Source organism: Quercus robur, chromosome 7, assembly GCF_932294415.1.
Source record: "Quercus robur chromosome 7, dhQueRobu3.1, whole genome shotgun sequence".
Classification (NCBI taxonomy): Eukaryota; Viridiplantae; Streptophyta; class Magnoliopsida; order Fagales; family Fagaceae; genus Quercus; species Quercus robur.
Genome location: NC_065540.1, coordinates 4712347 through 4834221, shown reverse-complemented (window position 1 = coordinate 4834221; position 121875 = coordinate 4712347). Strand labels below are relative to the sequence as shown.

General features: G+C 35.4%; 3 protein-coding genes, 1 long non-coding RNA gene and 4 pseudogenes across 19 annotated transcripts; 1 reads left to right on the top strand and 7 right to left on the bottom strand.

Annotated features, from left to right (window-relative positions):
• Positions 1-1542: 1542 nt before the first annotated feature.
• Positions 1543-2671, bottom strand: LOC126690791 (uncharacterized). The gene is made up of 3 exons (XR_007644740.1): positions 2475-2671; positions 1818-1978; positions 1543-1618 (listed from the first exon to the last, which is right to left on the bottom strand). It is a non-coding gene; the product is annotated as an uncharacterized LOC126690791 (long non-coding RNA).
• Positions 2672-25486: 22815 nt separating this feature from the next.
• On the top strand, positions 25487-58337 carry LOC126691856 (uncharacterized). 14 transcript variants are annotated; one of them, XM_050387102.1, is made up of 23 exons: positions 25488-25719; positions 25899-25982; positions 27271-27696; positions 27863-28353; positions 28601-28658; positions 28767-28884; positions 31343-31427; positions 37121-37200; positions 38200-38393; positions 38531-38661; positions 38752-39048; positions 41918-42067; positions 44121-44375; positions 44653-44793; positions 44867-45178; positions 45331-45495; positions 46337-47285; positions 47489-47679; positions 49059-49163; positions 53549-54925; positions 56215-56598; positions 56716-56929; positions 57776-58337. In XM_050387102.1, the coding sequence occupies exons 6-23, from the start codon at positions 28772-28774 to the stop codon at positions 58042-58044; spliced, it is 5412 nt and encodes a 1803-aa protein (XP_050243059.1). In that variant the 5' UTR covers positions 25488-25719; positions 25899-25982; positions 27271-27696; positions 27863-28353; positions 28601-28658; positions 28767-28771; the 3' UTR covers positions 58045-58337. The 14 variants fall into 14 exon arrangements, with proteins under 14 accessions (XP_050243057.1, XP_050243056.1, XP_050243059.1 ...); XM_050387103.1 differs by lacking the exon at positions 28601-28658; XM_050387100.1 differs by lacking the exons at positions 27863-28353; positions 28601-28658 and having other exon boundaries at positions 25487-25719; positions 28779-28884.
• Positions 58338-58636: 299 nt separating this feature from the next.
• Positions 58637-62410, bottom strand: LOC126691857 (isocitrate dehydrogenase [NAD] catalytic subunit 5, mitochondrial). Its single transcript, XM_050387110.1, has 7 exons — positions 62166-62410; positions 61181-61501; positions 60933-61094; positions 60771-60845; positions 60481-60590; positions 60334-60406; positions 58637-59341 (listed from the first exon to the last, which is right to left on the bottom strand). The coding sequence occupies exons 1-7, from the start codon at positions 62319-62321 to the stop codon at positions 59150-59152; spliced, it is 1089 nt and encodes a 362-aa protein (XP_050243067.1). The 5' UTR covers positions 62322-62410; the 3' UTR covers positions 58637-59149.
• Positions 62411-81271: 18861 nt separating this feature from the next.
• LOC126691855 (phenylalanine ammonia-lyase) lies at positions 81272-117694 on the bottom strand. Of its 3 annotated transcripts, none has more exons than XM_050387094.1 (3): positions 117322-117694; positions 85858-86021; positions 81272-83282 (listed from the first exon to the last, which is right to left on the bottom strand). In XM_050387094.1, the coding sequence occupies exons 1-3, from the start codon at positions 117538-117540 to the stop codon at positions 81533-81535; spliced, it is 2133 nt and encodes a 710-aa protein (XP_050243051.1). In that variant the 5' UTR covers positions 117541-117694; the 3' UTR covers positions 81272-81532. The 3 variants fall into 3 exon arrangements, with proteins under 3 accessions (XP_050243051.1, XP_050243050.1, XP_050243049.1); XM_050387093.1 differs by lacking the exons at positions 81272-83282; positions 85858-86021 and adding exons at positions 98169-100140; positions 101740-101903 and having other exon boundaries at positions 117322-117685; XM_050387092.1 differs by lacking the exons at positions 81272-83282; positions 85858-86021 and adding an exon at positions 113941-115951 and having other exon boundaries at positions 117158-117678.
• Positions 84646-84732, bottom strand: LOC126693841 (small nucleolar RNA Z102/R77; annotated as a pseudogene).
• Positions 91983-95756, bottom strand: LOC126690750 (sugar transporter ERD6-like 5; annotated as a pseudogene).
• LOC126693840 (small nucleolar RNA Z102/R77) lies at positions 100541-100627 on the bottom strand (annotated as a pseudogene).
• Positions 107778-113538, bottom strand: LOC126693775 (sugar transporter ERD6-like 5; annotated as a pseudogene).
• Positions 117695-121875: the final 4181 nt, after the last annotated feature.

Here is a 121875-nt window from a genome sequence, read left to right as displayed (position 1 = left end):
TTTTCAGTGCAATCCAAACGTGCACTTAGTGACATTATTTTATAAGACTATCATACGTGACAGATTATGATTAGTTAATTGTAATTAGCTTCTGGCTCTTTTATTTTTTTGAAAAAAAGTTAATAATTTGCATCCATTATAATTTGAGATTACTACATTTTTCAATTATAGAAAAATTTAGGGGTGTGATGAAACGCATAATACTCATCACACCCCTAGATTTTTTTATGATTGAAAAATATAGTAATTTAAAATTATAATGGATACAAATTATTAACTTTTTTTTCCCAAAAAAATAGAAAAGTCTCTGAGCACGCGCTCACGCGCATGCTCAGAGGCTAGTTAATATATTGATTAAGATTAAAAAAAATGTTTAAACTTTAAAATAATAAAATATTGATTATGTTGTGATCTAATGGAATGAGATTGGATATATTCACTTACTCTATAAAATTAGATTGCTTGGCTTTCTAGAAATAACATATGGTAGATTTATGAGATATTGAAGAAGAAGAAGGATTGTTGGGAAGAAGCAAGTGGAATCTGAAAAATACTTCAAAACGACATTGGGAGATAATTCAATCAAAATCACTTCAATGTATAACATAATAATTCCAAACATTCCAAAAGAAAACACCGGCATTCAATCTTTACAAAAAGTACATCACATTCACATCATTCACTAAAGAGAATGAGAGACATAAGGACTTCATGAAATAAGAATGAATGTCAAAGAAAAATCTATATACTGAAAGTACCCTAAACAAAAGGCGAGATTTTGGATTCCATCTTATTTTTGTTGTTGAGTTTGAGCAGTTTGTCTTAAAAAGCTTTCCTCCTTGTATCCTTGCTCATTCAGCCACATGCAAAACACCCATTTGAAATCCTTCTTCTAAGAGAGATTTATAGTTACATATCTTTTAAGTAAATCAAACCCAAAAATAACTCTGTTATAAGCATGTTTCTGCTATAAATGTTGAGATACCAATGTAACACACACATATAAGAAGAATTTGAATAATGATCGAAATTCACTTAGTGTGAGTAGCAACTCTTACTCCATCTTGACTAATACATTCCTTCAATTATTGTTATTTTTGGTCTTCCTCTATAAAGCAAAAACAAAATTAATAGTTCTGTTACCTACGCCATAGACCTTGAAAACCCCTGAAATGAAATTGATAGTAAATTTGTTATCTTAACTTTGGTACTATTAATGCCCCTTAAACTATTCGGTGTCGAATCGAAAGTTTGTAAAGTTGTAGCCACCAACCTGTCAAGCTTCAGGTAAGATAACATCTTAACCCTTTTCTGCATGCAAGTGGGTGGGTTTCAACTCAATTGATAAAATTACCAACACGTGCATAAAACCACGTAAAATGATAAAAGGGTTTTACTAATGTGTGCCGGGCACACATTAATTTCTATTTTCAGGAAAAAAAAATTTCGAGAATTGAAAAAGTAATGACAGTTTTTTCAATTATCGAAAAAATGTTTCTAAAAATAGAAAACGTAATGTGTGCCCTAAGGGCACACATTAACCGTACCTATGATAAAATACTTGTGATTTTGCATAGCCTCTCTCTCTCTCTCTCATCCTCCTTGCTTTCTGTATTAACTATATAGAAGCAAAAAAAATTATGCAAATAGTCATCCTTCAACCATTTTTACATCTGTCATGATACAAATCCAATTTTTTGTACCTTGGCAATGAGGAGCCTAATAAGCACAGAACAAAGGCGATTGATAACGACTCCATAAATATTGGGAAAGAAGAATTCAAATAAATGAATAATAAAGATATATAACATCCATACCTAGGTTCCCAACCTAGCACCTCTGCCATTCCAACAACCGAAAAAAGAAATGGAGGTCCAAACTTTGCTGCTTGAATTGCAAGTTCTCAATGACCAATGTGAAGGGCATCAAACTTTCCCAATGCTACTATTCCTCCGAGATGATAATTTTAGATTCAATACTAAAAAACCATACGAAATGAAAGTATGATAGGTTTTCTGCTTAGAAATAATAAATAGATGGTAAATATAGCTAGGATGAAAGAAACCTACCACTGGGGACAAACGAAAAAAAAAAGAGAGAAGCAAATCAGATTCTACACCAAAATATGATATATGAAGCAATGCGTATATTCCCACATTAGAATTAGAATTTAGATCCTTTTTTATTGCAACCACCAAATCATCTCAAGGAACTTTCGGGTAAAGTTACAAAATCATAATTATTTCTTTCCTAAACTTCTAATGAGAAAGTAGAGTATAAAAGTAAATAAAAATTGTCAGCAAGTTAATACAGTAAGTTATTAGTAGCACTGTTGAAGGTAGATTTAGAGGATTTTTACTTTTAGTGCCTCTCAATTCACCATTTAAAAAATAAACAATCAGAAAGCAAAGGAATTTGTACAATTAAGAGCGAAAAGCATAAATATTAATAGTTGTCCTTGAATGTGTGCGTACCTTAGTTCATTAGTGATTGAACAGAGAAGAGGTCGAGACGTTGAACGCTGATGTGGTTGATAGAAAACGGCCCCATGTGGCCAAAGGTTAACGGCAGTTTCCGATGGCAAACGGCATCGTGGGCATTGCCGTGAAATTAGAGATAAAGATTTTTTTTTTTTTTTTAAATGACAAAATAAATTTGTAGTATAGATTGAATTTTGAAAACCAACAGAGAAATGGTTTTATTTTGTAGGCAATATTGTACGTGGAACTTAAATAGTAGAGTAGTATAGATAATTTGCTAAATTTAAGGATATGGATGGGAAGTTATAGTAATAGATTTTGGGAGCTAATGAGTGCCTTTAGGGTACTGATTAAGAATCTAATTAAAGAAAATTTTTATGGAAAAAGGAAAAAAAAACAATTAATATTTTGATAGTTTTTTTCATTTCCCATAAAAGTGATATCAAAACTTTTTTTAACTGGATTTTTAAGACACTCGTTAGCATAACCCATAAATTTTTAATAAGAGTGTTTTTTGCTTTCCAAAAAAAATAATAATAATAGGAGTGTTTTTTTTTTTCCTTTAAATTTAAAATAAATAAAAAGATATTTAAAAACAAAAACAAACAAACATACGTGAGATCATGGAGTAAGGAAAGCAAATTTTATTTAAAAAAAATTTTGAATACGTTTAACCAACCAAGAGAGTGGTCCTATTTATCGAGAAATTATACAGTCCTCTGGTGGACCATGTCACTTGTCCACCATTCTACTAAAAAACTTACACTTGTTTAAAATTATTAAGTCAGTAATCAGTTTTTGTTTAAAAAAGTTTCTAACTCAGCAATTTTAAATAGGTGTGAGTCTTTTAGTGGAATGATGGACCACGTCATTTGTTCACCATGTGAACATTATAATTTCTCATGTTTATCACAAAAAAAAAGTAGTCATATTTTGTTGGCAATGTTTTAGTGGGAGTTAAAAGACTTAATTTTACCAAATTATCCTTTAGTTTTGTCTCTACTTAAACATAGGGGTGTAAGAGTATTTTTGAACTAAAAAAATAAGGAATCTAAACAGGAAAGCTCCTTAAATAGTAGTATAGATAAATAAATAAATAAAATTATCAATGTTTTTTTAGTGGGATAAAAAAAAATGTTTGGCAGGATAGTTTAACCAAGTGTTTTAATCGCAATTCTCAATTTAGAATGTTTTATACATTGGGAAGTGTTATCAATTTTTAGTTTTCAAATTACCATTTTGAGTAGCATTGTTATAATTATTTTGAAAACAGTGTAACTCATATGACGTTGACAACACATTTTTACACCACATTTTTTCACCTCATTTTTTGAAAACTAGGGTCCATTTGGCAGTATTTTTTTAGTAATGTTTGTTAAACATTGTATAAATATACGTGGATAAAAAAATATTATGAAAATATATATTATATTATTTAAATAATAAAAACTATTTTTCTAACTACCGTACCAAATTTAAAGTATCTTACCAAACCAGAGTTTGTGGTCTAGGACATCAATATTTCTCACCAACCCACTGGGGCCCTTTCGACCACTAGTGTTGTGCCACTACTGCATTCTTTTTCTATACCCTCTGTGTCGGCGACTGCACTGGCGACTTTTTTTTTTTTCTCTCTTTTCTCACCAACAAAGTTGGTGGTACAGAAAACCAAAAAGACCATTTCGGAATTTTCAAAGTACACAGTTCTTTTTCAAATAAGCCCGTTTTCTGAAAAGCTCAAAGAAGCATGTCAAGGTGGGTTGGCAGGTGATAGAGCATCAACAGTAGAGTTAAATTTTTAGTTTTTTTAGATATACAAAAAGTTACTTTATTTATTTTACCTTCTCACGTCCTACAGTAGTAGTTGAGCTATTTTAACTTTTAACACAATAAAATAATATTTCATTCGACCACCAACACACAACTACAACCACCATCAAACCCATAAAAATCACTGCACAACCCCAACCCCGTCGTGCCCATCAAAACCAAGCAGTAGAGCTATTTTAACTTTTAATACAATAAAATAATATAAACACTACAATAAAATAATATTTCATTCGACCACCAATACACAACTACAACCACCATTAAACCCATAAAAATGACTGCACAACCCCAACCCCGTCGTGCCCATCAAAATCAATGAAGAAGGAAAAAAAAAAAGCAAAAAATCACAGCCCGAAACAAAAACCGAAACCCATGCCTGAAACAAAAACCCTGCTCGAAACACAAATCTGAAACACAAGCAAGCCTAAAACACAAAGCCAAAACACAAGCACAACCCGAAACACAAAGTTGAAACACAAGCGCAACCCGAAACACAAAATCGAAACGTCGAAAATAGAGAAGAGAGATCGAAATGGGTCAGGTCGGCGATCGAACGTGGGTCGGCGGCGACTGGACTCGTGCAGATCAGTGATGGGTCTCTAAGGAAGAAAGAAGGATATGTGGGTATGTGGAGGAAGAAAGAAGAGATGGAGAGGCAATGAGGAGAGAGAGATGGAGAAAGGAGAATGAAGGAAAGAATAAAATAAAATAAAAAAGTGTGAACACATAATAAAAAATTATTTTTCATTTTAGTTTTGAGTTATAGTACACATTGTAGCAAAAAGCTAAAAAATTTTAAGTATATCTCCATTACTGCAACCTCTTTTTTGTGTTTTGGTGTACCTAAAATAACAATATAACTATTTAGCTACACTGCTGCAAATGTTCTGAGGTTCTAGCTAGGGAACAAACTAGGATATATTAGCCTAGATTTTTAATTAATCTATGACACTTTTATAATAAATTTTAGGTATAAATTGTTATTGGTTTTAATTTAAATTTATTATTTAAATTATTTTCTTACTTATTAGTTGTGGGGCCCAACAATATATGGACTAGGCCCATTTGTTCATGGGAAGCTTTAAGGCCCAATCCGAAGAAGATGTTAGTCCAAGCTCATTAGTGTAAAGCACACATGGGCCCAAAGAGACAGCCGAGGACGGTGCATCCCTCGGTTTGGTCCAAAGCTCCATCAGGAAAAGGGGCAAAAGCGGCATAGGGACAATCTTAAAAGGAAAATCTGAAATATCTAGGAAAGGCTGATCTTACTGTCTTTCCCCAGACTGATCTTTGCACCTAACAGAGCCGTGTTCTTTGGCTTTATCAGCCACTCCCCACGACTTAGGCCTGGGACAGATGGGACAAGTATCAGTCTTGGAAAGGTCGACCCTACACGTAGACGAAGGAAATTGAACGCATGCTAGTATAAAAGAAAAAATATGTAACCTAAAGAGAGAGGGGAGTCCCAGGGGGAGAGGGAGGGATTCCGAAGGTGAATACACCTGAGCCATGTATGAACAGCCTAACAAAACCACCGCCGGGTAAACATGACTTAGCCTTTCGATCCCACTCTCTACAAATGATATTGTATGGGCCCATTCACGTCCTGACCCAACTATAATTTCGGTTCGTCATGGAACGTGACCCTACAATTGGCGCCGTCTGTGGGGAGGCTTGCGCGTTAGCTCGAGCGGCGGCGAAGTTGAGTTTCTGTCGAACAAGGGACTACGAGGGTGCCTTTATCACCGGCGACACATTGTTGCTATTCCAACATAAGCTCTCACTAGGGGCTACGTTCCATGGTGTCAATGACATGGGCAAGTCTAGGGGCTTCAAACATCAGGCCAGCTTCCCCCACCTCATTCGAGGAGCTAAACCTTCGGAAGATAAGCAAATAAAGAAGAATACAAGTTTTGGACAGAACCAAGGCCTTGTACGGTCCTCGGACCCAAGCCTCTGGGGAAACCAACTACTTAAAAATAGAATATAAGTTTTGGACAGAACCAAGGCCTTGTACGGTCCTCAGACCCAAGCCTCTGGGGAAACCAACTACTTAAAAAGAGAATACAAGTTTTGGACAAAACCAAGGCCTTGTACGGTCCTCGGACCCAAGCCTCTGGGGAAACCAACTACTTAAAAAGAGAATACAAGTTTTGGACAGAACCAAGGCCTTGTACGGTCCTCGGACCCAAGCCTCTGGGGAAACCAACTACTTAAAAAGAGAATACAAGTTTTGGACAGAACCAAGGCCTTGTACGGTCCTCGGACCCAAGCCTCTGGGGAAACCAACTACTTAAAAAGAGAATACAAGTTTTGGACAGAACCAAGGCTTTGTACGGTCCTCGGACCCAAGCCTCTGGGGAAACCAACTACTTAAAAAGAGAATACAAGTTTTGGACAGAACCAAGGCCTTATACGGTCCTCGGACCCAAGCCTCTGGGGAAACCAACTACTTAAAAAGAGAATACAAGTTTTGGACAGAACCAATGCCTTGTACGGTCCTCGGACCCAAGCCTCTGGGGAAACCAACTACTTATAAAGAGAATATAAGTTTTGGACAGAACCAAGGCCTTGTACGGTCCTCGGACCCAAGCCTCTGGGGAAACCAACTACTTATAAAGAAAAACTGTGTTACATGGATTTTCTAGTTTGCCCTCGGATCCTCAACGCCAAAGGGACCAGTATGGAGTGGAGTAACGTGTTTCCCAAAAGCATAACCGAAGTCATGCAATGCTCGGTCGCTCCCTCAGATGAATTATTTAGAATTTGTCGTCCTCAGACAATATTCCTGCGCTTGTTACAGAACGTACAACCGTCATCTCGGTTAGTTTCCTAAGTTTAACTTACTATGAGTTATTATTATGCCTGATAGTGTCGGTAGATTAGAATTAGTTGGATTGTGTTTCAAGAGTCCTTGATTTAAATATCGCCGAGGAGGAACACACACATAGAGCATACCCACTCACAAAGTAGTGTTATCAAAGGAACAACATTCAAAACAAGTAAAGAAATCTCCATTGTTTACTAAAGCAAAGAAATAGTACAGTGTACAATGAAAAGCTAGAATCAGTTTGTGTCAAAGCTCACTACATAACCAAAAAGAAAGGAAGATACAAGAGAATAAAGTAAAGCCGAGAAAGTAGATCAGAGGAGAGGTTGGCTACAGCTCCAAGATCTTGTTCTTCCTCAATGCTTTCACTTGCCCACAACTCAAACAGCAAAAGAGACCCAACTTGAGCCTGACACCGCTGAAGGAAAGGTGCAGGGAGTTGGAAGTTAAGGGGCTTTCTCTAAATATTCGCCCGCCACAAGGCAGAGGCGATGATGGCGGAGAATCTTTCTTCTGACACACCAAAGTTCTGGTATGAACAGAACCTGCTTAGGATTTTGACTAAAAGAGGGAGAGACATCCTTTCCCCTCTATTGAAATGGAGTACTCTCTTAAACTTATGCTTCCTGTGCCCATACCTCACCATTTTTAGTCTCATAAGTGCACGGCGCTTCCGTGGCGGAGAGATTTCCTTCTTCCCAACCCTCGCCTCAGACATATTGTGCTAAGGGAAGACAGCACTGAGTATAGGAGCTGTGATTTGGGGAGAAAACTAAAGAATTGATGCGAGGATGAAGTAACTTTCTCTCCTATTTATTTAAAGAGATAAAGAGGTGACATTTAATTCACGCAGCGTCCCAAGGAACGCTACAGACAAGATGGCGTAGGCTCAATCTCCAACGCCACCTGCAACCAGGGAATTAAAGGAGTCTCTAGAAGGTGCACCTCGAATATTGGGACATCAAAAGTACTACGTAATCAAAACTACATAAATACCCTTTAAGTTGTGGGTCAAGTGAGTTCGTGGCTCAGGCCTGTTCTGCACGGGGACCCAGGGGCAATGGCCCACACCGAGGAATAACTGTTGCCGAGGGCAACTTCCTGCTCGGCACCTCGTGAAATACCTGAGGAAAAGGAGAAACCGAACTCAAAGAGTCTTGGACAGAACCTAGGCCTCGTATGGTCCTCGGACCCAAGCCTATGGGGAAACCAAGTACTGAGAAAGCCTAAGTTTCGGGCAGAACTTAGGGTTTGCATGGTCCTCGGACTCAAGCCTATGGGGAAACCAAGTACTGAGAAAACCTAAGTTTCGGGCAGAACTTAGGGTTTGCATGGTCCTCGGACTCAAGCCCATGGGGAAACCAAGTAATGAGAAAAAAGTATAAGTTTAAGACAGAACCCAGGCATTACGAAGTCCTCGGACCCAGGCCTTTTGGGAAACCGATTATTCGAATGGGGAAGGTCCTCGGCTCAAATACCGTAAAAGGTTAAAGCCAGTGTGATTAAAAGATGGAGAAACGGCCCAACTTTCATTAACCTAAGGAAACTGTTCATTTGGCGAGTGAAATGTCCTCGGATAGTTATTTCCTACACTGTATCAAGCACTTAGTCCCCATCTTGGCTAATTTTAAGGTGAGTTTTCGTTCCTCACTGGTCGGCTTTGCTGTGTTAAATAATTTTATTAAAGTCGTGATGACACCTTTTTATTAGCAAACATTTTAGCCTTAGTTATTATTGATTCAAATACTATATCACGGTGCCGAGCAGCGTTGATAAACTTGTAAAAGCATAAAACATAACATACGAAATAAATGAATATCAACTTTTATTAATATGGAAAATTGTTACAACGTACAAAGAAGGGCTTAAACAAGCCTATACAAAAAATGAACTGCCAAAGCAACACTAGCCTCTGCAATACAGATAAGTAAATAGTCAGCTGCCTTTTAAACTCGCCTTCAAAGCTTTTCCAATCTCTGCCTCAGTACTGCTCGTATCAGGAGAAGAACCTTTTTAGAAAAAGATAAAGGAGAAGGAAGAAGAATTGGAACACATGGAAGCACTTCAGCAAGCTCTTGTCACCGAAGAGTGCAGAGGAAGAAGAAGATGGAGGACATGAGCAGAAGATGAAGGAGATGAATGAGGAAGATGGAGGACATGAGCAAGAGAAGGAGGAGAAGAAGAGGGAAGAAATTAAAAGAAGGAGAAAGGAGCAAAAGAGAGAGAAGGAAAAGTCCCAGGAGGGAGCTGGTGGTGAAAAGAAGAAGAAAGAAAAGTAAAGGGCGGCACCAGTGAACAAAGAGAGGAAGAAGCAGGGGCATTTAGTCCCTGCCCCCGTCTTGACTCCTAGCACACCGATACCACCTTAGATACGCTCATGAAAGAGCGGGTGGTGATGATGTTGTGTGTCCTCGGCTCGGTCACGTCAAAGGTGCGACGTGACGAGTTCCTACTTCGGATTTTGGCTGAAAGATAGGCGAGACAAATCTTGAGTCTCCGCCATCCTTGCCCCGATCGAGCCATCTCGAGCTTAGCCAGAACAAGGTATTTTTGGGGGGGGAGAAGGTTTCTTCATCACCTATGACTGTGGGGAACGTATTACGAGTCGAGGTATAATCAGAGGGTAAATATAAATTCTGGGAGGAATCTGAGGACTTCAGTTTTCTGGGGGATTAAGGGATTCACTTATGAAAGAAACAACTCATGTCCACCCTCTTTATATAAGGGACGAAAAGGATGGCATTAAATGTATTCAGAGCTTCAAGGAAATCTGCCAGCGAGAATACGCCTGTTCCGCTCCCCCACGTCATCAGTAGCCATTGAATTTGAGAAGTCTCGTGAAGGGAAAACATTAAAAACCTACTTCGGGTAACCAAACGGACAGAACGTATCGAGGCTAAATCAAGGAGGATATCTCGTAGGTCGGAGCGTTTCCTAGGTATTTGGAGAATTGCCAACGCCAGGGAAGGGTCGAATTAAATGAGCAGTAATGAAGGCTCGGAGTTACCAAAACCCCCCTTTCCAACCAAGAGGTCGGACAGCAGGGTTTTGAGGGGCTATTGTGGGGCCCAACAATATATGGGCTAGGCCCATTTGTTCATGGGAAGCTTTAAGGCCCAATCCGAAGAAGATGTTAGTCCAAGCTCATTAGTGTAAAGCACACATGGGCCCAAAGAGACAGCCGAGGACGGTGCAGCCCTCGGTTTGGTCCAAAGCTCCATCAGGAAAAGGGGCAAAAGCGGCATAGGGACAATCTTAAAAGGAAAATCTGAAATATCTAGGAAAGGCTGACCTTACTGTCTTTCCCCAGACTGATCTTTGCACCTAACAGAGCCGTGTTCTTTGGCTTTATCAGCCACTCCCCACGACTTAGGCCTGGGACAGATGGGACAAGTATCAGTCTTGGAAAGGTCGACCCTACACGTGGACGAAGGAAATTGAACGCATGCTAGTATAAAAGAAAAAATATGTAACCTAAAGAGAGAGGGGAGTCCCAGGGGGAGAAGGAGGGATTCCGAAGGTGAATACACCTGAGCCATGTATGAACAGCCTAACAAAACCACCGCCGGGTAAACATGACTTAGCCTTTCGATCCCAGTCTCTACAAATGATATTGTATGGGCCCATTCACGTCCTGACCCAACTATAATTTCGGTTCGTCATGGAACGTGACCCTACATTAGTAATAACTAAAAACAACTTACTATTTATGATTTATTATAAAAGTGTTATGAAAACATTATAGATATAATAATTTTCATTTCTAACTAATTTAAGAAAATAAATAAAAAATGAATTGCAAATTTTTTTAGTAAACAGTAATACTTGTTAGAATGCACACAAAAATAGTAATATTAGTGTTTTAAACTGAATTTATAATATATTATATAATCAGAATACAGCTACAAAATGACTTAACCTTTGTAGTTGTAGACTGGAGTTATAAAAATTAATTGAACCTGGTTGTTTTAAAAGAAAATAAAAGAGGATAAGGCACTACTTTTTTACTTTTTTTTTTTTTTTGTTTTAATTAAATAGTAGATACTAGAAGAGGGGGAGGGGGAGGGGGAGGAGAAACTATACCATGTTTCGGTAATACCAATTTAGCATATGTTTTGGTATTTCTTACCCAATAAATGAGTGACATCTATTTCAAAAAATCACATCAGACTACTCCAATAAATGATTAATTTACCTTCCCAATAGTATAGAATATTATGATTAATTTATTGGAGTAATCTGATGTGGTTTTTTGAAACAGGTGTCACTCATTCATTGGGTAGGAAATACCAAAACAGATGCTGAATTGGTATTACCAAAACATAGTATACTTTCTCGAGGTGGAGGGGGAGGGGTGTAGTATTCATGGTGATTAGTTGTCAACTTTTTTTTTTTTCAAGGAGTTTGTAAACTTCATTGAAAGTTAATGTATTGTCTATCTTTAACTTTTATTAAAAATAACCGTGGTGTTTTTTTGTTGAACTCTCAAGAGAGAAAATTATGAGTTTTTTGCCTACTGGGTACATTTTTCCACACTTTCCTTGATAGGAGGAAATAAATTGAACAATATTGTGTGTATGTGTGTGTTGCTGCTAAAGTTATTATGTAAAATAAAATAGAATGGAATTAGGGTTATTAGTGTCATAGTAATGAATGTGTAGGGTTTAAATTCTTATAATTAAGAGTATATGAAATAATTTGTTACAATTATTTCCTAAAAAACAAATTTGCCACAATTAAAAAAACTATGTTTTTTTATGGTTTGAATGTGTCTGATTTGTTGCAAATATAAAACTTAATAATTTCCCCCCTTTATTAAGAGCCCCATTGTGGAGGTTTGAACCCTAAACATATCCCATAGAGATGCCATGTGATGTCACTCGACCACTAGGGTCATTGGCATAAATCTTAATAGTCAACTATCTGTATTAAATTATGACGACATTATAAATATGTACCTTAAATTATAAAAGTTTTGGCAATGTGCATGTAAACTATAAAGCACAACTGTTTTGAATATTAGGTGGATCTTGTAAATTAATCTCAAATTGGGATGCAAATTGCAAAATTTTTGAAATTTTGGGTGTGCATAGTAAATACCCCCATGCTTAAGGTGCATAATTGGAATTAACTCTATTTATAATATATTTTATTTACTCTTTTCCCTCTTACAATTAATTAGTAAATAGGTATTTTTTTTACTTATCAACAATGCTCTAACCATATATTTGGTTAGAAAGATATAAAAGTGGAAAGACTGAGACAGTTGGGAGAATATAAAATAGTTAATTTATACTATTTTGTTTTCGGTACAAATGATGGAAAAGTGTAATAAAATAATATGAATATATATATATATATATTTTTGTTTCATTAGAAAAGAAAATGAGAAAATTGAAAATATAATTTGTTTGGATTTACTATATTGCCCGTGTTAAAAATAAAAGTTTGATCAAATACTCAAATGCAATGTTCTAAAATACTGTTTCGGTATTTATTATATATATATATATATTTTTTTTTTTTTTTCACCAAAAATATATTGAAACAAAATATTTTTATACCGGTATTTTAGACTATTGTTTTGAGTTTATTTATATATTTATGTATATATAAAATCAGTAATCACATTACAAATTAATTTAAAATAAAAAAATAAAAGAAGAAAAAATAAGGGAATGGCTTGGGTGCCCAGTTGCCACCGAAGCACGTTAAAATACGGAGACATATTCAAGAATGGACAGTCATTTACATCGGAACATGTTTCGTAGAGCTGGCAGCTACACACAAGCTCCCAAAAAATGAAAGAGAGGATTCAGTGTAGTTTGTTTGACCGAGATAAAGGGGAGGAGGGAGTGATGTGATGGAGAGAGAATGTGAGATAAACAAAAAAAAAAAAACAAAAAAGAGAGGAGAGACCGAGAGAGTAACGAAAAGACAAAAAAGACTTAGAGATGATGTGAATTGTCATGCATTGGAGAAAGTGATTGAGAGAAAGAGATAATTTTCTTTTTTAATAAAAAAGTAGAGAACTCTAAAAAATGCAAATACAGGCGAATATTAGTTGAAAGCTTGGATTAGAAAAGATTTGAATGACATGAAATTTTTCCATAGTTTGAAATGGAATCAATTAACTATGGTCAAATGCAACTCTTGGGTTATATTATTTTATTATATAGATATATTATTTTAATATATTATATGGTAAAATAAAAGTTAGGATATTGAATTTATTGTTAAATAGTACGATAAAATAATAGATAAAATAGCTGTAGGGACACGATTTTTAATGGCTCAAGGATGACGTTGGGCTCGTATGTAAAAGGCCCAAACAATATGATTTGAAGAGAGTGGGATAGAAAGGCTGGACCTTGGTCGTTGGGCAACGGTTTAGTCAGGATTTTCATGGAAGCCCATACAAAGGTGGATTTGGCCTATATTGCTAAGTCTTACACGGATGTGGTTTGAAAGGTCTGACTCCTCGGAATTAATCCGAGGAGCATTATCTTCTCACCATTCTTCCTCCTTTTTCTCCTTCTTTTTCCGGGGCCTCCTCCCCTTTATTTTTAGCTCTCTTTTCCCTTTTATACTAGTATTCACTTCCCCTTCTTCATCTACGTGTCAGTTCTCCTTATTTGGGGTAATTACTCGTCCTATCAATCCATACGTCAGAGTGGTTGGGAAAAGCTGGATAGCATGGTATGGAGTATGGGCTTGTCAGGCGCTGGGCTCCACATTATGGCGTTGGCAGCTTTCTCGTTTGTACTGCTCTTGTACTGAGTTTGTCCTTTTCTTCAAGCGTTTTGTGAGGTGTTGAGCGTGAGATCGTCCTCGGCCACATTCTTAGGCCGTTAAGGGGCTTTCGTCATACGTCCTCGGCAGTAGGTTCCTCGGCTTGGGCTTTGGGCCCTTAATGTGAAGTGGACTGGGATTTCAAATTTCAGGGCCCACAATAGCTCCTCAAAATTCTGCTTCCTGACTTTTTAGTTGGGGAGGAGGGTTTTGGTGATGTTGGGACCGTCTCGCGGTTTGCTCAAGTTTCGCACCTTATTGCTGTTTGTGTTCTTCCATTTGCATGGGAGACGTGCCGAATTTAAGAGGCATTACTTTATTCTTCACCTGCACAGTGTCCTTTGATGTTTCAGTATTCGAGGCGTGCCTTCACGATGACCTTTAAATCTTGTGGTGGCGGATGGTGTTGGAAATTGTGCCAGAGCTGCCTTGTCTGCAGCGTTTCTTGGGAATCTGCTCAAATTAAATGACACCACCTTACTCTTTATATAAGCAAGTAGGTGGTTATTCTCCTGGCGTATAAACCCTTCTGCTCTCTTCAAAATCATAACCTTTTATCCATAACCAGTTCCCACATCCAGTGTCGTCCTCCCTTAGTGCAATATGTTTGAGGCTTGGATGGAGGTGGAGGAACTTCACCCGCCACAGAGGCACCGGACCCTTCCAAGACTTAAGATGGTGTGGTCTAGGCAGGGGAGGCACAGATTTAAGGTGACCTCCCGCTTGGATAAGGTGGGAACGGTACCCCCACCTCTTTCAGTCAAAATCCGAAGCAGGTTCTGGTCACATCAGATTTTTGGTGTGTCAGAAGAAAGAATTTCTGCCATCAGCACCGTCTGCTTTATCGCAGGCATGATTTTGTGGAGGCTCCTCAACTTCCGGCTCCCGGCACTTTTTCTTCAACTATGTTGGCCGCAAGTTGAGTTCCCAGCACCTTTTCTTCAGCGGCGCCAACCCGGAGTCGGGCTCTCTGCACCTTTTCTTCAACGGTGCAAGTCCCAAGTTGGGCTCTTTTACTGCCTGAGTTGAAGGCATGTAAAAGTATTGAGGAATGGCTTCCTTCGATAAAATTTTGGAGCGGCGGCATGTCTCTTCTCTGCATATCTTCTTCGGCTTTTCCTTCATCCCCTTGTATCTTTTCTTTTTGCTAGTGTAGTTAGTTTTAGTATGAGCTTATTTAAGCTCTTTCATTGTACACTGTACTGTTCTTTCGTCTTAATAAGAAATGAATTTGTTTACTCTCAAATACTTTTCTTTTCTGCAACAACTACTTGGTGCGTGAATATTAAATGTACAGTTTCCTTTAATGATACTTAGAGCATGAAAAAACCTTAAAATAAATTCCTACTAGTTTGAACTTACTGACATTATCAAGTATGGCAATGGTAATTCTCAATAGATTCAACTCCTGGAACTAACCGAGATAATGGCTGAGCGCTTCGTAATGCATGCAAGGCGACCGTCCGAGAACGATAAACTCTGAATAATTCATCTGAGAGGGTAGCCGAGCAGTGAGGGACTTCGACTGTGTTTTTGGCAACATATTGCCCTATATTGCATCAATCCCCTTGGTATTGAGGATCCGAGGGTAGACTGGGGAATCCATGCAGTTTAGGGGTTAGCTCAACTATCAATGGGGAATTCTCCTCGGATAGATTCTAAGGTCCATGTAACGTCCAGGTCGTGCCCAAACCCCATGTTGTCTCTTCTAGGTAGTTGGTTTCCCCATAGGCTTGAGTCCGAGGACCATGCAAGGCCTTGGTTCTGTCCAAAACTTTGTAGTTTTTCTTTTTAAGTAGTTGGTTTCCCCATAGGCTTGAGTCCGAGGACCATGCAAGGCTTTGGTTCTGTCCAAAACTTTGTAGTTTTTCTTTTTAGTAGTTGGTTTCTCCATAGACTTGAGTCCGAGGACCATGCAAGGCCTTGGTTCTGTCCAAAAGTTTGTAGTTTTTCTTTTTAGTAGTTGGTTTCCCCATAGACTTGTGTCCGAGAACCATGCAAGGCCTTAGTTCTGTCAAAAACTTTGTAGTTTTTCTTTTTAAGTAGTTGGTTTTCCCATAGACTTGAGTCCGAGGACCATGCAAGGCCTTGGTTCTGTCCAAAACTTTATAGTTTTTCTTTTTAGTAGTTGGTTTCCCCATAGGCTTGAGTCCGAGGACCATGCAATGCCTTAGTTCTGTCCAAAACTTTGTAGCTTTTCTTTTTAGTAGTTGGTTTTCCCATAGGCTTGAGTCCGAGTACCATGCAAGGCCTTGGTTCTGTTCAAAACTTTGTAGTTTTTCTTTTAAGTAGTTGGTTTCCCCATAGGCTTCCAAAACTCTGTAGTTTTTCTTTTTAATAGTTGGTTTCCCCATAGACTTGAGTCCGAGGACCATGCAAGGCCTTGGTTCTGTCCAAAATTTTGTAGTTTTTCTTTTAAGTAGTTGGTTTCCCCATAGACTTGAGTCCGAGGACCATGCAAGACCTTAGTTCTGTCCAAAACTTTGTAGTTTTTCTTTTTAGTAGTTGGTTTCCCCATAGGCTTGAGTCCGAGGACCATGCAAGTCCTTGGTTCTGTCCAAAACTTTGTAGTTTTTCTTTTAAGTAGTTGGTTTCCCCATAGGCTTGAGTCCGAGGACCATGCAAGGCCTTGGTTCTGTCCAAAACTTGTAGTTTTTCTTTTTAGTAGTTGGTTTCCCCAGAGGCTTGAGTCCGAGGATCATGCAAGGCCTTGGTTTTGTCCAAAATTTTGTAGTTTTTCTTTTTAGTAGTTGGTTTCCCCATAGGCTTGAGTTCGAGGACCATGCAAGGCCTTGGTTCTGTCCAAAATTTTGTAGTTTTTCTTTTAAGTAGTTGGTTTCCCCATAGGCTTGAGTCCGAGGACCATGCAAGACCTTGGTTCTGTCCAAAACTTGTAGTTTTTCTTTTTAGTAGTTGGTTTCCCCATAGGCTTGAGTCCGAGGACCATGCAAGGCCTTGGTTCTGTCCAAAACTTTGTAGTTTTTCTTTTTAGTAGTTGGTTTCCCCATAGGCTTGAGTCCGAGGACCATGCAAGGCCTTGGATCTGTCCAAAACTTTGTAGTTTTTCTTTTAAGTAGTTGGTTTCCCCATAGGCTTGAGTCCGAGGACCATGCAAGGCCTTGGTTCTGTCCAAAACTTTGTAGTTTTTCTTTTAAGTAGTTGGTTTCCCCATAGGCTTGAGTCCGAGGATCATGCAAGGCCTTGGTTCTGTCCAAAACTTGTAGTTTTTCTTTTTAGTAGTTGGTTTCCCCATAGGCTTGAGTCCGAGGACCATGCAAGGCCTTGGTTCTGTCCAAAACTTTGTAGTTTTTCTTTTTAGTAGTTGGTTTCCCTATAGGCTTGAGTCCGAGGACCATGCGAGTCCAAGGACCATGCAAGGCCTTGGTTCTGTCCAAAACTTTGTAGTTTTTCTTTTAAGTAGTTGGTTTCCCCATAGGCTTGAGTCCGAGGACCATGCAAAGTCTTGGTTCTATCCAAAACTTTGTAGTTTTTCTTTTTAGTAGTTGGTTTCCCCATAGGCTTAAGTCCTCGGACCATGCAAGGCCTTGGTTCTGTCCAAAACTTGTAGTTTTTCTTTTTAGTAGTTGGTTTCCCCATAGGCTTGAGTCCGAAGACCATGCAAGGCCTTGGTTCTGTCCAAAACTTTGTAGTTTTTCTTTTAAGTAGTTGGTTCCCCCATAGGCTTGAGTCCGAGGACCATGCAAGGCCTTGGTTCTGTCCAAAACTTTGTAGTTTTTCTTTTTAGTAGTTGGTTTCCCCATAGGCTTGAGTCCGAGGACCATGCAAGGCCTTGGTTCTGTCCAAAACTTTGTAATTTTTTTTTTTAGTAGTTGGTTTCCCCATAGGCTTGAGTCCAAGGACCATGCAAGGCCTTGGTTCTGTCCAAAACTTTGTAGTTTTTCTTTTAAGTAGTTGGTTTCCCCATAGACTTGAGTTCGAGGACCATGCAAGGCCTTGGTTCTGTCCAAAACTTTGTAGTTTTTCTTTTTAGTAGTTGGTTTCCCCATAGGCTTGAGTCCGAGGACCATGCAAGACCTTGGTTCTGTCCAAAACTTGTAGTTTTTCTTTTTAGTAGTTGGTTTCCCCATAGGCTTGAGTCTGAGGACCATGCAAGGCCTTGGTTCTGTCCAAAACTTTGTAATTTTTCTTTTTAGTAGTTGGTTTCCCCATAGGCTTGAGTCCGAGGACCATGCAAGGCCTTAATTCTGTCCAAAACTTTGTAGTTTTTCTTTTAAGTAGTTGGTTTCCCCATAGGCTTGAGTCCGAGTACCATGCAAGGCCTTGGTTCTGTCCAAAACTTTGTAGTTTTTCTTTTTAGTAGTTGGTTTCCCCATAGGCTTGAGTCCGAGGACTATGCAAGGCCTTGATTCTGTCCAAAACTTTATAGTTTTTCTTTTAAGTAGTTGGTTTCCCCATAGGCTTGAGTCCGAGGACCATGCAAGGCCTTAGTTCTGTCCAAAACTTGTAGTTTTTTCGAAAGTTAGCCCCTCGACCAAGGTGGGGAGAGTTAGCTTGAGGTTGGAAGCCCCTAGAGCTGGCCGTGCCATTGGCACTACGAGACGTAGCCCTAGCGGGAGTTGATGCCGGAGCAACAATTGCATGTTGCTGGAAATGGAGGAAACTTCGCGGACCTCTGCTTGATATAGACCTGACTCCACCGCCAGCCGCGCCAACGCGCAAGCCTCCCCACAGATGGCACCAATTGTAGGGACACGATTTTTAACGGCTCAAGGATGACGTTGGGCTCGTATGTAAAGGGTCCGAACAATATGATTTCAAGAGAGTGGGATAGAAAGGTTGGACCTTGGTCGTTGGGCAACGGTTTAGTCAGGATTTTCACGGAAGCCCATACGAAGGTGGATTTGGCCTATATTGCTAAGCCTTACATGGATGTGGTTTGAAAGGTCTGACTCCTCGGAATTAATCCGAGGAGCATTATCTTTTCACCATTCTTCCTCATTTTTCTCCTTCTTTTTCCGGGGCCTCCCCTCCTTTCTTTTTAGCTCTCTTTTCCCTTTTATACTAGTATTCACTTCCCCTTCTTCATCTACGTGTCAGTTTCTCCTTATTTGGGGTAATTACTCGTCCTATCAATCCATACGTCAGAGTGGTTGGGAAAAACTAGATAGCATGGTATGAAGTATGGGCTTGTCAGGTGCTGGGCTCCACATTATGGCGTTGGCAGCTTTCTCGTTTGTACTGCTCTTGTACTGAGTTTGTCTTTTTCTTCAGGCGTTTTGTGAGGTGTTGAGCGTGAGATCGTCCTCGGCCACATTCTTGGGCCGTTAAAGGGCTTTCGTCATACGTCCTCGGCAGTAGGCTCCTCGACTTGGGCTTTGGGCCCTTATTGTGAAGTGGGTTGAGATTTCAAATTTCAGGCCCCACAATAGCTTTTAAGATGATAAATAAAATATTTTAAAAAAACTGGATGCTAATTAGTCTATTGTCTTTTTTCAACTAAACAATGAAAAATTATATTTTTCCTTCCATTTTCTTTCTTTCATTTTCAATCTTCCATCTTTCAACTAACCAACCAACTATAACCTAAATGTTATCGCGAAAATTAGTTTATTTCTTTTGAAGTAATCTTATACCTTACATTTAAGATGTGTTCATTAAGTAAGAATTTGGCATATAAATTATTAATTTTTGAGAATTCTTGAATTTTTTAATTTGTTTGACAATATCATTTGAGAATTATACTTGTGGGGTCAGAGAATTTATGACCCCGGCCCACTTTACATTAGGGCCCAAGGCCCGAGCCGAGGAGAGGCATCACCGAGGACATACAATGAAAGTCCAAATGGCTTAAAGATATAGTCGAGGATGATTCTGTCCTCGGCATCCCAAAGCGCTCCTGAAAGAAATGGCAAGTACGGTATAGGAACAGTTTAAGGAAAAGTTTAAGGAAAAGTTAAACACCTCCACATTGATGAAGAAAGGACCCCTGAACAATATGGCGACAAATGACAAAGGAAAGGTTGCCATTAGTGCAATTAAATACTCTGTGCCTGACTGAGCAATACTTTTCAGCTTTTACAACCACCCCCAACCACTTTGGGTATGGGCTGATGGGATAAGTATCAGCCCTGGAAAGTTAAACCTACACGTGGACGTTGGAGGAAGGGTAAAGACTAGTATAAAAAGGAAAGAGAAGCGATTTAGGAAAGCGGGGGACATATCGTCTCCTAAGCCATTAAATCCTAAAAAAATGAGAATACTAAGAACATGAAACTCCTCGGACGAGGTCTAAGGACCGAAGGCACTCAGGCCGTGTCGGGGGAAAAGTCTTATTAGATACGCTAAGTTCACCCTTAAAACTACTATGAAAACCATGACTAACTATTGTCCGGTGACCAAAACCTAACCTTTTAGCCCACGCTTTACAAATTTTATTGTTTGGGCCTCTCACGTACGAACTCAATACTAGTTTGGGATCGTTACGAATTGAGTCCTTACAATACTTTTTTAGGGATAATTACACTGACTTCTTCTGGGGTTTATTTAAATTACTCTAATTTCACTTATATTTATAAATTGTATACTAGCCTACCTAACTTTCAAAAGAAATTACACTAGCCTCCCCTGCACCTTAACACCGTTAGATTTATTAAGGAAATTGAAAAAGTAATTTAGATAAAATTAAATTATCATTTCACCCTTCTCGAAGTACACCTAAACAAAACACATTTTTTAACAAAACTTTAACCAAAAAACCACAAATCGGCATAGTTGCTCATAGGGACATATCTATCTGGATAGAAGATAGTCTAGATCTTGATTCTGATTGATTGCCTTTTTTTTTTTTTTTACCAGAAGTTTTAAATCTTAATGCAAGCAAATCCACCTACATTAGGATTACTCGTTAATGGTTGATCAAGTTAGACGAATTCTCCTTCTGAAACAAGAAGTTCAGTTCCAGAGGGGGATAATATCCACCACTTGATGGCCATCAACAACAAAATAAAGCTTTCAAAATTCAAACCTAAATCTCTCTCTAACCAACCAAACTCTCTACCACTCTCACAATATATATATATATATATATATATATTTATTTATTTATTTAAACCAAAGCTCTATGAAACCTTTCCTAAAAATGTCATATGAGGCATGCAAGAACAATCCCCAAATCCCACCCCTCAGTTAACTAGGGAAAATATCAATTCAAGAGTTTAGAGCCATTTCGATATTTGCAAATAAAAGCAACTCATTTCTAGTGTGATTTGTTCATTTGGCTTCCAACAACCACAATTACAGTTTGCCAATTACCACATTTCAGAGGGTTTTTTTTTTTTTTTTTTTTTTCTAATTGTGAGAGTGACTAAGAGTTTGGTCGTGGGTTAGACTTTAGAGAGATATCTAGGGATTTAAAGTTTTCTTAAATGTGCTTGTAGCTGAATTGGCACTCCCCATGCACAAAGTACTTGGGGGTCTGGGGGGGAAGGGTTCGAGCTGCAGGGTTAGCAGCATGTTGTAATTATCTCTAAAAAAAAAAAAAAAGATTCCAGAAGGGTAAAATGCGAATTTAACTTGCTCTAAAATTATATTTTATTTAATTTTTAAGTTTCCATTAGTAGGTTTAACGATGTTAACGGGTAAGGGAGGTGAGTGTATTTTCTTTTGAAAGCAAGGGAGATCAACTTATAATCTAAAACTATAAGGGAGGTCAGTGTAATTTGAGTAAACCTCATACGAGGTCAGTGCAATTTTCCTCCCCTTCTCATGAAATGCAATAATTCTAACCTTTTTATTTATTTATTTATAACTTTTAATATCAAATGTCAACCTTCACATTATATAATGTTTATATATGTATAGTCCCTCACCAATCCACTCCTAGCAACTTTTTAGGCGTTTTCTTCTCTTAGATAAGTTTCCGTGACCGTGAACTGGGTCGAACTAGTGATCAATTACATTATCACTAACTATATAATTATAATTTTAGATCATAAAACATTTATTTTTTTTGCTTGGTAATATGTTCAAGTGCATATTTGAAAAATGCTCACAATGCTCAAATAATGTCAAAGTTATTACAAATTTTACTAAAAATGAATATATATAAATTGACGTGACAATGGGTGCAGTCCATGAATTTAATTAACATAACTCATTTATTTTTAATAATTAACGACACACCAATTTGTAAGACTTATGTAATAAAGTTTATAATAATTATAATATTGGACAAAATTTAGGTATAGTACTTTAGATGCTGTTCCTTAAGGTTCATCTCTTAAAATTCAGTGATATGACTACGTAACTAAAAATACACTTATATCTCATGAGAAAAAAACTACATAACAAAATCTTAAATAAAACACTTAAAGAATAATACTTAAGAATTGTAACTAAATCTTGTCCTTATAAAATTTCTATAATTCAATTATGGTGATCAATGGCAGGGGCGTAGGGAGCCATTGTCCCCATAGCTTTTAAAAATTCCACCCACCCACGTACAATGTTTATTGAAAATCAGAAGATATAATTTTACTAACATTTCTCCAAAGTTAAAATTGTACTAAGTTATGATACATTTGACTTGACCCCTTTAAAAAGAAAAATTATGACTTCACCACTGGCACTGTGATCCATTGTTTTGTGAAAGGGTTTTACTCATGTCCTTGTGACATGACACATGTCTAATCCCATAATAATATACTCTGATATACAATTATACATTATCATAAATAGAGGTGTTAGTTTCTCAAAAAAAAAATTATAAATAAATAGAGGTGTTATAAAAAGTGAGACTTGTGGCATGTCTCCCTCCATCTTTTGTAAACGTTGTCGGTGAGACTCCCAGCTGTTTTGTTAGGCAGTGTTTTCTTCCCTTGTTTTTGTGCCTTTTGGCTTTGCTATTGTTAAAAAGAAATTTCCTTTCAAACTTTCTTGATAAAAAGAGAATGACCACACGTATATATATGAGAGAGAGAGAGAGAGAGATGCTACTTATAACAAAAAAGAAAAATTGGTTACTTTATTCATATTTTTTTTCATCTTATTAATTACTGACATAATTTTTTTATCTACTACTAAACAATCTACTATATTATTGATATTAACAAGCGTCAAATTTTATGTCTTTAGACTTTATCTCTCCTATATATTTTTTAGGGAATAGTTTTGTTGCATACATGTATGCAACTTACGCTACATAGAGGGATATGTGGTAGCAAAATTTTTACTATAATTTATTTATATAAATTGACACGTGACAATGAGCGTAATTGGTGGATTTTTTTAACAATATAATTAGATATTTTTGAGTGATTGACGACACACTCTTATAAGACTTTTGTACTATAATTTATTTATATAAATTGACATGTGAAAATGAATGTAATTGGTGGATTTTTTAAACAACATAAATAGATATTTTTGAGTGACACTTTTATAAGACTTTTGTAGTAAAATTTATAGCATTTATAACATTACTCTAATATATATATATAATTCAATTAAATTTTAATTAGATTCTTAATTTTGCACCACGTGTCTCATTTAATTTTTAATTTTGTGCCAAATGAATTATTGAGAGTAAAAATCAAAAAGTCCAAATCCAACTAGAAATCATTATATATTTTAGAAATGTATGATTTAAAAAAAGTGTAAGTTAATATTATATATAATTTGAATAACTTCTAATAAATTTATATAATTTAAACTGTATAATTGTGATTATTTTTAATTATACTCGCATATATGCACGAGAGTCGAGACTACACACTACTTCAATTAACGTGACTCATCGCTGGGGAGGAAGGGAGGAGCCATTGCCCCCATAGGTTTTAAACATTTCATCCACTCTCGTATAGTTTTTTATTAAAAAATAAAAAATAATTTTACTAAAAGTCCCCCAAAGTTAAAAAAGTTTACTACATTTATGATAAGTTTGACTTGGTTGCCTTGAAAAGCAAAATTATGATTTCACCGCTGTGATCCATTGTTTCGTGAAAGGGCTTACTCGTGCTCATGGCATGGCACATATGTCTAATCTCCCAACAATAGATTTTCATATACATTATCATAAATTTCATAAATAAAGGTATTATAAGAAAGTGAGACTTGTGGCATGTTCCCCTCTTTTGTAAATGCTATCAGTGAGACTCCTTGCTGTTAATTAGGCAGCGCTGTGTTTTCTTCCTTTGTTTTCGTGCCTTTTGGCTTTGTTATTTGTTAATACAAATTTTCCATTCAATTTTTTTTTTATAAACAAATAAAAAAGTGACTATATATATATATATATATATATATGCGCCGGACCGGACAATATTTCTCTTATCTATCACTTACAACAATCTATTACGTTAGCAAGTGTCAAAATATATTCTAACTTAATTTAAGTGTTTGTCTGTGTATGAACGGAGCCATTCATTGACCGGGGGCAATAGCCCCCCTAATTTTTTAAAAATAATATAATTATATAATTATATATTTAGGTACTACTTCTAGCAACTTCGTTCAATAAAATTACATTTTGTCCCCTTATTGATCATTATAAGAGAAATGCTATAGTTGCAAATTTTTTTACAACATTTTTATATACTATTGAGGATGCAAATTTTTACTGGTTTGCATCTAGATCCACCACTTACATCATTTTTTTACTTACTAATAATCACTAATCACAACAAAAATTTGTAGATCTAGTATTTTCCTCCTTTTAAAGTCTATGAAAAAATTTATAGATCTAAAATCTAAAAAAAAAGTATACAAGCCCAAAATATTAGCCCAACAACAAAAATTACCAATAGGCAATAGCAAAGCTAAAATTTTTTTTTGAGACTAATCAACCGATTTTACCAAAAACAAACAACTTAGCCCTTTAAAAATTTTTAAACAAAATAATTTTGTCATTACCAACAAAAGACACACTCTACACACACATAATAATAATAATAATAAAAGAAAATTTTTGCCGACTAAGTAACAGAGCCAAAAGCCGAAACTACTGCATATAACTAATAATAAAACCACCCCCCTAACTCCAAGTACTGGCTCTGTCCCTGTGTGTGTGAAACTTTTTTTTTTGAAAACTTGAATTCTAGCCCTTAACCCCATACCCCACAAGTACTTATACCAGTGAAGATCTCGATCCTTACTCCACACACCTCACAAGACCACAAAAATTTATACTTATAAAGTGACCGTCAAGAGTGTGTAATGATAAACATTTGTTTAATAAAATATTTTTAAAAAGTTTTAAGACCCATTTAATGAAAACTATAAAAAACTATAAAACAAATCAGTTGTTGTTGATTTTTTACATAAAAAGCTTGAACCTCGACTTTTGTCCTTTCACCTTAGGTACTCGTAGAATAATATTCGCATCAAGCGTGCGTGGTTACATCGGTCAATTTTTTTTTAAAGAAGAAAAGTGTCTACTTATTAAGTTATAAACTTTGATTAATCCCACGTTGTACTCTTGTTGTCTTAATGTAATCCTATATATCCCAAAAATAAAACTGACACGTTCCGGTAATCCCTTTCGTGTTTTTTTGTCGTTTTTAAGGCTGACGTGGGAAAAGTCTACCATCACTGACAGGTACAACACTGCCATTTACACACACACTCTCTGCGCTTTGCTTGCTTTGCTTTGCTTTACTTTTCTCACAAGCTATTCCATTTCCGTCCATCTCTGTCTTTGCCTTTGCCTTTGGGAGGAGAAGCAGCCTGTACAGCCAAGCCAAGAAGACTCATAATCAAAGAAAGAATCACTTTTTCACCGATTCCCCTGTCTTCTTCATTCAGATTTCCAAAACGTAATCAAATAATCTCTATGTATGTATGTGTGTGTGTGTGTTCTTTTTGTTATGTAATTTGTTCTTCTTGCTTGTTGTGCTTATTTTCATGTTTTGTGAGTATACAAATGTGTGTTTTGTTACTACTTTTTTTGGTTTTTGGTTTTTGGTTTTGTTTTGAGAAGTTCCACACGCTTACTAAATGGGTTTTTTTTTTAGAGCTTAACACGCGCACCCAAATCGGTTTAGAAAGCACAACCTTGACTGGTCGGAGAAGGAAGTGTTATTTGAAGCTAATACGAAGTAAGAAGCATTAATTTATTTTACAAATACACCACCCACACGTGTTTAAGATTTCGTGTTTTCTGTCTTTATGAATTAAAGTTCCCTTTTTTTTTTCTTGGTTTTAAAGTTCTTGCCTTTTTATACAATTAATCTAATAGTATAATAAATGTATGTATGTATGTATTTATGTATGTATGTATGTATAAAGTAAATGTAGATCTTTCCCTCTCTTTCTTTTCAAATTTCGATGTTATTTTGTTTGTTGATGACGTTGTTGTTGTTGGAAAGTTTTAATTTGTTTTGTTGTTTGGTCAATAAATAATGAAAATAAGGTTGGACTAATTGCAACATGGATCAATGTTTTGTGCTCAGTAGCAAGTAGGGACTGTACTAGGCAATCTGGATTAAAGTTATATTAGGAGGAGCGATTTTTTGGTTATTGTTGTGGTCCAAGAATCACAACATTGCTCACATTGTGCAGAGCCTTTAGGTGCCAAAGACTTGTCTCTCACTCCTAATTTGTTTTAAATTGCTAGGATATTACAAATTTTATTTTTACAAATTGATGTGTCAAATTTTAATATTACCCCACGAAAGTAATTAAGAAATTTATTAATTATGTTGTTGATGTGGTACCAGTCGCATTTGTTGTAACATTTTATAGTAAAATTGGTAGTAGTTTTAGCATTTTCCATTACTTAATTCATTTGTGAAAAGGGGTTTAGTTTATTGTTTGGCTGGCTTGTTCATGTTGCAGACCTTATTTTCTATGGTTTGGATAATGGTTATATCCAGATGTTATTTATAACTTAGTATTTTGTCTGCGGTAGCAAGAAAAGCTTTAGAGTTGGGACTTTTATGATGTTGTATCAAAGTATAGAAAACATTGGCTGAATAATTGTCCTTCTAGAACAGCTTGATCATATATGTTACTTCGAACTGCTAATAGTTGGTGAACAGCCGTATGGCTGGATTACTTTTCCCTTCTTGAAAATCTTTCTGTGGATTATATTGGAGAATATTTATTGACACTTGGCTGGATAAGTAGATATGTAATCTAATTTGTCACAAAAAATAGAAGCATATTTTTTAACTTCCATCACTTTCTTGTGATTATTTTTGGGCAATGATATTTCCGTACAAACTTCTGTACAAATCATATTACAGTATGACTCTTTTTTCCCAGTTGAAACTATGAAAAATGATGATAGAGTTGGTTAAGGAATGAGACTTGACAGTAATTTCGACGCAAATAAGATGTGTAATAGTGTTGATTGTTTGACTAATTCTGGATTTGCAATGACAGATTCATATTTCCAGTAAGTTCAAAGAGGAAAACACTAGTAAAGACTTTCATTTAACCGAGCTCTTCAAGTACGATAGGTTATGAAACAATATGATGAGGGGAAGCCTATTCTAGCTAAAAGGACATTATAGAGAGTTGAGAAGTGAAGGATATCAAATGTTTCAAAAAGGACAAAGGAGGGTTAGTGGTGCATCCCATATCTTTCTGTTACAAAGAAAGCTGAGAAGGTTAGCTCATTGGGTACTAGTGGGAAGAAGGTGAAGTTGGAGGGGAGCAAGGAGCACTTTAAGCTACATATTAGTGAATATTGCAGAACTGAAATGCTAAGTGTTGAGCCTAAGTGTAATAGTCCTGGGAGGGTAGGAATGGATGCCCGTAAGTACAGGGAATGGCCTGGATCACGCATAAGAAAAGCTAATGTGTCAGGTATTGCCATACTTTTTAACATTAAAAGTTTCATGTACGTTTATATGTACAGATTACAAATGGTTGCTAGGGAAGTATATCTGCCCTCAGATTAGATGGTTGCTGAAGATTGCATTTCATTCCAATTTCTTTTAATGATATTATTTGTTTTTATCTTTGTTAAAAGGATTGGATGCACTGGGCTGGGGGAGGGAAGGGATATCACTAAAGTAAAGTCATACCCAGTGCACAAAGCTCCCACCTCTTGCGGGGTCTAGGAGGGGTCATAATAGGCAACCTTACCCCCAATTTTTTCTTTTGAGAGAGGTTAATTCCTAGACTTGAGCCTACGACTTGTCGCTTTTGGTGGTAGGTTCTTGCCATCACACTAAGGGTCGCTTTTGGTGATATCACTAAAATAAAGTGCAAATACATTTTACTTTTTTTCTCTCTTTGATGCCTAATGGGTAATCCCTTGTCAACTTGGCTTGTTGGCATGTTGGTGTAATGAAACTTGGTGGGAGGAGAGCCATGTTGTTCGGAAACTGGTGCCATTTCATGTGGACTATACAGCATTGAAGAGAAGTAGCAGTCCTTAGAGGGATCAAATTGAGATTTGTTATGACTTTATTTTCTTGAGTCTTGCCTTTATCTGGCCTTGGAGAGTTGGAGTTCCAGGTTCTGATGATTTGGGTTTTTAATTTTATTTATATTTATTGAATTTCATTCATGCCTTAAGTGTTTGACTTGTTTTTCTCTTTACCTTTTATTGTTCTTTTGTATTTATTTATTTTTCTCTTCCCTTATCTGGAGTACCTTCTATATACTTCCTGTGTATTGGAGTTATGCTCCCCTTTTCTTTTTTCACGCTTCTAATACATTGTTACTTATCAGAAACTGAAGATAGTGTAGTCTATATTCCCAGGTCTCCAGCTCTTCAATTTGATTTCTTGAAAAGGAGCAGGCTAAATTCTGTAAATTAGGTCATTACACATTAACTTATGAAAAGAAAAAGATTAGGTCATTATACATCTGCACACTTCTGTATATTGGTAAACATCTTAGATATTTATTTTCTTTTGACTTTATAGAGGTTATGCTAGGAAAGAGGGAAAAATTGTCTCAAGGTGGTGGTGGTGGTGCTGGAGCCAATGCTTCCAAGGAATTTGAGGAAGGGGTGGCTGAGATTTCCCATTCAAAAAGGCAAAGGTATCCCTTCTGCTTCTTTCTATTTTAATTTTCCATTATTTTTGGTGCTTTTTCTCTAAGACAGCTAAAGCCAATTTGCAAAATCCTGCTAGTTTGAAGTTCAAGCAGAGGAAATTCTTACCTAGATTAGAGTGAAAAGCACCATTTTAGGCTGTGATGTGTTGTGTTATGAAAAAAGTTAAGAAAGAAAACTTTGTATTATTACTTACTGAGGGAAAACCTATTATAAATAGAACAAAGATGTGCTATACATGGATAGATTATGCCACATGAATTAATAATGTGCTGTCTTTAACCTGCACACTTTATGGGGAAGTATTGTGCAAATGGTGTTTAGGTCTTCATTGTCTCCATGCTTGATGCTGCTCAGAATTTTAACTAGATAAAAATTGAATATAGGTAACTGAAAGCCATTATAAGTCATTCATTTGGGCAACTAATGCATGGCATTGGTGATGTCTAGTGTTTCAGCTATATTTATATGGATGAATTATACAACCTAGGAACCTGTCTGAATATTGATTCAAACTTCTACATATTATTGATGCATCTAATCATTCATATTTGATGTGGTGTGGAATAGCAAAATTTTTTTGGGGACCACTGGGGAGAATGTTTTGGTGGGAATGTGGTGTGGCTCTTTAAGGTACAAGCTAATATACTGCCACTAATCCCTAAATCGTAAGCTGTTAGCAAATGATGAATCTAATCTGATAGTTTTTAGACCCCTTAAAACCAATTGATTTAGCCTAGGTAATTAGCCAAGTTGTTACTTAGTCCAATTTAACAAGTCTAGGTTATCACAATAACAAAGATCAAATCATGCAAAGCAGCGGAAAATAAATAACACAAGATATGATCACCCAAGAAACCAAACCGGTAAAACTCTGGGGAGGATTTGACCTAGCTATCCTCAAGGTAAACTTGAATCCACTATCTTGAAAGAATCGAAGTTCATACAATAAGACTTACAAGCCCCCACGCTCGACTTTTTATTGCTACCAACCATTAGAACTTACTGACACGACCATGTGCAAGCTCCGAATCCACCGACTCCTTCTTTCTTGGATTCACCACCAGATACAAGCACACCCGCTTGTGTTTTCTTTAAACTTCAATTGCAGCAACTGAGTTGATCATCAAGGTGTAGATAAATCTTCTCCTTGAAAACCCTAAGTTTGTGTAAAGAAAAGCTCCTCTAGATCTCACAAGAGATTTACACAAACCGCAATATGAGCAACACTAAAATGTGGCTAGAGTTTGCCTTTTATACTTAGGACAAATTAGACACCCTAAAAACGTTTTAAAACAACTAGCGTTGAGTTGAAAAATTCTGCAGAAAAATATTCTGCCCGAGCTTTGATCGATCGAGCCAGGCTGAAATGCATTAATCTTTTCTGCATTAAGCTCGATTCCAACTTTACATAAATGCACAACTTTGAGCAAGACTAAAACACATCTAAACACATTGTTTTGATCATGGTTTGCCAACAATACAAATTAGAGTTCTAAATACATAATATCCTAAGTCTTTAGAACCTAACATAATCATTTAACTATTATTCTAATACTCCCTTGTGTTTGCGTCCAAATTCCCTCTTAAAAAGTGGAACTCAACATGTTAGATTTGAAGTTTTTAAATGAGAGGTAAGAGTGGAGTCAAGGTTCGAACTTAGGGCCACTTGCTTTGATACCATGATAAACTACCACTAGTACCTAAAGTTTAAGCTGTTATGAAAGGATCAATTTAATCATATAACCATTATTCTGACACATACTATAATAATTTAATATGAAACATGCACTTGATGTGACAGAAACATAGCCATTGACATATTCAAGAAATTCATAAAACTGGACATGGTGAGGATGCAACAATATATCTTTAATCCATATCTATATATGTCTATGTATATCTTTCTATATCGATGTGTATCCATGTATGTATAATGTATATGGATACTTGTATGTATGCTTGCATGCATATATCTATATTTAAATAGTCATCACTGTTCATCTGACCGATGCCCTTTCAGTATCTCATTTGCAGAAATGTTCAAACACGCCTAATGCTTGTTTATTGAGTGTTAATTTGCATATAATACAGAAAACGTTATTTAGAAAAAAGTTGCAAACTTTACAACAACAACAACTGTATTCTGTCTGACATAAGTCTATAGGATATATGATTCCAGCACATTCAGTCTCTACAAATTTAGCATTCATCAACACCTTGTATATTTAACTTAGACAAAATCACTCATCTAGATTGTTGCAGTGAATGATATATGATTATATTGGATGACATCCGTAGTTCCTTGTTACATTTTTTTCTCAATTTTCTGCATGCATCTATAGACAGTAGACTAAATACTTTATGGATTGAAAGATAAAGCATTAATATCTAATAGTTTATGGAGAAGACTGACAATTATTAATTTTCTATTTATGTTTTCAGGGTAGATGTAGATTCTAAACAACAGTGTGTTTCTAATACAGAACCAAGCCGTGAGGCCCATGACTTGCATAACGTCTCTCTTCCTGTATGTTCATTTATTTTTTCTGCCTTTATTTTACTTCTCTTTCCTTTTGCTAGTCACTTCTATTTATAGGACTTTATAATGTGTGGATGTTAGTTTGCAATTCTATAATTTGTATACATTCTCATATGCTTTGTGTCGAAGTATATAGGAAGAATTCAATGAGGAAGATTAAAAATGAGGGGCTAAAAATATGGTTTTGAAAGAGAGAGAGATAAGAAATCTTGGAAAGGGGGAAGATTAAATAGGAGGAGCTAAAAATATATATTTTTTCCCCTCATTTACTATCTATTTATCTAATTCTAATAGATGTATAAGAAATCCAGGCAATGGGAAGTCTTATCATTATCAGTATCATATGTCTTGGTATAGCCATTGGCAACTACTATAACTTTGAGGCATCATCATACCTGTCAGGATGAAATTTAATGATTTATACCCATTTACATCCAACAGCATGTTTGCCATGCATTAAAGGAGCAAGATCCCAAATGTCATTCTGGTGTGTAGTGGCCATTTCCAATTCCATGGCCTGTTGGGTCAGAGAGCGCATCTTGAACAGTTATAAGAATGGAAACACCTGAAAAGGAGGAAATAAAATGGGAGAAAGAAGGAGACAACATCTGGCAAGAAACAAAATTACTAATGGGATGTTCAATAACACGGGAATGTGTACCTTTTCGGTGAGCAATAGGGAGTATGATTTGGGAGTGCATGGCTAATCAGTAGACTATGAGGATGATGAAGGGGTACTGAAGCTGCTGGTTGTGGATGTCTGGTATGGACTTGCAATGGGGCTGGAGCCTTTGGAGTGGAATTCAGTGGCAGGGGATCCTTTGGAAACACTGGCACAGGAGAAGGAATAGAAATAGGTGAGGAAAATAGTGAAGTCAGAGCTGAAAGGGATAAATAACTCAAACTGATATTCCTCTGGTGAACTAGGTCAGAAATATGAACTCAAGGTAACATCAGCACTGCTAAAGTAGCGGTATAAGACTATAGAGTAGTTGTGCAATCAAGAATAATGGAATGCTCCAGTTAATGAGGTAGCACGCAGTTAGAAGCATGTCACTCCAGAAGTGTTTAGGTACATGCATATGAGATGAGAGTGCATTCAACATCATTTCTATTCTTGCTCTTTGCGACCCCATTTTTGGTACAATGCCTTCATCATATAAATGTTTTAGAGACATTCTTTGGCATTGTCGAAGTGCATTATTCAGATTTTATGTCCAAATTGGATTTGGACTTCTTTGCAAAAAGGCTGAAGAATGGACATCAGCTAAGAATGATTTTTCATTAAAAACAACGAAGTCATTCAAGAGTAGTCATCAACAAAGTTAATAAAAATTATTGAAACTTATTTGACACAGTTTGAAAATGACCCCATACATTTGGATGTACTAACTCAAAGGGGTTTCAAGCACGATTGACGAAACTAGAGGGAAACGAACATGATGATGTTTACTAAATTGACAAGCTTCACAAGATAAAGAAGAAATGTGGTCATGATCCTTACTTGACACTTCAACGTGAATAGGTGGATGGCCAAGCGGAGAGTGCTACTACAAGGGAGAAAGGGAAGATTGAAGGGCTGAGGTGGGAGCCAAATCCAGATGGTAGAGACCATCAACCTCGTGCCCCATACCAATCATCCAATTCGTTTGGTGATCCTGAAAAATATTAATCCTTACTAGCCACAATTCCCAACACAAATTTGATTGTTGTTAATTTTACAATTGGGGAGAAGATCATTGTATCAACATCTTTTGTTGAAATCCCTCAAACAACTAATCTGGCTTCAGAGTGTTTACTGTCATCAAGTTCTTTGATCCTATAAACTCACTTATTATGTAAAGCTTTCTTCTCCAATGGTAGCTCAGTCAACTCCAATGTCTAATTTTACTCCCACTTGGATGAATTTTTATCCTGCAATGTTTCATCATAATACTTATGTTCACTACCATCAGACAATAGCCAATTGATAGAAAGGGAGAATACTGTTGTGGAGCTACTATCTTTGGACTATTTTGAACTCTGATTTTCACATAACTTCTAGAAATATCTTCTAACTCAACATTACTCATCATTTTTTAAAAACAAAAGTGACTCCATTTTTTGACTCTAAAACTGACATGTCCTTTTACATCATATCTTCATTAAGTATGACATTCCTTCTAATTATTTTCACATTTTGATCATCCTAAAATCAATAACCGAACTCATCAATGCCATACCCAATTAAAGTACATTTCTTGAACTTCGAATCAGCTTTACTTCTTGCTTCAGAATCCATATGCACATATGAAACACAACCAAACACTTTCAAATATGAAACCTTTGCCTCTTTACACTCCAAGCCTCCTCTGGTAGTTGTGCATCTAGAGAAACAGGACCACAGTTAAATAATTAAGTATGCAGTCAGGTTTATTGTGTTAATTGAATTAACCCAAAACATCTGGGGAAAACTAGTGTGTATTTCCATGCGTCTGGCATGTGCATTAAGTGTTTTATTCATGCATTATACAATGCCTTTTTTCTGCTGTGTCTTTGAAACAACCTTCTCCATTATGATCCCTTTAATAGCTCCAAATTCTTTCAACTCCTTATTATCACTCCCCTCCATTATCTCATCTCAATCATTTTATTTTTAAACATATCTCATTCTCTACAATGGCTTTCCACTTCTTGAATGTATTAGAGAAATCAGTTTTGTATTTCTAGATATAAACCCATGCCTTTCTTGTTGAGTTGTCAATAAAGGTGATATAATGCAATGTCTCTAAGAGATGAGACTGGAGCAGGCACTCACATATCTGCAATTCTGATCTTTCCACTTTGGTTGTTTTGCAACTTTTGAAAAGCTGACCCTCTTCTGTTTCCCTAAGATACAGCTTTTACACAAAGCCAAATTTATAGATTCTATACTTGATAGCTTTCCCTTCAACAATTGTATCTTCATCCCTTATTTTTACTCATATGACCAATCATACGGTGCGATAGTTTTGAGTCTAAGCAGCTGTAACAACATTCTTTTGTTTGGTCATTGTCATGTTAAGAGAGTCATTTTTTTTTTTTTTTTTTTATGATAAGTAAGAATGATATATATACAAACGGCTACTCTATGCATGAAAAACATAGAGCAGGCCCAGGAAATACAAGAACAAAAACAAAATGAAAGCAAAAAAGAAACCCAGACAACATATTAATTACAAAGGAGAAAGAGATCCAAGAAAAGAAGTGAGAGAATCACTAGACGTGAGTCCCCAAGCTTGAGACCAATCAAAAAGAGTCCCACAAAAAGAAGCAAGCATCTTATTGTTGGAACTATCCAAATCCTCAAAAATCCTCTGATTCCGTTCCTTCCAAATGCACCATAGGATGCATAATGGAACTAAGTTCCAAATCTGAGACGAATGCTTCCCCAACCAATTCCACCAGCCAAAAAGCAAATCTGGGATCAATGTAGGAATAACCCAAGACAAAGCTTCACAACCGATGAGCCATCTCACAATGAAGAAGTAAGTGGTCCACCGTCTCTCCACAAGGTCGACACATAATGCACCAGTCTACAAAATCCAATCTCCTTAATCTCATGTTATCACCCGTAAGGATCTTATTCTAAGCTGCACACCAAACAAAAAAAGAAACCCGTCTAGGAGCCTTTACTCTCCATATACCTTTTCAAGGAAAGACAATGGAGGGGGAATCCCGCAATTTGTTATAATACGACCGGACGTCAAAATTCCCATTAGGTTTCAACTTCCATCTCATCCGGTCTCCAACATCCAGAGGAGGAGTATTAGCTCCCAATATACGAAGAAAATGCAGCCCTTCATCCATCTCCCAATCATTAAGATCTCGACTAAAACGAACATCCCAAATTCTTCTAACCTCCGCCCCTTGCCTTGACAAAGAAGCTTCTATAGATGCCTCCTTGTTAATGGAAATACCATACAGTCTTGGGAAAGCCAATTGGAAAGGTTGATCCCCATATCACCCATCTTGCCAAAATCTCATTCTATTCCCCAACCCAACAACAAATTGGCAATTTTTGCTAAAATCCTCACATCCCATATGAATGCCTCTCCACAAACCGCACCCATGAACCCCCCTACCTAGCTTTGAGGTCCAGCCCCCCCATTCTTCCCCATATTTTGAAACTACCACCCTCCTCCATAACCGATCCTCTTCCTTCCCAAACCGCCACAACCATTTCCCCAATAAGGCCTTATTGAAAGTGGTAAGTTTTCTTATCCACAAGCCACCGTTAGCTAAAGGCACACAAACTTTATCCCATCCAACCAGATGAGTCTTGCTATCACCCCATAGAAAATCCCTTTGCAACTTTTCAATTTTATTAGCCACATAAGTAGGAATGGTAAATAGAGAAAGAAAATAGGTAGGAAGACTAGATAGTGTACTCTTGAGTAACATCAATCGATCCCCTTTAGACAAATACAATTTCTTCCACCCGGCTAATTTCTGCTCAATTTTTTCCAAAATGGGATTCCAAATTGAAGGGGAGTTGTGAGAAGCCCCCAACGGCATGCCAAGATAATACATAGGTAGAGATCCAACTTTACAGCCCAAAATATCAGCTAGGGCATGCACATCATCAACCTCCCCTATTGGAACCATCTCACACTTGTGCACATTGACCTTCAAACCAGTTACTGCCTGAAAACTGAGTAACAACAGCTGGATATGAAGAATTTGCTCCACATCTGTGTCACAAAATAGGATAGTATTGTTTGCAAACAATAGATGTGAAACACTTTCCCCACCATCCCTCCTACCCTTAACTTTAAAGCCACGGATCAATCCAGCTCCCTCCACTCTTCTCAGCATCCTATTGAACACCTCCATCAAAATAAAAAACAGCATAGGAAATAGCGGATCCCTTTGTCTTAAGCCCCTTGAACTACTAAAAAAATTAGTTGGAGACCCATTAATCAAGACAGAGAACTGAACTGTGGATATACAAGTACGGATCCACTTACACCACTTCATTCCAAAACCCATTCTCTTCAACAAATCCAGCAAAGCCTCCTAGTTCACATGATCGTAGGCCTTCTCAATATCAAGTTTACAAATGACTCCAGGAACCCTACTCTTCCTTCGGCTATCCACACACTCATTCGCAATAAGAATCGAGTCAAGGATTTGTCTCCCACCCACAAAGCTATTATGAGTCTCAGAGATCAACTGATCTAAAACAACTCTCAAACGATTTGCCAAAACCTTAGCCAAGATTTTATACACACTCCCCACCAAGCTAATAGGTCGGAAATCTCTAATATTAGAAGCGCCGTTCTTTTTAGGAATTAAAGCAATGAAGAAGGAGAAGAGAGGTTTGGTGCACTTTAATGTTTGGAAGACTCAAATGATCATTGGAATTTTGATCTTATAAATACAAAGACACGTGCTTGATCTTGAGAATGATAATTCAAGACTGTTTCACCATTCTAGTTCTTCAACTGGAAGACAGCATGATTATCTATTATGGAATACGCATGTGCCAATTATATTATCAAATAGGAATCTTTAAGCTTCCCCCCCTTTGAATTTATCTGGAATAAATTAGTTTGGAACATTTTTCACATTTTTTCTTATACTTCATGCATGCTAGGATGGAAGGGAATTCATGGCTAGCTTAGCATGGAACTTAATGAAGAATGTCCTGAATTTTGCAGGGCTTAAAATCCCGTTTAGAAGGCAAAACTGATGGTGAAGACGTGAGATGTGTTATCTGCATGCGTGGAGGAAAGCTCCTGTGAGTTACCTGATTTTAATTGGTTTCTTATATTTATCTCTGAGTATCTTATATAAATTTGCAACTGGCATGTTGTGACCTCTTGACCTTGTTATTAATTTTCTCCTCCAATTGTGTTCACCTACATGTTCCTTCCATGAACAAATCTACTTCTATGTTAGACTTTTGAAATCTTATATGTAATGCATCTACTCTTACATAGGATTGGACCTGCTTAACTGGGGTCCTGGGCGGAGTGGCTTTGGAGTTTGGATATAGACCTATTGTTTAAAATATATTATTCTGTATTTTCTGGTATCTTGGAACTAATACTGTCTGCCGTCTGGTTTTGTATGCTTGAAATTTGTTTATTAAGAAGAGAAAAAAAAGTAATATACTCTCTCTATACTGTCAATAAATTACTGATTGTTTCAAAAGCTTAAGTTGTTAGGAAATGATGAAGTTAATTGTTGAACCATTTTGTTACACTCCCCCTCATGTGTGGTCCCAAATTCTCCCTTTATAATTGCGACCCAAAATGTGAGATATTTAACCTTTTAAGGTAGATAGGAGGCAAGATTCGCACTCAGGACCTCTTGTTTTGATATCATGATATATTATTGATTGTCCCAAAAACTTAAGTTGTTAGTAAATGGCAAATGTAATCATTTAACCATAATTCTAACAACGGTAACATGCCCATTATGGCTTGCCATATTTATATTTGATTATTGTATCTTGCAATTGAGAAATTGGTTTTTTTCCACCTGATAATATCTCTGTGATGTTGAGAGGTCCTTGTTGCAAAGTTTCTGCTAATTTAATTTTATACATGATAATGACTAAGAATTATCAGTCCAGTTTTGAAGTCAACAATTTGGAATATGCTGAGCATAAGTTGATAGAATCTGTAAAATAATTTTAAAAAGAGATCCGCGAGTTGCTTTCATCTGTATCGCTTTATGCTAGCCACTTATATCTTTATGTCTTAAACTTTGCCTATTTTCTTCGCTACAATAGCAGAAGCTGCGATGGAAAAGGGTGCAAAAGGAGGTACCACCTCTCTTGTCTCAATCCTCCTCTGAATTATGTCCCTCCTGGAGTATGGCATTGTGTTTGGTGTGTTAAAAAGAAGATGGAAATGGGCGTGCATTCTGTCTCTGAAGAGGTTGAATCTATCTGGGATGCCAGAGAGGTGGCTTTGGATCATGAAGGTATGCTGCAAAATACTCATGGTATTTGTTTAATTTTTTTTAATCACTCCTTTTGAAGCACTTAATCAGTTCTTTGTACATAGTACGGGTAACTGGCTGGTTTTTTTGGTAATAATGAGTTGGTCCCATGGTGCTAGTGTTGCAGAGGCAGAAGCAGTATTTTGTCAAATATCGTGGTCTTTCTCATGTTCACAACCGTTGGATTCCAGGAACACAGTTGCTTACTGAAGCTCCCAAACTTGTTGCAAAATTTAACATAAAAAACCAGGTTTAGTAACTCTTTATTTTCCTGTGGAAAAGAATATAATGCTATCATGATTGGTGATTTCTGTGATTTTAAATTTTATACATATTTCAGATCTTACGGGTAACAAGGTGGAAATCAGAGTGGACTGTGCCTCATCGTTTGCTACAGAAAAGAATGCTATTATTTCCGAAGCAATCTGATGAACCTTGTGATGGAGACTATGACAACAATTCAGATTGCCGTTATGAATGGCTTGTGAAATGGACTGGTCTTGGTTATGAACATGCTACATGGGAGTTGGACAATGCTTCATTTTTCATGTTGCCTGAATCTTTGCAGCTCAAAAGCGATTATGAAAGCCGTCATAAGAAGTCAGAAAGTCTGTCAAGTGCATATAAAGCAGATGAGGTGCCTTTGATAATGCAGATAAATATACAATCTATTATCCATGGTTATCTCTAATTACATTTTTCTCTTTCATGCATCTTTTTAGATCATAACCTTAATTTAGGATTCATTTCCATGGCCATTATATTCATGTTTTCCTATAAAACTAGGGCTTAAAATTAATGCGTATGTGTTTTATTTTTATATTCAATTTAATGTGTAAGTTCCATTTTTGCATAGGTTTTTTTTCAATGCCGTCTCTTACAGTTCATATGTTATGATATGAATATACCACACTAATTTGTTATTTATGGATGATGACCCCTCTCCATCTATCCAAATTTTAACATGTGCATTGGAACACTAACATGTTTAATAAGCATTAGTTGACATCCAGAGGACAACAATTTGCTTTTTCAACCTTCATGTTTCTTGTCAATATGCAGAAGTTTCACTAGATAAAATATGTGATGTGCCAACAAAGAATGAACAAAGTTTCTCTCCAAAAAAACCCTTCAAACTCCTCATTTATCTTTATATTGAGTGTGAATTTTGAAAATGTAACTATTGGATTGCATGTTCTTATTATATCCTTCATGCTTGCAAAATTTCAAGAAAATCAAAAATTAATTGCTATGTCATCAGACAAATGTTAAAATTTCAAATTTTTGTGATATAAAATTGTGCATAAAAAATAAATTTATTGATCGAATAGTAAATAACATCTGATTTGAATGAAATTTGATATGTATGTTAAGAACATAAGGAACATGAAATTCGGTGGTTAGATTTTCAAAATTCACAAAAAAAAAAAAAAAAGATATATGAGAAGTTTGAAGAGTTTCTCTCCAAACTCAAAATTTGGACCATTAATCTTTCTGAAAGTGTGCTTATCGTAAGCCTAGAGATATATTGCCAAACCTGAGAGTCTATTTTGCATCATAGGGTGTTCAAAAGAAATTGTTTGGACTTGCTTTAACGACTTCATATTTTCACATTGAATTATATGATTCAGTTGGTTGAAGGAAATAATTTTTATAAATCTTTAGGAAATCAGATTTGTGGCTGATTAAAAACATGAAGCAGCCCTTTGCTCAACTTTAAAGTACTACAGTAACATAAATAGTACTTTTTCCTATTGTAAGTTATTCGTATTCCAGCATTGACCCGGTACACAGGTAATTACTAGGGAAATCATTCTATAGATGATTAGAAAAAACAGTCATCAGTCAGTGACTAAGTAGTTATAATGAATTGTCAGACTTCTAGTAGATGCTGAATTTGTTTGTGGTGTGTCTCTAGCCTAAATTCAATTACACATTATTTTTAAGTTGAGTATTGAAGTAAAAGAGAATACTACAAGATTTAGGGCATACCCCACCACTACAGAAACAAAGAAGGGAAGTTGATGACTGGTAAAACTCTGCCAGTACTATATTCAAATAAAACAAGAAAACAGCAAAACGGCTGAACTGCCCAAAAGATCTGGCTAAGGAAAAAAGCAAAGCTGAACTGCAATAAGTTTGGAAATAACTTGAAATCTTCTAAAAGATCTAAACAAGATTCAAACTACCCCTGAAGTTTCCCGAAATGCCAATAAAGTGATAGGTAGTAATAAGAAGCTCAATACAGTAATGAGGGAAAGGGAAATGAATGCCCTTTTCAACATGGTTTCAGTTTGAGCCACTTCTCTGCTTTCTTTCTTCTTAGGCATTTCACAGTGTTACATTTTCTACTTTCTGCAGTTCTTTTTTTTGATAAGTTACTTTCTGCAGTTCTTATTGAGGATGAATATTTTTTTTGGATAAGTAACGGAAATTTTATTGAAAACAAAATAAACCCAAGTACACTAGAAATTTGCTATGGGAACAATACAATCAAGGACCCAATATACAATGATCCAACAACTCAGAAATAGAAAAACAAGAAAATGTTGGTAAAGCTAAACTCCACTCAAGTAAAGTATGAAAGAAGAAAGACTTAATCTCAAGAATAGAATGTTCACATCCCTCAAAGCTTCTAACATTCGGTTCCCTCCATATACACCACATTATGCAGTGTAACACAAACCTCCACAAAGCTATATTGCTTTGTCGGCTAAACCTGCCCCGCTATGATTCAAACACCTTAAGCATAACCCAATGGATTCCAAACAAGCTAAACACCATTGTCTACAACTCATATCCTATAGGGCAATGAAGAAGGATATGATCCATCGATTCTCCACATTGCTTGCACATACAACACCAATCTATAATCATGTCCTCTTCCGGGGATTATCTATAGAAAGGATCTTACCCAAAGCAGCAGACCATGAAAAGAATGCCACCCTAAGAGGGACCTTTGCTTGCCACACCATTTTCCAAGGGAATGACTTTATAGAAGAAGTGGATAAAGAGTGATAATATCCGCGAACCTCAAAACCTCTAAACTTAGCCGGCTTCCAACAAATTTTATCACAACCATTATCCTGCACCTCCCTAGAATAAATCATGTCCATAAACGAAGCCAAAGATTCTAATTCCCAATCATGCATTGGACGAGAGAACTGTAGATCCCAATAAGGTCTCCCATTAGAGAAACACATAATCTTTGCTACCAAAGCCTCCCTAGCCCGAATAATACAGTAAAACTCTGGAAAAGCCTCCTTAAGAGGATAATCTTCATGCCACACATCATGTCAGAACTTGTATATAGTACCATCACCCACATCATGCCAGAACTTGAACATTTTATTTTATGTTCAATGCTAGTATGAGAATATGACTCATGTATGAGATGGAAAGCTTTACTTCCAACTGTTGAATGTTTGTATAGTTCTTTACGCATAGATTATACATTATCGTTTATGCTTCATTACTTTGTTTTAAACAATTTGCTGATACTGCAGGAAGAGAAAAGTACCATACGTGAATTGTCAGAGTTATCATTTGGAGGTTCACCTGGAGAACATAACCGTCATCTAAGTTTTGTGAACAAGCTTCGTGAGCATTGGCATAAAGGTCAGAATGCCATTGTTGTAGATGACCATGCAGAGCAGGTAAATACTTCTTATATCCAGTTCCTTGTTTATTTTCCTTACTGATTTTTATGTGTCAAGGGCTGCTGCTTGATACATAGTTTTAGACTGTTAATTGGTTTCTCATCCTTGTTCTCTTTAGTTATTTACCGTTTGTGGATTCTAGTAATATAGTTCTATGGCGATTTATGTAATCTCCGTTAGATTGTATAATGTTAGATGGAGAGACAAAAGTACATCTTATAATTCTCTAACAGGATAGCAACCCAATAACAGGATACGCTAGGATTTGTTTTTTCCCTTTGGTCAGTTTTTGCTAACAATTTCGTTATGCAGCCTAAAAGGCAAACATATTAGTTAAGTAGCATCTTGAGTCTTAGAGACTTGAGTTCGCTGAAGGAACTTGAGTCTCTAAGACTTGAGTTCTAAGAGGTGGCAAAACTGATGTGGACAAAAATTCACGTAAACACAAACCCCTTTCACATCTCACCTGCAAACCCAACAAAAAACTCGCGCCACCACCTGGATTCCCACCGCCACCATGAATAGAACCTTCACCATCCCTGATCAGCGAACCTCGTAGCCTCCTCCTCATAAATTTGCTAACCACTTGCCGCCTAGAGTCCCTTAGGTACCAGATAAGAGAGAGAGAAAGGGGGGGGGGGGGGGAAGTTCATTGGCTTCAATATGGGGTTTTGACCAAGAGAGATAGGGAACAAGATAGCGAGAGAAAACCACCTTGGTGGTGGCTCATTGTGTTTGTGCTCAAGCTCAATGAGTGAGCTTTGGTCTTGGAGGCCTGATTTGGGCTTGATCTGGAGAGAAAGCTAGAGAGAAGAAGAAAGGATCGGCAACTTCTCTTGTTTTAGGCAGAGTTTCTCTTGGTTTTCTTTAAGGAAATTGAGTCCTAGAGACTCGAGTTCCACATGAATTTTTTGTCAACATTAGTTTTGCCACCTATTAGAACTTGAGTCTCTAAGACTCAAGATGCTACTTAACTAATATGTTTGCCTGGCTACATAACGAAAATGTTTGCAAAAATGGGCCAAAGGGCAAAAAAATCTAGATATACTATGTCAAACAGGAATCCACTAATTATTATGATGGTCCATGAACTCCATCTGGCAAACCATTAGATGGCATATAGTCAGGTTTCTAATAGTTGTTTGTCATGAATGGAATTATTTTAGGATATTTTTGTAGAGTAAAAAACTTTATGATGACTTTAGTGGAAATGTATGCTAATAGTATACATATGTGCACAAACACATGTTTGTGAGATCAGCTGTGCATATATGGTGATTATATTTTACTTACAAAGCCCTAGCAAGACAAATTTCATCTCCTATGTATATCTTTGTAACATACATTGAGGTGAGTGATGATATTTTAGATATGCATGCATCTCAATGGATGACCTCTTAAAATAATAATTAAGTGATTAAATTCACCATTTCCTAACACTTAAAACTTTCGGCGCAATCGGTAATTTATCATGATATTAGAGCAGGTGGTCTTGGGTTCGAACTCTATCTTTGCTATGCCTCCCATTTAAAAAGTTTAAATCCCACGTGTTGGGCCCTACTCACTAAGGAAGAGTTTGGGTCCACATGCCACCGGGGAGGTAGAAGCCCCGGGGGGGGGGGGGGGGTAGGGGTAGGGGTGCTAGAATAGTGGTTAAATGATTAAATTCACATTCTCAATTTCCTAAAATTTTAAGCATTTGGGACAATCAATAATTTAACATGACCTTCCTAATTTATCAATAATTTTAAGTAGTTCAAAAATTTAACAATAAAACAAAGCACAGTAATTTAAAACTTTATATCATGCAACCCTGATGAGTTACATTTTAGTGTATTGTATTTTTATGCAATATGTTTCTTAATCTTCTTTTTCAGTTGGGGCTGAATCTATTCTTTTTCTGGAGATCTTCATTTGTATGCAGTGCCTGTATGTGTTTATACAGTTCTCAATGCTATTTTTTGTTGTTGAGGTCTCCAATGCTCAGAATTACATCATGTAGATCATGACATCAACATCAATTGACCAATTGCAATATTTCTTTTTTCAGGAGCAGGCTGTGAAGGTGATCTTGTTTATATTATCCTTGCATCTTGATGTACAGAAGCCTTTTTTGGTCATCTCAACTTCCACTGCTCTTTCTGTCTGGGAAGCTGAGTTTTTGCATTTGGCACCATCTGCCAACATTGTAGTTTATTATGGGAACAGAGATGTCCGAAGTAGCATCAGATCATTGGAGTTCTACAATGAAGGTGGTGGGATAATGTTTAGTGTATTATTATCATCTGCAGATGTGGTTGTTGAGGTACTCTTATTTTACATTATAGTATTATGCCTTCAAGTAATGAGTGTGCAGATCAATGAGCTTAAGTTTTCCAGAACAGAATCAATATTCTTGGATGAGTTGTTATGTGACTGTTAATTTCTTACTTTGTTGCTCTCTCTCTCTCTCTCTCTTTTGGCAATAGATGCTGTTTTCAAAGTGGAAATTGGTTGCGTTTATTCTGGGTTCTCTAATTGTAGAAGTGGTGCCAAAGAATTTAAAAGTATCATGTTCATTTGTCCTTTATTTTGATATGCAGGATTTACAAGTGTTAGAATGCATAGAATGGGAAGCAATAATAATTGACAAGTGCCAACGTTCTAAAATGTCAAAGCATTTTGAACAAATTAGGATGCTAGCTGCCAATATGAGGCTTCTTCTCATCAGTGGTCAAATCAAGGTACGCATATCTATAACAAACATTTTCTGCTATGCTAGCTCAAATTAATTGATTTTGCTGCTGCAATTTTCAGGATTGTCAGAGTGATTATCTCAATTTGCTTTCCCTCCTTGATTCTGGCTTTCATGGGTTAAACAGTGATAATATGGTGATTGACTCTAGTACTGATATTTCCCTATTAAAGGAAAGAGTAGCACAGTACATTGCATCTGAATGCAAGTCAGGCTCTCCTAGATTTGTAGAGTACTGGGTCCCTGTCCAGCTTTCCAATGTGCAACTTGAGCAGTATTGTGCTTCTCTGCTCTCAAACTCGATGTTTCTTTCTTCATGTTTGAAGAGTGAGCCAGCTGATGTGCTTCGTGACATTATCATTTCAGCTAGAAAGGTTACTCCTAACCTGACAACAGCACATGATTTTTTCTGCTTCACCATGATTTTTACCCCTTTCAAATGTCGAGTTATGCAATCTCATTACTTTAACTGCTATATTTACCATGGCTCAATTGTGATATGTCTGTTCTTGGTGTTTATTTGCAGTGCTGTGACCATCCCAATCTTCTGGATCAGTCTTTGCAAAGCTTTGTCACAAATATAGAAGAGAATCTGGATGTTGGAATAAAAGCAAGCGGAAAATTAAAAGCTCTTGATAAAATCCTTTTGGAGATTAGAAATCGGGGTCTCAGAGTTTTGATCCTATTCCAGGTAGCCTGCCTAATTGTGCTGATATGTATATATATATATAAAATTCGCCAAGAAATTATTTTTGTTATTGTACTACTTCAACAGCATCCTCAATAGTTCCAAGAGTACGATATGTTTCATGATTGCCTTCCATTTTGAGGAATATATGTGTACACCATCCCATCTAGCAATGTTACTTTTATCGATATGTACCCTCCAGATCTTATGTTGGTTAAAAACAAGTATTATCTGTTTGAGAAAATGACGGTTTCTTTCAGAGTTAGCTAATGATATGTCTCTTATGATAACTATAGGAAAGGGACTTAAAAAAAAGAAGAGATCTTTTTCAACTTGTAAAGGGTCTTGGTGTAAACTTGAGCATCAAATCATCAAACCAACATTTCTAGATTTGATGTAAATATGTAACTGTTTTTCTCTCTCATGTGTAATTAAAACTTTTATGTTGCCTTTGCCCAAATTGTTAGAAGAGTTCCTAAAAACACGGGCTAATTTGGGTAACTCCCATTTATGTTGATAGGTGTTTGACAACTTCATGTGTGTTCTTCTTTCGTTATTGAATTCCCTTGATGAACTAGTGTGGTATCTCTAGTTTCCTATCAATTTCTATATAAGTAAATAGCTTCCGTTATTCAATCAATCCCGGATAAGAGTGTTGTTAACCTTGCTACCTTTTAAAAAAACTATGTTATCATTACAGTTTCTGATTTGAATTTACTCTGGTTTAGCTTATGTACACACACACACCAACACACATTAAAGATCATTCTGTTTTGTATATTATTTATTGATTTGGGGTTGAGAAAGGCATATTGTTCTCATTTTAAGGTTTACAATATGACAGTCAATTGGAGGTTCAGGACGGTATTCTATTGGAGACATTCTGGATGACTTTGTCTATCAAAGATTTGGTGGGGACTCATATGTACGTATAGATGGTAGAGGGTATGCCCATTCAAAGAAGCAAGCTGCTCTAAACATGTTTAATGACAAAGAGAATGGAAAATTTGTGTTCTTGATTGAAAATCGTGCTTGTCTCCCAAGCATTAAACTTTCATCAGTGGACACTGTTATACTATTTGGCAGTGATTGGGACCCACAGAATGATTTAAGGGCGCTACATAGGATCTCTATCAGTTCACAGTTTGAACAGTTAAAAGTATTCCGTTTATATTCATCATGTACAGTGGAAGAAAAAATTTTGATACTTGCGAAGGAGGGTATGGCTCTTGATAGCAATATACACTCAATAAGCTCGCATACTTGTCATTCACTGCTAAATTGGGGTGCTCCCTATCTATTCAATAAGCTTGATGACTTCCATGGTTGTAATTCCTCAGACTCAGGTTCAAACATGTCATCTGAACAGTCACTTTTAGATGATGTACTCCGTGAGTTGTCAACCCAATTGCCTAACAGTGGTGACAACAGTGACCCAAGTAACTACTCAATTATTTTAAAAATACAGGAGGGTGGAGTGTATGCCAGAAATCTTTCATTACTTGGTGAGAGGAAAATGCAGTTTGTGGACAATGAATCGCCTTCTATTTTCTGGAAAAATCTGCTTAAAGGAAGGAGTCCGCAGTGGAAATTTTTGTCTAGGCCATCCAAGAGGATCCGAAGAAAAGTTCAATATCTTCATGACTCACCAAAAGAATCTGAATTTGAAAATGTTGTTGTCACTAAGAAGAGCAGGAAAATGTTCAACAACACAGTTGATACTGTAAAATCCAACTCAAGATTGAAGGACAAAAGAAAATTAGTTACAAAAAAAAATACAGTCAAATTAGCTGGTACTACTGAATTTTTTTAGCTGCAATAGTTGGTCATCATATATTTTGTTTCAAAAGGTCCCCTGTATATGGTTATAATAAATCCAAAATTCTTATAGAGAAAAATGAAGAAAAAAAAATTTAAAAAGGATTTCAAGAAAATTTATCTTTCTATGGTGGCATTTGCAATCAATCGGTAACGTATTTAGTTTTGATGTTTACAGAGAACATGGGTGGCATAAATCAGGACAATGATTCTCCAACTGAACATCCTGTGGCTAGTAATGTTGCAAGAGAACCTGAAATTGACATGGTTGAATCCAGGAAACAAGAAATTCAGACTGATGTGTGGAAGACTACTCAATTCTTGCCAAAGCTGGAGATGTCAAAACTTTGTGAAATTCTACTGCTTCCAGTATGTTCTTCCTATGCTTTGTTGTATGCTTTTTAGTTCAAATACAAACACACTAATTTTTCTATTTGGGAGCCGCTTTGCCAAGCCTCTGATTGGCTCATTTGTCCTTTTCATGCAACATGAATGCTCAATTTCCAATTGATTGGTGGCAAATATAAATTAGTTGTATAACTCACATTTCATCTTAGTTAACATAATAGAACTTCAATTCTCATTACTCTATGGAAGGGGCCACTCCTAAGTTCTGATGAACTTAATCTTTGGCAAGCATGATATGTAAGGCCAAGACAAATAATCTATTGTGAGCTTGGTACATTATGGGTCCTGCAACAATGGTGAGATAATAATGAACAGACTGCAGTGCATTGGCTTGTCTCTCCATCTATTCTCCCAACTAAAGGGATTAAACTGATGAAAAATTTCTTCCATGGAAAGTCAGAAATTATATGCAAGAATCACTCCTAAGATTCATAACCATACTGCTAAGCTAGAATAACCTCGTAATCTGAAATTATTTCTTAGTTACAGCAGCAGCTGAGTGTGATGATATTTGTTAATCATTTTGTGTGGTTGTAGCTCTTTCATAACGGGACATGCAAGTATGCTAAAATAGTTTCAATGGATTCTTCAAAGTGATCTATATAGATTGGTATTGTCTTTGGATCAATTCTACTTTGTTTCACTAAACTCTTGTAATTACTTAGAGCTGTGCTTAGCAAACAGAACTATGATGTGCCAGATTTGTGGGGTCACTCTAACTAGCATGCACATTCCATTTCCATGGTGGCAGTCTTAGTTTGATATACATGCTTCACGTGCCTAATTGGAGCACTTAAAGATTGATCTAAGTAACAAAACGCTAGCCACAACTATGCTTATACCCCAAAAGGACTAGTCAAGTTACAATTGAGGCTTCTTGTAACCTCTTGTAAACCCAAGATTAACCTAGTAAACACGATGCCCTTGTCAAGGTCCATGTTGTGTTGTAGCGCCCTCAAGTCACGTGGCGTACTAGATTTGCTTTGATACCATTTATAACGACTCAAAAAAAGCTCTAGCCACATTTGCGCTTTTACCCCCAAAACCAATCCACTCAATTTGGGGTATCACAATTTGCTTGTAGAATTAGCACATAGAGGTACTCATCCAATGCACATACAACATTGTTACTGGCATGAACCTTGACAATTGCAATCCAGGCTATATAATACATGGTTGGTGGTTTGACTGCACAACTACTTAATGTAGACATCTATCTACTAGTAGAGAGAGATTGCAACTTCATTTTTAGATTGAAAGTGTTACCTGTGCGATGGATGTGAATATATTTTCATAATATCTTTTTATATATGCTGATGTTTGTGATTATGACAATGCAGGAGAATATCAAGGACACTGCTCTAAGGTTTCTAAAGTACATGAAGAAAAAATTTGATGTTAGCTGGAAAGAAATTTCTACCTTACAGGCCTATCAGATATCGCTGGTTAGATGCAAGCTTCATACTTATGCTACTTTTCACCATCTAGTGCCTAAATGTTTCTTCACAACTTTAAATGAATCATTAATTGGTCTTAATGAGAAATACAAAAAACATGATTGCAGAATTTAATTTCTTTGGTTTAATCATCATTTTAATTGTTTGTGCCACCGCTATGTCATATATGACACATGATGTGGTTCTTTAACCGAACAGAGAAAAAATTAACTGAATCTTAATCTTCTTGGACATCAATAGTGAATCTAGAATGATTGTCATGCATTCATCCAGCAAGTGTGCATTTATTTTTAAAAAAGAAAGAAATAAGAGAATGATTGTCGTGCACTTCCAGAAACCTAATAATGTTGGAAAAACCAAAACGGATGCAACAACAAAAATTGAAAGGGTATAAAATAAAAAGATAGATAATTTAGAAGTTAGCACCTAAACTTTGCTTGTAGTATGATGCTGGTGGAAAGCAACAAGAAACAGAAAACATCCATCTCAAGAAAATAACCCTTGAATCCGCGAGGAGAATTTCCTGGAATCAACCAAAAAGAATATGAGAAAATCTCTCTGAAATTGTATTAAGCAAATTCTAATTTGCCGAGGAGGCTACAACCACAATATTAATAGTAAAGAAATCTTAGGGAGGCTAGGAGACCCTTGGGAAAGCCACAGGAAACAAAACATGTCTGTCTCAATAAACTAACCCTTAAATCCACAAAGGGTTCCTTGAATCTACAATAATAAATTCTTGAAACCCACCAAAAAGAAAATTAGAAAACCTATCTGAAATCATATTAAGTGATGTTGATGGACGTGGAAACTTTTGGAATATTTTGTATATATATATATATATATATTTATTTTGCATTTAATGTAATAGATTACAACTTATTTCCATTCTTTGTTTGGGTATATCACATTTAATGTAATAGATTACAGCTTATTTCCATTTTGTGTAAAAATGTTGTAAAATAATTTGTGAATGTAGTATTATTATTCTTCTTGAATAATGCTAGAGATATAAATTATTTTATAAAAAAATTTACAAACTGTTGATGTGGTGAGTGATTATTGGAAAATGAAAAAGTTATATTAATGGTGGGCTTAAATGAAAACCAAGAAAAGGTTGGCCATATCAACATTTTGTAAAAATGTTGTCAAATAGTTTGTGTCTGTAGCATTACTCCTTCTTCTTTGCCGGGTTAGAATTTTTTTTCCCCTTTCCTTCTATGTAATAGATTACAAGTTATTTCTTCTTTGTTAGGTTAGAAATCTATTTCCTTTCCTTCTATGATGTAATTGGTGAGTCTATTTAAAGGCCCCAAAATTTAGTAGTGTAAGCAGTTTATTATGAAGTTATGAAATTTGGGTTGAAGTTTTCTTCTAGTGCTTGGTGTTTGTTAAAGATATTGGGTTTAATTTAATGTAATGGCCAAGAGGCCCAACATATTGTAAGCCCATATAGGCTAACCCTAGCTCTTGTATATACTCTACTAGTGTAATCAACAATTTTTTTTTTAGAGAGTTTTAATCTATGATATCCGCTTTTGATGATATCTTTTTATTATCAAACCAAGACACCGGTCAGTTTCTGGTGTAGGTGGAGATTGAACCCTAGATCTTTTATTCAACTATCAGAGACTTTATCAGTTGAACTAACTGGAACCCACAGTGTAATCAACAATTGAGAATGCAGTCCTATCCAAAAAAAAAAAAAAAAAAAATTGAGAATGCAGTGAAGATGTAGCCGCTCAGCCTTTATCCTGTGGACTGAACCCATAACTCTTTAGTTATTCTCTCTTACTTGCTTGTGGTTCTCTAAATTATTTTATTCATTTCTTTCACTTGTGTTGATTCCAGCAAACGAAGGTGTTAAATCCTGGGTTCATATCGTGCTTGGTGTTAATTCCAAGCAACTGTTAAGTGCCTATTGCCTAGGTTCTATATATTTTTCTCATTTATCCTCTTGATGCTGAATTCAAGCAAACCCTAGGTGATTCCTAAGTCCTATCCCTTTATTTTCTTCTTATTGTGTTTCCCAAATAAAAGCCTCATTCTAGAGTCTATTTGTCTTGCATCACTCTGGGAAATGTCCCGGGATGGACGTGACCTCATTTTTAGTTTTAAATTGAAATTATAAAAAAGAAAAGAAAATTACTATAAATAATGAATTTTACTAAACAGAAGCATAAACAAAGTAATTTGCCTGAAAGCAACATAGCTCATTGTCATATGATAATGAGATTTGATCCTAATGGCAATTCCCTTCAGGTCACTAGATTTCATGGGATTCCGTTGTTTGCTCCAATGATTTCTTCTAGTTGTCCAAACTTGTTGCATGTTGACTTCTGGTTGTCTCTCTATTCAAGGAAAGTTTGTGTTGTTTGTTCTGCACTAAGTAAAAGAGTAAATGTAGAGTTTGCACTTATGGTTGGTTGGAGTCAATACCAAACCATTGGAAAAATTCCAAGAGAAATTTTATTTATCATAAACTTCTAAATTGTGGAGTACAATGTTGTGCTTATTAGAACTATCTAACCCACACCTGGACTTGACAAACCCGCTGAACTAGAGTTACTTGAACTGAAATCAGTCTAATATGAGCAGTGGATTGGTTGACGGCGGGTGAAAATCATCAAAACCCAATCACATTGGGTCAAGTGCGGGTTTCCTGTCCAGAAATCCGACTCTAACCCGACCTATCTGATTATCTGTGGTTCGTAGCCCTCTGCCACTTTGCTGTTCTTTGCTGTTTGAGATCTAGGGTGATTCGACTAAAATCTTGCCATATCTGAAAAATATCTCATAGGATTTCACAAGATTTTTGCTAGATCTGGAGAGATCTTCACTGAATCTAGCAAGATCTTCACCAATTTGATGAGATCTCCACCACGTGCTGCCATTGAGGAGAAAGACTGGTTCGACTGATTCAACTGTCTCAAATTTGATGGCTTGCTGGATGACAACTTGTATTCCATCAGTCAATGGTGGATGTGGGTTTCTAGGACTCGATTTAGTTGAGTGGAGTGGCGGTTTGGTGGGGAATCTGAACGTTCTCAATCTGTCAACACCCCTGGTGCTTATATAGACTATAATTTAACCCTAATTATAGTTGACTTAGGAAATCCTAATTCCAATTGACTTGGAAAATCTTAAATATTGAATTACAAAAGCAACCTTGACCCTAGGAAATAAAATAAGATACTAATTAACCTAATTAACTAATAAGACCTAATACAATTGACTTCCAAAATTAAATAAGACTAAAATTTTCTTTGTGCTTTCTGTATAACCTTGTGTTTTGCTTCCACAATCACCTATTAGATTTGCATATAATTTGAGCAACATATTGAAATAAAATCATTGCACTACACAAGCTTAAGAGACTATAAAGCCCAACTCCAGTAGAACCTAAAGGGATGCAGTTGGGCAAAAAGAAGATAAAATAGTATAATTATCAGCTCTACCATTGTGACCCTTTGGACATTATTGTCACCAAGTGACAAATGGGCGCTGAAATTAACCATGGTATCGATTTTTTTGGTTAGAGAAAATGTAGATTCTTGAATTTTCTCACCAGTCTCTGTCAACATATAAAGTGCAAAGGTTATCAAAATCAGAATATTTTCCTTCAATGTAGAGATTCCGTATCCTCTATACATATGTATGTATGTATGTATATACGTATGTGTTTCATGCATATGCAATATTATTATAACCGCATATCCTTTCTCTGGTTTCCTTTGTGTTTGGAATATCATTGAAGTCAATGCCACATCTAGTTAAGTGAATGATGTACTTCTCTACAGGCAATAAATACATATTCATCAATTTCATCTATGCATGCCTACTCTCTTTAGAGATTTAAAACAGACCATCCAATACCTTATCTTCACTAATTGGTCCAGCAGGACTGATACTGTGGATGATCATCATTTAGCTTGTTTTTTCCCTAGCAAAATTTTCTAGGATCACCGGTTTATTGCATGTTACTTTGCTATTAATTTCAGGTCTAGGTACCCCTAATTCTGTTGAATCCCCTATATAAAGCTCCAGTTTTATAGGAGCTCTTTTACACCAGCTATCAAATTCCATTCCATCCTTACAGGCATGGATGTGCTCATTCTCTGTTGAAATTTTTTAGGATCAACATAATTTAGAGGACATTCAAAATAATCTAAGTCTGTGTGTTCATATAAGCTATAAACTGCCATGGAGACAGTAATGTGTTATGTGGGAGCATGTGTATGTTTGCATTCTTGGATGCATCTAGATCAAGTGAATCTAGTGTGAGTTCTTATGCATTATCCTATTAGTCAATAAAATATCTGATTCACATACATTATTTATGCAATTATTAGTGATGAATATGTTTCTCTCAGTGTTGGGTTGCAGCTTCTTTGTTGAAACACAGTATTGATCACAAGGAATCGATTACACTTGCAAAACTGCACTTAAATTATGACTGCAAGGAAGAAGAGGTGGATTATATCTACTCTGAATTGCAGAAGGTAAAGAAAAAGTTTGCACGCCATTTGGAAAAAAGGAGAGCCAAGGGATCACATGGTGCAAAAGCTTCAAAATCAACTATATCCAACTATCAAGATGTGGTAGAAGGTGAGATGGAAAGGGGCTTTCAGAGTCATCATTTTTTAGATCTATCTGAACCTGCCACGGTGGAACAGGCACCTGACTGTAGAATGGTGCAGACGAATCATATCTCTACTAGCATAACAATAGTTCCGGATATTTGTGATAGAAGAACGGAAAAATCTATTCAACACCCACAAATGGACATTCAGGAATTTCATGAAAGGATGATGGAGGAAAGGGAAAAGTTGGAGGAAGAGCACAGGTTAGAGTCCGCCCTTACTTGTACAAAGGATCAGGACATTCCAGTAAGATTAGATAAGCTTGGGATAGTAGATCACAACTTCAAGGAAAATTTGGATGAAAACCATCATAAAACAGAACCTGTTGCTTCACAGCAGGATTCAAGGATTGAACATGAACAAATGAATGCTAACGTAGTAGCCTCGTTAGAAAAATCAAAACCAGGGGGTCCAACAGCAATATCAGGTAATCTCCCATTGGGCAACTTAGAGGTCAATGAGGGCAAACTGCAACAAAGTGATACAGCTGAAATTAACGATGGTTCCCAGAATGCTGGTCCTAATGCTATGCCTTATTTCCAAAACCAGAATCATGCTGGAACCATACCAAGTCTGCCATCTGAAGTTTCTCAAATTTCTTATCTTGAAAAGATATCCTGTAATTTGCCCAGAGAAATGGAAACTATTTCCATAGAGTCTGATCCAGAGAGTGATAAAACGGAAATTATGGCCTCAACAAGAGATGGAAGTATGTGTGCTGAGCAGCATGATAAAGCAGGTTCCAGTAATGATCCCACAAATGGTGCCCCTGTGTCGTGTCCTTCAGATTGGGAGAGTCCTATTAGAAATGCGCAGATTGGACAATGTGTGGAAGGACCTTCTGGAGTTCCTCATACTCTGAGTGAAGTGGTCATAGATGATGAACCCATGGAAATGTTACCTCATGTTGTGCATCCCACTGAAGAGTTTATTGCAAAAGATGCTGTGACTCTGGAAAGCACAACTGTTACTGAGGTCAGGCAGCAGAATGGAGCAGTCACTGCCAATTGTGGACAGTCAGCTGCTCTGGCATTTAATGGGACTTACTCATCCTTGGTGCAGCCAGACATTTGCCTGGCCCAAGGAAATTCACTGGCATCACAGCAGGTACTTGAATATTTATGAAAATAGTTTCCCTTTAGTGGTTTTACTTCATTTTCTATATAGTTTTATACTGTAGCCAACAGATATGTCTGTATTCTAAATTCATCTCAAAATAATAATAAAAGGTCATACTCAATGAACAAGGCTCCCAGTTCTATAGGGTGTGGGAGAGGTGGTTAGTGGGCAGCCTTATATCCATTTTGGAGAGGCTAATTATTGGGCTTGAACCCACAACACATCGAGTGGTCAGAGGGCACTAGCCATCACACCAAGGTTTGACCTTTATTGCCAAAGAATCATAAAGTACTTGTGTGGTATTTATGATAGACCATAGTAAAGAAATAAAAAGAAATCCCTATAATCAAGTTGAGGAACTCTTTGCAGCAATACATTTTGTTGCAAGGATAATTGACTTGGAGAGGGATTCTTCTGCCTTCCACAATTCATTTGGTCACCAAAGAATGAATTTTGTGCCTTACCTGAGTTGTACATGATAGATTGTCACTTTAATTCAGTAGCCAATAGAATTTTGCCACATTCTGATATTCTTCAGCTGGATGAAAGTTTCGTTTATATGGCAACACATGGTACATTGTACTTGAAAGAACTAAAATTTGGAGAGATCGCCAAGTATTGTTATCACTCCATGCACCTGACTGCAAATGTCAACTGTCAAGTACATCTGTGTTTGTAGACTTTTGTTGAAATGAGTTGCGGATGTTAAATTCTTGTCTTCTCTCTCTCTCCCTTCCCCAAGTTTCATGTTGTCAAGGTTAGGATGTATAAGTTTTTTATTTTCATGCAAAATTTTGAGGTGTTTTCCTTTCAGGTTGAGGAAAGAGAGATGCAGTTCCGGATATAAATGAACTTTTTTATAAGGAATTGATCCCCTAAAAACATATTCAACTGCCAGCATTATCTCCTTGCTTAAAGCCTTCTTCCTCCGTACCTTGTTAGATTGGAATGTTGCTTTTCATCTCTCTGTTAGATTTGATTGAGCATTGTAGTTTGATAGCAGTTTGTAATTCTCGGAGTACACCCCAGGTGTACCTAGTTTTGTTTTTATTAATAAAATTTCTGTTACTTATATATATATATATATATATATATCCAAAAAAAAAAAAAAAAAAAACTGTCCGCATTATCTGCCAAGTGCAAGAAACAGGCAGGTTAAGTGGCAACCTGCAGCATTGTTTCAATAAAGTTATAATTTCTGCAGTGCAATTGGCAGTACCATACTGCCTTACCGTTTTAATCTTGAAAACTCAATTTTGCAATCTGTTGTTTTGCAGCTGCCTATATCTATTTATCCTTCCTCCACCGAACACAATCTAGCCAGCATACCTGCATCCAGTGGGATACAACATCACCAGAGCAGTGGAAGCCATTCCTACAGTCAAGAGGCTCTAACTCCAAGATCACCACCTTTAGAGAATCTGCTGGAATTTTCTGACGTTATGCATCCTGTTATGGATTTACCCCTGGAACCATTCATAGTTATGCCTGAGAGTGGAAGTGAACATCTTCCATATAGGAGCATATCGGGACCAGTGAATTATCATACACAATTTGTTCCTGTGATACCTGAGAGGCCTGTTTGCTTAAACCCACTTCAAATTGAAATGGAAAGAATACAGAGGGATAAGGAGCAAGCCTTCAAGATACACAACCATAGGGTTTGTCCAAGATGCCTTTTAAAAAAAATCTTTTGATTTCTTGATTAATTCGTTCTAGGGATTATTAGCCCTTGGGCATTTCTTGTTTAATTGAATATGATTTTTCATTTTGAGCAGATATTGCAGCTGAAATCTGAATGTGACAGAGAGATTGAAGAGATACATAAGAAGTATGATTTGTTACGTCAGGATGCTGAGACAACATTGATGCAAGTGCAGAGGGATCTTGAGACATTTCATGGCAAGGTTTATCTAAATAAGTTATTGGCAGATGCTTTAACACTAAAGCAACAAATTCCTACGTCAACTGGGTCACTACATAAAGATCAAGGTATATAACTTCTTTAATACAACATTCTATAATACACACACACACACGTAAATATATGTAGGAGTAATCTGTTCATTCCAGGGATTTATGCTGAAAAGTCAGCTTAGCCATACTCAGGAACCAAACAATCCTAATTGTTCTTGGATTAGATTCCTTTTTAATATTAGATTTTCTAAATCAACACGAAGACCATACGAATGGAGCCAAACTAAGTTGGAGTGGGGATACCTTTTGTAAATACCTTCTTTTTTGCCAAAAATGTTAGTTTAGCAAATATGGACTTGGACTTGGACTTAGTTTGTTGCCAAACTAATCTTATGCTTCACACAACAATTAAAAACTCGCATCTTCTAGAGTTAATCTACACAACTGTGTCTCATTCACTTGTTTTCAACCATCATTATTGTGTTATCCAGCTAGTAGTCTTCAGAAATTTTTTTCATTTTTAACTTTTTGAGTCCACTTTATTTTATGAACGATCTTTTCTATATTATTTCGTTTCTTATTTTATCTGTTTTTCTCTGTTGGAAAGTTTAAATTCAAACTTATAATGTGAAATCATGATTTATGTTACTGTTAATTGAAGCATACCCCAAAACTTTTGACCTACCCATCTTGGGATGGATGCAATTTTGCTGTAACTTTTTTATGTAGGGACTAGATCTACCTTCATATATGTAGTTAATTGGGTGCTTTGCATGAATATAAAGTTTATGCAGCTATAACAAAGATGCAAAGGCATTTGTAATCTATTAAACCCCTCAACACAAAAAGAAGGCATAATAGCATTCTTGAGTTATATTGCTCTTTATGCCATGTAGCTTCTGACATTTCTTTATCTTGCAGCTGCATTATCTAGTCTCATGAATCAGTGGAGTCAGCAACCTGCTCAGATGACTGCTCCAATACTCCAACAATGTTGGGCCAGCCCCACAATGAATATCCCACCTGTAATTACCACTCCCATTAATCCACTTTTTAACGCAATGACCCAATTCGCCGTGCAAAATGGCTGTGAATTACGTGCCCCTGCCCCACACATTCAAGCCTTAGTTCCCCCATCCATGCCAACAGCCCATTTCTCAACCCAATACAGTGGGATGCCCTATCTGTGATTACCCAGTAATCATCTTGCAACATCATTTAGGCTGACACTGCAACACCGAAGCATACCAAAATTGTAGAAAATTCCAAGTTTTGCACTGATACATAGTTTACCCATGGCTTCTTAATCAGCTCCGGCTCTGGTAGGGTTTTTGACTGCTCGCTTTGGTGCAGATAGGCCTAATTCTTGTAGGATATGAATTCAATGTTTTGGATGTACATCACTGTTAGTAGCAATGACAGCATTGAATATAGTGATTCACTACTCATTTATAGTATACAGTTTACGTTTTTACCTGGCAAATTTGTTTGTTTGGTTCGGATTTCCCCCTTTCCCCTTACCTGCATTTTTTAAGAGCATTTTATTGGTATACCTGATTTTTTTTTTTTTCTCAGCTTATTATTTAAGCAAATATATGCCAATAAAAATAAGCTATAAAAGCCAACACAGTTGTATTTTGGGATGGCCATGTACTGACAAGTAGATCAGGCCGAGGGTGAACAGCTACATAGTACCTTTTTTGGAAGCCTAGGTTATCATCATATCTGAATCAAATGAACTCTGTACAGAGTGGCAGTATTTTGCTGAAAACTGAGCAACAATAATGTGAAACCACTGTACCACATATCTTATATAATTAGTAACAGAAATTAACTGAACTTAATGTCACCGTGAAAGTGTGAGTGCACCATACATCAAAAAGGAACCTGTCCAAGTCCACAAACAGGTAATCAGGACAGGAGGAAAAACACCACACCATGATGCTTTTATTTCGAGTTGCATTGACAAAGAATACCAAACCACCAGAAGAAAAGCACAAAGGAGTCCGAAAGAGAGCCCTGTGACCAGAGTCGTATGTATGTTAAATCTGAGACAGCAGGTACGCTGGTTTATACATAAAATCAAGCCATATTCAACTTTCCATGGATGCCCCATAACTTGTCCACAGCTGTATAGTGCGATAATGGACGTCTTTGAAGCATCAAGATGATGTGGTCTTATTCCCCTTAGAAAAGAGCTAGAGAAATGTTCTGAATATGACTCCGTTGGGAACATCACAACAAATAAATTGTAGTCAACTCCAATGCAAAATTCAAATTCTATACTGAAACTCTTCAAAGATGATCACAAATTGCCCTAGTAAAATCACTTGTGGATGAAGAGCCACCAAGGTCAGCAGTCCGGTACTTCCCCTCTGCAATTGTGTTGAGAATAGCATCTTGGATACGAGTGGCTTTGTCATGGAGCTCCAAATGGCGCAGCATTGTTACAGAACTCAACAGCAAAGCAGTTGGATTCGCCAAATTCTACATAAATTTAACCACAACAAATATGACTACACTTTATTTCATAGGAGGTTATGCTTAAAGAAACACAGGATTACAAGTGTGAAATGACGAGGAATTCTTTAAAGCAAACACAAAAGGAAGAACATAACCAAAGGTAGGTAATTAACAAAAGTAGCAATTTGCAACAAAGTAGGAGTCTATAATCATCTTATAAAACCACCCTCTTTTGGCCTTAGTCATTAATTCTTGACCAATGCACTAGGTATACTATGAAAAAAGAACTTGGTCAAAACCTCAATTACAGAGCTTGCCTAAACTATCTAATAATGCAATACCTAAAGCACAACAGCATCTCACTAGCTGATGGTCTTGCATGAAAACAACAGACTACAGTATTCAAGGGGTTTACCTTAAAACAGCCCCGAGTCTAACCATCCTAGGTAACCAAGAAAATACTCATCAAAGTTGACAATTCTACCACCACTTATCTTCTCTCGCCCAAATCATCCTGAACTCTAATCATTTCAAAGATTCCAATATCTTTTTCCCCCTGCTGATAAATGATTCTAACCATCTCTCTCTTCTTTGACCATATGACCCATATATCAGCCACATTGCTAAAGAAGGGTTTTTTCTTCTTTTTTGGTTCCTTCCTTTGTTTTTATTTTTAATTTGTGAAATACCATGTTTTTCAGGATCCAGGAAAGCTAACATGTTTTTACTGGTAAAACAGGATGAACTCAAAATGTTAAAACATTTTTGAGCCTCAGAAAAGAAAAAGGAAATTCCTTCTTTGAATAAGCAATAGCAATAACAATTTTTTTCATATTCATGCTAACACTCTAACCAAAACCTACAACAAAATATATGTCTACAGCGATGGGAGAAAGAGGATGAACTAGCATGATCAGGGGAAAAAAGGTTTATAAATGCATATTGCATGATTACATGCCAGGGAACCAGGGTAAATTCACGAGAGTGGAAATCATAAATTCAATTTGAGGCTTAACCTTTCCAGCAATATCAGGTGCTGAACCATGTACAGCTTCAGCAAGGGCAATGCCTCCCTCACCAATATTGCAGCTGAAAAATGAAGCCATATAATGTCAGATGGTCAACTCATATATTATTGGAGATGTCTATGAATACACACATACCTTGGTGTTAAGCCCAATCCCCCAATCAACCCAGCACAAAGATCACTGATAATATCACCATAGAGATTAGGCATCACCAATACATCAAAAAGTGCAGGATTTTTCACAAGCTGTGCATGGCCAAACAAGAAAAAAGTGTTAATGCTTACCTAAAATTTTAAAAGGGAAATTGTGTAGTTCACACGATGTCTTAAAATGATTTTATTTATCAAAATATGACATTGCAAGAAAGGAAATCTATATGCACACAGATCAAATTCACTGACACTCAGAGAGAAACTTGTCTATACCATCATACAGCAATTGTCAATGACAACTTCCTCATATTTTATCTCAGGGTACTTCTCAGCAACCTCACGACAGCACTGAAAGTGAAGTCAAAATTGAAGTTAATATGACATTACTTGGTTAAATAATTAAGAATCTATAATCTATGCATCTACTACTAAGACCTTTAGGAAAAGACCATCAGTTTTCTGCATAATGTTTGCTTTGTGTATTGCAGAGACTCTCTCTCTTCCATGGGTCTTGGCATAGTGGAAAGCATATTCAGCCACCCTCAAACTGGCCTGACGAGTAATGATCTTGAGGCTTTCAACCACTCCTCTGACCACCTAGCATCAAAAGAAGGAAAAAGTTCAGATTCACGCACATTTAAACATTGCCAACATTCATCTGCATATGTCAAAAACACACTTACTTGATGCTCAAGTCCACTGTACTCCCCTTCCGTGTTTTCACGAATAGTGATAAGATTTACATCATCATACCGAGTCTTATAGCCAGGGAGGCTGTAGCAAGGCCGAACATTGGCATACAAGTTAAGTTCTTTCCTCAGAGTAAGGTTCAAAGAACGATGACCTTTTCCAATTGGTGTGGCCATTGGTCCTTTCAACCCAACCCCATTTCGCCGTACAGATTCTAAACTTTCCCATGTTAGGAAACTTTGGGTCCTAGGATCTATTTGGTCCCCAACATAGTGTTCTTCCCATTCAATTGGAACATCAGCTTCTCTAAATACCTGCATAAGTTTGAATCACAGATACTCGAACACTCAGACATGCAAGCAAATGCACATTTTTTGTTATAATTCAATAGTTGGGGGTGGGGGGATTTGAACCCAATACGTCTCTGTTGGAAGCTATAACGCTCTTGGCGCACGCAAACGCACATTATTCATGGTTTTACTTCAATTAGGACATTGTAGAAACAGCAAATGAACCCATTCCTAGGCTTAAATGACTCCATACACATTCATTTTTTCACCATGTATATTTGGTCCCAAAACCATTAAATTTCTTCTACAGCACCTAAATCCAAAAACACAGTCCAATTATGCAAATTAAAGTACAACACACAAAAATTACACTAAAACCCCGTCAAAAACCCTTTTTATTTTCTTAACTAACACTTGGTTATGAAGCTTGAATTATCAAATATATCATAAAGCTTCAGCCTTTTTGTTCTATCAAAAAAAAAGAAGCAATCAATTATAGAAATTCATAGGTGCAGATCGAGTCATATACCTAGATTGACTTTTAGAAAATCAATAATACTCAAACTGATATATATAAAAAAAAAAAAACATAATTCTGTATCGATTTTCATTGGAGAACACAAAGAATCGGAGAGTGAAGAATCGGAGAGTGAGAGAGAGAGAGAGAGAGAGAGAGGGATGGGCCTACCTGTTTGACGGACTCGGCGATCTCGGGGCCGATACCGTCGCCGGGGAAGAGAGTGGCGCGGATAGTGGTGGCGGAGGAGAAAGCCCTAGCGGCTACGAAGGCTGTGCTAGGGTTTGAGTGGCTTCCGAGGGCGCGACGAAGGAGCTGGGAAGCCATGATCGAAATTTTGATTTCACGCAGAGAGAGAGAGAGAGAGAGAGAGAGAGAGAGATATTCGCAAAATGTTCGAGGGAGAGAGTAGACTATAAAGTAGGTTATAATAATCTTTGTTCAAAAAAGTTGAAAAGTTTTAGCCCCGTTCAATCAGAGTGCGCCAAGGGTATTCACTGTCTTTTTGCTTCTTCTTTTTTGACATAAATATTACGATAAACGCACTGAAGTAACACTCTCTTTTAGGAAAAATTATTAGACCTACTAAGAGCATCCACATCCGGATCCTAAATCTCATCTTATTTTACCATCTCAAAAAGTTACTTTATCAATTATATCATACCATTTTACAATATATCCACCATCCCAAAATTCTATTATTTTACCATCTTATTAAAATATTATTTTTTTAATCTTTTTTTATTATTACTTTTCCAACTGTCACCTTTTTTGTTTTCAAAATCAACTATTTGAACGACTGTGCACTATTAAAATAAAATTTTTTTGGATGGCATACTGCTACAGTGCGATCTCATATGTGAGATCGCACTGTAGCAGTATGCCAAAAAATTTTGGCCGGTCCCAGGTTTAGCAATCCAATTGCTAGGGTAATTTGGGCCCAAATGCCAAATATACTTTACAATTTGGCATTTGAGAAGCCCACTGTTGATGCTCTAATCATTCTCAGTCTAGTTTAATAATTTTTTTTAAAAGAAAATTACATGTTACCCCTAAACTATGACTCCTTTTATACTTACTCCCTATAGGCCTAACTAATAAATTTGACTCTATTTATAAACTAATCAAAAAATTCATGCACTAATAATGTTTTCTTCTTTTAAAATTTAATTATAATACTTTTAATACTTGAATTGGCTTGGATAATTTATAACGCTATATACTGAATACACAAGATCTTCTTGTTAGTAATTAACTATGAAAAAAAATAAAAGCAAGATCGGAAGAAGTTGTGTGAAGCCAATTTCCCTCAAACCCAGGTTGAAGGAATGAATACAACCATTGGTGAAAACAAATTCGACTGAGAAGGAGCTGATGCAAATTTGAAGGATAGAAATCAGAAATGGAACAAAAACTAAAGGGAGAGGACTTTAAAAAATTTAAAACCCTTAAACAGAAAGATGAACTGGAATAATACTTAACAAGATTTGGGGTAATAAAAAGGGGAGCCTAAAGAAGAAAGGTTTCAATCTCCAATAGGACAAATAATATCTTCAACAAAGAAATAATATCTTCAACACCCAAATTGCTCTTTGGGGAATTGTATAGAAAAAGAGGGGGGGGGGGGGGGAGGGGAAGGATCAAATTCAAACAAAGAAATAAAAACCAAATAATGTAAATAACTATTGAACCATGTAACTTCATAATACACATCCATCTTAAATTCAAAATCAATTTGAGGTTTTCTCATTCTCTCCTTGCTCTCTGAAGATGTCAAAAACCCAAGCATATTTCAGAAGCTCCACCCCGACCTTACCATCAAAAGTCTAAACCCAAAATATAAACAATCAACACTAACAAAAAGTATAAAAGGCAATGGTATCATCACCCAAAATATGAATCTAACACTAGGCAATATGCCATCTAGTTGTCCCATGAAAAATAAATTAAATCGCTGTAGCACTTTCTACATGTAATCCAACCAATACGCATGGGTTAAATAATCTAAGTATCATAGTAAATTTGTATGGATTTCAAATTGAAATTTCTTTAAGGGGTTTTACCAACTAAATGAGCTGCAGAGGCCTAATCCCATCATACCACATTCTGGGCAAGTTCCACATTCCCACAATAATCCAGATTCTAGGCAAGATGGATGTATGTCAAAAAATTAACTGCTTTAACAAGTATTTAAACCTAAAAAAACTTTCCACTATTCTTTCTTAATGGAACCCTCTTTAGTACAGCAAAAGCAGCTTCAGCAAGCAGGTAGAAGCAAAACCCATATTGCCATGAATGTGTTCAACCTTAACATAATATCAGATAGATAATACTGGATCCAAATCCAAATTATCAATATCAACTCAGATGTTATTGCACATATACAAGCTAAGAAAAACAAAATAAAGAGATCATAGATCTACTTTCTTCACAAGTCATATACCCTGTTATTCTACATAAAAATACCTAACCAACTAATTCAGAGTAAAACTGTCAAAGTGGGAAAAATAAGTCTACCGAACATGGTAGCTTGTAAGGATTTCAAATTGAAGCCCTCAATATCCCCAATCATCAGCACTCAGCAGTCAGTAGGTTCTAAAGCCCTCAATACCCCTAACATAGTAGCTTGTTTTTGGATCATGCAGTGCAAAAAAAAAAAAAAAAATCCCCACAAAGGAGCAAGGTTTCATCTTTTCCCATAAAAAAATAAAAGAAAAAACAAGAAATCAATTTATCTTACTAGTTTACAAACAAGTAAACACAATTCTCAGGCAATATTAAAGTTTTATTGTGCCTGTGCATTAATTACACACTAGCCTAAATGTTTTCAATTTACAAATTCATTGTTACATCTACCAGAGCAAATGTGGCCCTTTAATAAGGGGAAACTGACATGTGAGTCATAATATCTTGATATGGACAAAAGGTGTTATCAATCTAGATGTTATTGCATGTATACTGTGTACATCATAGCACAAGCCTAACAGAAAGTTAATAGGCCTACCTTATTCACAAGTCATTTCATCTCATTCTATAAGAGAATACAACAACAGTTCAAGGAAAAACTACCGAAGTGGGAAGAAAAGTTCTTCCCCAAGTATTGTAAGACTAAATAAAATTGTTAGCATTTAGTTGGGTTTGATGCCCCTTGAGGTAGATCCCCAGAATAATAGCTTCCTTGTGGAATATGTGGTGCAAAAAGATAAGTGCAAATTGCAAATAAGAAATAGACCAAAATAGGGTTTCATCTTTTCTAAAATAAAAGGGGGAAAAATCAATCTCTTTTAAAAGTTCAAAAGAAAAAGTTAGGAACACAATTTTCATGCAAGATTATGGCTTTATTGTGTCCTTGCACTAATTACACACTAGCCTAAATCTATTCAAATCATAAGTTCATTTCTTTTGGGTTAAATTGGATGATCCCAAAGACGGTGGCAGCATTATCAAGCATGTTGGAAGGAACAGTTCAGTAAACAAGATGGCAATGAAGTATGGAAGGCAGTTCCTCTAAGTTTGATGAAATGCATTCAGAGGAAAAGGATGTGCCTTATTTTCAGTGGAGAGAAATATCTATAGATAAGCTGAAACCTTTATTTCTAGGGACACTATATCTGTGAATGAAGACCATGGTTCACTTTTCATATGCATATTTCTTGCTGATTTTACTTAAAAAAAAAAAAAAAAAAAAAAACATATTTGTTGCTGATTTTAGATCTTTTTGACTTTTAGATTTTTTTTTCGATGTTCTCCTCCTGTATATGCCTTGTGTACAAGGGTTGCGCCCCTTATGCGCTTCTTCTATTGAAATTAATTATTACTCATTAAAAGAATTAAAACAAATTCATTGCTGCTTTTACAAGAAAAAAACATGTCATTTTAATATAAAAATATATAGCTTTACTAACTCTCGTGCAATGATAGGTAGAAACTGACATGTGAATCATGTTTATTTGTTTTTTTATTGGTAAGTTACATGCATCCTATGAGTCTTGAACCTAAAACCTCACCCTCTATATCATAATAATGAAAAAATAAAGTACCAGTTGAGACATAACTCATGGACACAAAGTGTTAGACATGGAAACTTTAGAAAATTTATGGATAAATCTACAAAAATTCCATTTAGGGGTCAACCAAGTGCAAAAACTATCAAAATCCCCCTTTGTTTTTATTTTTTATTTTTTATTATATATATAAAGTGGAGTTCCTATTTCATAAGTCTAAAAACCAAAAAAGAAAAGAAAGAAGGTCTTTTAAAGAAAAGACCTCAATAACCAATTGAATGCAGCCCAACAAAATAAGGTGTGGTCAAGATTCTAAGAGAGGCATCTAAAGCACAGAATAAACAAGTCCAGCAAGAGCATGAAAATTGTATTTACGGATTCAATAGTCGAACTTTAAGCCTCACACTTCTTGTTTATTATAAGTTATTCCTTAAGGGCTTTTACCTTCTAATGAGCAATTTATATGAGCTGCAAAATGGTCTAAACCCATCAAACCACATTCCGTGCAAGTGAAATACCATATTTCCACTCTTTTCTACATTCTACAAACTACGATCCAGAATTTAGGAAAGCTATATGCAAGTAATCTAATTAACTTCTTTAACAGTGACACAAGAGAAATTGGAAAATTTGCCTACATATGCTTGTGGTGGGTTCAGGTTTATAACGATTTGTGAATATAGGGTTTAGATTGGTAGAAGAAAGTTTTACAACACAAAATTGGCTTTAGTTTGGCAAGATTTTTATGCCTATTTGATAGAACAAGTATGTAAAGTTTAAGGGTTTCCAAAGATGAGGAAGGATTTGACTTTGGCTTGTAAGGATGAAGGGACAGAAATTTATAGAGTTCTATTAACACTATCTGTGGAAAGTACCTCGAAAAGTGGAGGAAAAAAAGGAGATAAGAGAAATGGATAAAAAAGAACAATAATGCCAACATGTCTCCATCCTTTTTTTTATAGGCCATGTCTCAATCCTAAACACACTCAATATTTTTAGTAATCAATCCATATACTCTTCAAGTACAATCTGTACAAACCTATCCAGGTGTAAGGAAAATGTCTACGCCAGATATTGGAAGACAAAACATGATACATTCAGCAGGGTTTGATGCCCCTCAATGCAAATCTGCAAAATAGTTTCTTGCTTGTGGATTCTTTGGTGCAAGAAATATATGCAAAACCAAAGGACCTCAACAATCCTTCACTACAACCCAACCCAATAAGTTGTGATCATGTTTCAAAGAATTATCATGTCAGTTTGGTTTCTAAATAATGATCCAAAATATTCAGGTTGGCTCATGGGTTAGAGAGGCACAGCTAATTCAAGAATTAGGGTACTTTAAACTAGTTTCATTATTCTAAACCGTTGGATGCTTCAAACGTTAATCTTACATTATTCAAGGTGATACATTCCATTTGAACTGAATTTTCCATCAGTAAACCACATGGAAAATTCAAATAATGATAATCTTATAAACTTTTGGTGTACATGTAAGTCTAGAAAAGAGAGTAAACTATTTATTACATTACTGCGTAGCAGTAGTTGACTTGGATTCAAAACATTGAACTATAATGAAGATAAAAACTTAACGAGTAACACAAACTTCATGATAAATAAAGCTAATCAATCCATACTATCTTTAATATGAGCACATTAGGCCCCAAAAACCAAAACATAATGTTAAAAGTTAAAACAAGATGTAGCTGTGTTGTTTAGTAACATTCAAAATGTAAATGAAGATAATAGATTAAAAAAAATGTTCATGCTAATGGATGCCCTTAGGACAATGGTTAACAATTCATTTTAGAAAAGTTTAGACGCCACTTTATAAGAAATGGAAAAAACTGTCAAAACATTAATTGTTTTTTTTTATTTTCTTTTCCCATAAAAACTTTATTTAAATGAATTATTAACCATTGTCCTAAGGGCATCCGTTAGCATTTCTCTTAAAAAAAAAAAAAAAAAAACTCAAACTATGAAAAAGAATAGTACAATTGACCAACTAACAACCTCAAAATAACTAGTGGGAAAGGAAAGCTTTATAATAATCATAAAACAAATATGTAAAATGTATAGTAATGAAGGAAACATACACTTTACCTTCAAAAACTAACACCCCTTTTGCGATCTCCCCCAGATAATCAATTTTTACCAATTAACACCCAATTTCAAAGAACTGTATCATGCACCCCATAAATCAGGGTAAAAAAAATATACAAAAGCTATGCCTAATACATTTGGTGACATGGTAGTTTAGTACATGTGCCATATGCCATATTAGACATTTATGTTAAAAAATAAGAAAAAATACAATAGATTTAATTAGAAAACTAAGAAAATAAACAATTTATAATTTTTATTTGACATGCTTAGTATACTAAACTACCATCTCATTATATTTGTTATGGGTAATTTATGCATTTTTCACAATTAGGGGTACATTGCTACAATTTCTTAAAATGGGGTGTGAATTGCACACATCAATATTTTAGGGTAACATTGCAAAATCATTGATACCTTAGGGTGGGTGGTAAAGTAAATTCACCCAAAAAGAAATAACATCCAATCCACAACTATAGCTTTGATGTAAGAATATTCACCTTAATTGTAAATCTATTTAATGAAGGAGTTGCGCATAGTAGGGATGTGCAAAGAAGGAGGCAGAACAAGCAGGAAATTCAGTATAAATTCCAATTATTTGAGATTCCTTAACTTGGGGAACCGTGTTAACTTCTGAAAAAATTAAATCACAACAAAAATTGATAAGCTTTCTTCTTTTGTTTCCATGTTCTTTCTTTCAAAAAATAAAGAGAGGGGTTGCCGGGAGCAAAAAAAAAAAAAGGATTTACATACTAACCTTGGTATCTATGTCCAATACAAGTGTCTCTAGCTGAAAGATATAGCTTGGAGGCTAGAAAAGACTCTTGACGATATAGTAGGCATGAGGTCTTGCAAAAGGCTGGGGTGTGGACTTGAATGAAATCTTTTCCATAGTTCCTAGATATTTAAATTACACAAAATTTTCTGCATAAATATCAAGACTTTCCAAGACACAAGAGAATACCTCGAAGTGCTTTAACTTGAGTGATGGGCTGGAAATTTTGCAATTCATCACATGTGACATTGATATATATAAGGATTCAAGAAGTGGGCAAGTAGATAAAATGTATTCGAGAGCTTTTCTAGTCACCTCCACAGAGCATAGATGAAGTTTAGTTAACAAATCAAGTTTGAAATTACGAAGCATTGGAGGCATAAGAGTGTATGACCGGTTATTTAAAGCTTAGTTACACATGAAAATCAAATGAAGCCATTTAACTCCCTTTTGAAATGCAAAGCTGATCCAACTATCAACATCACTTTTCAAATGATCACCATACATAGAAAAGTGAAGGCGAAATTCATCTTAATGTGTACCCTTATGTAAATTCAGTACTTGATTTACCCAATCAACAAATCTCTTCCTTTGAACAAGAAATGGTGGTATGTAGATACAAATTGAGACAAATCAAAGAGAGTGGGAGTGGGAGGTTGAGCATTTAAAAGATTCACTATGCTCACATCATCTAACTCTAAATGAGTAGCGAAAGTCCACAAGTAACACCATCTATGGGCGAGGACATTAGTTCTTATTACTTGTCTCGTTTTGGTTGTTTGCTTGGTTGTGACAAAATTTTCTATTCTTATGGTTGTCTACTTGGCGGTTACAAGAATTTTCTGTTTTTATCAATATGCGTCTACCGTCTCCCATACTCCAATAGAAACTAGAGGAAACAGTATCATTATGGCAAAAAGTAATAATAATAATAATAAGATCCTCTTTGATTGGTCTCGTTGTTGGGGTTTCTTGGATTGCTTTACCCTTTTGGATTTTCTTTTGCCTATTAGAATAGATTAGGAGCTGCTTCTGTCTTTTTGTTCCTTTTTTTCTTTCGTTCACTACCGTGAATTCTTTGTATTTTTCTTGCTTTTCTTTGATTAATAATATTATCTTCATACTTATCAAAAAAAAAAAGAAAGATCCAAAGGTAACATGGTCACCTTATAGGAGCCATCTCAAACCCCCACCTTAAACTTATTGCATGGCAACATCTTTTCCAGTCTACCATGAAAACAGACTATTGTTAGATTGCAAGTTTTCCAAGCGTGTCAAAGTTTATTTCGTTACTCAACCATTCCACTCGCATGGGATCCAAAATTATAATTGTAAATCTAAAATAAAATATATAAATTGCATAGGTTTTGGATTTAGCTATAAATATTCACCTCCCCTCACCCCCAAGAGGTTTTCTCCCATGATGATTTGGTAAGTGAACAAGAATAGCAGGCAAGTTTTAACCTTCAAGGTGGAGAATATTAGTGATATTAGGAGAACTCTTCCAAAACATTCCTTTTGGAATGGCCTTTTTGTGCTCATTTAAATATATACTTCAGCAGAATAAAAATCATATATAGACAATGAATGAATGAAATAGTACATCATATCACCTTAAACAGCTGTCCAATTCACATGTAACTTCGAAAATTATTTTCTTATTTCATTGGCTATTTTGATGACCACAACTTTCCCCCTCATTTAAGATGATTTTTTTGTACTTAGAATGCAGTAAAGTTGATATTTTTAATATTTAGGTATTATTTAAGTAAAATAGTAGACGCTAGAAGAAAAGTCCAACTTCACATTTTTATTAACAATCACTTCAAAGAAATTTCATATATCTTAAGAGAATTTGTAATTTAGATATACCTAATAACTATGGTTGTAACAAATAATATGCAAATCCACCCAAAAAAGGAAAAAAAAACATTGAATTTTAAAAATTTTGAGCCTTATCTGCTTGTATATCATGTAATCAATGCAACTTGACTATTGAGGTTACTAAGATCTTTTGTTAAATAGGTAGGATATAGCCTAAACACCACCCACAGACCTAAAATGGTCATAATATCAGCAATTGACCAATGTCCCAACCCCCAACCAACTCAAATTACACACAAATAAACCACAAACCAATAAACAGCCTAACAAGCTTCATCTTAAAAACAAAGTTCCCCAAAACTACACCAATAGACAACCATAATAATACAATAGATTCAAAAAATAAAGAATTAAAGACTCAACCTAAATGAAAAATATACAAAAAAATTAAAACAACAGTGGTCTTTTTATAAACAATTATTGTGAATGTTGAAATTACATTGGACACATTGATAGATCACTTTTGACATTGCCAGTGGTCTTTATTTCTTGAATGAAAGTAATTGTGTGTGGGTGACAGTCAAATTAATGTGTAGCACCTCCCAACAAGTGGCTATTATATGACATTTGGGGTTTTTCCAAGAATACAGTCGCAATGAGCTGGAAAGCTGCAATTTATATAGTAGTAGAACCATTGTTTGGGATCTCGTTCTTCTTCACAGATCTCACAGTAATATTTATCGGAATCATCTTTAGGAATATAATAAAGAGTGAAGGGATGCTTATGTTCGTTGTACCATGTGGTTTGTGGTAGTGTAGCACATTTTAAGTCTAGAACAAATTCACAAGTGAGGCAGTAAAATACATTAAAATTTTCAAAATTACAATGACTACACTTTTGTTTAGAGTTTGTTTCGGAGAGGTAAAGGCGATGCTCATGACAGGCAAGAGTGAGGGGGTCTGATAATGAAATACATGGAATATTGTAATTACGGTTGCACACTTGACAGCTGTATCTTAAGCCATTGCATAGCTGGCCAGCGGTACCACTAAAAAAAGAAGCTTCCTAATAATTGAGGGTGAGAGGGTGTAAATGAAGTGGATGTTGTTTTATTTTGGGTAATTTAGTAATGTATGAAGAAAGAAGTTACACCAGGTACAACTGTAAAATGGAGAGAAAATGGATTGTACGCACCCGTTGCATTTTGTGTTATTCAGAATCTCATCAATAAGCTTCAAATCATGTTGGTGACTGAAGTATTTAATTTTTGTGACTATTTCAGCTCTGTCCTTCCCCACAATGATTTTTTTGACTTCACAAATTTTTGAGTCAAGGGATTGATGGAGCTCTGGATCTGAGGACTGCTCCTCTTTAAGTTCTAGCAGATTTATGTACTCCCCTGTTAAAGTGGAGCATAGCACAATAGAGGTGGGCAGCAAAATCGCATCTTGAGCAATAGTAAAGCTAGAGTGTATCCACTTTTCAAACACAGAGTCAACAAATTGGAGAGTCAGATTGATGGACTTCAAGAGAAGGGGTGAGGTGGAGAGGGTGGTTGTGACGATTAACTTTCAGTCTGCGTGGGCAAGTAGCACAACGTGAATGTAAAGCGATATCGCATTGGGCACAAAGGTAGGGCAGATTGCCTTCTTTGCCACAGAAGTCGCAAGTGAACTTCATCAGCTTCCAAATGCGGGTCAATTGGTGGTCATGGACTTCAGTTTCGATGGTGAGTGATAAAGAAGAACATTTGATGTGAATGTTGAAGTTGCAACGGTAACAACAATAACCATATTCACCACTCTTTGCTCCGCGGACGTCGCAATTGCTAAATTTGTCATATTCTTCATCATTGTATGCATACATGTCGAAGAGAATAAGAGGATGATTTGGGTGTGAGGGATGGTGCAACCCAAGGGGTAGTTCCGCACATGATTTATGATGAACGTACCCCCCTCTGCATTCTTTACAACTGTAGCTAGGACCAAATACTGGTTCTGTGCACCCATAACATTTGTGTCCACTTCTCTCTTCTTCATTAAAGACCAATGGATGTTGCCAATGCCACCAATGTTGAAGCTCCATCTTCTAGGCAACATCAAATTTAGTTAGAAAATAATCACAGTGCAAAACAAACCGAGAAAGAGAGTGAAACACATGAGATGCTTGATTGAAGTCTGGCAGCATTTGTTTTCTCACTAATTATCATCAACATGGAACAATTAGTAAACTTTTGTATAAAGAGTAAAGACCAATACCAATTAGACAATCGCACACTTCTCCACTAAGCTTAGACGCTAATGCTCTCGCTGGCTGGGCTTGCTCAAATTTGATTTGGAAATCCAATTTTTAATGTCAGCTTGTGAGATTAAAGGTGAGGATTCTGGGATTTTAAGAAAGATATTTGGGTTCATTCGGAGGTGGATGCTGATAAGTTTGGAAGTGTCTAGAATGACTTTTTGTTTATAAAGTCACCTAATTTATGTAGAAATAGAATGGGAAATCCATTTCCCATTTGAGTTTGGACTTGTTTGGAAGGATCTAGAACACTATCTATTTTGAGTTTACAGCTCGTTTAGAATTAGGAGGGTGAATTTGGGCCTGATAATGTGGCTGGGCTTATTGGGGGATTTATTTTTGATCGCTGCATTCAAGTACGAGTAAATTGCTGGTTTGTCAAATTTGGGGTGGGATTGGGTGGTGGTGTATTTTGTAAGTTAACAAATAGTATTAAATAGAGCTACTAATTTAGTTTCCCTAAAGTAATGTTTATTGGTTTTTTTTTTTCCAACATAAAATGTGGAAGAACTTTTGAAAAGTTATAAATATTGAGATAAATAAGAGTTTTTTAAATGAGTATTTGAAAATATTATGAATTTTCAACTAAGGCTGTTAATAGAAGGAAAAAATGAATATTTGATAGGCACTATGTATAAGTTATTATTTGCATTATAAAATGAGTTATATTTTATTAGGGTCCTCGTGTCAAATATTTGAATGTAAGAACATCTTAATTTAATGGTCTCCACTCTTCATATAAAATGATAGGAATAAATAATAATAATAATAATGAGAAATCTAAGAAAAAAAAAAGAAAGACATTATGCTTCCACAAAAGTTTCAACAATGTCTTTAATTGATCTCCCATTTCTTGTGACTAAAAAAAGAACTTTGATTTAATAGTAGAAGGCATTGACAACTAAATATTGTGAAATTTTGCATATGATAAACCTATGATAGATATTTAATAAGATTGTTATGCAATAATATATCTCACAAAAATATATTGTTAATTCAAGTACAAATTAACAACTAAATAAGCCCAAAAGTTTACTACATTTAACATCTATATGACAAATTTTAAGCAAGCAAATCAACTTACTATTAAAAAAAACACATCTATATAAACAACTATCTATACTTACATAAAGAAGAATTCAATTTTGGCTTCAAAACACACCTAGGAAAGCTTCCAAATTAGCCTAAATTTCAAATTTTTTCAAAGCTAAGTTTATGTGAAGTTCATCTATAACTTCTTCTATATATAGGATCATTATGTCACTATGCCAAAAATACCTTCCCCAAACAAAAAAGAAAGTGAAACAAGGAAAGAATATAAGAAGCAAACACATAGACAAGTATTGATTCTTGTTTGTTTAGATTTATATGCCTAAGGCTTTTATGCTTGCTTGAATAGATTTATATACCCTTCTTTCCATTTAATTTTGCTTCAAAACACTCCTATGGAAGCTTCCAAGTTAGCCTTAATTTCAATTTTGTTAAGCTAAGTTCACGTGGAGTTCATTTATAACTTCTAGTTCTACTATCATTATGTCATTGTGCCAAAAATACCTTCTCCAACACAAAAGAAAGTGAAACAAAGAAAAAACATAAGAAGCAAATAAGTAGACAAGTTATTAACTCTTGTTTGCTTAGATTTTATATCTAAGGCATTTATGTTGCTTTATTAGATTTATATACATTTCTTTCTCTTTTATTTTATTTTATGTTTTTTTCCCCCATGGTTAGACTTCATTCTAACTTTTCTTCTTTCTTTTTTCCACCATTCTTCTCCTAAATGTGTCCAAACTATTGATTTATTCTCTAATTCATTAATTAATGAAATTTATTTAGACATCTTTATCTAGATTACAAACACATATAATTCTATCTCATTTGTGATATTTGGATTATAACTTTTTTAGGTAATATATAATCAAAATCGTAATTTAGAAATTTCTAATATTGATTTCTATTGTTTATGTTAACAAGAAAGGTAATTCAAAAATTCTACATTGTTTTATTATTTAAATTAGGAAGAATCCAAAGTCGAAGTTCAATCTCTACGAAGGAGTGCACCATTTACAAATTCTATCAACATCACAATTGTCATACTCTCAATCAATCCACCATGATTCCACTCTTGGACTAAAAATACATATATTCTTGGGGATCCAAACATTAAAGTTGTCAAACTTTACATTTATGTTTCGGATTTAATTTTGCAACAAGTATATTAGTGCCTCCCAAATTTTCTTAATTTTATAGGAATCTTCTAAACTTATTTATATAGTTGATATTACTTTGAATCCTTAATTTTGACATTCTAGTTCCACCACTAACTACTTTTCATACTATCATTGTAACCACCACTACCACCATGATCACTGTTAATACTTTTACCACTTTCACTACCATCCCCATTTCCACCACTTGTTAACACCATTAAATAAAAATTCAGAGATATTACATAAAAGATCAAGATACTCCAACTTGCAAAATACACTTGACCATATGCTTTTCTTTATTTCATTGTTACATTTTCTCTTTCTATATCTTATTAGTTTAATGTCTCCCTTCATTGAAAATAATCAATGAAGATGTCATTGATTCTTGCTTGCATAGATTTATATGCCTAAGGCATCTATGCTTACTAGATTAGATTATATACCTTTCTTTCTCTTTTATTTGCCTTTAAAACACACCTAGGGAAGCTTCCAAACTAGCCTCAATTTCAATTTTGTTAAGCTAAGTTCATGTGTAGGTAATTTATAACTTCTACTATACATATGATTGTTATGCCTTTGTACCAAAAATATCTTCTCCAACACAAAAGAAAGTGAAACAAAGAAAAAACATAAGAAGCAAACACGTAGACAAGTCATCGATTCTTGCTTGCTTAAATTTATATACCTAAGGCATTTATGTTGCTTTATTAGATTTATATACCTTTTTTTCTCTTTAATTTCATCTTTTTTTCCCCTCATGTTTAGACTTAATGCTATCTTTTCATCTTTCTTTCCCTGCCCCCCCTTTCTTTTCCTAAACCTGTCCATACTAATGTTTTATTATCTAATTCATTAATTAATGAGATTTCTTTACACATCTCTATTTAGATTATATACACATATTATTTTATCTCATCTGTTATATTTGGATTATGACTTTTAAGGTAGAAGGTACTCAAAATTGTAATTTAGTTTTTTCTATTATTGATTTCCTTTATTTATGTTAACAAGAAAGGTAATTCAAAAATTTTGAGTTGTTTATGATTTAGATTTTGAAGAAACCAAATTTGAAGTTCAATCTCTATGAAGAAATGCATCATTTATAAATTCTACTAACGTTACAATTGTCATACTATTAAGTATTAACCCATCTGCCATGACTACACACTTGGACAAAAAATACATATATGCCTGGAAATCCAAAAATTTTAAATTGTCAAACTTTACATTTATGTTTTAGATTTAATTTTGCAGCAAGTATATCAGTATCTCACAAACTTTCTTAATTTTATATGAATTTTCTAAATTTATTTCTATAGTTGTCATTACTTTGAGCCCCTAATTTTGACATTCTAGTTTCACCGCTAACCACTATTTTATGCTACCGTTGTCACCACCACTACCACCATCATCACTGTTAATGCTTTTGCCACTGCCATCACCATCCCTATTTCCGTCGTCTATTAACACTATTATGTGAAAATTCAGATGCATTGGATAAAGAAAAAGAACCACCTGTTAACACTATTATGTGAAAATTCAGAGGCATTGGAATAAAGAGAAAGAAAAGATAAAGTAACATACTCTAACTTGTTAAATAAACTATCATATGTTTTTCCTTCTCTTATTTGTTACATTTCTCTTTCTATATCTTATTGGATTAATGTTTCCCTTCAATGAAGAGTTTTTTTTTTTTTTTTTTTGTGATTATTTCTTGATTTTTAAGAAAATAATAAATTACATTAAGAAGTCAAGTGAATTTAAGAAAATATATTTTCTTATTCAAAAAGCGATTATCCTAAAGTTATCTTTCATGTGTCCCAATCCATTGCTCTACATGTTTACATTAAAAAAAAAAAAAAAAAAAAATATATATATATATATATATATATATATATATATATATATATATATATATATATATATAAAAGAATGATCATCAAGAATGAACACTTTTTCTTCAAATTCTAAGACCCAAAGCCACAATTGGCCCAATCCACACCTAATCCCTTCAAAATTTCAAATCCAAACAATTACTTAAAGGCAGTTAAAGTCGTTCAACAAAAACCACCACACATGGTCCAAAGTCCAAAATCCAAAATCCAAATCCATACATATGACATACACCCACCACAAAACTAATAACCCAAAAGCCATAACTTGTTTCCTATGAATAGCAAATTGCTTTTATGTTGATTCAAACACACAAGAACACAATTCATAACTCATAAGACAAGAACTACAAACAAAGTGATGCATAAAAGCAATGAGACTATTACATCCACTTTTTTATTTCCACCTTTTCATATTCTCTAGTTTTTAAATGTGAACATTTTATTCTCATTTTTTTTGTTTTAAATAGTGTAAATGAGTGTAAGAAGATATTTTCGGGATTAAAAAAAAAAAAAACCATATGAAAACCAAAATTAGTTAAAATCACCCAATTGCCCCTAAACTCAATCAGTACATCCTCACCAAATCTAAAACAACGCGTTTTAATTTGAAGCTAATGCCAACAATAAGAGAATGATTTCGGTTAAACAAAAAAAAGAGGAAAAACTATAAAGAAAATAAAGAAGAGGATGAAAGAGAGTTTCAGTCAAGGTTAAGACAATAGGAGGAAAAAAAGGGAGAAAAAAAAGCACTAAAGACTAAGAAAATAAATTTTTAAAAAAGAGGATTATTGGGTTAAAGATAAATATTCAAGCTATGGCTATCAATCCCATAACAGTTATAGAAAATAAATGTTAAATAATTCTTGGATGGGGTTAAGAACCTTGCTTCATGTGACAAACAGTCACCAATCAGTCTCTAACACTCAGTGCCATAATTTTATGGTGTCAACATTTTGAAAGTTAATTTGCTTATTCAAACACAAATTGTTACCATCGTACGGGGATAGGAGATTCATCTTTTTGCTGAAAATGGATTCAGTGACGCTTGAATTTCTTCTAGTGTTCACCCCTTGGTCTCAAATACCAACTTTGCTGCAAACAGAACAGTTAAGCCACATATGCTTTAGAATATGAGGAATGTTCCTGATAAATGGTAGACATAAATTTAAAACTAAAGTGATCATATTGCAGTTTGTACCTAATATAAAAACTCTATGAAGAGACAAGACTGGTTTGGCATTACTTGCTAAGCTCCAATCCATTAGAAAGTTAAAAGCATATGATATAATCCAAGAATCTAACTAGCTAACCAATGTCACAAGGCTACCTGCTGACCCCTTCATGTTAATGGGACATATCTGAGACAAAATTCACTCCATTCAATCAACCATAGACCTTCATGGAAATTATTTGACAATAAAAGATGAAGTTTCAAGTCTAATAAGGTAAATCTACCTCTGACATTATAACCCAAGGAATTCCTCCCATGCCTAATGAGAAAGATCTTGTGTACTCCTGATTGCATAACCAAACAGATAAATTCAACTTAACCAATCTTTAAACACCAAGAATTTGGCTTAAACCACCAGTTAACATCAACTGGGGTATGAGGTTGGAATTGTGACTCTCAAGCCAATTGCACCATTAATATAGATTGAGAATTGTAATAGATAACCAAAATCAAATCATAAAAATGCACAACTTTATGCAAGACCTTCTGCAAATACTCATACTTCCAAAGCAGCAAAAAGTATTTCCAGATTGCTACTAACTGGTTAAATACAACCAAAGGTAATGGTAGTAAATGGCTTCAGTTTAATTATCTTTAAACTTAATAGGACTACCACACTCAGCATTCAAAGACCATGGATAAAATGACAAAAGTTGGAGAAAAAAGCAAAATTAAAACTTTTCATGGACGGTTTTTCCTTTGGTTATATTATAAAGAAAATTACACTTTACCACTTTAAACTATACACTAGATTACATTTTGGATCATAAATTATTCGAATGCATGATTTGCACACTAAACTATAACTATTGTTACATTTTGCACCATGTCATTAGTTTTACTGTTAAATTAGATAGAAATTAATAGCACATAATTTGTACATAATTTTTACTTAGTTGGCACAATGTTTAAAGACCAAAACACTCTTTTTACAAACAATTAAAAACAAAAGTTTTTTTAATTTTTTAATTTTTTAATTTTTTTTTTCGGTTTTTTATCTCTTCCTAGTGCGAACAGGTACACAGCTCTCTCTCTTTCCCAAGGTTTTTTCCTCTTTTTGGACTGCACCCTTTGAATGGCTTTTTCCAAGCACCACCACACATTGACTATTATCAGTCACACCACCATATCCTGTTGCAGCAGTTGAAGTTCTTACAACAGAGAACTTGCAGCAACAGTTGAAGTTCTTGCGCCTCCAGCCCAAGAATTTTCAGCAGTTCTCGCACCTCCAGCCCAAGAATTTGGAGACCAATTGATGACACAACATTCAATACAACAATTCAAACAAAAAATACTACTCTGTACAATATTCCACAAACAATCATCGTTTCTTCTATATAAAAATTATAAAAAAAAAAAAAGTCATAATTTAACAATTCCAAAAAGCTGCAAAACAATAAAGCTCTCCCTACCCAACGCACCCTTTGACAATAATACACCCATCAAAAATCCCAACCATTCTCATGTCCAAGCTAGTACGGGCAAAGATTTGAGGACTAAATTCGTACTTCAAGAATAGAATTCTTGATATTCGTAGCTCTTACTTCTTCAAAACAAATAATTTAAGATTCTCCATATAATATTAAATTATTTTATATATATATATATTTAATATCAAATAAATAAATATATATGGGTGAGATGTGGTGGGATTTTTTTACAGTTTTCTTATCATAAAATTACACTCTACACGGACTACACCACACCACACAATGCAGTGTGGTTTATTATCACTTGTGGTGTGATGCAGTTACTTCATTTTATAGGTGGTTCTGGTCGGTTTGGGTGTGGTTGTGCTGTTTAGTGAACATACATGCTTCTAAATCATTAGTGTGCAATCCATTCTCCTAGTTTAGGGGTAAAATGTAATTTTTATTTTTTTCACCAAATCATTAAAAGAAAATTTTAAAAAATAGGATGGAATTTTTCCGCAACAATATAAAAGTTCAGGACTTAGTATATATATATATATATTTTTTAATGATTTGGTGCCAAAAAAATAGAAAAAAAAATTAAATAGATGGAGAATAAGCGGGAATATCCTCGCTACAATACCATAGTTGCACCCCTACTCCACGAGAGCACAAGAGGGGAAGGGGTCGGGGGACATGGGTTTTTTTTCTCAAGCGCCCCCCATTTTTGGATTCGACCTTAGGACCTTCATCCCCAAACCACATGGAAATGGGTCCCTTGACCACTAGACCACTGTCCTTTGTCGTTCAACAGCAAAAGTCTAGCTAAAATATGGACAATTTTTACACTAATAAGAAATAACTAGCTTCTCCATATATATACATGAGAATTCTATAGGCTGTAATCTAAACAAATATCATTAAACTTGTTTAATTTCACATCTGACAACGGAATGAAACCCCTTTGTCAATGTAAGTAGCAACTAGAAATTTAAAGAACAATGAAATGTCAAGAAGTTGATATCCTATCATCAATCACTGCAGATTTTTCTACTTAGCATGAATAATGGTCGAGGAGCTACCAATTTCATCTTGTGGACCACATTTGGTTGAAGTCCAGCAACATAGTTATTATCTTCCATAAAGTTATGATTAGATGGGTACAATTGTACAAAATGTCATAAATGACCAATTCTTCCAAGGAGAGTCAAATTGGTCAATAACGATGGGTTAATAATCAGGTTGGAGTCGTACAGTAGTGTCAAAACTAGAAAGTGGCAATATATCCATGAGTCTCAAAATGAAAATGGCATAAAATTTGGGCAATGTGGATGATGGGTTTCAGTCATGTTGTCAATTATGTCAAGCATGGCATGAAAGAGTGAGTGAGCTCACCTCTCTTAGCTCCAAAGTTTGTAAAGTTCAACACAACTTCAAGTAAGTCAGCTAAATTTCATTTTGGTTGAGTCAATATTGCAGCAAAACCTTAGTGACCTCCAGTGCTGTTTAAAAAGAAGTCAAAAATGGGAAAGAAAATGTTTTATTACTACTGCTATATTGATAAGAGGGTCATTCCTAAATGACTCCAAAAAGTAGTAAGCTGTGATACTGATCAAAGTGTAAATGGATTCTTTCAGCATTTGATGCAGTCCACATGACTAATTTTCAAATCACAATATTTTTTTAGCTAACAGAGGCTTTTTGCTCTTTTCAATTATTATATCTTAGCAGGAGATACAGCAGCATGGGGATTAGAGAAACAATATTCATACATATCAAAATAGTTTAGTTGATTGGAAGAGGAGCACCATTCCATTCCTTGAGGCAATCCAACATTGGATCAATGAGCTTTCCCTGAGATATAGCTGTGAACACCTTGTCAAAATCCTCACCAGAAGACCTGGTCTTTTCCCCAGTCAGCAATTCAGTCCCTAACTCTTCCCTCACAAACCTGTACAACGGATATGATCTGCATTCCTTAATCCTGTTTGCAATTGCTGGATTTCCACTCTCAAACGCAACTCTTGCTCTCTCTACCTCTTTTGGCAAGACGGACTTCACTTCTTCCTCAAAAGCTGCAATCTTTTGAAAGATAGATGTGCTTTCATTCTTCTCAAGATCGCCATTTCTCAATGCGTGTTCAACAAGTACTTGCCTCAGTTTTTGCATCAATGGATAGGTAGCACTGCAGGGGTCATCAACATAGGCAAATACGTATTCCCGATCAACCACGTTGAGCAAATCCTTCTCACAGAATCTGGATGGGTGAAGCTCTCCATTAACACCAGTTGCTAGAACTCTCCTAGCCACATGGCTTACAGTATTCTTGACAGCGGTCTTCAAATTTTCCTCCAAATGCCTCAAATCAATAGCTTGGCATAGTGCTATCAAAAATGTGGAAGACATGAGCTTCAAAATATCAACAGCTTCTTCTGTTTTCCTTGAAGAGATCAATCCCAATGAGTTCACATCTTGATTGTGCTGCTCAGCACTTTGGACATGGCTAGTAACTGGATTTGCCAGATATTGAAGCTCAGAACAATAGGCCGCCATGGCAATTTCAGCCCCCTTGAAACTATAATCCAAACTCGGATCCCTACTACCATAAAGATTTGATGGCAACCCATTGTTGTAATAATCATTGACAAGCTCAGAAAATTGTGCAAACATGAGTTTTCCTATGGCTGCAATAGCCAAACGTGTGTTGTCCATTGAGACACCAATTGGGGTCCCTTGGAAGTTACCACCATGCAAGGCCTTGTTCCTAGAAACATCAATCAAAGGGTTATCATTTACCGAGTTAATCTCCCTTTCAATCGATTTGGTTGAGTATCTGATAACTTCAATCTGTGGGCCAAGCCATTGAGGAGAAGTTATGAGAGCATAGCGATCTTTTTTTGGCTTCTGCAGGGGATCTATTTCATGTAACCTCTCAGCTTCTTTCACATAAGCACTTCCATCTAAAATGTGCTCCATAATAGCTGCAGCTTCAATTTGGCCAGGATGGTGCTTCAATTTGTGTGTCAAATGGTCGGTAAATTCAGGCTTTCCCTGCATTACTTCCGCAAAAATTGCTGATAAGATTTCTGACAGAAGAGTTAGAAGGTTGGCCTCGAAAAGAACCATAGAAGCCAAGCCAGAACCAACAGCTGTGCCATTCACAAGAGCAAGGCCTTCTTTTGGCTGTAGCTCAAAGAACCCGGAATTGATACCAGCTAGTTGGAAGGCTTGAGCAGCATCAAGGTATTCACTAGAGGGTCCAATGGCTTTAGAATTGGGGTGGCCAGTTAGCAGTCCAGCAATGTAGGATAGAGGGACAAGATCACCAGAAGCAGTGATTGTACCGCGAAGTGGCAAGACAGGAGTGATGTTTTGGTTGAGGAACTTGGTCATGGCCTCCAAGACTTCAAATCTAATGCCAGAGTATCCTTGGAGAAGGGTGTTGATCCTCACTAGCATTGCAGCTCTTGTTGCTGAGTGAGACAATGTGTGGCATGTCTCTGTTCCATTGCCAAATATTCCAGCGTTCAAAAATCTGCAGCAATAACATTCATCATTTTAGATTAGCCATGATAAAGTGATGATTTCATAAATTTTGAAAAAAAAAATACTCACTATGGTATTAAAATAGATGGGGGTGATTATTAAAATTAAATAACATGGATTTTAATGAAACAAAATAAACAGAACACTTTTCTTCAAATGTCTCTAGCACCTAAAATATATTCAGGTTGGCCAAGAAGGTGAGTTTAAATTTTAAAAATTAAAAAATTATGAGTTCAAATTTTAGGGGTAATTGGAATTAATAAAGGTTTGGAAGAAATCCTTCTAAAATTGGAGGAAATTCTATCCTTTTAGTAAAAAAAATTGGAGGAAAATCTAGATGAATAATATTTTTGTTTTTGAAAACACTTAAAATTTATTTTGAGAGAATGGGTATAAAGGAAAAAAATTAACCATGATGTGATGATTGCCCTCCATAAAATATGATTAAATTAATTATTAATTTCTTCACCATAATGATATATCACTCCAACAACTATGATATGATTAATTAATTAAAAACTATCATAACACAATTAAATGTCTAACCAAACCCTCAACAGCTTTTGTGCCAAACAAGAGCTCAACAATTTACCTCCAAAAAGAATCATGGGGTTTCTGATTAGGTTAGGTAATCAAGAATATCAAACATTCCTGACTCAAAATTGTAGCAGAACTAAAAATTTAGAGAAATTAAAATAAAAAATATAAGAATCAAAATTATTTGTTATTACACAATCTATTTTTGGTCACGTGTCATGATCTTAACTGGTCCTACAAACCCGAGCGAAAATCTTATCTTCTTTTACCATTTTAGGACAGTCTAATCAACTTGGTCTCATGACTAGGGATGGCAATGGGGAGGGGCGGGGCCGAAGGATGAGATCTTCGCCCCTGCCCCACATGGATTTTTCTTTCCCCATCCCCAACCTGCCCCGCATGACGGGGAAAATTTCTTGCCCCGTCCCCGCCCCGCGAAAACCCGCGAAGCCCCGCCCTACACCGTAAAACTTTATATCTTATTAATTTTCCCTACAACTATTACCATTTTTCCAAATAAAATGACATGTTTCAATAATAAAAATATACTTGAAATTATAAATAAATTTATCCTGTCAAATCAAACTAATTTTTAGCAAAAATTAAATAATATTATCTAAATGTTTATATTTCATTGGCCTAAAAAACACTAAAACAAATCTCCTTTATACTAAGTAATGTGCATTATTTAATTCCTCCCATTTTGTGACTATTTCATAGAGAATGGGACAAAGTCTCAAACCTGTACCTTATGTTTTTTAATAAAAATACAGAAAACTAAATTAAATTGTATATAATTTTTGTGTGGAGAACGAGAACGATCAACTAAAGCTAGTACATGATTGATGCCATCATATTTGCAATCAAACCAATAAAGAAACATATTTCTCATCATCTCGTTCTCCAAAAATTAAAAAACAACAACCTAGCTTGTAAAATAGATGTGGATTTTGACAAGCATAAAGAAGCAGTGTTGTTAAGCAGCCAAATGCCCACACAAAATTACAAAAACAATGACACATACACAAATATTTAGAGCCTCAGAGTCGTACCTCATTAAAAAAAATTATATTATGTTTATGATGAAAAGTAAGTTGAGAAAGATGTATGAATCATGAATGAAACTAGTAATTCAATAGTATATAAATTTGTTTCTAATAAAGACAAAAAAAAGGTTAAAATTGGTACCTTATTTCCAACTTTGCTAGAGAGAAAAAAAAGGTAGAGCCACTTTAGGTAGAATAAAATAAGCTAATGATATTTTTGTTTAAATAGTAGGGTTTTAGGGTATGAAAAAATTACAATTTAACCCTTATTAATGCGGGGTGGGGTGGGGATGGGGTGGGGCGGAGTGGGTCTAAACAGTGTAAACCCATCCCTGCCCTGCCCCGTGGTGCGGGTTTAAAATCTCGTCCCATCTCCGTCCTACCACCTTTGTGGGGCAGGGAAAACCTGTATGGGACAAAGCGGGGGAGGGGCAGGTCAAGCGGGACGGGGCAAAATTGACATCCCTAATCATGACTTTTTAAATAATAATAAAAACTAGGTCCCTTGAAATTTCCCAAATTAATTGTTCAACACTTTGTATACTTGTGTTCCTTTTCCAAAACTTGTAGGCAAGAACTCTAACTAGTACGGACTCGGTCACTCAAGCGGCTGAATCAACCCGTTCCACTCAACCCGTACCCAAAGGCCAAAGTTGACCATTACTGTTTATTATATTCGTTACTTTTAAGCATTAAACAAGCCCATACTAAAAAGGAAGTATTTCATTTTCAATTAGTCTTAAAAGCCCTCTTATTTTCAATTCTTAACATCAATTTACAATTTCAGTTACTCTTAAATATTTTTGAAAAAAAAAAAGCATTTTTGAGTTAATAAAAATAATTAATATATTAATTAGTTTTTTTTTTTATATCATTTGTTTGTATATTATATATATTTATATACAAATAACAATTTTATTTAATTATAATTTAAGGCATGACAAATTATAGAAAAAGGTGTACATAAAAGTTATAGCTCACCTAATCAACTCGGTCTGAAGAGCTCCACCATGCTTGGTTCGCCTATGCGAAGTTGCACCAAACCCAGTAGTGACACCATAGATATCTTTACCCGACTCCATGCTCTCCATAACCCAGTCACTGCTAGCCTTCACGCCAGCCCTTTTTGACTCGGAAAGCTCCACCTCGACTCGTGACTCCCTCATGGCAATCGCAGCCACCTGTGATATCGTCAAGGTCTCACCTCCGAGCTTCACCAATGGCTTCCTGAACTCGGCCACCATGCGCTTCACCTCGTCTAAATGAGACCCTTTGAGTGACTCAGCAGCCACACCCCAACTCAGCGAGTCATGGCTAATGCAAAGACCACCCTCATCACTGCTTTTGTTAACATTGGTTCCCATGTCGACGAATGACCCAATTGAAAGAGAGAAATAATGGCAAGAAAAAAACTGAGTTTTTGGGGTTTGAATGAAAAGTATAGGAAATCTTGCTCACTAGCTTAGGCAGGTTTGTAAGGATTTCCTGGTTTGTGAGGAAGGGTTGTGAGGCTTAAATAGATGGCAACATGCATGGCATTGGCATGGAGTTTTTGAATTGTTAAGCGCTGTTTGGTGACGTGGTTCATTGTTGGTATTTTTTAGAAACATGTGAGTTAAAAATTAAAAAAATATTACTTAAATTACCACACCAAACAACTCTTATTAATTCAGTGGCGTGGCAGAGTTTTTTGGTAGGTAAGCTTTGAGGAAAAGAATACAACAAAGTTAGCGGCTCCGTGAGGGACCCATGGGGGTTGGTTGAAAGCCTTAATTCTGATCATAGGATTGTTATTTCTATCCCACGGTTGAGAACTCGCAACGTGGCATCACTAATGCATATTTAGTCTTCATTTGGTGGGGCCCGGGTTGGGTTATTAGTAGAAGGATAAAAGTTGCTGCACGCAAGCCGTAAACACGCACAAGACAAATTAAAACAACTGATTGGGTCTTTTAGCCAAAAAAAAAAACAACTGATTGGGTCAAGAAAAGTTAACGGATGCCTTTATAAAATATTTTAGAAAATTTTAATAGAAAAAAAAATGATTTTTTTATTATAAAATATTTTAGAAAATTTTAATAGAAAAAAAAAATGATTTTTTTACAACTTTTTTGAAAAAAAAGTTGTAAATAAGATCAAAAAGTATAATATTAATTGTCAAATACACACTTAATATTAATATCTTTTAGTACGTGGCTGTAGGATTACTCGAGTAAAAAAATTCCATACTATATATATATATATTTTTGTAGAGATTTAAAGCTTTTTATAATTTAAAATGAGACAGTTTTTTATTGTTTGTCTAAAAAAAATGAGACATTTAAAAAAAAAAAGGCAATAATTTTTTTTCTATTATTTGATTTATTTCGGACCATGGTTATGAAAATGGTTAATTGATATGGTTGGTGGAGGTTGAAAATAAAATATTGAACTCTCAGTTAGGTTCTAGTAGATCCTCAATCCCAACAAATATATATTATGATGGCTCACAATATAAATATATTTTTTTATACATATGAAGTATTTGATGATAAATATTGATGAGTTACAAGTTATGAAATTGTTGTAAGAATTATTTATTTGAAAGGTTTTTTCCCACACCCCAATATTAGTGAATTCCACTTATTGAGTTATCTCACCCCCCTTTATTTCCCATTACAGATACATTAGAGGGATTATTGGAGTAGAGATTCTTGGGAGACAGCAGTTACGAACTATTTTGTGGAACTGAGGATTTTATTATTATCTTTATGGCATTAAACATTGTATTAGAGAATTATTTTGAGGATGTTTTAGTTTTGGTGGATTAGAGTTCCGACATTTGTGATGAGATTTAAGGTTGTTGGTTTCTTTTATTTAATATTTTTATGGGTTATTCAAATTAAATAGACTTTTATTACTTATGATTTTAGGGCGTTACAACCATCATCACTGTTCATGCTTTTGCCACTGCCATCACCATTCCCATTTCCATCGTTTGTTAACAGTATTATGTGAAGATTTAGATGCATTGAATAAAGAAAAAGAACCACCTATTAACACTTTTATGTGAAAATTCAGAGGCATTGGAATGAAGAGAAAGAAAAGATAAAGTAATGTACTCTAACTTGTTAAATAAACTTATGTAATTATGCTGAAGACTCTTTTTTCGCCTCACATGGCATTACTTCATTGGCAACCTACGCCACGTCAACATATTATTGATTTTTTGGGTAAATCTCTTTAAAACCCAAAATAAGCTTATATCTCATGAATTGGGCTCACATGGCCCATAAGATCCTTACTTTAAGAGGCGGATTCATGGGCCACATTTCCTCTTCATCAATTGGTATCATAACCCCACGACATCATCAACATCAATATATGGATCGGGTTTAAGCAATGAATCGAGCAATGAATCGAATCTCACAGCCTATATTACCTCTCTTACACTCATGGCAAGCGGCTTCTTCAACAGAAGCCCATATTTACGCAAAATGACAACAAAACCCAAGGTATGTCATCTCATCTTTGGCTTATAATCCAAGCTCATGAGTCTTCTTGGGGAAACTTTGGGAGTCGTGGTTTGGAGGGCCAAGAGGTATATTCAGTAAAGCTCCAGGGTTTAAAGTTGATAAAAGAAACATGTTGCTTGGCGTGTCTTCTCCAACCCCCTAAACTCTGATGAGTTTTGTGTAGCGGGTAACATATGGTAAGCATCTCTTATCACATAGCATTTAAAATGATAAAATTCCCCATTGTTCTTTTCCTAAAATTTAATATTCATCATATGAAAAACACTCAAAAACTCCAACCATCTAAATGTTGAGAAAATAACTGTTCATTCAACCTATAGCTGTTCCTATACAAATTTAGAAATTTCATTATATTATTCTATATAAACTATATTACTACTTTTAGCTAAAATCCAATTTAAACACATAGCCTAATCTGATTGGCTGTTTTTAATTTTCAAATACATAAAATATTCATGATATCTCTAATACCTAGCTACTGTCTGCCACAATTAGACCAAATATTCCTTTGCTAGCTGCTAGTGCAGAGCATTAAATGCTCTTCTTGCTCACCAAGAGTAAATCACAACACAATGAGACCTTGACTAAATCTCTAAAACTTCATTAACTTTCAACCAATCATTCTATTACTTACTAAAAATGTGTTGTAATAGAATCTTGAATCAAAAACACAAACACAAACACCCAAAGAAGGAAACATTTCCAGCAGAACACTAGTCAGTGTGTTCAGTACTTGACACCTGGCTAAAAGTGATATCATCAGTTATTTAATGCCCAAATCCCAGTAGCCTGACATTTGACCTCATCAACTTCTGCCCCAAGCAACAGCTGTCTTATGATAGTTGTGACAGCTTTTCCTGACAGTTGGGACAGCCTTTTCAGAATAGCTGTAACAGCTGATCCAACAACCTTAACATTACTAATTTTCCTCATTTGGCTAAAAATTAAAACCAACTAAAGAAACTATCTTTTTCTTGTTAAAATACTTTCTTTTTCTGCTGCTTTTTCCTCTAGCAGCTATTACCCAAAACAGCAATAATACCTTAAAGCTAAACATACCATTTTTAGCCAAATCTTAGGATGGAATTTCTAAAGATTCATTGCTGATTAGGACAGATTTTGGCTGAGATTATTTGCTAAAAACCCCCCTTAAACTCAACTATAAATATAGTCCCTCATCAACACACTAAAGGACACCAATAGAGAAGAACAACTCTCTCATAAACTTCTCTATTCTCTCTCCCTCTAATTATCTTCTTAAGCTCTTAATGAAGTTTTGAGCTTCTGAGTTTTTAGTTTCCAAATTAGGAACTAAACTCTTCAGCCCTTAGCTCCTAAATGTCCTTCACAAGCTCTATTCCATCCTCCGGCAAAAAATCCCAGCAGCAGCGCTAAACACACTATAACACCATTAGTCTTATACTCATTCTCTCACTCTCCATATTCAGAAAATACATTTATCTTACAGCTCCTATCTCCAAATACCTAAACACATCTGCATACTCTTCTCTTACAAAATCTTCCCTCTTGGAAAGCAATCTCTACAACTTATCTAGCAGTTATAATATCATATTTTTACTATCTTTAACCTCCATATCTCTCATACTTCCATATATCATACATATTACACCTACTACATCCCACGAAACATCTATATCTTTTACCATCTCCACACTTCTCAAGAGATATCAAATGCTAAAACTAAAAGCCCTTCTTATGGAAGACATAAACTTCTAATACTGAAGCCCTTCTCCTAGAAGGCACCAAGATCTCATATCAAAACCCTTCTCATGGAAGGCACAAATCTATCTTACATGAAGCCCTTCTCTTAGAAAGCACAAATACATCTTGTAAAAGCCCTCCCATGGAAGGTAATCTTATTCATAGTTTCACAACAACTAAAAGAGTATTGTCAAGGGGGAAACTCATTTAAGTGCATGATAAGAGGGGCAAGCTTAATCAGCCTCTACACACAGCTATATATACTCTCTCTCCCTCTAGTTGCACCCATTTTTCCTCTTTAATCTTGAAGTTATCAGGGCAAACTACCTCTCCACCGCTGGGAGTCATTCTGCTAGAATATTATCAACTTACTGACGCTACACAACTGAAGCTACAAATCGTACAAAGATAAGTGACCCTACTTCCATATCTTTAAATTTACATCATTGAGTACATAATTGCTTCACCTTTAAATACATATTACTTTATTACAACTACTATTATAACTATTAATCAAAGCTATTATATCAAACACATATTACATATTTATTCAACCATTATCATAATTCTTAGACTTTGGTTTTAATGGTTTTATAGGCTTAAAAGTATGCCAGTAGCCATTGGGCCACGTGACCCAATGTTGAGTTCCGGATGCAACTCCCCAAACACAACCCTGGCCTAGCAAGGTTACCCCTCTAGCGGACAACACGTGGCCAAGCTCCGAAAAAAGGCTCCCAAACAACTTAATCATATGTATTTCCTTCTCTCATTCATTACATTTCTCTTTTGTTTCCCTTCAATGAAGAGTTTTTTTTTTTTTTTTTTTGTGATTATTTCTTGATTTTTAAGAAAATAATAAATTACATTAAGAAGTCAAATGAATTTAAGAAAATATATTTTCTTATTGAAAAAGCAATTATCCTAAAGTTATCTTTCATGTGTCCCAATCCATTGCTCTACATGTTTACATAAAATATATATATAAAATGAATGATCATCAAGAATGAAAAATTTTGCTTCAAAGTTTAAGACCCAAAGGCACAGTTGGCCCAACCCACACCTAATCCCTTCAAAATTTCAAATCCAAACAATTACTTAAAGGCTGTTAAAGTCGTTCAACAAAAACCGCCACACATGGTCCAAAGTCCAAAATCCAAATCCATACATATGACCTAAACCCACCACAAAACTAATAACCCAAAAGCCATAACTTGTCTCCTCTGAATAACAAACTGCTTTTATGTTGATTCAAACACACAAGAACACAATTCATAACTCATAAGACAAGAACTACAAACAAAGTGATGCATAAAAGCAATGAGACTATTGCATCCACATTTTTATTTCCACTTTTTCATATTCTCTAGCTTTTAAATGTGAACATTTTGTTCTCATTTTTTTTTTTTTAAATAGTAGTGTAAATGAGTGTAAGAAGATATTATCGGGGTAAAAAAAAACCATATGAAAACCAAAATTAATTTAAACCACCCAATTACCCCTAAACTCAATAAGAACATCCTCACCAAATCTAAAACAACGTGTTTTAATTTGAAGCTAATGCCAACAATAAGAGAATGATTTAGGTTAAACAGAAAAAGGAAAAACTATAAAGAAAATAAAGATAAATATTCAAGCTATGGCTATCAATCCCATAACAGTTATAGAAAATAAATGCTAAATAATTCTTGGATGGGGTTAAGAACCTTGCTTCATGTGACAAACAATCACCAATTAGTCTCTTAACACTCAGTGCCACAATTTTATGGTGTTAACATTTTGAAAGTTAATTTGCTTATTCAAACAAATTGTTTTGAAAGTTAAGTTGCTTATTCAAACACAGATTGTTACCATCGTACGGGGATAGGAGATTCATCTTTTTGCTGAAAATGGATTCAATGATGCTTGAATTTCTTCTAGTGTTCGCCCCTTGGTCTCAAGTACCAACTTTGCTATGAACAGAACAGTTAAGCCACATATGCTTTAGAATATGAGGAATGTTCCTGATAAACAGTAGACATAAATTTAAAACTAAAGTGATCATATTGCAATTTGTATCTAATATAACAACTCTATGAAGAGACAAGACTGGTTTGGCATTACCTGCTAAGCTCCAATCCATTAGAAAGTTAAAAACATATGATATAATCCAAGAACCTAACCAGCTAACCAATGTCACAAGGCTACCTGCTGAGCCCTTCATGTTTATGGGACATATCTAAGACAGAAACCACTCCATTCAGTCAATCATAGACCTTCATGGAAATTATTTGACAATAAAAGATGAAGTTTTAAGTCTGATAAGGTAAATCTACCTCTGACATTATAAGCCAAGGAATTCCTCCCATGCCTAATGAGAAAGATCCAGTGTACACCTGATTGCAGAACCAAACAGATAAATTCAACTTAAACAATCTTTAAACACCAAGAATTTGGCTTAAATCAACAGTTAACATCAACAAGGGTATAAGGTTGGAATTGTGACCCTCAAGCCAATTGCACCATTAATATAGATTGAGAACTGTAATAGATAACTAAAATCAAATCATAAAGATGCACAACTTTATGCAAGACCTTCTACAAATACTCATGCTTCCAAAGCAGTAAGAAGTATTTCCAGATTGCTACTAACAGGTTAAATACAACCAAAGGTAATGGTAGTAAATGGCTTTAGTTTAATTATCTTTAAACTTAATAGGACTACCACACTCAATATTCGAAGACCATGGAGAAAATGACAAAAGTTGGAGAAAAAAGCAAAATTAAAACTTTTCATGGACTGTTCTTCCTTTGGTTATATTATAAGAACAAAAAACTGTCCTTGTGATAATTTCGATACCAGTACACCAACAAGTGCTAAAATTGGCGTGGTCTCAATCCATGATTGAAGATCCTGCACAATTGAAGCTTTATTCTTTTAAGAAATATCAAATAAACGGATGAAACTAGATTTCAAGAGAAATAGATTTTTCTCAAGAAAAGACCTGCAAGAAGAATGACAATCCCATAAGCAAGCAACTTAAGCATGTTCCTGCTGTAGAAACCTGTGAAGATAGTGGGATTCAAACTTATTTTCATTCAATTCCATCACACAATAGAGATGTCTCAGCCTTCTTACCAATAGAAGTGGTCGTTGTCTAGATTTATCTTTGCAAATTATCCCCAATGCCGTCAATGGAATCTATAAAAAATCATCTTAATCACTTAAAAAGAATTAAGCAAAGGCAATGTTGGATTACACGAGAGAGTCAAGAACCTAAACAATGACCATTGCTATGGTCCCAGTATTACTTGAAAACCCTGTCAGTGACAAAGTATTCCTCTATTCAACTTCCATTACTTGTTAACTATAGGTAGCATTAAATAAGGGGAAAAATAATAAAAAGAAAAAAGAAAATCCTTTTTTGACAAGCTGATATGAATATAGCACTTGCATAAAATGCAATTCCATTGACTCCTCCAAATTGTTGTAGTACCATCAGGACAAGTCCAACCTAACCTACTTTTATGTTAGCAACTAAAAGATCAAATCTTTCTAAAGAATGAAACATGCAACCAAGATTATAATAGAAAAGCTTACAATGAGTGAATTGTTAGGCTTTGTGGAGTCTAGTTGTGTTTGATCCGGATTATGACCTAACCCCAAATAATATTGTTATAGTTTTTTAATGGGAAATTTTCTTAGGCTTAGTCCATGGAATAAAGGCTTGGACCAATAGACCCAAGCCATAGTGTTCTTGGGGGTCTTGGGGGCAACGCCATCGGGAAAAAAAAAATTGGCCTGTTTTTGTAGCCCATTGTGAATCCTGTGCGCAGGATATAAAAACTATTGTTTTGGAGATTAGGGTTTGATGTTGTTTTGAGAGAGAAAACTGTACTACCGCACTCTTTATTTTTCCCTAAGAATAGTGAAATCCCTGCAACTTTGTGGACATAGGCAAATTGCCGAATCACGTTAATATTGTCTTGTGTGCAATTATTTTTCTTTAGCGTATATTTTTTTTTTCTATTTTTACATCTCATAGATTTGGGAATTTCGTACGTATTCCCATCATGAATGAGCATATTTCCATTGGAATAAGTCAAGAATACTAGCTTCAGAAAGCCGTTGAAGGGTTTTCGTGTACTCCTGTAAAATGATTCAAAAACATGTCAATACTTGTTTTTAAGCAAAATTTTTGGGAAAAATTCAAGACTGTGTTGAAGGATGTAATTTTGCTGGTTAAAATGGAAACAAAGAGTTATTTTCTCATTGATTTCTAAAGTCCAGAAGTTACTCTAATCTCAGCAGTTTCTTGAGAGATATCAGTGTTTTGCCCCCTAAGGAGCTATAGAGCAACTTCACACTCTTTCTTTCAACCAATTTTTGCCTATTAAAAAAAAAATCATATAAGCATGTCAATCAATTCTTAAATTTACTTTGCCACTTTATAGCATTTAGACATGTATGTCAAATCACATCTACTTGGCTAAAAAGAATAATGGAAATGGCAAATGGTTAGGAAAACTTTAGCTCTTTTTTTTTTTTTTTTCAAGTGCATTATCTTGAGAGCACCTTTTGTTAGAATAGTCACATGTGAATGGTGTGGTTTGTTATAAGTAGTGAAGTATCACATTAATCAATATCAATATCAATCAATCAATATATATATATATATATATATATATTTATATCTGTGTGTGTGAGAGAGAGAGAGGGCATGAGGTTATGTCATATGGTGTTCTATTAGAGCAACTTTTGCATTTGACCTTCCATATTACCTCTTGAAAAATGGAATTTTAACATCTTTTTTGAAATTGAAAGGATGCGGGTTATTTAATAGCTTCAGCAAAAACCATTGAACCAGTTCACCTCTCTCTCTCTCTCTCTCTCTCTCTCTCTCTCTCTCTTAACTATTCAATTCCCAATAATTTTTTTTAAGAAACAATTTCCATTTAAATTTAATGCACACAATTGTGTTTCTTTATAAATCAACATCTACATCTATCTTTTCCCTTTCAAAAAAAAAAAAAAAAAAAATCTATAACCTTTGTATCTGGCTAAATTGGTGTAAGGGTTACGTGGAGAATAAAGAGAGAGCCTTTCTATCTACAATCTTCCAAACTCCCTCATTAGTCTCTCCAGTCCACAACTCTCTCCTCTTGATGTCTCTTAGCATACCTAAACCATTCCTCAATTACACAAACCTATGGCTTTTCAGCTCTTCCTATTCTACAAATCAGTCTCCACTCTTACGGTATTTGACATACATTTGGTCTTACCCTTAACCTTGAATAAATGGCTTCAAAGGGTTTCAAATATACCACCGAGGTGCTCTCCACGCTTTTCATCGATTTCACCAGGTTCATAAATCTCTCTATCTCTCCTTCTCTAAAAATCCAAATGTTATGCTCTTCTCTTTCTCATTCAATTTTTGAAAAGAAAAAAAAAAAAAAAAAATCAAATTATGAGCTTCTTTGAGAGTCTTGGGGATTCTATAGGGGAAGGCTTTGCTGACGCCAGCCCTTGAAACTTTGTCTCCAACAAAGCACATCAAGGAGCTTTTTTTATTATTATTATTTATTATTCGTATGTACTCCTACCTGTATTCTCTGTTTATTAGCACCTTTGAAATTTTTACTGAAAAATTTCCTACCAAATATCATTGTATTCTATATTTGTCTTTTAACGTTGTGAATTATTCTAGGAAGAAAGCTCTAACGCAAAAGATTGACGGTCGACCTGTTAAGCTAAAGAAAGAAGCTTTGTTTGGGTTTTTTTTAATGCTATATAGTTAAATTCCTACTTGGCAGCTCTAATGTGTCAATGGCTATATGGGAAAAATCTTTTTCAATAGCTCTATTTTGTCCCAAGACCTTTTTTTATATGCCATACCAATTAAGAAAAGGCAAATGACCAAGAGCAATCTTTGAAATTCCTAGAGCCACAGATGTTTGTCACTTGCATGACTTACCTTATGGTTAATAAACTTGCTATATTTGACATGACCTTGAATCATATTATGATGAATATTTGGGTCATTCACAATTACAAGTTGCTCTTGAAATTTTGTCCTCCTCAAAATTTTTTGGCTTCATAGGCATAACCTTGGTTGGATTGTGGTTTCCGAAGAGCTTTTCTACACATAACAAATTTCTAGTAATCGCATTGTTTGTGCCTATCTCAACAATATAGGGTATTCGTGGTGTGATTTGGTGTGGTTTTGGGCCATTTTAAGTACTACATTTTGCGATATGGTTTAACCAAAACCATAACCGCACTACACCTCAATTTGGTGGTCACATGTGTGGCAAGGTGCAATTTGGTCGGTTTTGAGATGGTTTATTTTTTAAGAAGTCATGAGCAATTTTTAATTTACTATTAATAATTATGACAATTTGACAGTAATTTTTTTTACAAAATATAACTTATGTTATAAAAAAGTAACACAAATATATACAAAACAAAAAATATTTCATGACAAATTGACAGTAAACTAAAAGTACTACAAAAATATTATATACACAATATATATATATATATATATATATATTAAACTTTTGAACTTTTGATTTTGTGAGAGTATGAGTATGAGATGGAGAAGTGAATGATGTTTTGAACTTTTGATTTTGTATTTAACCAAAACGGAGTCATTTTAACATGAAATTAGAATGCACTTACACTAGACTGGCCACTTACTTCATATAATATTAAATTGTTATGTATATTTAATATAAAATAAATAAATATATATGGGTGAAGTGCGGTGCGATTTTTTGTGGTTTTCTTATCATAAAACCATACCTTTTTTTTTGAGAAGATATCATAATACCATACTTCGTACCACACAATGCAATGCGGTTCATTATGATTTGTGGTGTGATGTGTTTACTTCATTTAGCAAGTGGTTTTGGTCGGTTTGGGTGTAGTTGTGCGGTTTTGTGAACAGCCATGCTTCCTAAATTATTAGTAAGCAGTCTATTCTCATAGATTAGGAGGTAAAATGTAATTTTACTTATTTCACCAAATCATTAAAAGAAATTAAAAAAAAAAAAAAAGGAAGGAATTTTTCTGCAACAATATAAAAGTTCAGGAATCTTCTATGCCTACCAAAAAAAAAAAAACAAACAAACAAACTATTAGTATTTTTTTTTTTTAATGATTTGGTGCCAAAAAAAAAAAAAAAACATTAAATAGATGGAGAATAAGCGGTAAATATCTTTGCTACAATACCATAGTTGTACCCCAACTCCACGAAAGCACTAGTGGGCAAGGGGTCGGGGACATGGTTTTGTTTTTTCATGCGCCTCCTTTGTCGTTCAACAGCAAGTCTAGCTAAAATATGTATAATTTTTTACATTAATAACTAGCTTCTCCATATAAAAACATGAGAATTCTATATGCTGTAATCTAAACAAAATATCATTAAACTTGTTTAATTTCACATCTGACAACGGAATGAAACCCCTTTTGTTAATGTAAGTAGCAACTAGAAATTTAAAGAACCATGATATGTCAAGGAGTTGATATCCTATCATCAATCACTGCCGGTTTTTCAACTGAGCATGAATAATGGTCGAGGAGCTACCAATTTCATCTTGTGGACCACATTTGGTTGAAGCCCAGCAACATAGCTATTATCTTCCATGAAGTTATGATTAGCCCAAATTCTTTATACAAATTAAATGGGTACAATTGTACAAAATGTTATAAAAGACCAATTCTTCCAAGGAGAGCCAAATTGGTCAATAACGATGGATTAATAATCAGGTTGGAGTCGTACAGTGTCAAAACTAGAAAGTGGCAATATATCCATGAGTCTCAAAATGAAAATGGCATAAAATTTGGGCAATGTGGATGATGGGATTCAGTCATGTTGTCAATTATGTCAAGCATGGCATGAAAGAATGAGTGAGCTCTTTTTTTTTTTTTTTTTTTTTTTACTGAAGAAGGTAGAAGAATGAGTGAGCTCTAGTTCAACACAACTTCAAGTAAGTCAGCAAAATTTCATTTTGGTTGAGTCAATATTGCAGCTAAACCTTAGTGACCTCCAGTGCTATTTTAAAAGAAGTCAAAAATGGGAAAGAAAATGTTTTATTACTACTGCTATATTGATAAGAGGGTCATTCATAAATGACTCCAAAAAGTAGTAAGCTGTGATACTGATCAAACTGTAAATGGATTCTTTCAGCATTTGATGCAGTCCACATGACTAATTTTCGAATCACAATATTATATCTTAGCAGGAGATACAGCAGCATGGGAATTAGAGAAATAATATTCATACATATCAAAATAGTTTAGTTGATTGGAAGAGGAGCACCATTCCATTCCTTGAGGCAATCCAACATTGGATCAATGAGCTTTCCCTGAGACATAGCTGTGAACACCTTGTCAAAATCCTCACCAGAAGACCTGGTCTTTTCCCCAGTCAGCAATTCAGTCCCTAACTCTTCCCTCACAAACCTGTACAACGGATATGATCTGCATTCCTTAATCCTGTTTGCAATTGCTGGATTTCCACTCTCAAACGCAACTCTTGCTCTCTCTACCTCTTTTGGCAAGACGGACTTCACTTCTTCCTCGAAAGCTGCAATCTTTTGAAAGATAGATGTGCTTTCATTCTTCTCAAGATCGCCATTTCTCAATGCGTGTTCAACAAGTACTTGCCTCAGTTTTTGCATCAATGGATAGGTAGCACTGCAGGGGTCATCAACATAGGCAAATACGTATTCCCGATCAACCACGTTGAGCAAATCCTTCTCACAGAATCTGGATGGGTGAAGCTCTCCATTAACACCAGTTGCTAGAACTCTCCTGGCCACATGGCTTACAGTATTCTTGACAGCGGTCTTCAAATTTTCCTCCAAATGCCTCAAATCAATAGCTTGGCATAGTGCTATCAAAAATGTGGAAGACATGAGCTTCAAAATATCAACAGCTTCTTCTGTTTTCCTTGAAGAGATCAATCCCAATGAGTTCACATCTTGATTGTGCTGCTCAGCACTTTGGACATGGCTAGTAACTGGATTTGCCAGATATTGAAGTTCAGAACAATAGGCCGCCATGGCAATTTCAGCCCCCTTGAAACTATAATCCAAACTTGGATCCCTACTACCATAAAGATTTGATGGCAACCCATTGTTGTAATAATCATTGACAAGCTCAGAAAATTGTGCAAACATGAGTTTTCCTATGGCTGCAATAGCCAAACGTGTGTTGTCCATTGAGACACCAATTGGGGTCCCTTGGAAGTTACCACCATGCAAGGCCTTGTTCCTAGAAACATCAATCAAAGGGTTATCATTTACCGAGTTAATCTCCCTTTCAATCGATTTGGTTGAGTATCTGATAACTTCAATCTGTGGGCCAAGCCATTGAGGAGAAGTTCTGAGAGCATAGCGATCTTGTTTTGGCTTCTGCAGGGGATCTATTTCATGTAACCTCTCAGCTTCTTTCACATAAGCGCTTCCATCTAAAATGTGCTCCATAATAGCTGCAGCTTCAATTTGGCCAGGATGGTGCTTCAATTTGTGTGTCAAATGGTCGGTAAATTCAGGCTTTCCCTGCATTACTTCTGCGAAAATTGCTGATAAGATTTCTGACAGAAGAGTTAGAAGGTTGGCCTCGAAAAGAACCATAGAAGCCAAGCCAGAACCAACAGCTGTGCCATTCACAAGAGCAAGGCCTTCTTTTGGCTGTAACTCAAAGAACCCGGAATTGATACCAGCTAGTTGGAAGGCTTGAGCAGCATCAAGGGATTCACCAGAGGGTCCAACGGCTTTAGAATTGGGGCGGCCAGTTAGCAGTCCAGCAATGTAGGATAGAGGGACAAGATCACCAGAAGCAGTGATTGTTCCACGAAGTGGCAAGATAGGAGTGATGTTTTGGTTGAGGAACTTGGTCATGGCCTCCAAGACTTCAAATCTAATGCCTGAGTATCCTTGGAGAAGGGTGTTGATCCTCACTAGCATTGCAGCTCTTGTTGTTGAGTGAGACAATGTGTGGCATGTCTCTGTTCCATTGCCAAATATTCCAGCGTTCAAAAATCTATAGCGACAACATTCATCATTTTAGATTAGACATGATAAAATGATCGTTTCATAAATTTTGAAACAAAAAATACTCACTATGGTATTAAAATAAATGGGGGTGATTATTAAAATTAAATGACATGGATTTTAATGAAACAAAATAAACAGAACACTTTTGTTTAATCAAACTAATTTTTAGCAAAAATTAAATAATATTATCTAAATGTTTATATTTCATTGGCCTAAAAAACACTAAAACAAATCTCCTTTATACTAAGTAATGTGCATTATTTAATTCCTCCCATTTTGTGACTATTTCATAGAGAATGGGACAAAGTCTCAAACCTGTACCTTATGTTTTTTAATAAAAATACAAAAAACTAAATTAAATTGTATATAATTTTTGTGTGGAGAACGAACGATTAGCTAGAGCTAGTACATGATTTATGCCATCATATCTGCAATCAAACCAATAGGGAAACATATTTCTCATCATCTCGTTCTCCAAAAATTAAAAAACAAAAACCCAGCTTGTAAAATAGAAGTGGATTTTGACAAGCATAAAGAAGCAGTGTTGTTAAGCAGCCAAATGCCCACACAAAATTACAAAAACAATGACACAGGCATAAATATTTAGAGCCTCAGACTCGTATCTCATTAAAAAAAAATTATATTATGTTCATGATGAAAAGTAAGTTGAGAAAGATGTATGAATCATGAATGAAACCAGTAATTCAATAGTATATAAATTTGTTTTTAATAAAGACAAAAAAAACGTTGAAATTGGTACCTTATTTCCAACTTTGCTAGAGAGAAAAAAAAGGGTAGAGCCACGTTAGGTAGAATAAAATAAGCTAATGATATTTTTGTTTAAATAGTAGGGTATGAGGGTATGAAAAAAATTACAATTTAACTCTTATTAATGCGGGGTGGGGCGGGGTGGGTCTAAAAAGTGTAAACCCATCCCTGTCCTGTCCCGTGGTGCGGGTCTAAAATCTCGTCCCATTTTCGCCCTACCACCTTTGTGGGGTAGGGAAAACCCATATCGAGCAAAGCGGGGAAGGGGCGGGTCAAGCGGGGCAGAGCAAAATTGTCATTCCTACTCATGACTTTTTAAATAGTAATATAAACTAGGTCCCTTGAAATTTCCCAAATTAATTGTTCAACACTTTGTATACTTGTGTTCCTTTTCCAAAACTTGTAGGCAAGAACTCTAACTAGTACGGACTCGGTCACTCAAGCGGCTGAATCAACCCGTTCCACTCAACCCGTACCCAAAGGCCAAAGTTGACCATTACTGTTTATTATATTCGTTACTTTTAAGCATTAAACAAGCCCATACTAAAAAGGAAGTATTTCATTTTCAATTAGTCTTAAAAGCCCTCTTATTTTCAATTCTTAACATCAATTTACAATTTCAGTTACTCTTAAATATTTTTGAAAAAAAAAAAGCATTTTTGAGTTAATAAAAATAATTAATATATTAATTAGTTTTTTTTTTTATATCATTTGTTTGTATATTATATATATTTATATACAAATAACAATTTTATTTAATTATAATTTAAGGCATGACAAATTATAGAAAAAGGTGTACATAAAAGTTATAGCTCACCTAATCAACTCGGTCTGAAGAGCTCCACCATGCTTGGTTCGCCTATGCGAAGTTGCACCAAACCCAGTAGTGACACCATAGATATCTTTACCCGACTCCATGCTCTCCATAACCCAGTCACTGCTAGCCTTCACGCCAGCCCTTTTTGACTCGGAAAGCTCCACCTCGACTCGTGACTCCCTCATGGCAATCGCAGCCACCTGTGATATCGTCAAGGTCTCACCTCCGAGCTTCACCAATGGCTTCCTGAACTCGGCCACCATGCGCTTCACCTCGTCTAAATGAGACCCTTTGAGTGACTCAGCAGCCACACCCCAACTCAGCGAGTCATGGCTAATGCAAAGACCACCCTCATCACTGCTTTTGTTAACATTGGTTCCCATGTCGACGAATGACCCAATTGAAAGAGAGAAATAATGGCAAGAAAAAAACTGAGTTTTTGGGGTTTGAATGAAAAGTATAGGAAATCTTGCTCACTAGCTTAGGCAGGTTTGTAAGGATTTCCTGGTTTGTGAGGAAGGGTTGTGAGGCTTAAATAGATGGCAACATGCATGGCATTGGCATGGAGTTTTTGAATTGTTAAGCGCTGTTTGGTGACGTGGTTCATTGTTGGTATTTTTTAGAAACATGTGAGTTAAAAATTAAAAAAATATTACTTAAATTACCACACCAAACAACTCTTATTAATTCAGTGGCGTGGCAGAGTTTTTTGGTAGGTAAGCTTTGAGGAAAAGAATACAACAAAGTTAGCGGCTCCGTGAGGGACCCATGGGGGTTGGTTGAAAGCCTTAATTCTGATCATAGGATTGTTATTTCTATCCCACGGTTGAGAACTCGCAACGTGGCATCACTAATGCATATTTAGTCTTCATTTGGTGGGGCCCGGGTTGGGTTATTAGTAGAAGGATAAAAGTTGCTGCACGCAAGCCGTAAACACGCACAAGACAAATTAAAACAACTGATTGGGTCAAGAAAAGTTAACGGATGCCTTAATAAAATATTTTAGAAAATTTTAATAAAAAATATATATATTTTTTTTACAACTTTTTTGAAAAAAAGTTGTAAATAGTATCAAAAAGTATAATATCAATTGTCAAATACACACTTAATATTAAAATCTTTTAGTACGTGGCTATAGGATTACTCGAGTAAAAAAATTCCATACTATATATTTTTTTTGTAGAGATTTAAGGCTTTTTTTTTAATTTAAAATGAGACTGTTTTTTATTGTTTGTCTAAAAAAAATGAGACATTAAAAAAAAAAAAGGCAATAATTTTTGTCTATTATTTGATTTATTTCGGACCATGGTTATGAAAATGGTTAACTGATATGGTTGGTGGAGGTTGAAACTAAAATATTGAACTCTCAGTTAGGTTCTAGTAGATCCTCAATCCCAACAAATATATATTATGATGGCTCACAATATAAATATATTTTTTTATACATATGAAGTATTTGATGATAAATATTGAGGAGTTACAAGTTATGAAATTGTTGTAAGAATTATTTATTTGAAAGGTTTTTTCCCACACCCCAATATTAGTGAATTCCACTTATTGAGTTATCTCACCCCCCTTTATTTCCCATTACAGATACATTAGAGGGATTATTGGAGTAGAGATTCTTGGGAGACAGCAGTTACGAACTATTTTGTGGAACTGAGGATTTTATTATTATTTTTATGGCATTAAACATTGTATTAGAGAATTATTTTGAGGATGTTTTAGTTTTGGTGGATTAGAGTTCCGACATTTGTGATGAGATTTAAGGTTGTTGGTTTCTTTTATTTAATATTTTTATGGGTTATTCAAATTAAATAGACTTTTATTACTTATGATTTTAGGGCGTTACAACCATCATCACTGTTCATGCTTTTGCCACTGCCATCACCATTCCCATTTCCATCGTTTGTTAACAGTATTATGTGAAGATTTAGATGCATTGAATAAAGAAAAAGAACCACCTATTAACACTTTTATGTGAAAATTCAGAGGCATTGGAATGAAGAGAAAGAAAAGATAAAGTAATGTACTCTAACTTGTTAAATAAACTTATGTAATTATGCTGAAGACTCTTTTTTCGCCTCACATGGCATTACTTCATTGGCAACCTACGCCACGTCAACATATTATTGATTTTTTGGGTAAATCTCTTTAAAACCCAAAATAAGCTTATATCTCATGAATTGGGCTCACATGGCCCATAAGATCCTTACTTTAAGAGGCGGATTCATGGGCCACATTTCCTCTTCATCAATTGGTATCATAACCCCACGACATCATCAACATCAATATATGGATCGGGTTTAAGCAATGAATCGAGCAATGAATCGAATCTCACAGCCTATATTACCTCTCTTACACTCATGGCAAGCGGCTTCTTCAACAGAAGCCCATATTTACGCAAAATGACAACAAAACCCAAGGTATGTCATCTCATCTTTGGCTTATAATCCAAGCTCATGAGTCTTCTTGGGGAAACTTTGGGAGTCGTGGTTTGGAGGGCCAAGAGGTATATTCAGTAAAGCTCCAGGGTTTAAAGTTGATAAAAGAAACATGTTGCTTGGCGTGTCTTCTCCAACTCCCTAAACTCTGATGAGTTTATGTGTAACGGGTAACATATGGTAAACATCTCTTATCACATAGCACTTAAAATGATAAAATTTCCCATTGTTCTTTTCCTAAAATTTAATATTCATCATATGATAAACACTCAAAAACTCCAACCATCTAAATGTTGAGAAAATAACTATTCATTCAACCTATAGCTGTTCCTATACAAATTTAGAAATTTCATGATATTATTCTATATAAACTATATTACGACTTTTAGCTAAAATCCAATTTAAACACATAGCCTAATCTGATTGACTGTTTTTAATTTTCAAATACATAAAATATTCATGATATCTCTAATACCTAGCTACTGTCTGCCACAATCAGACCAAATATTCCTCTGCTAGCCGCTAGTGCAGAGCATTAAATGCTCTTCTTGCTCACCAAGAGTAAATCACAACACAATGAGACCTTGACTAAATCTCTAAAACTTCATTAACTTTCAACCAATCATTCTATTACTTACTAAAAATGTGTTGTAATAGAATCTTGAATCAAAAACACAAACACATACACCCAAAGAAGGAAACATTTCCAGCAGAACACTAGTCAGTGTGTTCAGCACTTGACACTTGGCTAAAAGTGATATCATCAGTCATTTAATGCCCAAATCCCAGTAGCCTGACATTTGACCTCATCTACTTCTGCCCCAAGCAACAGCTGTCTTATGATAGCTGTGACAGCTTTTCCTGACAGTTGGGACAGCCTTTTCAGAATAGCTGTAACAGCTGATCCAACAACCTTAACATTACTAATTTTCCTCATTTGGCTAAAAATTAAAACCAACTAAAGAAACTATCTTTTTCTAGTTAAAATACTTTCCTTTTTGCTGCTTTTTCCTCTAGCAGCTATTACCCAAAACAGCAAAAATACCTTAAAGCTAAACATACCATTTTTAGCCAAATCTTAGGATGAAATTTCTAAAAATTCATTGCTGATTAGGACAGATTTTGGCTGAGATTATTTGCTAAAAACCCCCCTAAAACTCAACTATAAATATAGTCCCTCATCAACACACTAAAGGACACCAATAGAGAAGAGCAACTCTCTCATAAACTTCTCTATTCTCTCACCCTCTAATTATCTTCTTAAGCTCTTAATGAAGTTTTGAGCTTCTGAGTTTTTAGTTTCCAAATTAGGAACTAAACTCTTCAGCCCTTAGCTCCTAAATGTCCTTCACAAGCTCTATTCCATCCTCCAGCAAAAAATCCTAACAGTAGCGCTAAACACACTATAACATCATTAGTCTTATACTCATTCTCTCATTCTCCATATTCAGAAAATACATTTATCTTACAGCTCCTATCTCCAAATACCTAAACACATCTGCATACTCTTCTCTTACAAAATCTTCCCTCTTGGAAAGCAATCTCTACAACTTCTCTAGCAGTTATAATATCATATTTTTACTATCTTTAACCTCCATATCTCTCATACTTCCATATATCATACATATTACACTTACTACATCCCACGAAACATCTATATCTTTTACCATGTCCACACTTCTCAAGAGATATCAAATGCTAAAACTAAAAGCCCTTCTTATGGAAGACATAAACTTCTAATACTGAAGCCCTTCTCCTAGAAGGCACCAAGTCTCATATCAAAACCCTTCTCATGGAAGGCACAAATCTATCTTACATGAAGCCCTTCTCTTAGAAAGCACAAATACATCTTATAAAAACCCTCCCATGAAAGGTAATCTTATTCATAGTTTCACAACAACTAAAAGAGTATTGTCAAGGGGGAAACTCATTTAAGTGCATGATAAGAGGGGCAAGCTTAATCAGCCTCTACACACAGCTATACATACTCTCTCTCCCTCTAGTTGCACCCATTTTTCCTCTTTAATCTTGAAGTTATCAGGGCAAACTGCCTCTCCACCGCTGGGAGTCATTCTGCTAGAATATTATCAACTTACTGATGCTATACAACTGGAGCTACAAATCATACAAAGATAAGTGACCCTACTTCCATATCTTTAAATTTACATCATTGAGTACATAATTGCTTCACCTTTAAATACATATTACTTTATTACAATTACTGTTACAACTATTAATCAAAGCTATTATATCAAACACATATTACATATTTATTCAACCATTATCATAATTCTTAAACTTTGGCTTTAATGGTTTTGTAGGCTTAAAAGTATGCCAGTAGCCATTGGGCCACGTGGCCCAATGTTGAGTTCCGGATGCAACTCCCCAAACACAACCCTGGCCAAGCAAGGTTACCCCTCTGGCGGACAACACGTGGCCAAGCTCCAAAAAAAGGCTCCCGAACAACTTAATCATATGTATTTCCTTCTCTCATTCATTACATTTCTCTTTTGTTTCCCTTCAATGAAGAGTTTTTTTTTTTTGTGTGATTATTTCTTGATTTTTAAGAAAATAATAAATTACATTGAGAAGTCAAATGAATTTAAGAAAATATATTTTCTTATTGAAAAAGCAATTATCCTAAAGTTATCTTTCATGTGTCCCAATCCATTGCTCAACATGTTTACATAAAATATATATATATATATATATAAAATGAATGATCATCAAGAAAGAAAACTTTTGCTTCAAAGTTTAAGACCCAAAGGCACAGTTGGCCCAACCCACACCTAATCCCTTCAAAATTTCAAATCCAAACAATTACTTAAAGGCCGTTAAAGTCGTTCAACAAAAACCGCCACACATGGTCCAAAGTCCAAAATCCAAATCCATACCTATGACCTAAACCCACCACAAAACTAATAACCCAAAAGCCATAACTTGTCTCCTATGAATAACAAACTGCTTTTATGTTGATTCAAACACACAAGAACACAATTCATAACTCATAAGACAAGAACTACAAACAAAGTGATGCATAAAAGCAATGAGACTATTGCATCCACATTTTTATTTCCACTCTTTCATATTCTCTAGCTTTTAAATGTGAACATTTTATTCTCATTTTTTTTTTAAATATTATTGTAAATAATTGTAAGAAGATATTATCAGGGTAAAAAAAACCATATGAAAACCAAAATTAATTTAAACCACCCAATTACCCCTAAACTCAATCAGAACATCCTCACCAAATCTAAAACAACGTGTTTTAATTTGAAGCTAATGCCAACAATAAGGGAATGATTTAGGTTAAATAGAAAAAGGAAAAACTATAAAGAAAATAAAGATAAATATTCAAGCTATGGCTATCAATCCCATAACAGTTATAGAAAATAAATGCTAAATAATTCTTGGATGGGATTAAGAACCTTGCTTCATGTGACAAACAGTCACCAATTAGTCTCTTAACACTCAGTGCCACAATTTTATGGTGTTAACATTTTGAAAGTTAATTTGCTTATTCAAACAAATTGTTTTGAAAGTTAAGTTGCTTATTCAAACACAGATTGTTACCATCGTATGGGGATAGGAGATTCATCTTTTTGCTGAAAATGGATTCAATGATGCTTGAATTTCTTCTAGTGTTCGCCCCTTGGTCTCAAGTACCAACTTTGCTATGAACAGAACAGTTAAGCCACATATGCTTTAGAATATGAGGAATGTTCCTGATAAACAGTAGACATAAATTTAAAACTAAGGTGATCATATTGCAATTTGTATCTAATATAACAACTCTATGAAGAGACAAGACTGGTTTGGCATTACTTGCTATCCATTAGAAAGTTAAAAACATATGATATAATCCAAGAACCTAACCAACTAACCAATGTCACAAGGCTACCTGTTGTGCCCTTCATGTTTATGGGACATATCTGAGACAGAAACCACTCCATTCAGTCAATCATAGACCTTCATGGAAATTATTTGACAATAAAAGATGAAGTTTTAAGTCTGATAAGGTAAATCTACCTCTGACATTATAAGCCAAGGAATTCCTCCCATGCCTAATGAGAAAGATCCAGTGTACACCTGATTGCAGAACCAAACAGATAAATTCAACTTAAACAATCTTTAAACACCAAGAATTTGGCTTAAATCAACAGTTAACATCAACAAGGGTATAAGGTTGGAATTGTGACCCTCAAGCCAATTGCACCATTAATATAGATTGAGAACTGTAATAGATAACTAAAATCAAATCATAAAGATGCACAACTTTATGCAAGACCTTCTACAAATACTCATGCTTCCAAAGCAGCAAGAAGTATTTCCAGATTGCTACTAACTGGTTAAATACAACCAAAGGTAATGGTAGTAAATGGCTTTAGTTTAATTATCTTTAAAATTAATAGGACTACCACACTCAATATTCGAAGACCATGGAGAAAATGACAAAAGTTGGAGAAAAAAGCAAAATTAAAACTTTTCATGGACTGTTCTTCCTTTGGTTATATTATAAGAACAAAAAACTGTCCTTGTGATAATTTCGACACCAGTACACCAACAAGTGCTAAAATTGGCGTGGTCTCAATCCATGATTGAAGATCCTGCGCAATTGAAGCTTTATTCTTTTAAGAAATATCAAATAAACGGATGAAACTAGATTTCAAGAGAAATAGATTTTTCTCAAGAAAAGACCTGCAAGAAGAATGACAATCCCATAAGCAAGCAACTTAAGCATGTTCCTGCTGTAGAAACCTGTGAAGATAGTGGGATTCAAACTTATTTTCATTCAATTCCATCACACAATAGAGATGTCTCAGCCTTCTTACCAATTGAAGTGGTCGTTGTCTAGATTTATCTATCAAAATTATCCCCAATGCCGTCAATGGAATCTGTAAAAAATCATCTTAATCACTTAAAAAGAATTAAGCAAAGGCAAAAGTTGGATTACACAAGAGACTCAAGAACCTAAACAATGACCATTGCTATGGTCCCAGTATTACTTGAAAACCCTGTCAGTGACAAAGTATTCCTCTATTCAACTTCCATTACTTGTTAACTATAGGTAGCATTAAATAAGGGGAAAAATAATAAAAAGAAAAAAGAAAATCCTTTTTTGACAAGCTGATATGAATATAGCACTTGCATAAAATGCTATTCCATTGACTCCTCCAAATTGTTGTAGTACCATCAGGACAAGTCCAACCTAACCTACTTTTATGTTAGCAACTAAAAGATCAAATCTTTCTAAAGAATGAAACATGCAACCAAGATTATAATAGAAAAGCTTACAATGAGTGAATTGTTAGGCTTTGTGGAGTCTAGTTGTGTTTGATCCGGATTATGACCTAACCCCAAATAATATTGTTATAGTTTTTTAATGGGAAATTTTCTGAAGCTTAGTCCATGGAATAGAGGCCTGGGCCGATAGACCCAAGCCATAGCGTTCTTGGGGGTCTCGGGGGCAACGCCCTCGGGAAAAAAAAAAATTGGCCCGTTTTTGTAGCCCATTGTGAATCTTGTGCGCAGGATATAAAAACTATTGTTTTGGAGATTAGGGTTTGATGTTGTTTTGAGGGAGAAAACTGTACTACCGCACTCTTTATTTTTCCCTAAGAATAGTGAAATTCCTACAACTTTGTGGACATAGGCAAATTGCCGAATCACGTTAATATTGTCTTGTGTGCAATTATTTTTCTTTGGCGTATATTTTTTTTTTCTATTTTTACATCTCATAGATTTGGGAATTTCGTACGTATTCCCATCATGAATGAGCATATTTCCATTGGAATAAGTCAAGAATACTAGCTTTAGAAAGCCGTTGAAGGGTTTTCGTGTACTCCTGTAAAATTATTCAAAAACATGTCAATACTTGTTTTTAAGCAAAATTTTTGGGAAAAATTCAAGACTGTGTTGAAGGATGTAATTTTGCTGGTTAAAATGGAAACAAAGAGTTATTTTCTCATTGATGTCTATAGTCCAGAAGTTACTCTAATCTCAGCAGTTTCTTGAGAGATATCAGTGTTTTGCCCCCTAAGGTGCTGTAGAGCAACTTCACACTCTTTCTTTCAACCAATTTTTGCCTATTAAAAAAAAAAATCATATAAGCATGTCAATCAATTCTTAAATTTACTTTGCCACTTTATAGCATTTAGACATGTATGTCAAATCACATCTACTTGGCTAAAAAGAATAATGCAAATGGCAAATGGTTAGGAAAACTTTAACTCTTTTCTTTTTTTTTCAAGTGCATTATCTTGAGAGCACCTTTTGTTAGAATAGTCACTTGTGAATGGTGTGGTTTGTTATAAGTAGTGAAGTATCACATTAATCAATATCAATATCAATCAATCAATATATATATATATATGTGTGTGTGTGTGTGTGTGTGTGTGTGTGTGAGAGAGAGAGAGAGAGGGCATGAGGTTATGTCATATGGTGTTCTATTAGAGCAACTTTTGCATTTGACCTTCCATATCACCTCTTGAAAAATGGAATTTTAACATCTTTTTTGAAATTGAAAGGATGCGGGTTATTTAATAGCTTCAGCAAAAACCATTGAACCAGTTCACCTCTCTCTCTCTCTCTCTCTCTCTTAACTATTCAATTCCCAATAATTTTTTTTAAGAAACAATTTCCATTTAAATTTAATGCACACAATTGTGTTTCTTTATAAATCAACATCTACATCTATCTTTTCCCTTTCAAAAAAAAAAAAAAATCTATAACCTTTGTATCTGGCTAAATTGGTGTAAGGGTTACGTGGAGAATAAAGAGAGAGCCTCTCTATCTACAATCAATCAATCAATCAATCAATATGTATAAAGAGAGAGCCTTTCTATCTACAATATTCCAAACTCCCTCATTAGTCTCTCCAGTCCACAACTCTCTCCTCTTGATGTCTCTTAGCATACCTAAACCATTCCTCAATTACACAAACCTATGGCTTTTCAGCTCTTTCTATTCTACAAATCAGTCTCCACTCTTACGGTATTTGACATACATTTGGTCTTACCCTTAACCTTGAATAAATGGCTTCAAAGGGTTTCAAATATACCACCGAGGTGCTCTCCACGCTTTTCATCGATTTCACCAGGTTCATAAATCTCTCTATCTCTCCTTCTCTAAAAATCCAAATGTTATGCTCTTCTCTTTCTCATTCAATTTTTGAAAAGAAAAAAAAAAAAAAAAAAAATCAGATTATGAGCTTCTTTGAGAGTCTTGGGGATTCTATAGGGGAAGGCTTTGCCGACGCCAACCCTTGAAACTTTGTCTCCAACAAAGCACATCAAGGAGCTTTTATTATTATTATTATTTATTATCCGTATGTACTCCTACCTGTATTCTCTGTTTATTAGCACCTCAGAAATTTTTATTGAAAAATTTCCTACCAAATATCATTGTATTCTCTATTTGTCTTTTAACGTTGTGAATTATTCTAGGAAGAAAGCGCTAATGCAAAAGATTGACGGTCGACCTGTTAAGCTAAAGAAAGAAGCTTTGTTTGGGTTTTTTTAATGCTATATAGTTAAATTCCTACTTGGCAGCTCTAATGTGTCAATGGCTATATGGGAAAAATCTTTTTCAATAGCTCTATTTTGTCCCAATACCTTTTTTTATATGCCATACCAATTAAGAAAAGACAAATGACCAAGAGCAATCTTTGAAATTCCTAGAGCCACAGATGTTTGTCACTTGCATGAGTTACCTTATGGTTAATAAACTTGCTATATTTGACATGACCTTGAATCATATTATGATGAATATTTGGGTCATTCACAATTACAAGTTGCTCTTGAAATTTTGTCCTCCTCAAAATTTTCTGGCTTCATAGGCATAACCTTGGTTGATGTGGTTTCCGAAGAGCTTTTCTACACATAACAAATTTCTAGTAATCGTATTGTTTGTGCCTATCTCAACAGTATAGGGTATTCGTGGTGCGATTTGGTGTGGTTTTGGGCCATTTTAAGTACTACATTTTGCGATGTGGTTTAACCAAAACCATAACCGCACTACACCTCAATTTGGTGGTCACATGTGTGGCAAGGTGCAATTTGGTCGGTTTTGAGATGGTTTATTTTTTAAGAAGTCATGAGCAATTTTTAATTTACTATTAATAATTATGACAATTTGACAGTAATTTTTTTTACAAAATATAACTTATGTTATAAAAAAAAGTAACACAAATATATACAAAACAAAAAATATTTCATGACAAATTGACAGTAAACTAAAAGTACTACAAACATATTATATACACAATATATATATATATATATATATATATTAAACTTTTGATTTTGTGAGAGTATGAGTATGAGATGGAGAAGTGAATGATGTTTTGAACTTTTGATTTTGTATTTAATCAAAACGGAGTCATTTTAACATGAAATTAGAATGCACTAACACTAGACTGGCCACTTACTTCATATAATATTAAATTGTTATGTATATTTAATATAAAATAAATATATATATATGGGTGAAGTGCGGTGCGATTTTTTGTGGTTTTCTTATCATAAAACCATACCTCTTTTTTTTGAGAAGATATCATAAAACCATACTTCGTACCACACAATGCAATGCGGTTCATTATGATTTGTGGTGTGATGTGTTTACTTCATTTTGCAAGTGGTTTTGGTCGGTTTGGGTGTAGTTGTGCGGTTTTGTGAACAGCCATGCTTCCTAAATTATTAGTGAGCAGTCTATTCTCATAGATTAGGAGGTAAAATGTAATTTTACTTATTTCACCAAATCATTAAAAGAAATTAAAAAAAAAAAAGTAGTATTTTTTTTTTAATGATTTGGTGCCAAAAAAAAAAAAACATTAAATAGATGGAGAATAAGCGGGGAATATCTTTGCTACAATACCATAGTTGTACCCCAACTCCACGAAAGCACTAGTGGGCAAGGGGTCGGGGACATGGTTTTGTTTTTTCAAGCGCCACCCATCCCATTTTTGGATTCGACCTTCATCCCCAAACCACATGGAAATGGGTCCCTTGACCACTGTCCTTTGTCGTTCAACAGCAAGTCTAGCTAAAATATGTATAATTTTTTACATTAAGAACTAGCTTCTCCATATAAAAACATGAGAATTCTATATGCTGTAATCTAAACAAAATATCATTAAACTTGTTTAATTTCACATCTGACAACGGAATGAAACCCCTTTTGTTAATGTAAGTAGCAACTAGAAATTTAAAGAACCATGATATGTCAAGGAGTTGATATCCTATCATCAATCACTGCCGGTTTTTCAACTGAGCATGAATAATGGTCGAGGAGCTACCAATTTCATCTTGTGGACCACATTTGGTTGAAGCCCAGCAACATAGCTATTATCTTCCATGAAGTTATGATTAGCCCAAATTCTTTATACAAATTAAATGGGTACAATTGTACAAAATGTCATAAAAGACCAATTCTTCCAAGGAGAGTCAAATTGGTCAATAACGATGGATTAATAATCAGGTTGGAGTCGTACAGTGTCAAAACTAGAAAGTGGCAATATATCCTAGAGTCTCAAAATGAAAATGGCATAAAATTTGGGCAATGTGGATGATGGGTTTCAGTCATGTTGTCAATTATGTCAAGCATGGCATGAAAGAGTGAGTGAGCTCACCTCTCTTAGCTCCAAAGTTTGTAGAGTTCAACACAACTTCAAGTAAATCAGCAAAATTTCATTTTGGTTGAGTCAATATTGCAGCTAAACCTTAGTGACCTCCAGTGCCATTTAAAAAGAAGTCAAAAATGGGAAAGAAAATGTTTTATTACTGCTGCTATATTGACAAGAGGGTCATTCCTAAACGACTCCAAAAAGTAGTAATCTGTGATACTGATCAAAGTGTAAATGGATTCTTTCAGCATTTGATGCAGTCCACATGACTACTTTTCAATTCACAATCTTTGTTTAGCTAACGAAGGCTTTTTGCTCTTTTCAATTATTATATCTTAGCAGGAGATACAGCAGCATGGGGATTAGAGAAACAATATTCATACATATCAAAATAGTTTAGTTGATTGGAAGAGGAGCACCATTCCATTCCTTGAGGCAATCCAACATTGGATCAATGAGCTTTCCCTGAGACATAGCTGTGAACACCTTGTCAAAATCCTCACCAGAAGACCTGGTCTTTTCCCCAGTCAGCAATTCAGTCCCTAACTCTTCCCTCACAAACCTGTACAACGGATATGATCTGCATTCCTTAATCCTGTTTGCAATTGCTGGATTTCCACTCTCAAACGCAACTCTTGCACTCTCTACCTCTTTTGGCAGGACGGACTTCACTTCTTCCTCGAAAGCTACAATCTTTTGAAAGATAGATGTGCTTTCATTCTTCTCAAGATTGCCATTTCTCAATGCGTGTTCAACAAGTACTTGCCTCAGTTTTTGCATCAATGGATAGGTAGCACTGCAGGGGTCATCAACATAGGCAAATACGTATTCCCGATCAACAACGTTGAGCAAATCCTTCTCACAGAATCTGGATGGGTGAAGCTCTCCATTATCACCAGTTGCTAGAACTCTCTTAGCCACTTTGCTTACAGTATTCTTGACAGCGGTCTTCAAATTTTCCTCCAAATGCCTCAAATCAATTGCTTGGCATAGTGCTATCAAAAATGTGGAAGACATGAGCTTCAAAATATCAACAGCTTCTTCTGTTTTCCTTGAAGAGATCAATCCCAATGAGTTCACATCTTGATTGTGCTGCTCAGCACTTTGGACATGGCTAGTAACTGGATTTGCCAGATATTGAAGTTCAGAACAATAGGCCGCCATGGCAATTTCAGCCCCCTTGAAACTATAATCCAAACTTGGATCCCTACTACCATAAAGATTTGATGGCAACCCATTGTTGTAATAATCATTGACAAGCTCAGAAAATTGTGCAAACATGAGTTTTCCTATGGCTGCAATAGCCAAACGTGTGTTGTCCATTGAGACACCAATTGGGGTCCCTTGGAAGTTACCACCATGCAAGGCCTTGTTCCTAGAAACATCAATCAAAGGGTTATCATTTACCGAGTTAATCTCCCTTTCAATCGATTTGGTTGAGTATCTGATAACTTCAATCTGTGGGCCAAGCCATTGAGGAGAAGTTCTGAGAGCATAGCGATCTTGTTTTGGCTTCTGCAGGGGATCTATTTCATGTAACCTCTCAGATTCTTTCACATAAGCGCTTCCATCTAAAATGTGCTCCATAATAGCTGCAGCTTCAATTTGGCCAGGATGGTGCTTCAATTTGTGTGTCAAATGGTCGGTAAATTCAGGCTTTCCCTGCATTACTTCTGCGAAAATTGCTGATAAGATTTCTGACAGAAGAGTTAGAAGGTTGGCCTCGAAAAGAACCATAGAAGCCAAGCCAGAACCAACAGCTGTGCCATTCACAAGAGCAAGGCCTTCTTTTGGCTGTAACTCAAAGAACCCGGAATTGATACCAGCTAGTTGGAAGGCTTGAGCAGCATCAAGGGATTCACCAGAGGGTCCAACGGCTTTAGAATTGGGGCGGCCAGTTAGCAGTCCAGCAATGTAGGATAGAGGGACAAGATCACCAGAAGCAGTGATTGTACCGCGAAGTGGCAAGACAGGAGTGATGTTTTGGTTGAGGAACTTGGTGATGGCCTCCAAGACTTCAAATCTAATGCCTGAGTATCCTTGGAGAAGGGTGTTGATCCTCACTAGCATTGCAGCTCTTGTTGCTGAGTGAGACAATGTGTGGCATGTCTCTGTTCCATTGCCAAATATTCCAGCGTTCAAAAATCTGCAACGACAACATTCATCATTTTAGATTAGACATGATAAAATGATCGTTTCATAAATTTTGAAACAAAAAAATACTCACTATGGTATTAAAATAGATGGGGGTGATTATTAAAATTAAATGACATGGATTTTAATGAAACAAAATAAACAGAACACTTTTGTTCAAATGTCTCTAGCACCTAAAATATATTCAGGTTGGCCAAGAAGGTGAGTTTAGATTTTAAAAATTAAAAAATTATGAGTTCAAATTTTAGGGGTAATTGGAATTAATAAAGGTGTGGAAGAAATCCTTCTAAAATTGGAGGAAATTCTATCCTTTTAGTAAAAAAAAAATTGGAGGAAAATCTAGATGAATAATATTTATGTTTTTGAAAACACTTAAATTTATTTTGAGAGAATGGGTATAAAGGAAAAAAATTAACCATGATGTGATGATTGCCCTCCATAAAATATGGTTAAATTAATTATTAATTTCTTCACCATAATGATAGGGTTTGAATAGTTTGATATCACTCCAACAACTATGATATGGTTAATTAATTAAAAACTATCATAACACATTTAAAAGTCTAACCAAACCCTCAACCGCTTTTGTGCCAAATAAGAGCTCAACAATTTACCCCAAAAAGAAACATGGAGTTTCTGATTAGGTTAGGTGATCAAGAATATCAAACATTCCTGACTCAAAAGTGTAGCAGAAATAAAAATTTAGAGAAATTAAAATATATATATATATATAAATCAAAATTATTTGTTATGACACGGTCTATTTCATTTTCAATTAGTCTTAAAAGCTCTTTTATTTTCAAGTCTTAACATCAATTTACATTTTCAGTTACTCTTAAATATTTTTGAAAAAAAAAATTAGCATTTTTGAGTTAATAAAAATAATTAATATATTAATTAGTTTTTTTTATATCATTTGCTTGTATATTTTATATATTTATATACAAATAACATTATTATTTATATTATTTAATTTTTGTAATTAATTAATTCAATTAATATAGCCTCTTATATAAGGAGAAATTCTATAATATATATATATATATATATTTGAAATTACTTTTCCTGACACCACCGCTCTCCCGTGTCAACTCACAAATACTGCACCGACTCAGTTCGACCGAGTCAACTCAGCCACCGAAAGTTTCAAGCTAACGTAAAACTAAAGAAAAAGGTGTACATAAAAGTTATAGCTCACCTTATCAACTCGGTCTGAAGAGCTCCACCTTGCTTGGTTCGCCTATGAGAAGTAGCACCAAACCCAGTAGTGACACCATAGCTATCTTTACCCGACTCCATGCTCTCCATAACCCAGTCACTGCTGGCCTTCACGCCAGCCCTTTTTGACTCGGAAAGCTCCACCTCGACTCGTGACTCCCTCATGGCTATCGCAGCCACCTGTGATATCGTCAAGGTCTCACCTCCGAGCTTCACCAATGGCTTCCTGAACTCGGCCACCATGCGCTTCACCTCGTCTAAATGAGACCCTTTGAGTGACTCAGCAGCCACACCCCAACTCAGCGAGTCATGGCTAATGCAAAGACCCCCCTCATCACTGCTTTTGTTAACATTGGTTCCCATGTCGACGAATGACCCAATTGAAAGAGAGAAATAATGGCAAGAAAAAAACTGAGTTTTTGGGGTTTGAATGAAAAGTATAGGAAATCTTGCTCACTAGCTTAGGCAGGTTTGTAAGGATTTCCTGGTTTGTGAAGAAGGGTTGTGAGGCTTAAATAGCCAACATAACGTTGGTAACACGTTATTAAAATAACGTTGTTTGTATTTTTTAATAACACATGTAGACAAAAAAATATGTAAAAAAATATGTAAGCTTGCTAAAACTATCATACCAAACCACTCTTATTCAGTGACGAGGCAGAGGTTTTTGGTAGGTAAGCTCTTTAAGTAAAAGAATACAACAAAGGTGGTGGCTCCGTGAGGGACCCATGGGGGTTGGTTGAAAGTCTTAATTCTGATCAGAGGATTGTTTTTTCTATCCCACGGTTGAGAACTCGAAACGTGGCACCACTAATGCACGTTTAGTCTTTATTTGGTGGGGCCCGGGTTGGGTTATTAGTAAAAGGGTAAAAGTTGTTGCACGCAAGCCGTAAACACGCACAAGACAAATTAAAACAATTGATTGGGTCAAGAAAAGTTAACGGATGCCCCAACATTGATTTATAAAATATTTTAGAAAATTTTAATAGAAAAAAAAAAAAAAAAAACTGATTTTTTTTACTACTTTTTTGAAAAATATAAAAAGTTGTATCAAATTTTTTTTTTTTTAATATTTGGATATATGGCTTTATTTAACTATTTTTACGAATCCGTTTATTTTGCTGAAACTGAAAACTTTTTGTTGAAAATACTGTAAATAAAAGTTAGCTGAAATAATATAGTGAGACCCATAAATAGTATCAAAAAGTGTAGTGAGACCTATGAATAGTAACAAAAATAAACTGAATAGTAAAATCAGATGGCAAAAATAATTTTTGCCAAACACACACTTAATATTAGAATCTTTTAGTGCTGGCTGTAGGATTACTTGAGTAAAAAAATTTCATACTATATTTTTTTGTAGAGATTTAAGGCTTTTTTTTAATTTAAAATGAGACAGTTTTCTATCGTTTGTCTCAAACAAAAAAAAAAAAAAAAGCAATAAATTTTTTCTATTATTTGATTTATTTCGGACCATGGTTATGAAAATGGTTGGTGGAGATTGAAAATAAAATATTGAACTCTCAGTTAGGTTCTGGTAGATCCTTCAGTCCCAACAAATAAAAGTACCTTGTACGCTAAATCGAATGTGGTTCACTCGCCAGTTAAAGGTTCTTATACTCTGTATAAAGGAGGGGATAAAAATAGATCACTTTTTCTTTAAACCGTTAATTGAAGAATATTCACATTTACAACCAGACTGTGAATTAAAGAGAATTAGGAATAAATTCGATATTAAGGTGATTGACTTGCATACTATTAATGATTTTAATATAAAATGTTATAAATTGATGTGACAAAGAATATAATTTGAGCTAGTGAGTCACTTTTTTTTTTTTTTGTTACAGCTTTTTTTTTCTTTTTTTGAGAAAGAAGACTTTTATTGAATAAAATCAACACGCGGCCAAATCAGCCTGAACAAAGGGTAAAGTACGAGATGGGATATCTTCCATCCACACGGTACAACCTAGTGTGGTCAAAGCTAGCCTAGCTAAACTATGAGCAACTTTGTTGCCATCTCTCTTAATGTGAGAGTATGACAATTCTGAAAACAAACCCGAAAATAAAGAGACATCATTTATCAATGGTGCAAAAGGAGTCAATCCATTGTCATTGTTCCTCAAAGCCTTCACTATCACTTCTGAATCACCCTCCACAATAGCACAGTCCACTCCAATCTCGCTGCCAAACTCCACTGCTCTGCACGCAGCAATGGCTTCCACTTCCACAGGTTGGAAAGCTTGCTCCAATTACTGAATTAAGGATGCCATTACCTCTCCATTGCAGTTGCGAATAACCACTCCAATCCCTGCTTTGTTGTCTGCCTTTGAGATTGCTCCATCATAATTTATCTTATATTTGTTCAGTGGTGGGACTGACCATTTTGGCTTGGGCTGTGGTCTGATCGGGTTTGGCAGAGTCCTTAGTGAGGCAGCAAGATTGTTGCAGCCGTGACTGATTTCTCTAGTTCCAAATACACCATACTTGGATAGCAAAGAGCTGAAGCGGCTTCCCCTTCTCCAATAACCATCCGTAGAGTTGCTTGAAATCAGTGAAGACCTCCCTTGACCGAAAGCTCCATCTTTCATCATCCCAAACCACATTCAAACTAGAGCAGCCCCAAAGAGCATGTAACGTATCCTCTGCCATTGCAGCACATCTGTCGCAAATTGGGTTTGGAATGATTGTCTTTCTGGTCAGGTTGGCCTTTGTTGGGAGAGAGTCTCTGCATACACGCCACAAAAAATTTTTGTATTTGTTTGGAATCTCCAATGACCAAATGCTTTTCCAAATTTTTTTATCCAAGTCCGATTGTGTGCCTCCTTCAGCCTCGGTCTCCAAGTCCTTTAGAAAGCGATATCCGAATTTGCAATTGTATTGTCCATTTGCCGTGAAAGGCCAGATCAGAGAGTCTTCAGTTTGGCTTCGGGCAAGAGGAATCTTCTTTGCAAGTTCAACTTCTACTGGAATAAGAACTCCGTCCAGCATTTCAGCATCCCATTTCCCTGTGTTCTCATCTATTAAACAGTCAACCGTGGCATCCTCCATAGACTCAATGATTGGAGAAGTAACTAAAGGTGGGTGTTTAATGGGAAGCCAATGGTGCTGCCATATTTTAATGTTTTTTCCATTCCCAACCCGAAATCTTGATCCCATTTTGATGACCTCCCTTCCCTTCAAAATGTTTTTCCAAGCATATGACCCGGTTGTCGATTCCTTGGCTTCCATGAATGAACAATGAGGGAAAAATCTTGCCTTGAATATTCTGTAGAAAAGAGTATCTTTATTATGTATGAGTCGCCATGCTTGCTTGGCTAGAAGCGAGTCATTGAACAATGCAAGGTCCCTAAAACCCATTCCTCCATCTAGCTTCGATTTCGTCAACTCCGACCATTTAATCCAATGTATTTTCCTTTTATCACCCCGCTGCCCCCAAAAGAATTTTTTAACCATTGCTTCAATGTCATGACATAGACCCAAGGGTATTTTGAAACATCCCATGGTATATGTCGGAATGGCTTGAACAATTGCTTTGATTAGGACTTCTCTACCCGCTTGAGACAAAAGCTTTCCTTCCCACCCTTGTAGTTTTCTCCAAACCCTCTCCTTTATATAGCTAAAGCTTGCTTTTTTTCCCCTTCTCACCAACGAAGGCAGCCCCAAATATTTCTCATAAAATTTTATCTCTTGCACTCCCAATACTCCTTGTATCTCTTGCCTAGTCACCTCTTCTGTGGACTTGCTAAAGAAAAGGGATGTCTTTTCTCTATTGATTTTTTGGCCCGATACCGCTTCATAATCCGACAATATTTTGAGTACATTTCCACATTCTTGGGAGTTGGCTTTACAAAAAAGCAGGCTATCATCTGCAAAAAATAAATGGGTTAGTTTGGGGCCTCTCTTACAGAGAGAGAAGCCGTTGATTTCCTTTGCTCTTGCAGCTTTTGTGATAAGGCCATGTAATCCTTCCGTGCATAAAAGGAAGAGGGGGAGAGAGGGTCCCCTTGCCATATGCCTCTTGTTGGATTAATCAACCCCTTCGGTTCGCCATTCACTAAGATGGAATATGAGACAGTACGAACACTCTCCATAATTAACTCAATCCACCTTGTGCAAAATCCCATATTCTCCATTAGTTTCTGTAAATAATCCCACTCCATCCTATCATATGCTTTGCTCATATCAAGCTTGACAGCCATAAAACCTGTTTTTCCTGAATTATGATTTTTCATACAATGTAAAGTCTCAAAAGCAACTAAAACATTATCTGAAATAAGCCTATTTTTTGTAAAAGCAGATTGATGCTCAGTTATAAGTTTTGGCATGAATTTTTTCAATCTATTTGCAAGAACTTTGGAAAATATCTTGTACAACACATTACATAGACTTATAGGGCGATATTCAGAAACTAATACAGGATTTTTCACTTTTGGGATTAAGGTGATGAAAGTATGATTTATTGGATGAGGCAAATTACTTGAATTCAGCCAAGTAAGAATTGTAGATGTTACCTTTTGGTTCATCGTCCCCCAAAAGTGTTGGTAGAAAAGTGGTGGCATCCCATCCGGTCCTGGTGCTTTTAAAGGCGCCATTTGTGTCAGTGCTTCCTGGACTTCCCAACCCATGAATTCACCTGTTAGCTGCTCATTAATCTCATCTGTAACAAGTTGTGGAATGAAGGATAGTGAATCATCTACC

Excerpts from the sequence above, each read along its gene's own strand:
- LOC126691855 (XM_050387094.1), bottom strand. The coding sequence starts at position 117,540 with ATGGGAACCAATGTTAACAAAAGCAGTGATGAGGGGGGTCTTTGCATT. Across the intron at positions 86,022-117,321 it reads TGAGGGAGTCACGAGTCGAG|GTGGAGCTTTCCGAGTCAAA; the intron begins GTGGAGCTTTCC and ends TCACGAGTCGAG. Across the intron at positions 83,283-85,857 it reads CTTCAGACCGAGTTGATTAG|ATTTTTGAACGCTGGAATAT; the intron begins GTGAGCTATAAC and ends TTATTGCTGCAG.
- LOC126691856 (XM_050387098.1), top strand. The coding sequence starts at position 27,591 with ATGCTAAGTGTTGAGCCTAAGTGTAATAGTCCTGGGAGGGTAGGAATG. Across the intron at positions 27,697-28,766 it reads AAGAAAAGCTAATGTGTCAG|AGGTTATGCTAGGAAAGAGG; the intron begins GTATTGCCATAC and ends TTGACTTTATAG. Across the intron at positions 38,662-38,751 it reads AATTTAACATAAAAAACCAG|ATCTTACGGGTAACAAGGTG; the intron begins GTTTAGTAACTC and ends TACATATTTCAG.
- LOC126691857 (XM_050387110.1), bottom strand. The coding sequence starts at position 62,321 with ATGGCTTCCCAGCTCCTTCGTCGCGCCCTCGGAAGCCACTCAAACCCT. Across the intron at positions 61,502-62,165 it reads TCGCCGAGTCCGTCAAACAG|GTATTTAGAGAAGCTGATGT; the intron begins GTAGGCCCATCC and ends AAACTTATGCAG. Across the intron at positions 60,846-60,932 it reads CTGATGGTCTTTTCCTAAAG|TGCTGTCGTGAGGTTGCTGA; the intron begins GTCTTAGTAGTA and ends CTTCACTTTCAG.